General features: G+C 38.8%; 6 protein-coding genes across 7 annotated transcripts; 5 read left to right on the top strand and 1 right to left on the bottom strand.

Annotated features, from left to right (window-relative positions):
• Positions 1 to 7,573: 7,573 nt before the first annotated feature.
• On the top strand, positions 7,574 to 18,756 carry LOC306889096 (palmdelphin-like). Its single transcript, XM_079447802.1, has 8 exons — positions 7,574 to 7,778; positions 13,411 to 13,462; positions 14,092 to 14,172; positions 14,951 to 15,081; positions 16,024 to 16,138; positions 16,429 to 16,453; positions 16,566 to 16,685; positions 17,317 to 18,756. Exons 2-8 carry the CDS (start codon positions 13,418 to 13,420, stop codon positions 18,324 to 18,326), a joined length of 1,527 nt encoding a protein of 508 aa, XP_079303928.1. The 5' UTR covers positions 7,574 to 7,778; positions 13,411 to 13,417; the 3' UTR covers positions 18,327 to 18,756.
• A 7,161-nt stretch (positions 18,757 to 25,917) lies between these two features.
• Positions 25,918 to 30,020, top strand: palmdb (palmdelphin b; the record flags this gene model as incomplete). The annotated part of the gene is made up of 3 exons (XM_079447801.1): positions 25,918 to 28,441; positions 28,760 to 28,848; positions 29,165 to 30,020. 3 exons carry the CDS (start codon positions 25,918 to 25,920, stop codon positions 29,246 to 29,248), a joined length of 2,697 nt encoding a protein of 898 aa, XP_079303927.1. The 3' UTR covers positions 29,249 to 30,020.
• A 112-nt stretch (positions 30,021 to 30,132) lies between these two features.
• Positions 30,133 to 37,958, bottom strand: frrs1b (ferric-chelate reductase 1b). Its single transcript, XM_079447511.1, has 16 exons — positions 37,807 to 37,958; positions 35,871 to 36,066; positions 35,633 to 35,784; positions 35,427 to 35,521; positions 35,199 to 35,352; positions 34,895 to 35,077; positions 34,643 to 34,741; positions 34,405 to 34,552; positions 34,156 to 34,269; positions 33,345 to 33,460; positions 33,188 to 33,274; positions 32,178 to 32,275; positions 31,893 to 31,951; positions 31,470 to 31,613; positions 30,873 to 30,973; positions 30,133 to 30,793 (listed from the first exon to the last, which is right to left on the bottom strand). The coding sequence occupies exons 1-16, from the start codon at positions 37,810 to 37,812 to the stop codon at positions 30,701 to 30,703; spliced, it is 1,845 nt and encodes a 614-aa protein (XP_079303637.1). The 5' UTR covers positions 37,813 to 37,958; the 3' UTR covers positions 30,133 to 30,700.
• A 2,694-nt stretch (positions 37,959 to 40,652) lies between these two features.
• Positions 40,653 to 59,491, top strand: aglb (amylo-alpha-1, 6-glucosidase, 4-alpha-glucanotransferase b; the record flags this gene model as incomplete). Its single annotated transcript, XM_079487937.1, has 33 exons — positions 40,653 to 40,734; positions 41,526 to 41,736; positions 41,813 to 41,982; positions 42,649 to 42,852; positions 43,310 to 43,491; positions 43,571 to 43,682; positions 44,098 to 44,218; positions 44,311 to 44,413; positions 44,610 to 44,707; positions 44,789 to 44,928; positions 45,088 to 45,275; positions 47,180 to 47,303; positions 47,639 to 47,802; positions 48,039 to 48,140; positions 48,976 to 49,131; positions 49,389 to 49,539; positions 49,611 to 49,735; positions 49,852 to 49,964; positions 50,193 to 50,327; positions 51,496 to 51,626; positions 51,701 to 51,837; positions 51,940 to 52,073; positions 52,155 to 52,330; positions 54,430 to 54,532; positions 54,613 to 54,838; positions 56,188 to 56,305; positions 56,391 to 56,526; positions 56,693 to 56,805; positions 58,179 to 58,390; positions 58,492 to 58,589; positions 58,703 to 58,790; positions 58,874 to 59,007; positions 59,113 to 59,491. 33 exons carry the CDS (start codon positions 40,653 to 40,655, stop codon positions 59,228 to 59,230), a joined length of 4,605 nt encoding a protein of 1,534 aa, XP_079344063.1. The 3' UTR covers positions 59,231 to 59,491.
• Positions 59,492 to 62,482: 2,991 nt separating this feature from the next.
• Positions 62,483 to 69,626, top strand: LOC306911904 (putative ferric-chelate reductase 1). Of its 2 annotated transcripts, XM_079487617.1 has the most exons (15): positions 62,483 to 62,848; positions 63,808 to 63,941; positions 64,032 to 64,129; positions 64,241 to 64,325; positions 64,432 to 64,611; positions 64,869 to 64,970; positions 65,048 to 65,192; positions 65,269 to 65,379; positions 65,455 to 65,570; positions 67,379 to 67,465; positions 67,649 to 67,740; positions 67,813 to 67,871; positions 67,953 to 68,093; positions 68,235 to 68,260; positions 68,405 to 69,626. In XM_079487617.1, exons 1-15 carry the CDS (start codon positions 62,647 to 62,649, stop codon positions 68,492 to 68,494), a joined length of 1,668 nt encoding a protein of 555 aa, XP_079343743.1. In that variant the 5' UTR covers positions 62,483 to 62,646; the 3' UTR covers positions 68,495 to 69,626. The 2 variants fall into 2 exon arrangements, with proteins under 2 accessions (XP_079343743.1, XP_079343744.1); XM_079487618.1 differs by lacking the exon at positions 65,269 to 65,379 and having other exon boundaries at positions 62,489 to 62,848; positions 68,405 to 69,620.
• A 10,767-nt stretch (positions 69,627 to 80,393) lies between these two features.
• vav3 (vav guanine nucleotide exchange factor 3) lies at positions 80,394 to 136,438 on the top strand. Its single transcript, XM_079487889.1, has 27 exons — positions 80,394 to 80,925; positions 89,288 to 89,404; positions 105,132 to 105,190; positions 105,300 to 105,365; positions 106,563 to 106,671; positions 106,775 to 106,867; positions 107,124 to 107,192; positions 107,272 to 107,375; positions 107,476 to 107,575; positions 107,839 to 107,934; positions 111,983 to 112,051; positions 113,639 to 113,725; positions 113,983 to 114,068; positions 114,171 to 114,303; positions 115,029 to 115,138; positions 116,779 to 116,880; positions 117,290 to 117,387; positions 118,778 to 118,800; positions 119,443 to 119,476; positions 122,655 to 122,785; positions 125,279 to 125,344; positions 125,797 to 125,831; positions 126,476 to 126,592; positions 127,566 to 127,653; positions 128,111 to 128,213; positions 132,552 to 132,703; positions 133,875 to 136,438. Exons 1-27 carry the CDS (start codon positions 80,722 to 80,724, stop codon positions 133,917 to 133,919), a joined length of 2,496 nt encoding a protein of 831 aa, XP_079344015.1. The 5' UTR covers positions 80,394 to 80,721; the 3' UTR covers positions 133,920 to 136,438.
• Positions 136,439 to 144,179: the final 7,741 nt, after the last annotated feature.

Below are 144,179 nucleotides of genomic sequence, written 5' to 3'. Positions count from 1 at the left end.
GGGTTGCAAAATCCGTTTTTTCTATGTCCGATGGTTAAACTAGAAAATGTCGACTAGTAAAATATCACTTTTATCGTGTTTTGAGTTGTTTTTAAATTGTTGTGTGTAATAATAAGCCTATTTTGATGTTGTCTTATAAGCAACCTTGAGTTGACTCTGAACTTCATCAATTATGCCATTCGTTATAATTATGCAAATGACTGTTTGGCTTATTTTCTGTAAACTCTGACAATGGATCTTGATTCAGTGTGTCTAATCCTGTCAAAACCAGGAATCTATTTCCGATACTAATCTTTGGATAAAACTTTCAGTTTTTTCACCTATTTTTGTAATCTCGTATCTTTCTCTGTATATTTACATTTTTGACGTAAGGTATCATTAATGTTTCTAAATGTGCTGTGCTTAGACCAAAGTGTGCAATAAAATGAGCATTAAGATGGACTCAAACATTTAAAATGAAATTTGTTCAAGACAAAAAATATAAACAATGCAAACCATTAAGTGTATAGACAATGCAGTACTTTCAATGTACTTTCACTGTTAGCTCAACCATGATCAAAATGTCTATTTCTTATAATTGGTTTAAGGAAAACCATCTTATACTCAAATGAAACGGTAAATGAATATATGTTATGAATAATACAAATAAAATGTAAATGAATTACTGTGTTCAGTGCCCTGAGCAACCTCACGACAATACACTTCTGGGTTAGGTCTCCTGGGACTCCTGTTTATGGCATGTCAAATAGAAAGGTTTTTCTAACACTGTCAGGTATAGTTACTCATTTTGTCACTTTTGATGTTTGGCCTAGGAAACTGATAAACTCACGACTAACACCTTTACATGTACTGCACATAACCACAAATACACAGACATCTCAAAGGCTTCAAAAGACTGCACTTTTGACAGATGACACATGGCACTTTTTACACGATTAGAAGTGCGGTGAGTCGTGAAGCTATTGCCACAATGATGTTCTCTCAACCACCACGCTGACATTTAGAAAGGGACATGAGACATATATTTTCCTCTAGTTAATATGATTTTTATTATATGACTTATGACTACAAGCATTCTATAACACGAGTTATTTAGTATTAACCCTCAGAAATTTCTTTAAATAAATTCAAGTTATTGACCATTACTGTGTAATATAGTATAGTATTAATATATGCCAAGGTTCAGACATACATCAGCACAATGTCAAAACTAAATATTCAAATACATACGAAAAGGAATAAATAAAAAATGTGTATGCAACGTAAACAGGACAGGTGCGATATGGACGTCGCACATGTACACAGTTTGTAATAAAAAGCCTCACAATGCTTGACAAGTGTGTAATTACTTTTGCACGTCATTTAAATTAAAAGTAACTGGAGTGAAAGGTATTTATACTTCACGTGGTTCGTAAGGAAACATTGAAAAATAGAAACGTTACTATGCTTTAATCCATTACAACCGCAGCTCTCGTTTACATGTTTGTGATGGAGATGCCCGGTCCAATATGGCGGCGCAGTCGACGTGGTCTGTGTGAGAATTTTTCCAGCCTAACACACGACCTTCCAGTACTTTTTGGTTATTTTGTGTAACGTCCCGGTCACGTAATGTCACCACAATTCATTTAGTAATGTGCATTCTGTCTTGCGGAAAAGAACAGGTAAATAAATAATACAACAGAACTTTCCATACATGTCAAAACGCCCGTTTTCCCTCACAGGTTTTGCGATTGACAGGTATGCAGCTCTCAGTGTTAGTTGATCTAGACCCGTTTATTTTGTGAACCTTATTCAGTTTATGTCTTTGTGGTGTAATGGTGTTGTGAATATATGCTGTGAACATGTTTTTCTTGCCAATCATGTCCATTGAGAATGTCAGTACCGAGTCGTGTTTCCAGCATCTTGCTTGACACAATATTACACTTATGTCTTCTGTTCTTTTAGTGTTACTTTGAATTCAGGAGGATCACTTAGATGTTCCTGCCATCTGCTGGTGGCTGAATCTCACTACAACTACCACACAGTAAGATACAAGCCTGGCCATCAATTTGTGAAATTTATTAAGACAATACCAACACCGAAATGTACTGTAGATATGCCGTTTACTGCAGCTGCCATCCTTTAAGTTATTTACCACATATGACGTTTTACTGATATTGGCAATATTCACTTCAACATTTTTTCCCCTGCCTGCAATAGCACATCTTTAATATGACATTGATTTAAAAATATTTTCTTTCTAGAGCCCGTTGTGTTCAGCACACAGTCGGCCTGATGATTTCACACAGGAAGAATGCTCCCCTCATATCAGGCTGGAGGAATGTACTCGAACCCCTGCCAGGGACTCAATTCTCTCCACAAACCTTTGATCCGTCCATTACATGTGCAGAATTCAGGACATCGGCTCGCAAATCCTGCCACGGGCATCATTAAAGCTAAGACTCCAATCCGGCACAGGTGGGAGATCATACATTCATTTCCTGTTGGCAAACATATATTTAACTTTAAAACATTATTTAGGTAAACGATTATCGGTGCTTAGTTGTTAAAGCCAAGCAAACTGTTACTATTGCTCATGGTTGGGTTAGGGATTTCGACAAACCTTTAGTCTTTTGAGGTCTGATTCACATCGCAGTTTTTCTGGCTAAGGACAAACTGCGAATAGACTGTGGGTGGACTGTGGCAGTGTTATCTAAGGCTGACAAACCTGTAATCCTGCATATTAAACCTCACTATATATCTCGTCCCACACGAGTATCTGCGCTACAGACACCAATGATGCCTCATCCAGTAAAGACCAGAATATCATCTTTTGACTGGATCAACTCAAAACCCATCAGCACCAGCATAGCAACATGCTTAAAAACACCTTAGCAACTGCAGAGCATCCCCTTGGCAACCTCGACATGAGCACCCCAAACCACACATCTTCAGGAATGAGTAAAATGTACTTGTTTTGTTAAAAACAGCTCACATCTGGAACATTCCTAAAGTGTTGGAAAGAAAAGGACAGTCTTGTTCTGACCGCCTCGCTGAAGGGTTTTCAGGCTGCCATGGCAACAGAGACACCTGTAGCAGGAACCGGGTTGCAGTGGACGGATGAATCTCTGTAGGGTTTCATAATTGTAAAATTGTCTGAACTCTACAGAATAGATGTCAAACTTAATCAATACGTGTGGCGGTGAGTCAGAGGATTCTGCGCGAATTATATGCTCCTGAAGCTCAGAGAAGTTTGTCAGCAAAATACTTTTATCACCTTTACACAACAGCACTGACAAAATAAACACACAACAAAAGTGGAAACCCTGAACTAGCAATTGAATATTTCAGTGGCAGTGATTCTAGCGCATTGCCATGCAGTTGCTAATGGTCTTCTAAAGTGTCTGCAGTTGCTAGTGGTTGTGGGTGGTTCCAATAGCATTGCAAAGTGAATTATGGATAATTTTTATATTTATTTTATATTTTATATAAAAGATGGATATAATTTACTTTCCCAGGTCAGAAGAAACCTTTATATATATATATATGTCTTTATTATGTTTATACACGTTTTTTCACTTTTTCATACAGCGGTATTAAACCATATGTACATTTATGATGATCTCACTATCAGTGGCATAACTTTGTTTTGAAAAGTGGTGGGGACAAAACAATGAATACTTTAATAAATTGTTTCTGTAATAACTCGTTGGGAATGTTTATCATAAATAGTGGGTGGTCCGTCCATTGCCTACTGCTCTTCTTGACCCCAGCTCTCATGGTATGTGGTTTCCAACCTATCATTGGGGGAAGATCACTTGGCTGTTGCGCGAATGATGCACGCATTTCATACTGGCCCCGTTTCTTGAGTCTTCCGCAAAAATAACTTATGAGTGTGAGCAACGGGAGAAACGCACATCCTGCGTTTTCCACGACTTTAAGATGTTAATGGCCCCTAAACAATACACACCGTCCACAAGCTTTTCTTAATTTCTTCCTCAAAGTGGCGGGGTCATTTGGCAGCCCATGCGGTGTCCATCTGCCTCAACCACAGCCAGTGGCTTCTTCTTTCTGCACCACTGGCCAGTTCTTGATGATCCTCCACTGGACCTGTCCTCTGAACCCCACTTCTAGATTAGTGGCTGCAGCTCGGTGGCATTACACCTCAACGCATCCATATGCACCAACCCGTTGGCTAAGGGCGTTAATATATGCTCAGTCCCCCCTGTCCCGTATGGCATAACAACACATGACCAAAACCTCAACACAACCATACGCTAACCCATTGGCTAAACATATATTATATTTAATTATTTTTGCATTCGATTAGTCGTGACTAATCGTTCAGCCCTAAGAAGTATATTTCTAAACAACAAAGAAAAGCAATTGGCAAATAAAGAGAAAGAAAATATGTGGCACATGCTTTTTTAAAAAGCCAATTAAAATGTGCATGTTCTTTGTATTTTTATCTTGGCTTTAAAAACTAGAATTTATTAAGGTTTTAAATTAGTTTATTCAATTATGAATTAAAAAGTGATCTTTTAAAATCTACTATTTTGAAACACGAATAAAGCAAACCATTTTGATTTTCCCATTTAATACGTGACTTTATTATATTTATGTTTGAATTCAATTCAATTGATTAATTTATTCCTCATTAAATTGTTATGTGGCACTCCGTATTTAGACACCATAAACACTACAAACAAGTAACATGGCCAAATCCATTATGATAACATCGCAATATCTCTCGAAGTCTTTCTGAAGAAAAAAGGAATAATCGGTCAGTTCATCAGTCATAAAGTTTATTATGTGTCTTCTTGGAGAGACTTGGATAAAGAGAGAGTTTGTAAACATTCTGGCTCTCAAGAGTAAAGCTTCAAACAGATGCTGGATTATCTTTCAAAACTAACACACTATCGACAATCATGATTATTGTCAAGTCAACAGTTTACAGTATAGTGACACCAATACCTGCAGTCAAAAGTACTACTGTGTGTGATTGACAGCCCAGTGATGCTCAGAAGAGCATTATTGGATGTTTGTGTGGGTGGGAGATCAGGATCACTCCAGCATTTCGACAACCTCTTGATGAGAGAAAGACATTCTAAAAGATCAGAGGAGTCCATATCCGTCTGTCTATCTGATTCACTTTTCGACTTGACTGATCTCGCTCCTCTCTATTGCTCTCCTGCGGGCTTGTGAAAGATGCGTGTGTCTAAAAGCCATCAAACAAACATTGACTGGTGCTTCAAAGACATCACCTGACATTCAGAAACTCAACACCTGAATGTGAAGCAAAACAGTTTGTCTCACACATGTTTTCAAGGTACATTGTCTTTCATTTAGCTTCCCTCTCTTCCTCTCCTCTGCGTCCATCTTCTTTTTTTCCTGTATGACAGACCGTGTGTAGGCAGCTTGGCTGAGTGTTCATCATTGCCAGGCTGCTCAGAAGCGGGACAGTGTTCTGGTGACAGATCCGCCCTGGGTTTCCGATCATTAAAGACCAGCGGGAACGTGGCAGGCTGGGATGCTATTGTACAAGGCGTAGCCTGTAGTAATGTCCCACATTTGTGCGTTCACCCTGCATGATGTCCCCTGTGTGTGTGTGTGTGTGCCTGTATTCTGCAATTATTATGAATAGTATACCATGGTATCATGCGGTACAGAGTTTCCCGCATTCTGTGTGGATCTATCTTTAGCCCGCTAGAACCAAATAACTTGGCATGGGTTCAGCCCGTTGCCATGGCTACTTTTGTACATGCTCGAGGCTGCTGATTCGTCAATGCGAAGTGGATCCAGATCTCAAAATCTAGCACACTTGTTTCTTCGAATTTGCATGGTAGGACAAGTGACGCATTAGATATAGTTCCATTTATTTAGTGGCATTGAAGATATGAGTGAGATGAGTGATTTGATGAATCCGGGTTTATAATGAGGAAAGGGACTCGTGCCGGAGGACGGAATAATATGGGAATAATGAGTTCTGAGCTCATCATGTTTGTTCATTAAACTGAGAATGGGCACAGGCGTTAGATTGGGCTATATGGACCAAACTGGGAAAATTCCCAGAACAACGTTATAAGACTAGATTTTTACATATAAAGTTTTTTTTATTTTGCAGACACTTTTATCCAAAGCGACTTGAGTTGTTTGTGATGCTGTGATGTGTTAAAGCCACAATATGGAATAGTTTGTTATGAAATATCCAAAAATCACTTGCACAGCGTTATATATTTCATGCAGCTGTGTACTTACATTCTCCCAAATGTTCCCAAGAATGTGCAAATCCCTATTTAAAATAATGGCCCGTCCCTTGTGTCCCTTGTATTTGTCGCATATCAGTGACTTAATATCCGCTGCTCCGCACGGCCCTCAGTTTCCGGGTGTAAAGGAAACCCCAAAACGCGTAAATGTTTTTTACTTTTTAAACGACGGCTGTATGACTGTTTTAAACGCGTAAAATTGTGTAGCATTACGCTACCAAATCAATTGACGAAGTCTAATATCATTCACAGGCTAACGTAGCATTACATTCCACGTTTTTGCAAGCTAATTCATTACCATGACATAAAATAAAATCAATTCATTACCTCGTCCGTAAACATGATGGGAGATCTCCATACGCCTCTGGATGGAAGAATGCTTGTAACCAGTTCTTGGCCACCATTGACTACCACAGTAGGAAAAATGACAATGGCAGTCGTGTCCCAGAACTGTTTTCTTTTTTTTTACATTCTTCAAAATATCTTCTTTTGTGTTCAACAGAGCAAAGATATTTATAAAGTCATATTTCCTACTATGAGGGTCAATGGTGGACAGAACTAGGTTATTATGGGTGGCTGCTTGGTGGTTCTATCAACGGGATTTTAGGAAAATAATATAAACACACGGTCCAATATATCTGAAAGAGAATGTGTTTTGACAAAAATGTCTAATGCTGGAATTGGCCAGCACACCTCTGCTCAGCAAGATGGAGATGACAATCATATTCTGTACGTATAGAAGGGACAGTTCACCCAAAAATGAAAATTCTTTCATCACTCACTCACCCTCATGTTATTCCATCGATGACTTTCATCGATGAAACACAACAGAAGATATTTTAAGAACGTTGTTAACCAAACAACATTGGACCCCATTGACTTCCGTTGTATGGACACAAAACCATTTCTCAAAATATCTACTTTTGTGTTTCAGTATACAAATTGAACAGCAGCCTTGGGGTAATTCTGTGTTTGCATATCCCTATTGTAACATAAATGTGAGAGACATACAGAGAGATTAAAAATGAGGAGGTGGTACACTAAAACACACACACACATTCTTTATTAAACCGTTGATAAACCATCTGTGTTTTTAAGAACACTTTCATCTCCAGTTATCTTCTCTTAAACTAATTTAGGGAATTGCGTGTCAGCAAAGATGACCGCACATGTTGGTCTGAGGGGAACAACAGCTGATATATATGCGTGTAGGCACATCGTGTGGCAGTTGGACGTGGGCTAACACATGGTGGAGCAGCCCAGCTCTGACAGACTGAGAACGGAGAGAAAGGGAAAGATACAGCGAGAGCGTAAGAGAGGAAAGGGGAGTGAGTTAAAGAGAGCGAGAGAGGCAGCCTGCCAGTGAATGTTAAAACAGGATCAACCCTCAACCTACGGTACCTGGACTTAGGCAAACACACACACAAACACACTTACTGGAGCACATACACATGCAGACATGATGGAATGAACATACAGAACTCCGGTTGGCGCATTCTTCACCTAAAACCATAAACTGGCATCAAATAACTGGTGAGTGTCTCTCCATTCTTCCATTTTAAACTTGTTTCTATATTAACATGCGTGATTGTTTTGTCAGTTGTTTTGAAATACATACAATGGGTTATTATTTGTTTCTAGACTATTTTTGTTCTCTTCACTTTATAAATGTATTGTACTCTGTGGACTGCATTTGTTTTAAGTGTAACCGAGGGAAAGTAATTGTATGTTTTCGTGTGGCTCGGTCTAAAAAAGATCAAGGGGTCTTTGGGTCAGTAAGCTTTTAATTCCTTTAAGCCCCCTGCTTTATGCTGGCCGTCCAGTCTTGGCGGCAGGAGGTCCGCAAAGCCTTCGCCAACAGATTTAATAGGGTCTGACTCTTGGATGGCCACAGTTTGCTGTTGTCTGTCAGGGGACTAATGACATCACAGATAGCATCACCCTGGCCGGGGACACCCCTTTTTATTCACTGCTGATGTCATAGAGATATGGCGATAGGTAGTGTGCTAAAGGCGCACACCTGGTAATGGTGTAAATGGAAACCGCAAGAGGAAAAGATCTTTCCACCCACATATCTGAATCAGAATGCACATTCATTTTGTATAGGAGCACACTGTGCACATGAACCGAATATTGTTTTATAAAACAGTGTCTGTTAAATATAATACGGTACAGTTCAATGCATCTCAAACTTGATATTGTTAAATTTTCTAGATTCTGATTGGCCAACAGACATATTGACGGTGACTAAAGGTGCTGTGTGTTATTTTTTGGAGGATCTATTGACATAAATGGAATACATACATAACTATGTGTTCAGAGGTGTATAAAGACCTTACATTATCAGGTTCTTATTACCTTACAATGAGCTATTTCTATAGTGATGAAATCTTAGTTCGGTGTCAGCCACCGTAGTTCTTCGAAAGGGAGGGGGGAGTGAGCCGTTGGTTGCAATTCACAACCTCACCTCTAGATGCCGCTAAATGCCATACACTGGACCTTAAAGGGAAGGATTCTGTTCAGTCAGCTATACAGGCATTTGGTGGATTGTCAGTGAGGGAGTCTGGGAGGATTCTTTTTTTGGTTTAGTTGCATAATGGAAGCTATACGTATTGTGCAGGTGTTATGGTTTATTGGTGGTTTACCATGGCGTTTTGGTTACTGATTGTTTACCATATTTGTATATGTAAATAGTATTTTAAGGGATTGATAATGATACTCATACAATCTTTCATTTACTCACCCTCATGTTATTACAAACCTGTATGGCTAACATTTCTTCTGCAGAACACAAAATAAAATATTTTGAGGGACGTTGGTAACCAAACAACATTGGACCCCACCAAACCACTGAGACATTTCTCGAAATATCTTCTTTTGTGTTCCGCAGTCACTGTTTTAAAGACACGAGAGTAAAATGATTAGGACCGATTTTTAATTTTTAACTATCCCTTTAACACACCAGATTAATGACATTTACAAATAAATGAAAAGGTCATTGAAATGAATTGGTTAAGCAGTGTAGAAACCCTGTACAGTATGTATCAAAGTACCATCATTTTACCATGGAACTGCCACTACTTTTATTAGGTACATGCTATTCTTGCTTGTTGTTGGCAGAAAGAGAGAGAAGGAAAGCAGATGACATGGGTCTCAGACATCAGAAGAAGTTGTGGACTAATGTATACTGTTCCCTCGATCACAGTTAAACCTGTGCTGACGGTCCAGCTGTGAGACTGTGACTTCTGCCTGGCATTGACAAGGAGTGTGGGCAGGACTAAATAACATGACCTTCTGTGTGTTTTCACACCGGGCGTCTTAATTCCGGTATTGAACCCTGCCAGGCCGCTGTCATCTGAGCTGACTAGCAGAGGAATGATAATGCTGGATTCAGGATTCAGAATTCCAGTTTTCTGGATCCCGTTGGATCACTGGGCTCAGGCTTTCATTTAGAAGCTCTTTTGTGATTGCGTGGGTGTGTAATTTCCTTTTCACTCTCAAACTCATTTTCAGCTGGGGCGTAATGTATTCAGATTTTCTGCATAAATTGTTTTAATGTGTGAGGATGTACTTCACTTTGGTGCTGTTGTGGTTTAGTGATGACATCAGATGGTTATACCATGGTACTGAATGCTTACCACATTCATATAGCATGTAGTTTTTTTGTTTAAAGCATACAGCCTTTGTATCCAGCCCAGTGCTTTGTGCTCGTAATGGCAGGTGTGAGTATTTTTAGAGAAGGTCTGTACAGCAGAACAGATAAAGAGGTCAGATAAAATGCAGGAAACACTTCTGGTCTTCATAGGAGCCTCCCTAAATAACCGAGAATATCAGCAGTTTGTTTGACTCTAATGGGCGTATTCTCGTTTTGGTGCATCATTTCGCTTGATCTCAGTGTAAACTGGGTTCTACTGTTAAGCATAATGGAAATATTAGCTGGCTTTAAAAAGCACAGCTCATATCTTGAGGGTCTCGAGACGCGCTTTTGATAACAGAAATTGCCATGCCAACTTATAAACAAAAGCTTGCAATGCTTGCCCCGCCCTGAGGGTCTTCTGATTGGTCCACTACTGTGGAGCTTACATCGATAAGCTGCGCTGCTCATAAAAGTTATTTTAAGGGTGCTGCGTGTACTTTTTGGGAAAATCTATTAACAGAAATGCAATATAATATACATGTGTGCAGAGGTGTATAAAGACCTCACTTAATGAAGCGTTATGTTTTCATTACCTTAGAATGAGCTATTTCTATCTACATACACCGCGGGTCCCCTTCCATGGAGTTCGCCATGTTGTTTCTACAGTGGCCCTAAATGGACAAACTCCTCCAAAGAGCGCATTTCGTAAATTTGTTATCTCCTTTGGCAAAGAAGCGAAAAGGTGACAACATCTTAGTTCTGTGATAGCCGCCATACTGCTTCGAAGGGTTTGGTTGCAATTCGTAACCTTAGTGCTAGATGCCGCTAAATTTCATACACTGGACCTTTAACTTGACATGTCTGTTTATGCTTATTTTCTGAATACGAGTTTTAGTGTAAGCTAAAAGCTTTCGCTTGAATACCTGACGTGGCTGTTTACAATATGTTTGTTTATGAATTAATTGTAATTTAAGGAGCGTTCCTTAAACGTTCATTCTTTTTAGTCAAATGAAATTAATCCAAAAACATGGTATGAAAAAAACTATTTGTTTGTGAAGGGAGCTAGCAATTTATGATGTGACAAATATGTTTGCCCAACCAAGTGAATATAATTTCAAAATGTATTTTGTCCTGATTACACTAATTGATCGTAATGTTTCTCAGGAAACAAAGCAGAAAGGGTGATATGAGCACTTCACACCCACACTTTTTTTGTTTACAACTGCAAATGTGTCCAACATTACCTAAGCTGTGCCTGTGTTAGTGTTAGTGAGGAATCTTGCCAATTGGTGAGACATTTGAAGCGGGTTTCTGTCAGCGCAAATGCTAGTCATTAGCAAAAATGTCATCAGCACTTGTGATTTTCTTCTTCCTCTGAGAATCTGCAGGTAAAAGAAGGCAGACATGGTACATGTTAAGGTCATTGACACATCTCTTGTTGTAGATCTGTAATGTGTTAGATGGCATCCAGGGTATTACGTACGGCCAATAGTCAGCGACTGGAAGAGAAAGAGGGGTGTAATGTGAGCGGAGGTAAACAGGTGCGGTGCTGTACACAGCTGTCATATGGACCCTGCATGACTTGTCTCCTCAAGAAGCATTTGTCTTGAAGAAAGGAACAACCTGATATTATAGACCAGAAGAGAATGTGAGAACGCTTAGGACAGACCCAGTTACTGTAGCAGTGTCTGTTTGGAGTCTTTACTTTTCACACAGTGTTGTAAATTTCATTCAACCGTGCTGAAAAGGAGTACAAACTAAATATTTAATTTGTATGTATTAATACAAAATACTATTAATAATAATAGAAAATGTAAATGTTGTATATTAAACTAAACTTTATTTTAATTTAATTTATTTGATTATTTTTACTTTTATTAAATTTATTTGATACAATATTGGGTGCTAAAGGGATTTTTCATCATTTACTCACACTCAGGTTGTTTCGGACCTGTATGCATTTCTTTGTTCCAATCATCCACTACCATACTAGAAAAAACACTATAAATGTTGAACACAAAATGAGATATTTTGAAGAATTTAGGCAAACAAAGAGTTCTCGGGCACCTTTGACTACCATTTCATTCTTCCTATGGTACTCAAAGATGTCCCGGAACTGCAAATGACTAACATTACTCTAAATATCTTTCTCTGTGTTCATCGGAAAAAAGTCAAAGAAATTACATAAGGGTTAGACAGAATTTTCTTTTTTGGTTGAACTATCCCTTAAAGACTGAGATGCAAACCAAAGGCTTAACCTCAAGCCCTAATTTTCTATATTTTTTCCACCGCTTCCGGTTTTGAAAGGACAAATTTTTTCGCATCACACCTGCATTCTTAGAGCAGATCATTGGTCATATTTTGTTCTTGAGCTCTCCACACATCTCCAGGGAGCTCATTCATACACGTGTGTTTCATAACCTCATGTCATTATCTAAATGCTTTGCGACCCTGCAGTCCACCTGTGACCACTTACTGCTCATGTGTTTATTTCTGTACAGACACGAGATGAGGTCAGTCTTCAGTGGGCTATTCTTAACCCAACAACATTGCCTCTGCGAGCCCAAACATACAAAAAATGACCTTGAACGGGTTTTGGGATACGAAGTCAATACCCTAGGGGAGAGATTTACAGAACACTCAATGGAAAGTTTGTCTGTTAATAAATCAATTCAGTTTATTTCTATGCGGCACAGATTCTTTCAACGGTTTAAAAAAAGGTTTTTATACTAATACACGTTTACAAGACAACAACATAATAAGAGCATAATAAGACAATTAAAGGTCCATTGTGAACTTTTTTTGGGGATCTGCAATTGAAATGCAATATATTGTACATAACTATGTCCTCAGAGGTGTATTATTTTTATTACCTTAGAATGAGCTATTTTACTACATACACCGCGGGCCCCATTACACGTAATTCGCCATGTTGTTTCTACGGTAACGGACAAACTGCTCTACAGAATGCGTTTCGCAAAGAAGCGCAAACATGACGACATGCTAGTTTTATGTCAGCCACCATCGTGCTTCAAAAGGGAGGTGTGGAGTAGCCCGTTGGTTGCAATTGGCAACCTCGCTGCTAGATGGCGATACATTTTTATACATTTAATATAAATGTTTACCTTAACATCTTTCTCTGACAGTTTTATCAATTTGCAGTGCCTTCGAGTTGTCTTTTTTATCTATTGTGTATTGACGAAAGACGCTTTGTCACATGATGTGTCTAACAGTGACACACCAGCTATGGTAGTTATGGTTTGCACATGGACACCGGTTCTTGTCCTTTGTAGACTAGTCTTTTGTAGACCCCGCACATAATCCCTTCCAACACGTTTCTTCGCCTTTTAACACTGACGCCCCCTTACAAATCCCCCGTACTGAAGATTTCCCATGTGCCAACTTGCACGTGCCAATCAGATGGTTTGAAACCTGTCTTCAGTCTTATAGACAGACATTGATGGTGGTCTGTTTGTGAGAATAGGCTGTTTATCTCGCTCGCTCTGTCTGTCTTTCCTTTTCTGACAGGGTCATAATGGAAGAAGAAGCTCTGTTGAGAGAGAGACTACAAGCCATTACGGTGAGTATCAGACTGGATCTTTGCTGTTGTTTGGATTTATGTAACAGAGAATTGAGGTTTTGTAACGGCAGGTTTGATATTAGCATTTTTGGTATAGTGCTAGTATCTGTCTGAAGGTTTGAAACTGAGATACTGTAAAACTGATGTATTTGCTCTTGCATGGCTGGGACAGGGTAGAGATTTTATGTTATTTCTTTAAATCAAAGCTTTTAGAAAATAGCTAGACGTTTATTTTATCACCAGTCTCAAATGAACGAGTAGTTTTAACACTTTTGACATAAGTCATTACAAGCTGCATTAATCGGAGAGATGAATCCCATTCATGTCTGCTGAACGATGTGCTTAGTTTTGTCAATGTCTGGACTCCATTAAAGAGCATGTGGAAAAAAAAACGTCAAGGTTTTATTTCTGTCCAGAGACTTTGAGCTGTTCATTTCTTACATGAAGTCATCGTTTATTAGAGAGTTAAAAATAATGTCGCAAAGCCTCTCGCTTTAAAGAGCTCCCTGTAGCTCGCATGCTTGCGTTATTGCAAGACATTAAATGCCACGAATAGAAAACAAGCATTTGGGGTCGGGGTGAAACTCAAAAGGAATTTGTGTTTTATTTTACTTTCTTTCTACCATCAGGACAAAAGACGAATCCGAGAGGAGATAGAAAAGAAAAGAAGACACGCCGAAGAAGAGAAATTCAAACTTCAGTATCTGAAGGTTCGATTTTCTCCATGAAGCGTTTTGAGGAGCATGGTTTACCTTCCAGTGTTTGTGTTTCCTGTTAAACAGGAAGTTAGGTTGGAGCAAATCAGGGTTGCCTATTTGTCTAAGATTTGATTTAGTGTGGAATACAAAGGATTTATCGAAAGGAACATATTTGTTTTCTTGCTAGAATATATTTAAAATCTGTTTAAAGTCCATTTTGTTCACATTTAAGGGTACACTAATACAGGGGTTTTCAGACTTTATGATGCCAAGGACCCCCAAATAAGATACATAACCATCTATACATTGTTATGTATAAGGAAACATTTAATAATAATAATTTTCAATTCCAATGTATTTGTGCTGTAGCGGGTTTCACTTTGAGTGAGAAAAACTTACTAGACAGATACAAATATATACCTATGGATGTAGCAAAAAAGACAGAAAATAACTAACAATTTTCTCTTTATTTATTTTTCCCTGCAATTTTCTGGGGACCCCTTAAACCTTCTGTGGGGTCCCGGACCCCAGTTTGAAAACCCCGGCACTAATAGATTTAAAAGCAGATCTTATAATAGTAGTGATAATGATGCTATTTTACAGTATTTGCTTATGTTACTGTTTGTTTGAAAATTAAATGAAATCATTGAGGTAAAAAAGAAAATAAAGGTGTAATGTTAGCATGACATCATAACATGAAATGAGTGTTTAAGCAATCAGATAATGTGAAAAATGTAAAGTGTTAGAAACCACAATGTTCTTGTTCCTTTTTTATTCTTTGCACAAGTAGAAGAAAACCCTGAGAGAACAATGGCTGATGGATGGATTAAACACACTGAGCGAAGAGGAACAAGAATCTGCCAAAACCCAAACTGAAGCCAACCAACAGCAGACTAAACTTCTACAGAGCAACATCGAACAGTACGTGTCACTTCCTGTTTGCGTGATGAGAGTCTGTTGATTGGATTATTCTTGTTTAGTGTCTACGGTGAGCTTTGCAGACGGACACAACTCACTCACAGCGTTACATAATCATCCATTTACAACAAACTCTGTCTGGAATTGCCAGCAGTTTACGCAAGAGGTCATACAGAATGCCAGAGGAAAATGTTGAGGAAGAATGAAAGTTTAAGCTGTCTGGTCTCACAATTTGAAGCTTTATTAGCTGGAATTGGAGCTTTCTTTTCCAGCATTATTAAGTGTGATGGAAAGGCTTCAGAGGAGCCAAAGAGCTCTTACTTGGTAAATAGACGCCGTTTAAACTGGCTGGATTAAGACGTGAAAAGCAATCACAGAAAATCCCCCCACATTACAGAACTGATGTGATTCGCCATCTCCTGTAAATCATCTTGACATGACAGTTTAGAATCGTGACCTCCAGCCAGACGTTTCTCTCTACTGTGCGATGTTTTCCATAACATCAGCTTTCTGTACATGCCAAAGGGATGCAAATGTCAAATATAAATATTGTTAAAACATTTATATACATAAATATAGTTTAAAGGACCTTTAAAAACGTCAACATGTGCCCAACTTTGGCCGTTTTCAACACTGAATGTAATGCGATGTAATATGTGAGATGTGCACATTTATTGTAGTTTCGTGGTGCTTTTAGGTTTAAAAAAATGAAGCCAAGCGTCAAACTTTATTGAAAACAATCAAAAAAACACAGTCTACTATTAGCACGTGCTTCAGACGAAGAAAGAAATATGTTTTAGTGATACAGATATTCATATGTGCGCCAATGGAGTAATAGAGTTTGGATGTTGAAAAGCAGTTTTAATCCCAATTGTTAAGTATTTCAAGTAATATTTGGTGTGTTCTAGCTTGTGAACATATTCATATTTGTCTGTGTCCTCTTAGAATAAAAGTGGAGATTGCGGCGTTGGAGACGCAGGAACTGGAGATTTCTGCCAAGGAGGAGATTCTTCTAAAGCAATTAAAGGAGGTGGAAAAAACCGCAGAGGACATCATAAAGGTATTGCTTGGGTTTTCTTTTCAACAAGCTTGGAGACTCCTTATCGCTTATTACAACGCAGGGAGGTTTTGCGCCGTGAACAACGTTAATCACAACAATTTATTGTGCTGTAAAGATCTCCCTCGGTATTAAATTCACATCAGGATGAAATTGATTGTTGTTGGTGCCGTGTGGAGTGCGTCTGTTTTGTGATTTGTTTCCTGGAGTTTTTGTATGAAACATGGCTTTGTTTTGCATCTTCACATTTCTTCAACAAATCCTGTGTTGGTACTGCACGGAATACTGTTTAGGAAGTACACGCAAATATCCATCCAGGTAAAGAAACATTTCTTGATTGTTTATCTTGGTTGTATTTTTCATGTATTGAAATCTGTGCAGCATTGTTTATGTGACCCTCATCAGTACATTAAGATCTCTGTTTTAACAGAGCCGATCCAATACATCTATACCGCCATACCTGACATCCCAAAACCATACACCCCCACAACTAAAAGGAGAATCTTTATGTCAGGAAAACACAAAGCTGATGAAGAACTGGAAAAACAGGGTATGACTCACAAAAAAGGCTTATGTTTATGCCACCAAAGATTTGCTGAGATATAATTAGCGCTTGAAATACTGAATAGCATAAATATGTTGAAATGCTGTCAGGAATGTTTTGCAAACAGATACAGTATCATCAGACTGTCCATTCCTGTAATTATAGCAATTCAAGCTCAATTTAATTCATTTTTTGTTAAATAAAGAATGAAAGTGAAAAATAAGGCCGCAATTTTGAGCACGACATGAGATTATACAGAAGAACCCAATAATCAAAACATCGCAAGCTTTTCAGTGAAGAGAAAACTATGTAGCTTTACGTTTTAAAGTAATGTTTTTGTAGTTGTTTTTAGTTTTATCAAGCTATAAGTATTAATATTAAAAATCATACACAAACAATTTTTGGGTCAAAAATGGAGAAAGCGAACAGTTGGGGTTAAATTAACCTGAACATGTTTATAATTGACCCAACCATGTCTTAAAACAACCCAGCATTTTTGAACCAACGCTGGGTTGAAATAACCCAACATCTGTTTAATCTGCTTCAATTCCTGATTTATTTCTATTGTAACATAAATACAACATTTTATAAATTGACGTGAAGAAGCTTGTGTTTAAAGCTCCTGTTTCCCTTTAAGCCACTCACACCATGAGGATCAGCGTTGAGAAAGATCTCCGCACCGGTGAAAGTCACATACTTTCCACAGCCACCATCGCACCTCAGGATCTCCAGCAAGGTATCAAAGTCTACGATGATGGGCGTAAATCTGTCTATGCCCTGCCGTCTGACGGACACGAGTCACAGAACGACATGGACGAGATGAGTCCTCTTGAGGTGGAGGAACTTCTGATGAAAGCCTCGGAGAAGAAAGCCCCAGCAGATTTGGAATACCACGAACCAGTGTTTTCCAGCCCATTTAGTCGCCCCACAACGCCACAGATGACAGAGCGAGGTTACGTAAGCCTTTGCGGCTTTCATACGGCCAGCAAGACCAAGAGCCCTTTTCATGATTTGACTTCCAACAATCAAGAAGCTCAGAGTCTGGACGGCAACCGATCACCAACTCCTATTTCAACATTCACAGTTAACAGAACAGCTTATGATGTCACCAATGAACCCTTCATTGACGATTTTGGTGGTGAGTATAGAAGCACCAGCGTAACATCATCCTCTATCCAGGAGTGTGAGGACCAGGAGCCTCCGATAACACCCACGGCAGACTCCGGCCTGGGATTTGGACAGTGCTCTCCTTTAAACCCAAAGGATGAATCCAGTCTCAGCTATGTGAGTTTTCTCCCTCCTGAGGTGGAGTGTAGGGAGCCTGTTACTATGATCTTCATGGGTTATCAGAATGCCGAATCTGACGAGGAAGATGAGGGAATCCAGGCTGAACTGGTCATGATTGGTGATGATGATGAGGTTTATGATGGCGGTGCCGATGGAGACTCAGAAGACGCCCCTTTGTCTTATCACCCACTGGGATATCACAGCAAGATCTTTAAGCCCAACAGTACTGTGTACCGCTCGGAGATCAGACCGGCTGTCATCAGAACCTTTCATTCTGGAGGACGGACATTTGGGAATGAATTGGGGAGCCCAGTTGCAGCAGGTATCATACGGCGAGAAAGAAGTCATTGTGGTTTCTAAATTCAAACTAACTATAATGTAAATTCTCCTTAAGATACAGTATGTTCTGCTGCTTTACTCCCACCTAGTGGTCCAAACCTTCATATTTTACAACCTACTACATGTTAAAGGGATATTTCACCCCAAAATTACAATTGGCATCATTTATTCACCCTCATGTTGCTTAAAACCTGCTTAGACTGTTTTTACCACAAAACACAAAAGAAGACACCACCTTACTTTAAAATATTTTATTTTGTGTTCTGCAGAAGAATGAAAGTCAAACAGGTTTGAGATAACATGAGGAAGAGTCAATCTTTGGTAGTAAGCATGTAAACAAATCTTACTAAATAATAACCCAGCTGCCTGCCATGCGTGACATTTACATTGCTTGTATTTTAACTACTTGTGTTTTTAGTATTAAAAAATATATAATAAAAGTCTACTTTGTACCTTAGTTTTGTTTTCTTTCAGTCCTTGGCATAATTGTTATAGTCATACAAAACATAATGCCCAGCAGGATTCTTAAAGAAACTCTGATGTTTTTTAAAACTCAAAACAAGTCTTGCATCTCTTCATTTATACACTTTTCATAGAAGGGAACCGTATTCAGAATGTTGTGCACTAACCGCTTTATTGTGTTTCTTTATTAATACATCTGCGCCTGACAGCAAACGTGTTATTCAGAGTCGTCTCGTAGTTGTTGTTCAGCAGAGAAATGCGTCGCTCCCATCCATCAGCCGTAATTGAGCACTTTGTCCTTGCTTTTAAGATGCTGCGGCTGCTCAAGAGCGCTTTCGTAACATCTGCTAAAGAGAATGTTGTGTAATAACCCCTGGCTTGCGTTACGTAAGGGGCAATATGAATACTAAAATCCACAAATACTCGTTCATCTACTAAATTTGTTCGCATGCTATCCCCAACAAACTGCAGGTAAATCTGATAAATGATGGATTGGTTTGGACTGGATTGGATTGGAGGTGTGTTGGAACTGAAACTGTGTTATTGTCCTTTTCACAGCATTGCCAATGAAACGGATAGAAAAGTACGTGTAACATCCACAGATCAAGATTCCACGCTCTGGTTATGATGAAGAGGATATTAAGAGGGCTGAGAGACTGAAAAAAACTGCTTATGACATAAATCATATTCGAGTGCCAATGCAGGATTTGTTTGTGTTGTACATAATATTTTTTTTATTTTAAACAGTTTTGTAATTTAGTTTATTTTTCTTTTTTAATATAGAAAAAAACAACACAATTTTCGTAGTCTTATTCTGTGTTTTTGCTTTCTAGTACAAAAATCTACAAAACATCTTTAAAATGATCAAATTTATAAGCTAATATCTTATTCTGAGCCCTTTGGCAGATGGTTTATCTTTTCTTGCTTTAAGCAACCATTTATCAAAACTTTCATAGTTTATTCTTGAAACAAGAAAGAAATGGTGGCAAATGGTGTAAGAAACAAGAAAATGTGTGTCCTAGAAGATGTTTAGTTTCTTACCCCTTTTTTAGATATGTTTATTATTCTCGATTTAAGCAGCAATCTTATAGTTTATGATAGAAATATCTGCAAATTGAATATGAAACATTTTATAAAATTAGTTTATGAAAACAAACTTAAATGCTGATTATGGAAATCATTTAACATTTTTCTGAAAGTACTCTTCATAGGTATGTGTCTTGGTAAAATTATCATTATCATATTCGTTTCATTCGGTGAACTAGTTAGTTATAGATATATTGTTTCCATTTGCAGAAAATGAAAACTAGAGATGTTCTGTATTTACTTACGTAGTACAACAGTATTATTTGTACGTGAATTTAGGAAAGGTTCAAAACATTTTATGTGATAACCTTGATTTTTATCACACTTTTCATGCGTCTTGTCATGCTGTCAGTCTTTCGCATTGCTGTTGGATGACTTCATGTCACTCCTGAGGTTTGATTTTGTTGAAATTCAACAGACACTGGACCGTAATGACCACACTACATCTAGAAATGCTAAATAAATGAAAATGGTCTATCCGTGGCTGCATTCGCCATAAACACAACTCAATATTTGTCTGACAAACTGCAGTGTTTACATTTACATTTAGTCATTTAGCAGACGCTTTTATCCAAAGCGACTTACAAAGTAGAGGAAAACGATAGAAGCAATTTGTGCGACAAAAGAACAACAATGCATAGGTGCAGTAAAGCTGGTCTCACTTAGGCTTTTTTTTTTGAGGGGGGAAGGATGTTTGAGTGATATTTCTGATGCCTGAAACATTGCCCCGGCAAGTTTTAAACAGACGGCACTGAACAGAATTCTGATTATATGAAAGATGAAAAGTTACCTGAAACCTTGAAAATCTGCAGAACTGACAGAAGGCTTTAAAGACATTTCTTGTGCGTGTGTCGGAACGGCAGAGGCTGCTCAGCTATTGGTTGTTTCTGGCACATTGAGTGTAAGTCACAGTCTCTGTGGTTACAGAGAAGCAGAGCATCAGCTCAGACAGAATCACTGAACACGCACCTTCTCTCCTCGCTCATCTCCTGTCACAATATAAGGTAGGACCATCACAACAACGTCAAAGTTTTAAGTACGTCTCTTCGTGCAACTTAGTTTGATAAATACACGTGTTTAGTATTTAGTTTATGTTCTTAAAAAGAATTTAATATCTTGGACGTACTATGAGAAACAGACTTGCTGATGAGTTTGATTTTGTGCGTGAAACATGTCAAAAGGTTTCAATCTGTAGACTGTTTAATTCTCTATAGCTATTAAATGAGAACTTTATATCTGCTTTGAGTGTCGATATGACGTGGATGTCCTGCTAAGAGACATTTAGGAATTCATAATTTTGCTTACTTTATTTCTATGTAAAATGTTATTTTGTTGCATCATATCTGTACACAAGTTTTTAACACTACACTAAGGTACCCTTTATAAAGCATTTATAAATGTGTTAATTAATGATAAATAAGTAATTTACAAATACATTATGAAGCTAAGTTACAACTGCATGAATTAAAAGGGGAATTCTAACGAAATACTTGCCAAATATGTTATAAATGCTCAATAAACGTATTTATTCATCATTTATTTGATTTGAAAGCAGATTCGTTATTATCTTGATGCTGTTTGCAATATGGGCTGTCAGACTGGACACTGGAGGGTGTTATGTTGTTTTTCTTATACCTGCTCACTATTCGGCAGGTTTTTCATTGGAATCTCCCTTTTTATTCATGCAGTTATAACTGCTTTATAATGCATTTGTAAATAACTTATTAATCATTAATAAACACATTTATAAATGCGTCATAAAGGGTACATTGATGTAAAGTGTTACGTAAAAAGGATATGTTTGTGTCCTGGCACTTTAGCAAACCTCTTAATACTGAATTCAATAAAAACTCTTTTTGGGTTTTGTATTCTTTAACATCCTCTTTTTAGCGCTGCATGAGGCAAAGGTGTGAAGATGTTGCCGTCGGTTCAGAGATGCAGTCAGCCCAGGATCTGTGAAAGTTTAATTAATCCCAATGTTGCTTGTAGAATCACACCAGAAATCGCGAGATACGAGATACTCGATATGTTGACAATGAATATCCCAGCGGTGCCGAGGTGAACGTGTGGGTGTGTGGTTTAGAGTAAATTAGAAGTGCTTGCGTGGGTGAGCAGAGGCGTTTGTGTGTGTGCCTGGGGTAAATGTAAAAGAATAATTTCAGGTGAGAATGTCCTGCCGGTATTCGAGAGGAGAGGAGAGGAGAGGATGTAATGTGGTGGCGTTTGTGTTGTCATGTATAGAAAGTCTAATGAAATATCTGCATTTTTTACATTATGTACAAAATGCTTTTATCTAAAGTAACTTGCAATGTGTGTTCGCTGTTATTTGAACCTGTGACTGTTGCATTGTCAGTGTTACGCCCCAGCAGTTGGGAAACAGTAATTATGAACAATTCTGTACTGTTTAATTGTAATTACATTATAAAATTGAGTTTTCAGTTTATTTAATAGGGTCTGTTATACGTATATTTTACTATAATGACTATAATAATGTCAACATTAAAGGTATAGGTCACCCTAAAAATTATTTCATCCTTTCCTCAACCTCATGTCATTCCAAACCTGTATGACTTTCTTTCATCTGCAGAACACAAAAAATACATTTAGAAGATTGTTGGCAACAAAACAACCATTGACTTCCATTGTATGGACACAAAACCACTCATTTCTCAAATGATCTTCTTTTGTGGTCCGCAGAAGAAAGTATCACATACAGGTTTAAAATGTCAATTTTTTATTTTTTATTAACTATTTCTTTCGGATGTATAAGTAACTTACTGAGATTATAAAGAATGACCAGTCATTTTTATTCATTCATTCATTTTATTTATCCATTCAGAGATCCATGCTGTCACACCACGCAGTGATGTTTTTCTTACCTGGGAACATCATTTTCGTTCTGATAAGTCTCAATAGTCACAAGCGTCGGTGGCTTTCGATATGAATGGCCACCCACGCTCTGTCCACCCCACCTCCCACTGCAGTGAGACCTACTCATGATTCACGGGTTATTCTTTTCTGTCTGAACAGAGCGTCCTTGAAGCTACAATGCGGTTATCTTCAATGTTTTTTTTAAATCAGTACTTACTGATGTAAAGATTGTGTCTGTGTTGTTATTAAAATAGGGGGTACAGATGGCTCTGCCCAACAAATGACCCATGATTATCACTTCCTGTGATAAAAGATTCATTTGAGGAAAACCATCAGATGCTCTGACATGTGATGCTTATTGACCAGTCGGCCAAAATCGAACACGGGGGCTGATGTTGAACCCACTGGCCAATCAGAGTTGAGCATTTGAGGTCATCACTCATGCCAACTTCAGACCGTCTCACAGTGGCATTTCTGCCAATAGTTTTCTTGTTAGACAAAAGTTATTTTTTGATCCAGAGCGCATATACCCAAGCCCAGTGATGATCTCCTTCTGGCTGATTTTCCTGAAGCTCAGGGTAGGTACTGGGACACACTGGTACCTCCGTCTGCCTCCGATGCAAACGCTATTGTCGCTGAATAATTCATGGAGTACAGATCGTCTTGACACAAATGCTGAGCTGGAAAGCGTGCGGGCACGTTTAAGTTTTCTCACCAGCTGAGCTGTTCTGACAGCTAAAGTGGGGTGGGAGGGTGGGCTATGTTGCCATGGCAGTCTACACTTGCGGCATGTCATTTTCACAAGGCATTGTGCGTTTTTCTAATGCTTGATTGGGGTGAAATGGGCAGGCGCTGAAGTGGAGGGTAATTTCATGTCACTCGGACTGTTTTTAGTGGTTGCATTAGCATTCCTGCCGGGGTTCCAATGATTGTTGAGGCTTTTGTGCTGCGGTTGTAATTATACTAAACAGACATCAATAAATATTCAAACTGGTTGACGGAAATAAGCAATGTAAACAACTTTTGTGGATGCCACCACCTCTGTCTGTACAATCTCCACATTTTACTGGTATGGACATGTTATGCTGAGTGTTGCATTGAGGTTTTGATGTATTGAAGGAGTAGTTCACCTTCAAAATGAAATCCTGTCATCATTTAATCAGCCTTGTCATTTCAAACCTGTATGACTTTCCTTAAGATATTTTGAAGAATGTTGTTAACAGCCCCCCATTCACTTCCAGTTGGTAACAATAGAAGTGAATGGGGGGCTATGCTGTTCTGTTACCAACAACGTTTGTGTTCTGCAAAAGTAATACAGTTTTGAAATGACAAGAGGGTGTGTAAATGATAACGGAATTTTCATTGTGAAGGTGAACTACTCCTTCAAAAGGATAGTTTTTCCAAAAATCCAAATTATTTGATCAATTACTCATGACAATCTTTCTTCTGCAGAACACAAAAGACAATTTGAAGAACTTTGGTAACCGAACAACATTGACTTCCAATGTATGAACACAAAACCACTCAGACATTTCTCAAAATATCTTTTGTTGTGTTTCAGTTTTGAACAACATGAGAGTGAATACATGATGAGAGAACTTGTATTTGGGTACGTAGTGTCCCTTTAAGGACTATCTGTGTTTGTGATCCCTATTCTTGTCAGAAAGATTTGGATTGGATCACACATCTCTTTGCCACTTGGCAGTCGGTGTGAATGAGATCAGAGAAATTCAGCGCTAAACAAACAGCACTGCCATGATCAAACATGTTCTGTACTGTCACATCAACAAGAAAAAATGAATGCAATGTGTGATGATATTGTTCAGATAAAATCATTTTGTGAATTTGCCGAAGTATGAAAACAAATGTGGTCAGTCACGGCAACTCTAATGTTTGACTTAATTGACCATTCTCCATTCTAGCTGTAGTCAGTAAAGAAGGTAAAGTTGATATCAAACTGATATTTTATCCAAAGCGATTTACATTGCATTATCCTATACATTGGTTTCAAGTATGTGCAATAGCCTGGGGATCAAACCCATGACCTTGGTGTTTTTAACACCATGCCCTTACCACTGATCTACAGGAAAGCATGCTTTTCAAGAAATCAAGTTTGAAGAGCAATGTTTTCTTTTCATGTAATGAAAGTAAATGGCACGTGATTGGCCATCCGTCAGTAACGTTCCTTCCACTTTTTAATACATTTTTGTGTTTCACAAAGAAAAAAAGAAAGAAAAAAAACCTCTCAAAAAGAAAGGTGCTACACAAAGTTCTTCACAGCAGTGCTGTTCCGCAAAGAACCACAAAGTAAAAGCTTCTTAAAAGAGGCATTTCTGTCTCACGCTTCCATAATCTAAAGAACCTTTTTCTGCCACAAAGAGCCTTGCGTGAAACATAACGTTGTGTGTCAGATGTTAACGGTTCTTTATGAAACCATACCGCCGAAAATGGTTCTTCTATGGCATGGTGTAGCACATTTAATTTTAAAGGGATACTTCACCCCAAAATAACAATTTTGTCATCATTTACTCACCCTCTTATCGTTTTTAACATGTACGAATTTCTTCTGCAGAACACAAAAGATGTTTTGTAAATCATCACATATTCAATCCTTCCTCCCTCCGCTTTTTGCTTCAGAAACAAAAGTTAGCCGTGCATAACAAAGAGAGCCAGCTCTGCGGTCTTACATAATGAATCTATTTAATTCTGCCCACTGTCTGCTTCTATAACCTACTTTTGTGAAAGGATTCACTGCAATTGTAAACAATCCCCTGTTTCTTAAACACAATCTGTTCCTACAGTATATATCAAATGAAGGTGCGTATTTATTTCTGTTGAGAAACAAAGGTGAATTTCATCTCCCCGCTTACAAATGAAACTTACTTTTCACACTGGAAAATGTGTGTTGAACAGACGTGAGAAGTTGCGAGTCGAAAGGTAAGAACTTTAATGCCATCAAAAAGCTAACGCTTGTGACTAACATGTTTTTTTGAGGTGCTTTGCAATTATAACATCACTGATGCCTGTCAACACTTCAGAACACAAACTTTCTCACAAATCTTACATAAGCTCCGGGCTAAAGCTGAGTGGGTGCTAATAAGCTTTGATATGCTGCTGTTTTGGTGATTAGGGAAAAGAGATTTCTCTAACTGCTGTCTGAAATCTTTCTTCATTTTTTCCTTTGCAGGGAGCCATGACTGAGTTTGTAGAGGTGGATCGACTGGAAGAGAGTCGTACCGCTTGTCCTCATCTTCCGAATTCAGAACATACAGAACCGAAGTCCTCTGAGGCGGTTACCATGGAGACAAGTGAACACTCCACCACGGCCAACATAATTGACTGTGAAACGGAGGTCCTGGAGCCTAAGTTACATGAGAGCAAGGACGTCGAAAGCAAAGACGAACAAGACTGCAATGTTTTAGAGACAAGTGAACACTCCAGCACGGCCAACATAATTGACTGTGAAACGGAGGTCCTGGAGCCTAAGTTACCCGAGAGCAAGGACGTCGAAAGCAAAGACGAACAAGACTGCGATGTTTTAGAGACAAGTGAACACTCCAGCACGGCCAACATAATTGACTGTGAAACGGAGGTCCTGGAGCCTAAGTTACCTGAGACGAAGGACGTCGAAAGCAAAGACGAACAAGATTGCGATGTTTTAGAGACAAGTGAACACTCCAGCACGGCCAACATAATTGACTGTGAAACGGAGGTCCTGGAGCCTAAGTTACCTGAGAGCAAGGACGTCGAAAGCAAAGACGAACAAGACTGCGATGTTTTAGAATCAAGTGAACACTCCAGCACGGCCAACATAATTGACTGTGAAACGGAGGTCCTGGAGCCTAAGTTACCTGAGAGCAAGGACGTCAAAAGCAAAGATGAAAAAGATTGCGATGTTTTAGAGTCAATTAGTACGAAAGTAGTGGCGGACATCTTAGCGAGTCTGCCTCCAATGGAGACAGAGACTGAGGAGCCTGGAGATGTCCACAGCCCTAAAGAGGCGCTTGTTTTGGATGACACCCGGGAGGAACTTTACCGCAACGAGTCGATCACCTCTTCGATGTCTGACACTCCTTCGAGTGCTGGGAGTGTGTATGAGAATGAGGTTTTGAATAGGAGACAAGATTCAGTCGGGCAAGAACCGTTAGACAACATTGTGCCCCAACTGGAAGACGTTGACAATATGTTGGACCCGTTGGGTACCGATGTACATGAACCCAATTTGGAAGATTACGGATGTGACGATCAAGACGAAACCCTCCTGGAGCACTACATCCGAGAGGAAGTTCTCTCCGACGTCTCCACTGAATCCTGTCACGACCCGGACGAACTGGACGAGTGTCTCCGGGTTGAAATAGCTGCGGTGTCATCTGACAGCGAAACAGATGAGAAATGGAGGCACGTCTTCTCATCGTCCATCAATAGGGAAGATGACGATTCCTACATTGACAGTCTCGAGTTAAGTGCGCAGGAACTCTTTATTCAAAAACCTACAAATTGGAATGATGATGAACATTCAAAGGAAAGTGAAGAGCCGGAGATCCCTGTGGGAGATGAAGTGCTGGAACAACCAGAGACGGAGCCAAATCTGGAACCGCAAGAGATATCTTACAACGCTTCAACGCTGTTCCACGAACTCTCCAAGATTTCCGAAGACGACGAGGAGCTCGGACGAGGCCCAGCGACTCACAAAAGCAATTCGTTTGATTCTGTTAAATCTGATTCCAGCAAGAAGATGCCGAAGGACTTTTGTGTGATTCAGGAAATGAAAAGCGAGAACGTCAGCACCGAACATGTGGATTTTAAAGTCGCCCGTCAGCAGTGGTTGGAGATAGAAGAGCAAACAAAAAACCTGACACACCCTCCGAGCACGCCAACGCCGAGATCCGGAGCCTGCCATGGAAGTCACCATTTCATGTACACGCCGGTTCGCAACATCGACCGGCCAAGAAGAGACCTAGAAAGTCTAACGCTTGTGGAAGACTACGCTAACACGCAGTTCAGTCCCTGCTCGGAGGATTCAGGGCTCGACGACTCCAGTTACAGATCACCGTTTGAAGACCCCGAGACTCCCATCGAGAAGGAGATCCGCATGACCGTCGAACGAGAAGAGACCTTGAGGCGTGAGAGGGGAATGTCCAAATCCTACTCCAGTGACTGTGTACAAATGAGGGCCAGATCCGTCCGTTTAAACCCTGGAAACCTATGTCAGGAAGTTGATGACAAAAGAAAGATGTTTGAACATCAGGAGGATGGAAGAACACCCAAATCTCCCACCAACAACACACCTTCTTTCATCATAACCTCCTCACCGACCAAAGGCTCACAGAAGCAAGAGGCCAACAACATCATCATCCTCGAACCGGAGGTTTTCCCTCAGAGTCCGCGGCATGGAAAGATGGTGTCCTCCAAATCAGCTGACTGGAGATCTGAGGATAGCCCAAATGTCATCATTCTGGAAACGCCGAATCTAATCATTCGCAGTGCGTCTGAGTTTAACTTGAATTCTGTTTCGGAGGAAACCCAGGAGAAGATGTTCCTCAACAACCCGTTTTTTACACTGCGCTCCAGGAGCTCGATATCTCTGGTGGATGAGGATATTAAAATGGTAAAACAGCGAGAAGAGGAACTCAAGCGCCAACGAGCTAGTGTTTACACGAAAGATCATTTCCTCATGTCTCCAAATCGTTTGGATGGTTTGCTGTTTAATAATTCAGGTATTCAAAGAGACAGCGAAATGTTGAAGTTACTGACTAAATTATTATGTTGAAAAATGTCACGTTTAATTTATGTAATTTCTTACATTTTAAAACTGTCAGCAGTTTTCAGAGTTTTAATTTAATGTCCTTCAGGAAATGTAGAAAAAATCCAAAGATTGCAAGTTGCTACTTTGCAACCGCAGGCAAGAAATCATCTTCAGCTAGTGTTGAGTTTTATTGGGTTAAGATCATTTGCATTAAGGCTGCAAAAAGGGAAATATGAAGGAATGTTGTCAGAGAAGAGAAAATGTGATCTATGATCTTGTGTCATTTCAGATGACGTGCCAATGAAATGCAAATCATCCCCTTCATCTCCAATGAAAACATGCAGAATGGATCATTCAGCTTTGTCATGTGACCATCGAGTAAGTCCACGTCAAACTATATAATGTGTGTGTGTGTGTGTATAAGGTCGCTCAAATAATTACTTCATCCAGAATCAAAGTTATCTGTGTAGTGCATATTCATTTTGTATTTATAAAACCATACACACACATGCATTTATTTGAGAAATAAACATTTATATATTATTTAAGTTATCGATATATATATATATAATATTTTTTCTAAATAGTACACATGTGTTGAAAACGAATATACAACAAACAAAAACTTTTTTTTATTAGAACCTATATCTTGAATATGATTTGAACTAAAGCATCATGTCACTGTCTCCTCTAGTTTCCTGAGCTCTATACGGGGGGCAGACGTAAAAGTGCCATGGCTTTGCGCTGGGAGGCGGGGGAGTTCACAAGCAACGAGTAAACTAAGCAAGATGGAAATTGTTGGTCAAGTGTTTTACGTAAGAGATTTTCAAAGCTCAAACTCATGTTTGTTCCTCGTGACTGCATATACACACTTGCTACAGCTGTTGTGTAACTCTGTTATTGATCCAGAATAATCGTGTATAAGCCGAGATGCCTAAATGTTCTTTGAATGTTGCGTTTCATCTATTGGTGATTCCTCTTTGACGAGGTGTCTTGAGATTTGTAAACCACATTTTTAGTGTTTTGTCTACAAAAGTGAGGAGAATGTATTGTATGTTCTTGTAAAGCAATGTGTGTACATCCCTAAATTATATGAGATTTTAAAGCAGTATTTAAAGCAGAAAAATTTGACAAATTTATTTTGTCGATCAATTTGGAATATTTTGTAATGAAACCGCGCTGGTTATTTTCTTTTTTTTATGAAACGGTTGGCTATGATTGTCATGGGAATGAAGATATGAAATAACATTTTAGCATTTCATTTAGACGCAGTATGAAAAGCTTAAGAATGATGATGGTGCACTGTCTACTATTTAATAACATATTCTATAACATATATTATAATAATATAGATTCATAACCAAGAATCTATTACTCGGTCATTTGTTTCTCCCCTTTATATAAAGTGTATTTATCGTCATACCGCCATGCTTATAAAACATGACTATTGCTTGCTAATGTTGAGAGTCCATCTCAAGAAAAGTATTTGCTTTGCCTACCATTTGGAGTGTTCAAAATACAATGCAGAAATAAAATGTCAATCAAAGTTTAACGTCTGTTTAACCTAAACATTTACAGTACAGACACTTCACCATATTGTCTCCATGTTGCGAAAATGCTTCACCGGAAATGGCAAGATATTATAAGATATGAATTTAAAGTAAAAGTCCACAGCACTACTGTTTTCATTTTATTACGATTTATTACTTAAAATTATTATTACAGTGCAAAAAGCTGGTCCACTTCATCCGAACTAAATACCGACGTGGTTGTGTATTTCAATCTGAGGTCACTGTGCTTAAATACAAAAATCACAAGATCACATTCATCCAGACATCAAGGATATGCTGTAAAACTTTGGAAAAAGGCATTTAGTGTCACCAGCTAGATCACAACTCAACAGAATCACTGTTGTCAAATAACAAAGACTAAACATCTGATTTGATAAATGTTAAAAAGCCGCTCAGCTATTATCAAAAACATTTCTTTACAACATATACAATATAAAGCCATCTGCTAAACATACAAAAATGAATCATAATCAATGGCAAATTACGAAATAACGTTTTCTTTTTGTATTTGTATTTCTACATGAATCGTGAAACGTAATTTCAAATAGATGATTTTGATTGGCTACCTCGAATCGTATGACATCATTCAAATAATAAAGGCTTCATTTCATTTAATCTGCACCATAGGTAAACATTTCAGAGTTGAAACTAAAGCTGTGTCATACTGAACTGATGGTCCAAAGCAAAACCATCAGCAATCCCAGATTTCCACAGAGATACACAGTCAGAATAATGTTTTTAAAACAGGACTCCTGTAAACACACAAAAGCACAATGTTTATGGGAGTGTACTACGTTTTTGACATAGATAATAAACACAAAGGCGACTTACCGCACGTAAACTCTCGCTCTCATCGTGAACAAACATTATTTCCTCTTTATCCTCAGAATTGATGTGTTCTGTGTAGATTTTAATGTTTTTGAAATATTTCCCTGGAAAACGTACAATATACAAGCTTTTATATTAAGATATTGCAGAAATGTTCACCAAATGTTGTAAAAGATAACGTTCTTAAGTAATTTTACAATTGTGAAAGCTAAAACAGGTCTAAGTTGGCTGTTTGGCTTTCCAGTAGTTGGTTTTCCAGCACCGGGTAAAACCAGCAGAACACCAGCTTGGCCATGCTTGGAGGACCAGCTAAAATCTACCAGTTTAGACTTGTTTTTTTGTTTATTTAGAGGTTAGACATACAAAAGTATGAACAGATAACATGCCTTTCCTCTCTATTGCTTTCCATTTAAAAACTTGGTTTTGCCCTCAAAGGTTGTGGCATTTAAAACTCATTACCATTCAACGTGACACATCAGCTACTAATGTGAAATATCATTTTACAATTTAATGGATTTATTTCCTGCAAACGGGAACATCACTGCCATAGAACAACAATTATTCTGACAGCATGTGTACCGAGAACATAACGTCACTGACCTATCGGTAAAAAGCCTCTTCTGTGGACCTCCAGAACCAAATCTGCCAGCACAAACCAGACTACAATGAGCCCCAGGAGTCCTGTGGACCAGGGAGCGGGTAGAAGCAGAGCTTGCTGATGGATGCCAAGAAAGACGGTGATAACTAAACCAGGAAACACACATACTGATCAGTTACGTCAATTAGATGAGTTATTGCAGATTTTTAAGATTATTAAAAAGCTTTTCCTAACTTTTGACTAGTATTCAATATAATTTGAATAATACTGAAAGGCAATGAGCTATAAGCACATACAATGTATTATATAAGCACTGTGATAATAATAAAAACAAAACAAACATTTAAAAATATACCGACATTCTCTTTAATAAGCCACTGTGTATTTTGTCTATGTTAATTGTTTACTATTCACAACTTTCTTACCCGACACGATTTGTGCCGAAGTGCCCGTTCCAAAATGCATCCAGTTGAAGATGTATCTCCTGAGGGCAGGTTACATTATAAACCATCAGAAAAGAAAGTTTGGAATATAAAGATTTTTTTTATAAAAATTTATATTTCTAATACATTATATATAATTATTTGTATCCAATCGAAATGATTGAACTAAAACAACTTTGATATAAATGGTTTCACATGCCATTTTAAATCAGTGTTCACTACAGTATGTAGTCAGTGTTTAATTATTCCACTGTTTCCAGCTTTTACCTGGAGGCGTCTGGCGCTGGTCTGAAAAGTGCCAGAACAGGTTGGATAACAGCGAGCGCCATGACAACGCAGCCAAGATAGGGATGTAAACCTGCCCGCTGCGGACATTACAAAAATATAATCAAGTGAATATATAATCCTGCTGAATAAACATGTTGATGGTTTTCATTACAAATACCATTTTGAGCAATTTACCATTAAAACCATTACTAAATTCCTTTATCTAGTGTGCTTTGCGTTTCATTCCAGTAGGATTCAATGGTGTTATGTTGGTTCTCATCTACCAGTGAACACATCCCACCAACAGAAACCGACACAATACCAGTAGAGACCCACCGAGACCACAGTTTCCATTATATCCAATCTAATTCCCATTATAATCATTATATACTTTAGAAATTTGTATAGTTTTTTTTAACAGGAATATAAAGATTTTCAAACGAGGGTAAAAGCTAAGAAAACAGCAAAAGGTCTTCAAGCTTTCCCGAGGCTCTTTAGGTTCTAGGTTGTGTAGGTGGGTTTGACGACACACTGTTGCCATGGAAGGGGCGACATCTGCCGGTTATACAAAGATAATGACAGACGCTGTGACAAAAACTTGGCGAGAGAAAACCACAGATGCCCCCGTTGAGTCATAAAAGCGTCCCTTGTGTTCACGGATGGATACATGTATCCATAATTCTAGCACAGATAAGTCGGATCTCGCAAATTTAATAAGACACATTAATTAATCCCCGGAGAAAAGGGGGCATGTTTTTAAAAGATGGGCCAAAAAGACACCACATGGTGGATGGCTTCTGCAGAATACTGCTTATAGCCAGACCGAATAAATACAGCGATATTCCCTCTTCCTTCCTGTGTTATTTTATTCTTTCTGAATAAGCGGCATGCGGTTCTGACACATTTGGCAGCGCTGTTAAACAGTCAGAGGTGCGTGAAATTAAGACACAGTGTTAAAAGATGAGAATTACTCACGCATAGGCCTACATGTGTGCACGTGCGTGTCTTACCTTGCTCCATCCTCCTCTGTAAATGAACGGCAAAACAAAACCAACAAGGGTGAGCAGAACTGTAAGGGTCATCAGTCCTCTGTGTAACTGCGGAAACAAAGAAAATCGTTCACATTTGAAACCGTACAAGTCGTCATTTAAGCGAACAAGCTCATACCTGAAACCAGACTTTCTGCCCCAAAACATTACTTCCGGGCCAATCGGGTTTGAAATGACGTGCAATGATGACGCCAGCGCTGACCGTCGACATCCAAGCGATCGACATGAAGGCACCTGTAGACAAATACAGACGTTCAGTTAAAAAACAGAAACCCACTTGATGTTGATGAGGTGTCGTTGTATATTTCACTGAGGATAGAAGATGGATTGAAATGTTTGCGACACTAGATGTTTTCCTTTTTGTTCGTGCACTTTTGTATTTTGTGAAAGTAGAACTTCTCCTCATAATGAAAATCCCACCATTTAGTCTATAATATTGTGAGTAGGAATGCACAATATATGATTGGCCGTATCGGCATCAGACGATAAATGCTCATGTTTAAAAGTTATGAATAAATTATTCAATAGTTTGTATTAAATTAAATGTATACCAGAAAATATTTGAATAGTGTAAAGTAGGCTGGGTACATAACTTTCAGGGGAAAAAAAGAGAACTAAATGTTACCTTGTTTTCTACAGACAATGTTTTCAAATAAAAGCAGTCATCCATTTTACCTTTTGTTTCAGTCTCAGAAAATGTTATATTTCAAATTTAGATACGTCCTACTGTATATCCAACACAGTGCTTGCTGCATATTTAAAGTACAGAAACACAACACGATTTTAACCTTTACTAATTATTTGGACAAATGAAGAGTTCATTTGCAAAAACAGATAACACAAAAACATTTTCAGAAATCAAAATTCTCAAAATAACTCTTTAAATATTATTAGTATTAGTGAACTGATACTGTATTAGTAAGTTTTACCGTGGTATTTGATGAGTAGAGGCGAACGAGAACCCGTCAGATCCTCTGGGTCTCCTGTGAGCTCTTTCTGATTGGATGAAATTAAGGGTTGACGGTCATGACGATGGGTTTGGCCTAGACAAAGAGAGAGAGGATTAATATAATCATTAACACTACTGAACGCTAAAATAAACATTTATTTATGATCAATTTATAATAAAATAATCAATTATAAGTATTTGAACTAAACAAATAAAAAAAAACTCTAACCATCTTCAGCTCGACCGTGTGCCATGAAGAGGTAGTAGAGCTGGTCCAGAGGGAACCGTTTTTGATTGTCAGATGGGATTATGGCTCTCCTGAAGCGACACTGAATCACTCCATCTGCCAGTCTCCACGCCGTATCTTCGAGAACGTTCTAGAAGGGAATCCGAGCATTAAGATAGAATAGCTAGTGAGCATTTATTTTATGAAAACAAAAGATCTGGGATTCAAAATGTTGGTGTACCTCCGTAGAGATTTCTGGATGTGTTCGTCCAGAAACAAACGCAGCCTTGATGTCAACCCGGTTTGTGTCTCTCATACACAGATAAACATCATCGTTTCCCTAAAATACACATTTGCTGCTATTAGTCATTCCACAGGAAAATATCATGTCACGGTGAATCAGACTTTAAAATGTCAGTTTGGCTGTAAGCAGTCACATGAATGAATGAATCGACGATCAAATGAAATATATAAAATGCATAATGTGGATTACCATCCATTTGTCCAGAGATAAGGCGAAAGACACATAACCCTCTGCCGGTCCACTGAGCTCAAACATGATGCTAGTTTCCTCTTTCCTGAAGGACAGGAAGTGACACCATGTGTCATTTTGTGGGTTACAGCCATCTGGATCTCTCAAACAGGACTTGCTGCTTCCACATCCCTCAGATGTGAACTAAAGAGAGGAGAAAGTATATTTTATACAATATTGTTTTAAATTCTTACTTTATACATTCTATAACGTTATTAAAAACGGTATAGCCACTAAAAGTCATTTTAGGTAAACACAAGCTTACCGAACGGGACATCATGGAGGACGCTGTGGTAGTTTTGGCATCACTGGAACCGCCGATGGTAGTTTCCGCTGGGGATGGATCTACCCCATACTGAGTCACCACCGGACCTGGAATCTTAACCCAAAACTCACCGTACCGTCGAAGGACAGTTACCCTAAAATCAAACAAACCCCAATTCATATACTTTTGGCATCAAGCATGTGCATAATAAAGTATTGGGAAACGTACAGAAAGCGCACACTGGAGGGAGGGTCTTCTGGGGCAATCCAGACCACCTGCACTTCGGTCTTATGATGTTTACTGGTGTGACTCACAGCAGAACCCTTTGAATACAGAAAATAGAATCAATAAACTGTGCGAAGAACATTTTACGAAGAAAATTTTCATTTAACATCCATTTGGTTCCTAATAACAGGACGAACACGATTACTAACATCCTTATTGTTGCACTGAAGAAGCTGAGATATGGTGGGATCAACCAATCGAAACGATCCCACTGCTTCGTCGTGATTCCCGGCATTCCTCGCTTCTATGAGAAATCCTTTGAAGTATGCTTCGGTCCCTGAAGAGTCTGCTCGTACTGTTACTGTAAAAATACTCATACCCATCATATACTGTACATGTATTTTTAACACTGTAACGAGTCACAAAAAGCATCTGATCACTTCATACCTTGGATTTCATCTCCAGTGCTGAATTGGGATTTGTCTGCTGTGACGGTGTATGGCGGATCTAAGGTGCTGGGATCATGACCGTGGTGTGGTGCCATGTCCTCGCAAGACTCTGTCACTTGGCCATGAGGGTAACCAGCGACTGTCTTTATACACAAAGCAGTCAGCACCAGCACAATCCTGGTCTTCATGAGAACCTTAAATGAAAAATTTCAGCAAAACTACACTTTACTATATAAAGTTGTTTTTATATATTCAAATATTGTCTATTACTGCATCGATGGTTTCAAGGGGGTTCATACCTTGGACATACAATAACAATTCTAACCATTAAAACCATTACACAATTATTTTTTGTAGTCCCTGCTGATAAAAACTATAGAAACCATAAAAAATGTTATAGTAGTTTTAATGGTTTAAAGGGATTAGTATTGGCTTTAATGGAAATGTAATGGTTCTACTGGTATGTGATGGATTTTATTGGCGGGATGTTAAATCCTATTGGAATATTGCCCAAAACACACTACAAGAAGGAATTTGGTGGTTATAATGGAAAAAGCTATTTGGTTGTAAGGGTATTCTAATGGAAACCATCCGAATTTCAGTAATGGTTTCTATGTTTTTTTCCAGCAGGGCTGTGTTTTGGGCATCCCTGCTGAAAATAACAATAGAAACCATTACAGAAATTCTTATGGTTTCCATTAAAACCAATGCAAGTCCTTTTGGGCATTATCCCAATAGTATCTAACATCCCACCGATAGATTCCATCACATACCAGTAAAACCATTATTGTCTCTGTTAAAGCCAATAGAAATACCCTTGAAACCTTTAATGATTTCTATTGTTTTTAAGCAGGGATTATTCCAATGGGATTTAACGTCCCACCAAGAGAACCCATCACATACCAGTAGAACCATTAAAGCCAATACAAATCCCTTTAAAACCACTATAATTCTAATTGAATAATATCCAAAACACACTAGAAAAATGAGTTTTGTAATGGTTTTAATGGAAAAAGCTAATGGTTCATAATGGTAATTGAATGGAAACCAATATCACTTCTGTAATGGTTTCTATAGTTTTTTTACATCAGGGAAAACTGCTAAACGGAACAATTGAAACCATCCCACTGATAGATTCCATCACATACAAGTAAAACCATTATAGTTTCCATTAAAAACAATGCAAATCCGTTTAAAACCTTTAAAGGTTTCTTTTGTTTTGTCAGCAGGGTTGTGCCTCAATCCATAGGATTTTTTTAACGTTATATGTGTTTTCGACCAGACAACATCCCACCAAAAGAACCATCACCAGTAGAGACCCACAAAGTTTCCATTTAAACCAGTACAATTGTTTATATTGTTTTTTCTGTCAGTGCTATTTAATGGGCTAAACCTAAACGTGGTATAAAACCACATTTGTTCAACTGAAAGAACTGATGTTTTTTTCTCAGCAGTCTAATCATCTCTGCACACAAGCCTGCATTTAAAGATAAGAAGGGAGACTGTACTGACTCCAGAAGATGATCGCCATAGATTTAAAACCCAATGAAGCCGGGCTGTACTTTACTATAGCTGTACATAATTGTCAATGCATAAGAAATAAATGCAGAAATTCAAGTTCGTTGCTTTGGTTAATGAAATCTGAACTATATTGGTCAAGGTCATTCTCTGCCTTCCTTGCTCAATGCACAAACGCTCGATCCTATACTATTGATGGGTACAGATTTATATTAAAGGTTCAAGACACAGAAGGTAAAATATAAACGTTAATCAGATATATCATAGGTGTTCGTCTTTAAAGAGATAGCAGCATTGACTACTTCCGGGTTGAGCATGTCTGCTCACGTGTAGTAAAGAGTATATAAAACAGGACAAACGGACAGGTAAGCTAAATAAACAGCTGACGGCATCATACAATAAGTGCAAACGCTTACCTCCATTCATCTCAAATAAATTACAAACACATTAAAAGGCACAATGTGCATGAATTGCGAGGCACGCGTTGAGTTGTGGGTAGTCCTTATTCAGGGAGGCGTGCGATTGGATTAAAGGTGTGCGTTACGCTGTGCTGCGAGACACGCCCACCGCGTGGTTGTAAAGCCAAGCGTCAGTTAAAGGCGCCGTGTCCGATTTCCGAATTAAGCTTGTTTAGATTTTGTATGGACATCAGGGGCGATTTTAGGGTCAGAGCTTTAGGGGTGCTGAGCACCCAATGAGCCCCACTGCCACCACCCACCCCCTTTTCACACAAAAACAAAGAATGGGTCTATTGAAAAAGAACTTAATCATTTTAACATTGATTCAACTAACTCCAAAATCCAGATTCTTGTAAAAGACGAATTTTTTTTAGAATAACAACATTTCTTACTACAAGTTTTAGGGGTGCTGAGCTTCTTTTTAGGGGTGCTGAAGCTAGCTACGCACATGATGGACATTATATTTACATTTACATTCAGTCATTTAGCAGGCGCTTTTATTCAAAGCGACTTACTAAGAGTTCAGGGAGCAATAAGCGATATGTCATAAAAGAGCAATAGTACAATAGGTGCTAATACAAAGTTACTTGTTTCAACAAAAGCTAGACCACTACCTGTTGAGAGAAGAGAGAGGGTTCGTGTACATTAATTATTCACAGAAGATGTGGGTTTTAAGTCGTTTTTTGAAGGTTGTGAGAGATGTGGTTGTGAAGGAGAACGAATTATGGTGGTGGATGTTTTTTTTGGGTGATTTGAACATATACAACGGCTATGAGAAATCAGACATCCCGCCTTTAAAATGACAAAATACAACAGATAACCTTGCTAGTTATTTAGCTTTTACCGCCAAATAAAATTGATGCATTAAACATTTAAAAACACCTCAAATAAATACATGTTTCACAACAATATTTATTTTTCTTTCACTTCCACACATCAAAATGGAAAAAGATGATATCATTTCAAATGAGATCTATTTGCTTGATGTAAAAATGTATTAGTGTCAGTTGATGCCAAACAGGGGGTGGTCAGACCGGTCTTACAAATGCAAGCTGTTAGTGTGAGACTGTGCCAGGAGGCCTGCCAACCTTAACATTCATGATCAAGGTCTACCATGTAAAAACTAAAGTGTCATTGTAAACAATATATGTAAAGTCCTGCTGCGTGGATGAAACTTGTTCCCCAAGTTTTTCCAGGCTTAAAATGAAACTGGTACTGGCTATATTTAGGGTCACTGAAAGGTCATGTCACCCCATATGCATGACCTTATTAGACACGTAAGGTCCGCTATGCGGTCATTATAGGGTGACACTTCAGGGTGAGGACACCATCAAATGCGGCTGGTAATTAAACTTTTTTCCATTTTGACACCTTATTAATTTTACAATAACATCAATTAAAGTAATTATACTATTAAATACAACAATAAGAGCCTTCATTTGTCAGTCAGCCTTAGTATATCTCATCTGTATTTTCTGTAATATACTGTATTTTATAATGCAATACATCACTTTTTATAATACATTCAATTCAAATATTTAATTAAATGAAGAGTAAATGTTACTCCATGTATAATCATACTTTTTGACGTTTGGAAAGGTGTAGGCTACAATAATGTGTCATTGAATTAGTAAAGGATCAACAAATAATTGGATAATTGGGTCATTTTCACTAAGTGTCTTTGAGGCTTCACAACTTAAAATATATGTTCGCCAAGCTCCCACACTTTTTATTATTAAACTGCAAGCAGACACCATATGCGCAAACCACAAAAGATGCCCACCCTGTCATGGACAAATTTAAGTAAAATAAATCAAAACGTATCATCATCAATACACCTGCTGATACCAGTATTGCCCAAAAAGTTCATATCATCCTCTCATTTATTGCATTTTCAGTTATATTATGTGTTATAAAGGTTGTATCGCATGATATTTAATATTATATGATGTTTGTTGGTGACCGGGCGGACAATGACAAGGTGGACATTTTTGTAGCATTTAATGAACACATGGTGTACCTGCAGTTAAAAATATTAAATAAGCAAAGGCAAAATGGGGAAGGTATGTCACCGAGTACATCGGTTGGTATCTGAAAGGGGCATTCATCCCATAATGTATGACATATCCCTGAATGACATATCGCTTATTGCTCCCTGTAAGTCGCTTTGGATAAAAGCGTCTGCTAAATAACTAAATGTAAATGTTAATGTAAATAATGACAGGGTGGACAGCAATTTCTGGGACACGTGCAAAATGCTTAATTTTATCATGAAAATAGAATATAAATTATTTAAAAATAAGTTTTATCAAATAACTTGTCGAGGACAAGAAAAACATTAAAAAATATTTTATCTTATGTATTTTATTTCTTTATAACACTCAATGGAGTTAGTATATAGTACTAGAAAATAGTATACAATTATTGTAGTTTTATGTTTGTAAATATTAGGACATTAACAATAAACCTCAAAATGTCATTATTTTGCATTATGTTCATGATGGCTCAATGATTCTGATGAGGACACCAAAGGCACTTCATTGTGATATTGACCCAATTTTTACTGCAAATACATATTTCTTCTTAAATGCTTATTTTTTTATTTTTCTTATTGATGTCTCGGTTATTTCCGTAGGCATTGCTCTAGGTCAGGTCACTAGGTCAGATCTATATGCAAACGTGTGAATAGCCATGTAGTCTATGTAAACGTGTCTTGCCAACGGATTGTTCACATGTTGTTCGGTGTTATGGCTCCAGAGGCAACCTCCGTGTTTAAAGGGCATCCCAAAAAAAGGAACGCTAATATGATAGGTGTCAAACAGACCAGAGTGCTACTCCTCAAGGACATGGAGCGAATGGAGCGCACTTTGTTCCGCCTGGAGCAAGGTAAGTCTTATCATAAAAAGTCATCATAGTGATCAGCTGTGTATTTCAATGCTGTTTTTACTCCACGTAGAGTATTCATTGGTGAAATCCGCATCATAGCTACAATTGCATTGTTTTTTTCTACCTTTAATCTCTACTTGTCTTTTTGTTTGTGAGAGAATAACGTTACGGCAGACTTTGTATCTGTAATGACATCCATGTAGACTGTATTTAGCGCACAAGTGTTTTTACAGGATTTACAATATAGCCTAGATATAAATATACACGTCATTGTATCTGAAGGTCAGAATGTGGCTATATTTAAAACTGTGCCATAGACTGCATGGCTCTCTGCCTAGTTTTTAATATTCAGTTCTTAAAAAATTACAATAACATTTGATGTCACATAACAAGCGCTTTGTCACATGACCTTAATGTAATATAGAAACCAAATGCGATATTAGTTGCGGTTTTTAAATATGTTAAACATTATTTAACGAGACATTATTTTCAATGAATTGACTGTAGAGATCGTAAACCATGAATGTTTATTTGCATGTCGTGCCCGGTCCAATATGGCGGCGATGTTGGTGTTACGCATGGACTTTGGCCTGGTGGATGTTTGTCTTTGGTTCCAAATGCACAGGGGTTTGTTCTGTTGGAATTTGTATAGTATTCATCTCAGATGACATTTATTACTTTAAATATAATTGTTTTTCATGCACCAAGGACATTACCCAAAACGTAAGCATTAATTTAATATTCATGCCCTTTGCTGATTTTTTATGTGTCTTATGTTTCAAAACACCTAGGCTATGAGCTTCAGTTTCGTTTGGGCCCAACTTTGCAGGGGAAGAATGTGCATGTCCATACTAACTACCCAGCACCAGGCAAGAAGTTCAAAAGCTCCAGCTTCCGTCATCTGGAGTGGATTAATCCAAGTGGAAGAGAAGATGACTCGGACAAGTATTGCAAGCTGGACATGGAGATAGCGGGATCTTATCAGTATTATTTTGGGTTTGGGTGAGCAGCCTGTACTGCAATGAAACGTTATTCTGTATCTCATTGCTGTAGAATGAGACATAATTATGTTGTGCAGGAATGAGGAAAGGACCGGGGGTGGCTACATTGTGGTGGATCCAGTGTTGAGGGTTGGCCATGAGAGGAACATCCTGCCTTTGGATTGCATCACGGTTCAGACCTACCTGGCCAAGTGTCTGGGAACGCTGGACAAATGGCTGGATCGACTCAGAGTTGCCAAGGAAACTGGTCTGAATCTCTAAGTCTCAATGTTCAGATAGAAATCATGCACAAGGGAGGATATCTTTATTCAACAAGCACAACATTTGGCCATTTAAAGATATCCTTCTGATAATATCATTGAGCCCAATCGTACACCCAGCGCAAGGCACAGCGCAAGTGTTTTTTCTAGTTTCAGCGCCAACGCAGATCTCATTTTCCGGTCCTGCGCCGCGTAGTTTAGATAGCAAATGCATTTGCGCTCATTTGTGCGCCCATGGGCGTGTTGGTCTAAAAAAGAGTCATGCTCATTGCTATTTTGAGGAACTCGTACATTCTGCCTATTACACACAGAGGGACTCGCAGAAGCACACAATTATGCCAAATAGTTATAAAATGAATTACAATGTAAAAGATTATTATGGTGGATATACATTTAAAAATCCGACTTTTCCTGTAGATGGTTTGCTCTCGCACTAGCAGATGCGTTTCCTTTCTGGAGAAGTGTGTGCCCTTCCGAATTCCGGCGCGTAAATAGCAAATCCACCAACTGTTAAAGGGAATAGATGACACTCTGATTGGTTTATAGCACGTGATTAGTTAAAATATGGCCAACACTTTTCTTATGAATAATTAGCTGGTTATGATTATTTATTTACCATCTGTCTATTCTTCATTGACCTTTTTTACATGCAGGTTACAATATGATCCACTTCACGCCACTGCAAAAACTGGGTGTATCACGATCATGCTACTCCATAGCCGATCAACTTGAACTGAACCCAGATTTCTCTCCACCTGGCAAGAACTACACCTGGACGGACGTGGGCAACCTGATGGAGAAACTCAAGAAGGAGTGGAACTTGATTTGCATCACAGATGTGGTATACAACCACACAGGTACATACCCAATGAGGACAAGGTAAAACTAAATACATTCATGATTTCGGTGGCAACAAATGTGTCGTAAAGTTGTAAGTTAAAGCTCTGATAGTATCACCTCTGGTACGCTGCGCTCAAGCATACCAATAAACAAGCGGCTATATATACACATCGATAGCTGTGATCGGAGTTGCTGAAGAGCTGGTCACATCTTTGGGACAATGGTTGAGATGTTTGACCTTTTAGTGCCACTGCACAGAGATTAGTGTGACTTACTAATGTTTCACATTGCCCTCTGCTGTGTGTTCTGGATGTCATTGGAACGATCTACCAACCAAAATAACCGTTTTTACCTTATCGGCACCGTCTGCAATAGCCTCCATTCACAGTATCATCAGGGTGTCAAAGTGAAAAAAGTTGGGGGATAAAAGTTACACAATTCTCACCTGATATAAAACGTTGCTTTCTTGGTTAGCTGTTAACAGTAAGTGGATCAGGCTCCATCCGGAGTGCGGTTATAATCTGGTAAACTCTCCTCATCTGAAGCCAGCATGGTTTCTGGACAGAGCCCTGTATCACTTCAGCTGTGCCGTAGCCGATGGAAAATACAGCGAGGGCGGTCTTCCAGCTCTTATCGTGAATGAGATGCACATTACAGTGAGTGAACATGGTTTGAAATACTAAAGACGGGTAGTCACAAACCTTTAAACTATTGACTGTGTACTTTGGCTTTCAGATGCTTCAAGGACTTTTATGGAAGGAGGTTTTCACCGAGTTAAAACTGTGGGAGTTTTTACAGGTGAATGTTGAGAAAACCGTGGAGCAGTTTAGAAAGATTCTTCAGTCTGGTAAGTGATCTGCTGGCGTCTAAATCATTCGAGATCTTCTCTCAGCCGCGGAGAACATTAAGAGACCACTCCAAATGTTCATTTAATCAGCATTTCTAGATCAGCCAAATTTTCTAGCCAGTCTTGTTGGTGTCTGTTGAATTTCGACAAAATCAAACCTCAGGAGTAATCCAACAATCATCCAACAGCAACGTGAAAGACTGACAGCATGACAATGGACATGAAAACTTGAGGTTATCGCTGGAAAATTATTTCAGAAGTTTTCCTAAATACATGTGCAAATATTTCAGTTGTATCACTTAAAAGTGATTGAAAATTGTTAAATCAGATCTCATATCTTTTCAGTGGCTGTACAGTGGATGTAATGTTTTAGTGTCAGATCTAAGTTTTGCTTTGGTGTGTTTGGCATTTGTAGGTGACAAACCAGTGGGGCGCCAATTGGAAAAAAAGCTCAAAACTGTACAAGATTCCCAGTACAGACGCTTAAGCAGCACCATAGACATGCAACTCGCCCTGGAGATTTATGGCAGACACACGTGAGTGGGTGAACTGTCCCTTTAATGATGGATCTTAAACATTTGTTTAATATCTGAACCTTGGAACTGTTCTTTGATGACAAACCCAACAGTAATGGCCCCTCGTCCGTCCAAGAGAGTTGTGATTGCTTAACAAAGAGCCTAGAAGAACTGAACGTGGAGTGCTATAAAGAAATGCACAGCCATCACGAAAAGGTTGGTACATGTAATCTTCCTCGTCGTGTAAATTCTCACTTCACAGAGATGAGCCCATTCATTTTCTATGATATGTGACATGTTTGTGCAAGGAATATTAGGATTACATTTGCCAGATGCTTTTATCCATATCGACCTACCCTACAGTATATTTAGAGTATGCATTTTATATCTCTTTATACTTGTTTCCCTGCAGGCTATAAATTGTATAGTAGGAACAGTTCCCTATGACCGACTTGACGCCCACGGTCCGCAACTTGGACCTGTCACCAGAGCAAACCCTTTGGTGACAAGGTCAGAATTATGGCATCATTGGCAACTGGTCCATTGTTTAATGCACTGATTTAATCTTGTTTCGTTATTTCAATCATTCAGATATTTTACCTTCCCATTTGAAGACATGTCCACGGAACAGGAAAAACAGCTACTGCGAAATCCGAATGAAGCTTGTCATTTGATCGCTCATAATGGATGGGTCATGGGAGACGACCCCCTGAAGAACTTCGCAGAGCCAGGTGAGGTCACCACCTGGACCAGAGTGAATTTTCGTATTTGTCCAGATGGATTTATGCTGATCTGAAATAGCTCAAAACAAACGGTGGCCTGCTTATCTGGTCTTTTTTGCACATCAATGCAGAGGCTTTTTGTAAATGCTGGATTTATCCGTCTGTAAGGGTCTAACGTGTATCTCAGAAGAGAACTTGTTTGCTGGGGTGACAGCGTTAAACTTCGCTATGGTGACAAACCCGAGGACTGTCCGTACTTGTGGGCTCACATGAAGAAATACACGGAGATCACGGCCAAACATTTCTCCGGGGTGCGTCTGGATAATTGCCACTCCACACCCATTCATGTGGCTGAGGTATGCTGTTACATTACCACTGATACATAGTATTTCAATTGCATTATATGGCTTTTTAAATGATGTAATTTTAAATGTTCCAATTTAGTGGGATAGTTATTTCTATTTCTATTTACAGTATTGACGTATTGGCTGGAAAATGTATGGAACGTTAAGTTTTTTTCCCATTTAGAAATAGTTTTTAAAACATGCTACTATCTTCCCTCTTTATATAGTTGAGCCGTGTATTCATGAATTCTAGTTTGAAAATAGCACTTCTAGGGAATACACACATATGGATGTGTACAACACAATAACACAAACGTCATGTGGCCCAAACTTAACTTCCGGTAGACCTCGGAAAAGAATCAATAACTGTTGAGTAGTTTTAATTCGTTTGAATAAAATGAATATATACTATTATTATGACTAAATATAAAAAATGTTCTCGATTGCTTGAACACATTTCTTGAAATTACGGCTCCTTTTCTCGACACTCGAAAGATAAATCCATAACGTCTCACCCTATTCCCTCAACATCCTTTTATCGGGTCAAAATGAAGCTCTCCACTCAAAACCATTCCAACTTGCTAAGTTTCCCCCAGACATGACACACAAGCCCTCAGAAACACGCGCACTACAACACAGTCTTAGACACAGATGAGATCACTTCAAGACACTGTTACTAAAACCTCTCATTGGGATTCAAGAGAAGAGTCATTCGACAGCTCAGTGTCTATTACAATATACAACCTAAAAGAGAGCAGAAAGGGAAAAAAATGACGCCACTGTCACCGTAAGTAATTTCGTTACAGGATACTTTAGCAATTTCTCTCTCTTCTGACAAGAGATTTTTGTAAGTAGTCTCTGAGTTGTGAAGGTGTACACGTGCTGCAGTTGACTGCATGTCTCTGATATAAAGTGTGTTCTGTAATTATACTGTATGTTTACTGTAAGTAGTATAAAGCCCTGTTGACATGATCCTGAGATCCTCATCGGTGTGTCGTCAGTTTTGCTTCTGAATGTTTACTGATGGATACCTGTAAATGTGGACTATATGAGTTCACATCTCGACACTTTAGTAGATTATATCATTTGTTTGTGTTTTCTGAATGAGGACATGGTTCAACCTTTGCAAAACGAGCAGGTTTTGTGTGGGGAAGTCGATTTTTATGTTTTCGGAGAATGAGTTTATAGTTGTGAGAAAACGGTGAATCGTTTCATGAATTGTGTGTTAGCAATCGAAATCAAAAAATATTTTTTTTATAACCAAACACGGACAGGCGGTTAACCGTGGGCCAGATGAAACCATCTTTACGTCATAACCTTGAGACACCTTCCCTCGCTCTTGTGTTCTGTTGGTTCTTGTATGTTGTGTCTATAGGCCATGTTAGCTGCAGCCAGAGCGGTCAGACCCAATCTGTATGTGATAGCAGAACTCTTTACAGGAAGGGAAGAGCTTGATAATGTGTTTGTTAATCGACTGGGGATAAGCAGTCTCATAAGAGGTACTACAGGAGACACGTGTCTGTTCTTCACACTAAATGTCTTTCTCTCTCTCCCTCTCTCTCTCTTTCATTGCTTTTCATAAAACACTTTACTTGGCTCACCTGCCTGTCATATGCACACATAACACTATGACATCATTACTGAAAACCTGCTCTAATCAAACAACGGCTCACTGTATGTCAACCTTCGGCTTATCTGTCTGTCCATCTAACTTTTATGACTGTCTGTCTGATTCATTGTCTGTCAATACTATCTTTGTGTGTTTGTCTCTTTCTTTTTTAACTCTCTGCCTGTCTGTCTCAATAACTCTCCATCCATCCATCCATCCGTCTCTTTTTATTTCTGTCTGTCTCTGTGTCTGCTTCTCTTTATTTTTCTGTCTGTGTGTTTGCTATGTGCTGGGTTCTGGCTGGCAGTATATGTTGTCTGTTGCTCGTGAACACAGGCCTGATCTGTATGTTGTGGCTGAGCTCTTCACGGGCAGCGAGGAGCTGGACAATGTCTTTGTCACTAAGCTTGGCATCACCTCCCTTATCCGAGGTAAGATGCATAACAGAGGTAACTAAACTGCAAAAATTGGTCAGATTTTTGGGAAGTCTAACAAATTGTAAAATTAAAGAATTGATTTTCTTATAAAAAATCTCTGGTACTCTCACACTGATCAAATGTTTTTTTTTCTTTTGTTGTGGAACACAAAACATTTAGTAGTGAGAAAGAAGATGTGATGCTTGTTATAGTTATTTAAGAGTACTTACAGAGATGATTTACGTTTACATTTCGTCATTTAGCAGACGCTTTTATCCAAAGAATATAGGGAGCAATAAGCGATTTGTCATACAAAGGATGAGGCTGATTATTTCTTCTCTCATTGTCAGAGGCCATGAGTGCCGGTGACAGCCAAGAGGAGGGCCGGCTGGTGTATCGCTTTGGCGGTGAACCTGTGGGGTCTTTCGTACAGCCAAACCTCAGACCTTTACTCCCGTCTATCGCTCACGCCATGTTCCTGGATGTTACCCATGACAACGAATGTCCCATACAGGTCTGCAAAAAAGTACAGAATCTTCCAAACACTTTTTGTTTCAATCTTACTTTCAAGGGATAGTTCAACCTCATTTTTTAAAACAAGCATGACTTTTCGTATAATCGAAGTGAATACTGGGAACTAGGGATAGACATTTATTTGCACTGTAGGAGCACATTAGACGTAAAGAAAAATATACTAGCTTTCATCGATTGTAAAATTCTTTAGTTTTGGTAAACTCTCGTGTCTTTTAGGTACGTTCGGTATATGATGCTTTACCCAGTTCCGCTATCGTCTCTATGGCCTGCTGTGCCACAGGCAGCACTAGAGGATACGATGAGCTCGTACCACATCAGGTCAGGAAAAATGTGTTCGTGACATCAGCTATGTCTGAAAATGCCCAAAATGTCAAGAATTAAGCAAGAACGGGCTTTGTATTAAAGTTCCTGTTAAGAAAACTGTTATATTTTTATAAGACACAGATTATATAAGCACAAAGGACCTTTGTTTATTAAACACATCAATTATTACACACCCTTTACAAAACCTCAGTCTTACACATGCAGATCCCCGCCCTTGGATTATTCGACACTCTTTGTGTATAAACAAAAGCTGTTCTGTTCATTTTTGTATCTATATCTCTAAGTTTCTCCCAAGGAGTTCTAAACATATATGGAGAACGCTGTCTGTAACTGTAAGCATCCCCCCAGCTCCAACATAAGAAAATCTAATAGGCAAAAATCGGCTTTAAAGAGATAGTCCACACAACAATTTACAATTTACTCACCCTCTTGCCATTTCAAACATGTATGTTTTCCTATATAGAAGATATTTTGGAGATTGTTGGTAACCAAACAACAGCGGTACCCATTGATCCATTGGTTTTGTGTCCATTCAATAGAAGTAAACGGGTCCCAACATTCTTCCAAGAAAAATGGTGTACTGCGGAAGAAATACATTCATACAGGTTTGAGATGATAAGAGGGGCAATAAATGATGACAGAATTTTCATTTTGGTGTGAACTATCTACTATTAATATAAAGATACAGTATGTGTGCGATAGAAAGGTATGCAAATGCATTGCAATGGAATTTTTAAAGCTTTTTGCATCCACCAAAAGGATGTAGTTTCAATATCCACCAGCAGGGGCTGCTAACTAGTCGAACCTTAAACTGTTTCTTTTTTTTCAGATTTCAGTAGTAAAAGAGGAGCGTTTTTACCCCAAGTGGAGCCCCAATGTGTCCGACTCCTCTGTTGATGAGGTGAACGCGCAAACCGGTATAATGGCTGGAAAACTGGCACTCAACAAACTTCACCAAGATCTGGCACAGAAGGGCTTCACTCAGGTCAGAATAATGTCTATTCATACATGAGATGAACATCACGATCTTAAACAGCAGGAGTTTTTTGAGGATATTTCATTCCAGATCAACTAAAATTAGGTTATTTAGCAGATATTTTATCCATTGTCTTGTCACATCCTCCCGGGGTTCAAAACAAGCTGTGGCACATAACATGGCATTCTATTGATGACAAATAACAATATAACAAGAACAAATAAAATATTATCAATGTCGATTTGTGTTGATTTTGTGTGTAACAGGTTTATGTAGATCAACTAGATGAAGACACGGTGGCTGTAACCCGGCACTGCCCGAGCACACATCAGTCTGTCGTGTGCGTGTCTCGTACGGCCTTTAAAGACCCCGAAACACACCAGTACAGAGAACATCTGCCCCCCCTGTACATTCCAGGTACAGACACAATGGTTCAGTCTCGTTCGCTCTTCACATCAAACTCTCATGTCATCTAACCCGTCGTCCAGGTCAAATCGAGGAGGTGGTGTTCGAGGCGAGAACGGTGGAGAGAAACGCTGAGTCATTTGTGAAAAATGAGAAGTACATCAATGGCATGCAGAAGTACACGGTTGAGATCCGCCAACACTTGCAGGTAACACGAAACTACAACCAGCAGCTGCTCCCCACCCATCATTAAGCAGAAGGACTGGGCGGGATATTTGCTGAGAGTTTAATAGCTTTAGATATTGTGTATGTTTTCCCTCCTAGTTAAAGGATAGCAGAATCGTCAGATACGGAACGGCGACTACAAAGGGCCGCAACGAATTTGTCGAAGAGATTTTGTTTGAAAAGCTCACCCCCGGTAGCGTTATTGCATTCAGGTGAACAGCACTTAAACTCACACGCCCCGTGAAATCTATATGTGACATTTAATACAGCTGTATATCATTCTTCTCTTTAGATGCTCATGATAAACCACACATTTTCGAGATTTGTCAGCACGGTGGATATTTTTGAGGCCCTGTCAATATATCAAAGTACTTCAGAAACAAAGGCTGTATTGGATATATAATAATGTAATAATAAAGTACATATGCTTGATCCCACAGGGTTAGTCTCGATCCAAACTCTCAGAACATGGTCGGCTTCCTACGGACTCAACTGTCACAGTTTAACCGGATCTATAAAGCCGGCAGTTTGACTGACAGTAATGTTCCAGGCATCCTAAAAATTGCACTGGAGTTGTGAGTGATCTTTACTTTGAACTATTTTAACAATACACACTTTTTAAAATGTTTCTTTAAGGAGTGCTGCTTACACTTGGGGCAACATGTAGCCAGGTGAGAGTTACATCTGGTCGCTTTTGGATGTTGACGGAAAAGATATCATTTAAAATCTTTTGCATTTACATTAGATGTTTGTGGTAGATGATTTATCCAAAGTCAAGTACTATTGAAGTATAGGGTCCAAGATAACATTTTTGATCTCGGTAATTATTTTCACACAGAAACAATTACATGTGGTGAAAGATGTCAGGCACGAATAAAGACTTATTCACAGTAAACACAGTAATATTTGTTGAATGCAAACTGACCCACATTTGGAAGATACCAAAACACAAGTTTGTTAAGAACCAGAATCTCAAACAATATTAACCCATTATATGGATTACACTGCATGGTTTTCATGGCCAAAATGATTTGCACAAGATATTATCTATTAAAAGAAACAGATAAAATGCTTTAAAAAAACGAAAAAAATTATTCTATCAGTTAAATTCTTTTTTTTTTAATTTTTATTTGGTAAATGAATCACACTGAAAAACAAATATGTTTTAACCATTGAAACTCTTAAGGTGCTGAATTATTTACAATGTTATGGTATGTGTATATTTAACACGATAATCAATAATCGTGGTTTTTAATATGACGTTTTTTATTATTATTTTTAATATTAAAGTATCTTTTTGAGTAGATTTTGGAAAAATGACCAGAAAAAGTGTCACTATTTACATTTAATGCAACAAGGATTTTTTGTCGACGTACTGTATTATTCTAATAAACTAAAAATAAAAGAATGATTCATTTTATCGAATTATTAATTTTTTAAAGGTAGTTTTCAGACCCTGTAATTTGGCTTTAAATCCACACTGTAATTTTGACCCCCTACAAAATGATGGATTACTCAGTATTCGTCCATGACTTAATGTTTAAACGTTTAACAATTTCTCTCTCTAGAAAAAGTATGATAAAAGCAAACATTTTAAGCCAGAGCAAAAGCAAAAGAAATGCCATAGCATGATTTTTCTTGAAAGTTCTTGTAGATCAGTGATCAATCATCCCAAATTTAGCTCGAGTGTAAACAGGGTCATAATGTGTCTGCTTTCAAGCCCTGATTTATTTTTCATGACAGTTTAATGTCCAAGCTGACTTTGGCCGAACTGAACGTGTTGTTGTTCCGCTGTGAGGCCGAGGAACAGGAAGATGGAAGTGGCTGCTACAATATCCCATCCTGGATGCCTCTGAAGTACGGTGGCCTACAAGGTATAAAATAACTCCATCACTCAAATCACATTGGTTAGTCACTGGTCATGCGATCGTGTGTTCGTTTCTCACAGGTCTAGTGTCTGTGTTGTCTGAGATTCGTCCCAAAAATGACCTCGGACATCCTCTCTGTGAAAATCTCAGACAAGATGATTGGCTGATCGATTATGTGAGCACTCGATTGATGAAAAAAAGCGGAGCTTTGCGGGAGGTAAGACTTAAATATTGTTTATTTTTATCATATTTTGTTCACGTTATTATTATATATTTCACGGCTAGCAGTCATAAAATAATTTGTCTATGGTTTTTATAGGTGGGAAAATGGTTCAGCTCCATATTTACATACCTCAAGCATATTCCACGATACCTAGTGCCACGTTATTTCGATGCCATCATCGTTGGGGCCTATGCCACAGCTATAGACGCTGTATTCAAACAGATGTCCAGGTTTGATCTTTTTTTATCAGTGTGATCAAATCTGGTGTTTGAGAGAAGTATTGATCAAAGTGTGTCCTTTTTAAACGGCAGCTTTGTTCAGAACGGCTCGACTCTGGTCAAGCTGTTGGCTCTGGGTTCGGTTCAGATGTGCGGGGTGGGTCGTGTGCCAGCCTTGCCCTCCCTGTCCACTGAACTTGAAGACGTCCCGGTTCGTCTCAATGCTGTAACCAATAAAGAGGAGCAGTGTTGTGTTTCTATTGCTGCAGGTCAGACACACACATACACACACAGACATCCATCTTTTCAAACCGTGTATCTCCATATTTGTGATTGAAATTTTTTGTCATAAATCATCATTAATGGTCACCTTTTATGTTTGTCACTGGGTTTTGCAAATATCCAACCAAGTATTAAAAAGTGATTATAGTAGTAGTGTGAATCTTATGTACAAATCTTTTATTTAGATTAAATATATGTTTGTTAAAATAAATTGCTTAAAATGCTGGGTTGTTTCAAATCATTGTTGATTTAAATGATTTAAATGAACCTGTAAACTGTCTATGCAGTACTTTACACAATCATGGATTAAAGCGACCCAGCATTTGTTAATTGTGTAGTTTCTTATACTCACATTAAACCTTTAAAATTTAAAACTTTGAAATTTAAGAAATTGAAACACTGCCTTAAATCTGTTTAAATGTCCTAAAACTACATCACTTTGCTTTAGATGTAAACATTTTAAGACGTGTTCTCCAGGACTAAATCTTCAGTTCCGGTCGGTTCTTCTTCTTGCCCAATTGTCATTCTTTTGTCTTTTGTCTTTTTTGTTGTTGCTTGAAAGAAGGTAAAAAGCTGTTTGTCAATGGGACATGAAAACCATATTTAATATTCAAAAAATATTTTCTAAATTGTGTCCAATGGAAGCACCACGCTTTTTTAATTTTCAAGCTCTTTCTTTTTGGGTGGTGAAAACCTAAAACCCATGGACAAACATGAGATAGCGACAATATGCAAGTGCAAGTTTATTAAGATGATCCCTTATTTGCACATTAGATGTAAACATTTTAAGACGTGTTCTCCAGGACTATAGATTCAGTTCCGTTCAGTTATTTTTCTTGCCCAATTGGCATTATTTTGTCTTGTATTTTGTTTTGTTTTTTGCTTGAAAGAAGGTAAAACGCTGTTTGTCAATGGGACATGAAAACCATATTTACCGTATGTATTTGCTTTAAAAATAGGTTTTACAAAAACTTGTCTTGTTTGAAGATATATTTGTGGAAAACAAAAACAACGATTGAAACTAAAGTGTGCCCTAAACTTAAAATTTCAGCTATACTGTATATACTGTACAGTACATGTTCTGTCAACTTTTACAATGTCAAATATTACAATGTGGAGATTGTTATGGAGGTTATGAACATATTTACTTTTCTATTCATTTGTTGTGGTTCTGCCTTACTTTTGTCTAGTGGCAGAATCATGACAGGGCCACATGTTTTGTGTGGAGAGAAACATATTATTGTCGGTCATGACATAATATTCGTTCTCACCGGTCTCGTCATCGATTCTAGTCTAGCTTCCCATCTGTGTCTCATGACCCACACCTGCCCATTGTTATCTTCCCTTGTTAGTTCCCCATATAATGCCCTCCTGTCTATAGTCCTGTGCTCGTTCGTTTTGACTGTTTGTGTAATTACCTTATTTCTTTCCTTGCCGTAGACTTGACTTGACTTGCCTGTTGCCAACCCAATCTTGTTTGTCTGACGTTGTGTTGTGTTCTTCGTTTATCTTTGCCACCCTTGTGGGAAGTGTTTTGTTTTATTTCATTGTGTTTTAGTTGTTATCCTCATTGTGGGTTTTTGTTTTGTTATTTACTATGAAATATCTTTTAACCCCTTCATTGCTGCCTGCACTTGGATTCTTCCTCTCTCTGTCACCCCCCCTGGTCGTGACAGACCCTGACATAATTAATTTTATTCACAGGTGATGTTTATAGAGGCTATGTCTTCATTTATTTGATGATTTCACAGTCATGTTAATGACATGGAGTGGCATGAATTGAATGTCAGACAGAAATATATGCTGTGTCATTGTTTACGACATGTTTTAGCCTGAAGGAGGACACTGCAGGTTCATGTGAGTTGAAATCGAATTGTCGTCATATCTAAAAGCCTGATAGATGAGCACTCATGCAGATATTTGAGATGATTGATATGCAGTTGTTTCAAACCTGTATAGATGTCTTTGTTCCGATGAACACTCCTTGGGTTCCGATGAACATTTCTTGGGCACCATTGACTACAACAGTATAAAAATTTACTGTATGTTTGGATTTATTTTACAAGTGTTTTCTTTTCACATGTAGGTCTGCCTCATTTCTCCACCGGGATCTTCCGCTGCTGGGGGCGAGACTCTTTTATAGCTTTGCGTGGTCTCATGCTTTTAACAGGGAGACATGTTGAGGCCAGGTGAGCGTCTGGTTTTATGATGCATTTGGTTCTGTTCACACCGATATCTACATCAGTCTTAATCTGCTCTGTTTTGACAGAAACATCATCTTGGCCTTTGCAGGCGCGATGCGCCACGGTCTGATCCCCAACCTGCTGGGTCAGGGCGTGGCATCACGGTATAATTGTCGCGATGCGGTATGGTGGTGGCTTCAGTGTATCCAGGACTACTGCAGCATGGTCCCAGATGGTAAAGACATCCTAACATGCCCCGTGTCACGTATATATCCCACAGATGATTGTGAGCCACAGCCACCTGGGACAGTGGTGAGGAAAAAACATGACCACGTGCTTACAGCATGATACTTATACCGTACAATACAGTTCACTGTTACTGTATCATCATACATGGTTCAGTCTAAAGAGCCTGGAGGCGTAGGTGATGATTTCTTAATGTAAAGATCTGCTTACAACTATATTTTCCAAAGCTTATAACTTAGACATGAAAGTCTTAAGGTGTACTTAAACGACAAAATATTAGTTACATGTATCTCATAAGGGTTTTAAGGTTATTAAAGCATGTTGCCGCTTATACAACGTGCCCCCAGCTGTTCAATATTGAATGTCCCACCCAAATGTAGAAAAAAAGGTAGAAAATGTAAACATATACTGTAGGAAAGAACAATTCGACAGGGTCATTAAACAACCAAATTAAATTAAATGTAAAGTAAGCTTGTTATATTTGAAATCATATGTTTTTCTTAGTATTTTAAGTGCATTGTAATCTTAACTAATAGCAAATAATGTGTATTTAAATTATTTTACATTAATATTTTGTATTTTTAAAGAAGCATTTGACACAAGGGTCTGACAATTACCAACCACCAGTTACAATAATACAAAATACACATTACAATAAAACAAAAAACAAAAATAAACATTAAAGCTAAAGTGTCCCCTCAACCTAGTTTTTAAATTTCAGCTACAGTGGACAGTACATGTTCTGTCCACTTTTACAATTTGAGATATCAAGGTGGAGATTGTAAGAGGTTATAAAGACTGCGCCCAATTTAGATTAGGATTCATTTAGATTTTGAAATTACAATAATTCAGAGGCGATGTTTATAGACGCTATGTCTTCATTTAGTGGATGATTTCACAGTCATGTGAATGACATGGAATGGCATGCATTGAATGTCAGACGGATGAATATGCTGTGTCATTGTTTACAACACGTTTTAGCCTGAAGCAGGTTCATCTAGTTTAAATATAATTGTTGTCGCCATACTTACAAAATAGCCTGAGAGATGATTGTTTATACGGCGCTATTCAATTGATGTCTTTCCCACGCCCAAAGTCCGCAACACGCATCTGCATGAAAAGCCAGCGCCGTTTTCAGACACGTAAAAATGTCTTGATGTTTTTGCAGCTTAACAATACAAACACTGCATCGTTTCAATAATTAAACACCCAAAATGTACAAGTTTGCTTGGATAAATACCAGCAAAACCAACAAAAATGAAAGGTGACTTATAGCAATGATAGAAAAATGGAGATATGCAAGAACACATTTGTGCACGTTTTTTAAGATGATCCTTGTTTTGCATTTTGTAATTGTTTATTCAATTAAAAGTGGTTAAGTGCTTTAATTACATTTTTAAATCAAATGTTGTCAGGACCACGACCAGCCATTGTATGTGGTCATTCAAGAAGCTATGCAGCGACATGCTCAGGGAATAGAGTTCAGAGAGAGAAACGCCGGACCACAGATCGACCAAAACATGAGAGATGAAGGTGAGAGTCTGGATCCTCGCAGCTCAGTCACTTTTTGTATTGCACAATAGTCCCTCTAAAACCATACCGTCATCCAATCCCGTAGGATTTAACGTGGAGGCCAGAGTAAATCCAGAGACTGGTTTTGTTTACGGGGGAAATCGATTCAACTGTGGGACGTGGATGGACAAAATGGGAGAGAGCGACAAAGCCCATAATAAAGGTGTCCCGGCCACACCCAGGTAATATTGTCACTAACAAATCTGTATCTGTCACGTAAAAGCATGTTACACTAATAGTGCTGATCTATATTTAGCAGAAACTTTATGAAGAATGGTGGTGAGCCTGGATAAACCAGTCCTCGAGACATCAGTTCGGTGACTGTGGTATTGTTTTGTTTATGTGCAGGGATGGATCTGCGGTTGAGATCGTGGGTCTTAGTAAGTCAGCAGTGCGCTGGCTTATGATGATGAATGAGAACGATCATTTCCCATACTCCTCTGTTACCATACACAGAGATGGTATGTCCTGGGCTTTTTAAACATGTGTTTACTTTCATCATTTTTTTATTGACTTATTATCATTTATTGTTACATTTGATATATTTATATTTTAAACTCACTGTTTGTATGTTGTACAAAAATGTTCTAGACGAATCTAATTATGAGATGAGCGTTGAAGATTAACTTCAAGCATTCATTTAACTATGATTTCATTTACATTACATTAACATTTGTGCATTTGGCAGACACTTTTATCCAAAGCGACTGAGAGTTCATTCAGGCTATAGATTTTGGATCAGTATGTGTGTTCCCTGGGAATTAAACCCACAACTTTTGCGCTACTAGTTACCACTGAGAATTAATCTTTGACACGGTCTTCAACACTCCATATGAAAGATATCAAATTAATATTTTCACAGAATGTTCCTTACATTATATAGGATGATTTTATGTCGAAATCAACAAACCATAAAAAATGGCTTCTGCAGTACCACATTTCTGCAGCGTAAAAAAATCACAAAACATGTCCCACCCCTCATTTGTATTAAATAAAATACCGCTATCCTGCTTTGTGTCACCCATAAAAGTGTAGTATTCAGTGCCATTTCCCACGTTTTAACCCTTTTTGTGTGACGTATTGTGTCAGTCATGCGGTCTTGCATAACAATGACTCATTGACACAGACGTTCATTTTAAGTGTCTGACCTAATTCTTTTACCCTGTTTCCGCATTCATTGTCATTCAAACATGCATGAACCAAACATGTGATAAAATGCCTTCCCCATTCTGGGGAATGTTTCTTTTTTTTGCACTGTCATCTTATTCAGGTGACATTAAAACGTGACACTGAATAGTTCATTATTGGTTCTGCTGAACACAAAAGAAGATATTTGAAAGAATGTGGAAACGAAACAGTTCTGCGGCACCATTGACTACGGACGTAGTTTTTCCCTACTCTGGAAGTCAATACTGCCCCAGAACTGTTTAGTTCTTCAAAACATTATATTTGTGTTCAGCAGACCAACGAAAGTTATACAGGTTTGACAGGCTCAACAATCTGGGGTTGGGTAAATGATCTCAGAATTTTCATTTTTGGATGAACTATTACTTTGAGCCAGATTTACTGTTTTCTACACAAAGTCATCCTACATAACGTAAAGAACATTTAATGAAAATATAACCTTGATATCTTTAATAAAGACTAAGGCCAAGGCGAAGATTGAATCCTAGTGAAATAAATGCAAACTTTAATCCCGTCGTTCGATGACGAGACTTGCATTTTATAGACAGGTGCACAAATGTTCATATCTGAATCAGCTTCACTCTCATGATTTATTAAAACGGCTAAGCTTCAAGGATCAAGAATAACCTTTACAATGAGTTTATTTTAGGTATAGAACAGTCGTTGTCTTATAAAGAGTGGAATCAAAAGATCCAGGAGAATTTTGAAAAGATGTTCTACGTGTCCGATGACCCTGCGGACCCGAATGAGCATCACCCCGACCTGGTCCACAAAAGGTGCATTTACAAAGACAGCTACGGTGCCTCCAACCCCTGGTGTGATTACCAGCTCAGACCCAACTTCACCATTGCTATGGTTGTGGTGAGTGCAGACAGACACTTGACAATATCACAGGTTGTACATCAGTTCTGTCCTGTGGGGGGTTTCGGGTCATTCTCTCATGAAAGATTGGGTTTCACCAGGCACCGGAGTTGTTTACGGTGGAGAACGCTTGGGCGGCTTTGAAGATCGTAGAAGTGAAGCTGTTGGGTCCTTTGGGGATGAAAACACTTGACCCGGAGTAAGTGATACTGAGCGGATCTTTACTCTGTGTAAAGAATGCTGCTGCCCAGACAAAAGTGCAAGTCCCCGGGTAAAGTTTGTAATGTTGGGATTTTGGCATTTGTTTGACAGTGATATGGTGTACTGCGGTTTCTATGACAACGCCTTGGATAATGACAACTACTACTGTGCAAAAGGATACAATTATCACCTAGGACCTGTATGTTTTCATTTCATCTCTTTATAAATCATCTAGGATGTGAGAGTTGGCTTGAGGATGATTTGAATCGTTTCCATTTTTAGGAATGGATTTGGCCGGTCGGATACTTCTTACGGGCTAAACTTTATTTCGCTAAAAGAATTTGCCCAGAAACATACAACCAAACCGTGCGCCTGGCGAAGAACGTTCTGTCGAGGCTTTACGGCCATCTCGAAAGGTGTTGTAAAGCGTATTAGGACACACAAAGATTGTATTTACACTTCTTGCAGATTGCATTGAGTCATCTACAAGCGTTTCAGTAATATATTTTTCTTTGATGTAGATCACCTTGGAAAGGTTTACCGGAGCTGACCAATGAAAATGGAGAGTCCTGCCCTTTTAGCTGTAAAACGCAGGCATGGTCTATTGCCACTGTTCTGGATGCCCTTCATGATCTATGATGTCATACATTAACTCTGTAAATCCTGCCGACTTCTTGTCACCAGCAAGTTTGATTGAAACAAAACGTGTTTTATATGCATGACCACACTTTAAGAAACTGTTGTATGGTTTGTTGCATTTGCGAGAAAATTATGTATTAATTTTTTTAGTATTTGAATACAAAATTCTGATATTTATTCTGTATTCTTTAAAGTCATCAAATTAAAACTTCTACTTAAAATCAATTAAAAGCCTGTCTTTAAAAAGGCCTTTGAAACTACAAGATATCAGTGTTTATTTTTTGCAAAGTCATGATTGTTTACATTCCCAACGGCAACAAAAGCGCATTCTTTAGCCTTCAGGAATGTATTCATGACAGATTGACCTTTAAATGGTACAAATCACAAAAATCACTTCCTGCTTTTTAGATCCTGAACACTCGGATGTTTTATATCCAATGACCACTTAACATTTTTAATCTTTTGATTGGATTATGATCATTTGTATCTTTAATTTATATCAGACATTTATAGATATTTTTATGATTTATAAAACATGTGTGCAATATGACTATCCTTCTTTTAGTGTCCTATCTATGTATATTAGCATATGGGTAGTTGACAAATACCTATAGTGTAATAGCAACACAGGGAAATTCATCTTCATGGTTAGTATTTGTTAGTATTTGTTAACTAAACATATACTGTAAGTAATATGTTTGCCAGGTTTATTTACAAAATAGTTCCCATAATTACATTTGTTCTATTTTATAGTTTACTATTATTATAAAATGTGGAAAAATACAATTGACCCAAAACGTTTGAACGGAACTGTGTGTAAAACATAAAGAAGTTTAATATAATTGAAGCTTCGGTATGTCAAAACATCCTCATGGGAAAGTATTCCATTACACCAATGAAGATTAAATAACCTACTACTGTATGACTGAAAAAAAACATTCACTACTCATGCTGTGAAAGGATTTGTTAAACCAAGTTGGGTTTCATTGTTATGACAAGATACAATGAGTCACAGAACTGGATCGCCTGATCCCGCTGTTACTTTACACAGCAACACTGACAAAACTCTTCTCACCGGGCCTCGGGGCAAATATTTCAGTCAAAATTATATTATTTATGATTGGTTCTGATTTCTTTCAGACATCTATGTTTAAGTCCCGTCTACCTGCATAGAGAAAGACAGAAATCCACGTTTAAGTCCCGTCTACCTGAATAGAGAAAGACAGACGTCCACGTTTAAGTCCCGTCTACCTGAATAGGGAAAGACAGACGTCCACGTTTAAGTCCCGCCTACCTGAATAGGGAAAGACAGACGTCCACGTTTAAGTCCCGTCTACCTGCATAGAGAAAGACAGAAATCCACGTTTAAGTCCCGTCTACCTGAATAGGGAAAGACAGACGTCCACGTTTAAGTCCCGTCTACCTGAATAGGGAAAGACAGACGTCCACGTTTAAGTCCCGTCTACCTGCATAGAGAAAGACAGAAATCCACGTTTAAGTCCCGTCTACCTGAATAGGGAAAGACAGACGTCCACGTTTAAGTCCCGTCTACCTGAATAGGGAAAGACAGACGTCCACGTTTAAGTCCCGTCTACCTGAATAGGGAAAGACAGACGTCCACGTTTAAGTCCCGTCTACCTGAATAGGGAAAGACAGACGTCCACGTTTAAGTCCCGTCTACCTGAATAGGGAAAGACAGACGTTCACGTTTAAGTCCCGTCTACCTGAATAGGGAAAGACAGACGTCCACTTTTAAGTCCCGTCTACCTCAATAGGGAAAGACAGACGTCCACGTTTAAGTCCCGTCTACCTGAATAGGGAAAGACAGACGTCCACGTTTAAGTCCCGTCTACCTGAATAGGGAAAGACAGACGTCCACGTTTAAGTCCCGTCTACCTGAATAGGGAAAGACAGACGTCCACGTTTAAGTCCCGTCTACCTGAATAGGGAAAGACAGACGTCCACGTTTAAGTCCCGTCTACCTGAATAGGGAAAGACAGACGTCCACGTTTAAGTCCCGTCTACCTGAATAGGGAAAGACAGACGTCCACTTTTAAGTCCCGTCTACCTGAATAGGGAAAGACAGACGTCCACGTTTAAGTCCCGTCTACCTGAATAGGGAAAGACAGACGTCCACGTTTAAGTCCCGTCTACCTGAATAGGGAAAGACAGACGTCCACGTTTAAGTCCCGTCTACCTGAATAGGGAAAGACAGACGTCCACGTTTAAGTCCCGTCTACCTGAATAGGGAAAGACAGACGTCCACGTTTAAGTCCCGTCTACCTGAATAGGGAAAGACAGACGTCCACGTTTAAGTCCCGTCTACCTGAATAGGGAAAGACAGACTTCCACGTTTAAGTCCCGTCTACCTGAATAGGGAAAGACAGACGTCCACGTTTAAGTCCCGTCTACCTGAATAGGAAAAGACAGACGTCCACGTTTAAGTCCCGTCTACCTGAATAGGGAAAGACAGACGTCCACGTTTAAGTCCCGTCTACCTGAATAGGGAAAGACACGCGTCCACGTTTAAGTCCTGTCTACCTGAATAGGGAAAGACAGACGTCCACGTTTAAGTCCCGTCTACTTGAATAGGGAAAGACACGCGTCCACGTTTAAGTCCCGTCTACTTGAATAGGGAAAGACAGACGTCCACGTTTAAGTCCCGTCTACCTGAAAAGGGAAAGACAGACGTCCACGTTTAAGTCCCGTCTACCTGAATAGGGAAAGACACGCGTCCACGTTTAAGTCCCGTCTACCTGAATAGGGAAAGACAGACGTCCACGTTTAAGTCCCGTCTACCTGAATAGGGAAAGACAGACGTCCAAGTTTCCCCAGCCACTGCGCATGTGCAAATGTTCGCAAGCGCATCATATCAAAACACTTTCCCTGCATTCCAATACGCATACTTATACTGCCCTTACATAAGTTACTGTTGTTTTTATGTTGTAATAGTATGTACTTTTGAGTGCATGGCAACAGAGATTGCACACACCGGGACATACTAAGATCCAGGGGATTGCACATAGTCAGAAACAAACCTATTGTTGCCTGTAATTGTCCTGTATTGTCCTATTCTCCTTAGCCATTTTCCTGGGTGTTTTACGCCCTGGGGGAAACGTGTCCAGGTGTTTCTCACGTGGGAAAGTGAGGGCGTGTGGACCCGGAGACATGACCTTCCATAATATAGTGGCGCATGACGTCTCTTACGATCGCGCACCTGTGTAGGTAAAGCCACGCCCCCCATGACATTACACTCTCGAGCCACTTTCAAGCGTCCATCATAACGGACTGCGCCTGTCTAAACACACTTACAACAAATAACTCGCATTCATTAGGTTTTACTCCGAAGAGTTTGTTTCATCGCTCTTTCTTCATTTTCTATGCATCGTGGATTATTGGTAGTTTGATTTTACTAAATGTGTATTTCACCTGCTGTGATGTTGCTGTGGATCGTGATGTTCGCATGTGTTGGGATCGCGCAGTCGTATAAAAATGGAAATGTCGAAAGTGCGTGTGGATCTTTGACACCGGGTCACAACATCGCATCTCAAACCGGCGCACATCCGTACACGATCACCGCGGACCGGAGCAGCTTCAAAGAGGGCGATGAAATCACAGGTGCGCGGTTTCTGTTGGTTGGGAGAATGACCAGAGAGCGCAAAGCTGAATCCAAAATCTATTATGATGTGTTTTTTGTTCACAACAAAGAATTTGTTTTATAGCTATTATTTTTTATAGTTTTGTTGATTTAAGTGTTGTTGTAAAATATGGAAAATAGATTCATAACTTTTGACATGGGCTGAAAGGTCTAATACGCTTTATACAAATGTATTTCTTGATGTATTGTGGACTGTAGGGTTTCAACAAAATCAAACCTGTGACAAATACTGCAAAGAAAACAAGCTGAGATGAACTTTTAAGCAATAAAGTAATATTTGTCGTATTTATTTAGAGAAAGTCCCCAAATTATTTTTCACAATCCGCTTGTTTCCAAGATTGTAAGAAAATCAAGGTTATCACATCAAAAATCGTCTGAACTTTCTTTCTTACAATTACTTGACCTGTTTCTTCATTTTCTGCTAATAAATGCAAATATAAACACATTTGGGATGCATTTTGTTTGTAGTTCACAAAAATAATAATTTTACACAAACACAAACACAAGCAATTTCACAAAAAAAACGAAATCATTTTGAAATGGTCTCTTCATTTTTTCCATGGCTTTATGTATGTATATACAGTAGAGAGAGAGAGAGAGAGAGAGAGAGAGAGAGAGAGAGACAAACTACACAGTCTACCAAACAGAATATTATACATTTGTCTCTTTTACAAACATTTTCTATATACTATAGCACACCAATGAATAGCATAGTTTGCTATAGGCCTAAAATACTGTACTATCCTATAGCCCCACTGTAAGATGTAATGACACACTATTCATTTTCAAATGCTCAATATTGTCTCATTGTCTGTAATCTGAAAGGTATACAAATGGTCGTCACTCGCAGCCATTTGTTTTTTCACTTCATGTATGTTGCTTTTGGATTTTCACAGACCTGTGTTTTCTTTATTCTCAGTTACACTGCGAGCGACTTCTGGAGATTTCGAAGGGTTTATGTTACAAGCACGTATAACAGGAATGACCAGCACCATCGGCTCTTTTACTGTCACGGGCAGCGAGGCCCAAGGCCTCACCTGCAACGGAGTGAACGTGAGTTTCATTACATTATTACAGTGTTTGGTGTGCATTCAACAGAGTAAAAATAGTCTTGAATAAATGAATTTTTTATTTTATATTCAGAATAGTGCTGTTTCTCACACATCAGACTCTGAGAAAACTTTATTTGTAACTAAATGGAAGGCACCCGCATCTGGACAATTTGGCAATATAGAGTTCAGGTATACGTTTGACACTCATATTATTTTCATTTTTACAGTTTACACTATACTGTTTTTAACATTTTTATACAGTGCATTTTGTGATAAAATATTTTGGGTTTGTTGTTGCAGCGTAACCTTTGTTAAAAATTTCTCAACGTTTTGGGTGGGTGTGAAGAGCTCTTTGATAACATTTACCAGCACGTCGACCCCCACAGTAAGCTCTGCTTAAACCTACACAAATAGGAAATACATCAAAAGTCTGGCTCTCGGTTTTTGTTGTTGTTGTTTACTCGGTCTTGATTACATTTTGTACATTTTAGGTACCTACAGAGTGTGGGAAAAGCAAAGTCTGTTTCATTCAACCGAGCAACTGTGACCCGACCACTAGCTGTTACTCTATGACGGTTCAGACGTCGTCCGATCAATCAGAAATGAAGATTGAAATACTCGGCCCGGGTGAGGGATACGTCGCCATTGGATTCTCTGATGACAACCAAATGGTATATTTACTGTGGACTGCATGATATATGCACATTTCCAAGCATGTGTTGCATGTTTCTCATGAAATGGGAGATTCATATCTGCTGAAGTCTCGTCCTGAAAACGTTCTTTGTCAGCATCAAGTCGCTTTATGAAATATTCCACAGCAAAACTTCGACGGCAGTTTGCTTTGCGGCTTTCTTGATCTTTTGAATTCTTTGATTGATGAGACGTATCATATTCAGTTGTATTCAAAGCCTTTTGTTTTTAACTCAAGGGCAATGATGACATCTACATATGTGGTAAAGACAACAGCGGCCTTCTCCAAGTGCAACATGCCTATTCAACCGGAAAAAGCTCTCCAAATATTCTCACACTGGTAATACTAACTTCCACTCTTTTGCTTGACAACTTATCTCATATCCTCGTCCACATATTTGCTACTTGATTTTACAGGGGAACGTGTCTGATATCAAGACGACGATGATGAATGGAGTTCTCAATTGCTCATTTACGTCTCAAAATCCCATCAGTACAGCAAGTAGAGCAGTGTCTGTTAGCGAATACTTCCTCATGATCGCCGCTGGACCCTCCAGTCAAGGTTTGTGCATGGACAAGTGTCAAGTGTTTTATTTTGGGTCAAGTATTGCTTCAACCGAGTGCGTTGTCACTTGCAGGTAACCTCCGGCAGCACACAAATACATTTGTGACCCAAAGCAAAGTTAATTTACTGAATCCAGCGGTTGTGAGCGCGGCTGAAACATTTCCAGCGATTGTTAAAGCTCATGGTGAATATATCATGACACTCTGACTTTGTGTGACATCATCATGATTGTGGTCCTGATAGTGCTGCTCTAATCCAGGTGCCCTGATGCTGATCGCCTGGATGACCACTGGTAGTTTGGGTATGCTCATTGCACGCTATTTAAAGGATGTCGGCAAGGGGAATGGCTTTTGTGGTAAAGATATCTGGTTTTTGGTGAGTTTTTGGCTTCTTTCATTTTATTCAGACCCAGGGCCAATTCTTGAGTATAGAGACAGGACAGAGACTCCCTTTCAAATACGGTCATATACTGTATGTTACATTATATGTCCAGCCTAAAGTAACTTGAGTTTAATATTATATTAAGGTTGTATTTGTTAACATTTGTAAATGCATCATCTAACATAGACTAACAATAATGGACTAATTTGTTTTACTTGTTACCTTCTTTGTGGTTTGTGTTAGTTTATTGTGCATTCATTTCTGCCCTTTTAAATGTGTTAATAAATACTCAAATTAGACAAGATTCATTTAAAGATTAAAATGTTTCCCTTATGTTGTGACTAAACAAATCCGTAAAGAATAAGTTTTGGTTTCAAACTATATTTGTTGAAGTTGAAGATTAAACAATAATTTGTAGACCCCTGCACTTCCGAAAAAGCCCCGTAGGGGTCGCAGCTGCCTTGCATTACACCAGTGCTTCTCCACCTTTTTGGAGTACCGGACCCCATCATATCTCAATATATGTAAGCCAAAAATTCAAAATTCCACGTCACAATATAATGGTTTTCAGCTGTATTAAAATTACACAATAATCACAATGACTTGGTCAAAAGATTTCAGTATCTCCAACAGTATAAACACGCTTTACTGCGTCAACAAGGACTTAAACCAACCATTAGGGATCAGTTATCGTTATAAGTAGTGGTTAACCATTATATAATGTTTAATATATATGTTGAAAATGATTCAAAACAAGAAAACAACATCAGATTTACCAAAACGTGATATAGAAGGCTATACATTGGTCAATACAAATAAAAGGTTTAAACTTCTATCAGGAGTGGACTTTGAACTCTGGTATGTGAGTGTGTTAAATCCGTCACCTGACGCATTCCTTAAAACCAATCTGACGCGAAATCGGGCCAGAGGCCAATGTCAATCGGTCCGGTGTCAGAAACAGATGAGTGATCTAACAAACAAATGATTGTTGTTTAACACGCACACTTTCACACACTGGAAGTTCTGATCGCGTGTTGAACCGATAAGGTGAAACTGATGCCATTAGGCGTACTGTTTATTGCTAAGAGCTTAAGCTTAGGCAATGCGTGGTGCTTCAATGAAAACAGGCTCGCATCAAAGTACTGCGAGGACAATTCAAAAGCAAACAGAGCCGTCTACTCTCTCTGATGATGCCGCATGGTGGGTGTGTTTCAGTCAGAAATGCACAGAAGCTGCATAAAAAATGATTTGGTTGACATGAACCGTCCCTGCAAGTGAATGAATGAACATAATTTAGGAACACAAGTAACCAGTCAGTTTGACAAATCATTTGACTGCAAAAGCCGACTGCCTCTGGTGGGTTTTAATTACAAACCCTGAATGCAAAATAATAATTCGATGCATTTTTATAGGGTTCTACGGACCCCCTGCAATAACGCCACAGATGACTAGGGGTCCGCGTGTTTTCGCCGAGTTGAGAAACACTGCATTACAGCACATTACATGACTGTTATCAGTGAAGATAAGCAGGTTGAGATAAGAGGCCGTTTATGGTCATTTAACTCTCGTAACTTTCAGTTAACACGCATTTACTTAACATTATGTAGTGATTAGTAGATGTTTAGTGAATGTATAACCAGATTAGATATGTTACAAAACCTGGCAATTTAGTACATAAACACAAACCACAAAGCAAGTTTTATTTAAAGTTTAATCATTTGTTGCGCAACGTTATAAAGGGTTTAGCTTTGTAAATAGTGTGATGTAACAAATTTGACGTTTTTTGTTTCCTTGCTCCACAGGCTCACGTCACTATGATGTCGCTGTCGATTATTGCCACAGCGATTGCATTTATTCTGGTGTTTTCTTATGCCAGGGATTGGGCTGGGGTAAACAGAATTATTAAGTATTTTTATATATATATATATATATATTTTATAATATCATTCGTTTAAATTATTATAATAAATAATAGTTATTCAAATAAACCAGTAAAACAACATAGATATTTGGATGTGTCTTTGTCTGAGATGGTATGACATGCAGTTATTCAGTGTCGTGTGTGTGTTTAGGGAGCTCATCCAGTCCTGGGCTGTTTGGTGATGATTCTCACTTTAATTCAGCCTGTGGTCGCTGCGCTACGCTGTGACCCACAACATGAAAAGTATGAACATTCTCTTCTTTTCAAATGAGGGAAGGAAAGTTGACATGTTTTACATAATAATCCTCTTTGCAGGAGATTTGTCTTCAACTGGGCTCATTCATTCATCGCTCTGGCTATCAAAGGTCTTGCAGGTATGTTATCATCTGCGACATCATTTTCATCAGTTTAGAAAGCGAAACACAAATCTGATGTCTCTTTTTTATACTCTGCAGTGGCAGCAATCTTCACTGGCCTGGAACTGATCGGAGAAGCTCAGGAAGATAATTGGATGCCGAAGGTTATGGGAGGTTTTGTTGCCTGGGAGGCTCTCATTTTTGTTCTTCAAGATTTGCACAAACGCTCCAAGAAAAAAGGTAAAAACACTGCTGATGTTTACTGAGCAAAACTTCACGTTGAGAATCAGCATCATTTCGGAAATGAAAATATAGAGAATTATGCAAGATGGAGAATTACGAAGTTATACGTTTCTAAAGAAAGTGTGAATTCTGTTTCAGATGCAGAGATGTGCTCTCTTGGTTCGGTAAGCTCTTTGTCTCTCTTGCATTTTTTAATATTCAGTTTTAATATTTTATACTGTACATAATTTGGTAGAATACATATATACAGATCAGTGTAATATCTCATGGTCTTAAGTAATATATTTCTTTATTTTTGTTGTGTACAGATAAGCACTGAAGTGTTTTTGCTTCTCCTGTTTTTATTGGGAAACCTGACCTTCTTGATAGCACTTCTTGTTGGAATAGGCCAAGCTTAAGACAGATCCACATGCCACAAATAACCTCACTGGATTTGAGACTTTTAGTTGTTTCTGTTTCATTGTATTACTATGAATATATATCTGAATTATGTAGGCAGGGATTACATTTTCTTTCATCACTGTGCTTTTAAGGCAGTAAATCAAGTTCATTTTGCTTTTAAGTGACAATCCCTGTAATTTCTGCACCGCAATGAAAGAACCATATTGAAGTGAACAACAATAGTCAGCCAAAATAAATTCCCCTTTTTAAAATAGTATAACTAAATTGTCAAGCAGTGAAGTAATAACTATTACTTTTAATTATGTAAGAATTATAAGAATAAGATTTTTTTAAATCATTATTTACTTGGGTGCTTTATGATGACTTTCCATTTTTATACTGCACAAACTGTGTATTCTATTCCCTGACACCAATTCGAAACCGTACCATCACAGAAAACTTTCAGTATTTTTACATTTGTAAATAAACATCAAATAGTATGATCTATACGGTGTTTTTCTCAAGGACACAAAATATGTCTTTTCAAGGTCAAGCAATTGCTGGGATAACATCTTTATGTGCACACACGCTGTAAGGTTTACCAGGATCACTCAAACACACATTTTAATGTGTAGATAGTTGTGTTAAAGTTATATTAATCATATATTCGTTGTCAAATGGAAAACATTTTGTCAAAAGAAAGTTGTAAACCGATCATGACAAAATCTGTCACTAGAGGGCAGTGTTACTGTTTTTTAAGGTTTTCACAGCAAAAAATGATCAAAACTATGTGTACAAGGAACTGAAGTCTATAATAACATGATATGAACTAATAAACAAAATTTTTTTGTTAAACTAATTAATTAATTAATTAAAGATCCATCTGTCAGAAATATGATCACAAAATGAGAAACGTGATAAATTCTGCACATTACTTTATTGTTTTTATATACATACTAAACACTGTCAAATTGCTAGAAAGTGTTACAGTAACAAAACAGCATTCACATCCACTTCTGTCATTCTCTGATTGTAAGAAATGGCTGTATGGGGCTTAGGTCTTGTCACCATGAAATCAAACAGGAAAATTCGAAGTGTTTTACACAGTTTTGCAGTTTTTATAATAAATGATTAATCCGCACACACCACAATTTGTTTAAAATTCATTTGCATTTGTAATCTTTAATCAAAAACATTAATCTCCAACCCATTTCATCAACAACCCTTCACCACATGACGTCAGAACAAAAAGAGGTCGGACTATACTGACTGTCCAATGGACAAGCATTTTTAGCACTCCCCTCTCCATCCCCAACCTACAATAAACCAATCAAAAAGGGAAAGGCAATAAAGCCCCGCCCTACATTTTGTCGAATTTCAGAAGCCGATTCGCTCGGATATATGTCACGATTTGAAAGAAAGAAAGAAAGAAAGAAAGAAAGAAAGAAAGAAAGAAAGAAAGAAAGAAGTAAAGCGCAACTTCCGTTTCATGGTGACCGAAAATGACATTTTCTGATGTTATTGCAAACCTGTATGATTTTCTTTCATCTTCAGACCATAAAAAAAAGAAGATATTTTGAAGAATGTTGGTAGCCAAACACCATTCGACCCCATTGACTGCTATTATATACAGTAGACGCAAAACCATTTCTCCAAATATCTTCTTTTGTTTTCCACAGACGAAAGAGTCGCATACAGGTATCGCACGATATAATGATGACATCTTTTTATTTCTGGTTGAACTATCCTTTAACACAACACACAGTAGTGAAGAGTTAATGTCAGCGTCTAGCGTCTCTGACAACAGCGTCAGTTAAAACAAACAGACTGCTGTGCTGCTCTGGTGTTGATTTAGCAGCATGTGTGAAGTCAGCATGGCTTTCATCTTTACAGTCTTGTGCCGTGTTGTTCTGCTGGTTCAGCACAGGTCTCCTGATGTTCTGCTGGAAAACCTGGAGCTGAAACAGACAAACAGACCCTTCAAGTGCAAAACACTGTATGAAATATATAGCTTACCGCAATGTGATATCCATTACTCCCTTGCATACCAGATTGCCATGATATATGAGAGGGAAAGTTACAACTTTACATCAAAACATGAGAATTGGTCTAAATGAGCTCTTGAAGGTGCTGTGCGATTTATATTTCGCAAGATCTATTGACGGAAATGCAAGAAAATATACATAATTTATGTATATGTACATTATGTATTCAGAGGTGTATAAAGACCTCACATAATGAAGCGTTATGTTTTCATTACCTTCGAATGAGCTCTTTCTATCTACACACACCGCGGGTCCCCTTACATGGAGTTCACCATGTTGTTTCTACAGAAGCCCTAAAGGGACAAACTTCTCTACAGACCGTGTCTCGTAAATTTGTCATCTCATATGGGAAAGAAGCATAAACGTGATTACATCGTACTCCTGTGTCAGCCACCGTAGTGCTTCAGAATGGAGGGGGAAGCGTGGTGTGCTTCGCAACCTCACCACTAGATGCCATTAAAATTCATACACTGTACCTTTAAAATCTAAACTGACTATTGGAATTGTATTGCGTGCCCTCTAGATACTGTGGGATTAAATCCAATCGGGCTCGGTCAGACAATCCAAATTGAGAATTTCATGATATTTTCCAGATCAGGTTAGACATGTTCACGTCGCGTGTATTCAACAAACAGTAGCAGGCACGCTGGAACAGCAGTGGATTTAGGAGAACAGGCCTGGCCTAAGACAAACTGGGCGTTTCTAACATTTGAAAGATTGTTCCCCATACTACAGTAAAACGATCAGCCCTTGCAATGCCAGAACAAGCTATGAGTTCAAGTTTGGCACAGGATCTCTTTTGAATATCACATCTTACAGGTGATCCCTTTTGCTGGTTTGTTTTAGACTTGATGATGTAGACAGTTTGCCACATGAATGAGGGGAAATGGTCTGACTAATGCTTATTAGCATGAAGGGCCAGCGATCCAGAAACAGCCCTAACAAAACTGCCGCAGGGTCCCCCGGACCTCAATAGACACAGGATTGCATAGGCTATGCCTGCAGCATATTTCCTATATTTTACTTGACTGAAACCAAGTTGAAAAATAGAAAGACTTATTTGGTTGCTAATTGTAGATCTCTAAGTAGGTGATGTGTTTAAGTGGTAGATTACTTCCTGGTGTTTTTTTCACTGAACACCGTGTATACATTTTATCTACATTCCTGATAAATATAAATCAGTAAGTATTTAGGAGACTGATACTTCATCCACTTTTGACACTCAGAAGTTTGAAAGAAAAATCATCTTAAACCTTATAAAGAGACCACTGAAGAGTCTCTCTTCTCTAGATGTCTGTATATAAACAACACTATATCTGCAAACAAAACCTTATGTTTAATTCATCCTCAAACAAACATCTTGACTTGAAACGGCAGTACAGTACAGGACTTTCTGCCTCTCTACTGCTTTTTAAAACATCTAAATGATTCAAACATTCAGACTGCAAACGGATGTAGAACCAAACAGATATTTTTTACAGTGCTTTTGTATTCCTTCATAGATAGATATTCTACCAAACTCATATCTTACATTTATACTTTGCATTCAATTTAGTGTCTTCTAACGCAATTGAAAACCTGAACCTTGTTCTTTGTGCATTATTGAAAACCTCTTTTTTATTATTCATCTTTTGGCTTTTTATCTCAGTTATTTTAGTTGGCGTTATGGTACAAAGCTCGAGTCTTTCTAAGTGTGGTGAGAAAATTACATCTGATGTAATGTCTGTAATATTGGGTGTGCTTAACCATAACTGCTGATAAATCAAGACATAAGCGACACTGTGAGACAAACCCTCCTTTCTCTTCTTTCATGAATAGTAAAACAAACTTTGAGGGAAACAAATAATACTTGACAGTCAACTTCAGCTCAACTCAAGATTCAAGAGATTTTAGACTTCGTGTGTGCCATAAAAACACGTTTGTTTTAATGGATAGTTTTTATTACCCCCACACTGTAAATAATAAAACCCAAATGAGATGAATGTTGAAACTTCCTCTTGCTCAAAACAAGTTTCTGTTCCTTTAGCATAGATATTATCTGTGCATGTTCGCCCGCTGAGCAGAAGTTATTTAAATCACATCGAGAATCCATAAAACTCACAGTACAGTCGAAACATCTAAAGCCTCGCATTCAAAAACACAGAAGAGAGGAATGGTGGTGAATAATAAAATGAGACTTCATTTGTTTATGACGTCCGTAAGCCACTAACTTTTTGAATTGATCTCTCACCAGCATCTTCTTCCAAGTTTACTTGTGATCATTTTTATGATTCATTTATTTCACGGATAATCTAATGCAGTGGTTTTCAAACTGTATGCTGTCAAGGACCCCCAAATGTGATAACCTTTTGTAAAGGACTTCCTTCCTAAAATATATATCCATCTATATACTTGTATGCAAAAAGAAAAATGTTTGATAAATAAGTGTGATATTCTAAGAACAACGTGCAGTGAGAGAAATGTCGAAGGAGTAAACCGGAAAGGAAAATTTGACATTTATTTTACTGTATTGACCTATATAGTTAATACTTTTTGATGACGGTATTAAATATAATATTCTGATAAAAAATATGCACAAAGCAAAGAAAAAAAGACAATGGACACTTAGAAATAAACATGAACACTTGGAAAAGACAAAGTAATAATGTTCAGTAGACCTTTACAATTCTGCCGTGGTCATTTGTCTCTGAACCTTTCTGGGGACCCCTTAGACGCTGCCGAATGCCCCCTGGGGGTCCCTGGACCCCAGTCTTTAATCTGTTTGAGAGTTTGATTTAAAAGGAAATGAAGCTTTTAGATGGTTCAGATGCTTTTTTGCCAACTCAAGCAATAAGGAATACCTGAAGTATCTGCTCTTCCAGAACTCTGGGATTCCCTGTAGTCCCATCAGAGAGAGAGAGAGAGAGAGAGAGAGAGAGAGAGAGAGAGAGAGAGAGAGAGAGAGAAGGAGCCATTGAAATTCAGCAGAACTCGCATTCTTTTATTAAGGGCTGCTGAACAACTGGGCCAAATACAAAGACAGTCAAAGTAAACTATTGTTATATATAAAATGTATTACAAACATATGCATATTTATAAATATCCATTCATACAAATCATGACACCTATTTTCATTTGTGCAATTCTGAAACTGTTTGAAAGTAGTTGACTGTACTCTTAATTTCATAAATGCACATGTTGTGCATAAACAAGCCTTATTTTGTTATTTTTCTCAGTAAATAACTAATGCGTATTAGTGATGATTACACAGGTGATGTATTCTCCCTACACTGAGCTGGCTTGAATACAATGAAGGCTTCTGGAGCGGACCAGAACACACCTCGGTGCTCAATTTAGGGATGGTGAGCTAGCACTTGAAAAACATCTCTCATCATCTTGTTGTAATGTCCATTAAAACTAAAATAAACACTTTGGTTTTGTTTACTTTAAAAGTGAGGTCTGTTTTGCTGCTACCAAATGCCACACAGGCTTTTACACGCTTAAAGAAATCGGTTTGTTTCACTTTATATTTGCAAACATTATTAACACATAGTTATATATTTAGCATATAGGCATGGAGGGAACGTTTAAGTGAATCCACCAATAACAGTCCTGTCCAAAACCTGTGGGTTCTTTCGGGTTGGGATAAAAATTCTTTGACCGTTTTTGATACTGGTTTGATCTCAAACCTGTATGACTTCGCCGAGACATTTCTCAAAATATCTTCTTTTGTGTTTCACAGATGAAAGTCATACAGGTTTTAAACGAGGACACTATTTTTGGTTTTAAACGCACAGTCCACGGTATTATTAACATCAGAGTTGTTCAAAATTAAGTTCTCACATTCTTCAGAAAATAAGAGACGATTTAGTTTGCATTTCAAGTATAAAAGTACACATTTCCCGAAGGGCCAGATTATTGAATGTTGGATTGATGGTCCCACCACTGTTCCTGAGTACATCTCTAAAATGATCTGCCATTCTACATTTCTACCATACTTGTTCAACACTCGTTGTTGTTCTAGGGCAAGGCAGGGACAATACTATTGGACCTGAAGCCGTGAGGCCAAAATCGATCTGCAATCCAACCACCAAACAGCCACACAAGCGTTACTCTAAAACCACGACTCTCCGCTGGTGGAAACATCACTCGTGAAGCCAGAAGCCTGACTGAAAGATAAAAATCTCTGGGTTCGTACACCACTTTTTCCCTTTCATAAATTCTATGTTTTAGAGAAGTGGTGCATGCTTGGGAAGCTCTACTCTATCTAACATGGCCGTAGCGATGATGCATTACGCTTATTAAATTCCTGCATTTGACATGAACCCCGCCTCATGGCCTTTTTTGGCCCGGGGGTAATTGACGGGTTCAAAGCAAGAGTGGTATTGATGGTAAAGCCACACCGTACATGCTGAAAATAAGACAGCAAATTTTTGGCACCATTTGCCCTGTGCTCTAAGGTGCCGACCATCTGTGACACCGTGAACAAGCCCACACTTTCATAACCCCGTTCATGAGATACATTCAGACGCATGATTCATAAGCATGAATAAAACAATGTTAGTCACACATTGCATTAGTGTATTTGAAAGCATTGAAATTGTGCCTCACTGCGGTCTCTTACACACACTCGTTTCACTCTCGACCTTTGGCTGTTTCACTAGTTACTGTAAAATACTGTCGGTAAATATGATGTTATGTCATGTTAACCCAACTCCCAACAAACAAGTATCTTTTGTGCATACAGGTTTTGCATGACATGAGTGTGATTAAAAAATAAAAAATGCATTTTTGAGTTTAGTATCCCTTCAGCTTATACAGCAGGTGCAGTTCTGTTCTGATATTTGCCTTGTGGCTCATGAATACAGATCTGTGACCCCTGTGACTTTTTCTGTCCCTGCTATGTGTTCCTCTCTGTTGATCTTCTGGCGCTCTCTTCCTGTCCTTGCACAGATGACAGATCCTAAACCTTGTGAAATGTCTGGCTCCAGTTCTCCCGGGGTCTCCTTGTTATTGATTTCTGCAATGGCTCTGTGTGTGCAGATCAATACCAGTACATAAAGATGTAACTTATTTTGTCTAGATATTAGCGAAGGACCATTCGTTTTTCATTCAAACTATGAGTCTCGCTTTGGTGCTGCTAAATTGCCCTGTCCTGACTTGTTTATTGTATTTTCCGTGTTGACTTTTGAGAGAAAATATGCAGAACAGAATTGGGGGTGACAAAAAAAAACATTCCAAAAGATGCTGTGATCACATTGTCATTGTTTTTTCTATTGGCCATGATAATCGTGTGGTGAAAGTCTGAGACTGTGACCGCATTTAAGTGAAAATTCGGTCATCATTTATTTACTCACCTTCGAGTTGTTCAAAATCTGTATGAAGGTGTTGTTTATGAAGATGTTTGGAAGAATGCTTATGACCAGACGGATTGATGTAGGTTTATTTTTTAAACAGCAAAGTGCACTTTTAAGCTTTAGTAGCTTTTTCGTGGCTCAGTGGTTAGAGCATCACACTATCAATGCTGAGGTCGTGAGTTCAATCCCAGGGTATTGCACATACTTAGAAACAAATATATAGAATTATGATATTAGATAAAAGCATCTGCCAAATGTATAAACGTAAATGTTTTGACTACCATATGTTTTCCTTCTTTGGGGGGCAAGATCTGTCCGGTCATAGGCATTCTTCCAAAAATCTTTCTGTGTCCATCAGAACAAATACATTACTAGAACTTATAGCATCTCTAGCAGCACGTTCGGTTTCATTTTCTTATTTTTTATTAAATCTTAAAGATATTTGTTTAACATTTTGATTTGGTTATGAATATTCAGTTTGTTGTAATTTGTTCAAACGTTTGTGCGGTGTTGAAAAATGGAAACGGGATGCTCTTCTGGACCTGTGTTGGACCAACGTTGTTCCATCCAAAGTGGTCTATAGCGGACAGAACAATGATGTTGTACAAAATAAAAAAACAACACAAATGGGGGAAGGATAAGTAAAAATGTATGAACGATAATTTCTTTATTAACAAATTCTAACTAAACAGAATATCTTGACAGTCTTCATACATTTACTATTAAAGTATATCGGAAAAATGTACACACAATTGTAATTGTTTACAACATGGTCATTTATGACTTCATTTACGCCTGCTATCAAGAGTTCAACATGTAATATTCCTTTATATTTAAGATCACAACCATGATCTTTTACTTGTGAAATATATTCATGATGCATGTGGCCATAATACATAATAGAGCCCTTTTTGTCACCACGGGCCTCATTTATTAAAAGTGCGTACGCACAAATATGTGCGTATTGAGTCCGTAAGAACAGTATCACGCGTGTAATTATTTGTAGAATTGTATGTAAATGTAAGCACACATCTGAGCATGCTCACGCAGAAAATGTATCGGTAGAGCAGTGATACTACAAAAAGAAAGTGCCACGGTGTCCTTTATTTGCAAATACTAAATTAGTACATTCATAGTTCAAGCTAGACATTTGTAAAATTGGTGTGAGAAGCTACAAAAGAAATGTAGTAATAGTGTCACGGCTGATCTCACTTTGCAGGATGACTCGGCAAACCTTCTTTAATTGAAAGCACAATATATGACTAAATAAATCAAATAAAAAGCGTTCAAACAAACTGAAAAATGACAAAAAGAGGTTCATTTTTACAAAAAATATATAAATACATTTTTTTTAACATCTTTTACTATTACTACAACGCTTTACCAAATCATAACATTGCAATTTCACCAAAAAAGAAATGAAAACTCTGAATATTTTAATTTATGCAAAATAAATCTCATATAAATAATTATGAACTAATTTGAACAAAAAAGGCATTGCGCAAAGAATGCGTTTTTCAAAGATCTGTTTAGTGAAAGCACACAGTACATTCATGTGATTTGTAACGGGAGGTTTCGTCACCATATATGGTTCATTGGGTGCGTTTCCGAATGCAAATGACCATGAACGTGAATGTGCATGGTGGTTAATTACATGTGGGATTTATCAAAAACGATTACTCACTGGTGTGCGTAAAACTCGTGTACGCACGTTTGATAAATACAGATTTTTTTCTACTTTCTATATTTCAAAATTGTAGATTCTTTTCTACACACTGTTGATAAAAGAGCCCCCAGATGAGTAGCACGCCGGGTCGGAATATAAATTACCAACACAATGCAGGTCATGACAAGGATGCCAATTATTGGAATGGCAGCAATGTAGCAATGCCCGAGTCTCTCGAAGCATTTGGCTTGTGTGTGGCGCTTTGATCATCTGTCAGCTCAGAGGGGCCGAGTGACTTGTGCCAAGTCACTAACATTGCGAAGGAAGGAAAAGAGAGATAGGGATTGGCTCCAAACATCCCGCACTCTCCACTTCCTTCCGGCGCTTGCCCACATTTTCAGACTTCCTCTTTCTCTTCTCTAGCCAATCACGAAAGGGGGAGCTCAGAATGGGGCGCTGCTTTGCAGTTAAACCCCTCCCACTGTGTGAAATGGATGGGTTAGGCTAATGCCATCTGATGGTCTCTCTAGGGATTCATTCGTGATTGATGATGTCGTCCAGTGCTTCCATACCAGTGTTGCAAGGGATGGAAGAAACACAACCCAGGTGATGACTGAGGCGGTGTGGAAATAGTTCTTGTCATGTGAATCTGCTGCATCCTGGAAACTCCTGCATCCCGGCGGCCAAGATATCCTCAAACAACCCTTTAAACAAAAGGAAAATAAATAAAGAATTGAGCACACGGATAATTAGGCTCCTAACATTCTCTGGATATGACTGACAGATGGTTTCATTTATCCTCACGACCCCCTGGTCCGTAATCTCACTCACGTCGGCCTTCTAAATTAAAACATCACACCTCGTGCTTGCTGGACATGGAGGGAACACCTATATTGGGAAATCTCAAAAGTTTTTTTAACAAATGCATGTCAATAATACAATTATAATGTCTGGCGAATGAAATGTTATGTGATCACAAAGGAATACAAATCTGTAGACCCATTAGTTTTGTACTATAGTTTGGCCATGCATTTACATAAAGTATAACACATATAATACTGGACATAAGAGCTTGTCAATGAGTTAACATGCAGACAGTCCCAGCTGACAGCGATGATATAGACCTCCTGAAGTTTATTGTGACATGGGCAGATAGACAGAAACAGGATATCTATGACAATGCATTTTATACTTGCTGCTTATCTGGAAAATGCTATCTTCAGCCAACTGTCTCTCTCTCTCTCTTTCACTCTCTCTCTCTATACTATTTACTACAACATTTTCAAAACAGCCATTTCAGATGAGGGAAATAAATAGGCCATTGGTTTAAGTTCTTATAATCAATCAAAAGGTGTTGGAAATATTAAACAAGTATATAAAAGTAATGTAAGAATTGTCAAAGCTTTGTATAAAAAAGCGAATAAGGCTATTTTACAAAGAAATGTGGAATTTCAACAAATAACAACTCAAAAACAAAGTTGTCAAAGTTAAGAAAGAGCAAGAAGACTGTAAGGATGTCAACGCAGATACATACACTCACCTAAAGGATTATTAGGTACACCATACTAATACTGTGTTTGACCCCCTTTCGCCTTCAGAACTGCCTTAATTCTACGTGGCATTGATTCAACAAGGTGCTGAAAGCATTCTTTAGAAATGTTGGCTCATATTGATAGGATAGCATCTTGCAGTTGAGGGAGATTTGTGTGGCTCCCGTTCCACCACATCCCAAAGATGCTCTATTGGGTTGAGATCTGGTGACCATTTTAGTACAGTGAACTCATTGTCATGTTCAAGAAACCATTTTGAAATGATTCGAGCCCAATTGGCACTAAGGGGCCTAAAGTGTGCCAAGAAAACATCCCCCACACCATTACACCACCACCACCAGCCTGCACAGTGGTAACAAGGCATGATGGATCCATGTTCTCATTTTGTTTACGCCAAATTCTGACTCTACCATCTGAATGTCTCAACAGAAATCGAGACTCATCAGACCAGGCAACATTTTTCCATTCTTCAACTGTCAAATTTTGGTGAGCTTGTGCAAATTGTAGCCTCTTTTTCCTATTTGTAGTGGAGATGAGTGGTACCCGGTGGGGTCTTCTGCTGCTGTAGCCCATCCGCCTCAAGGTTGTGCGTGTTGTGGCTTAACAAATGCTGCATACCTTGGTTGTAACGAGTGCATATTTCAGCTAAAGTTGCTCTTCTATCAGCTAAAATCAGTCGGCCCATTCTCCTCTGACGTCAAGCATCAACGAGGCATTTTCGCCCCCAGGACTGCCGCATACTGGATGTTTTTCCCTTTTCACACCATTCTTTGTAAACCCTAGAAATGGCTGTGCGTGAAAACCCCATTAATCGAGCAGATTGTGAAATACTCAGACCGGCCCGTCCGGCACCAACAACCATGCCACGCTCAAAATTGCTTAAATCACCTTTCTTTCCCATTCGGACATCAGTATGGAGTTCAGGAGATTGTGTTGACCAGGACCACACCCCTAAATGCATTGAAGCAAGCCATGTGATTGGTTGATGATAAATTGAACAGGTGTTCCTAATAATCCTTTAGGTGAGTGTATATTGCTTTTATTATGATGTTTGACCGAAAAGCCACTTTTGCTTGAACTTGGATTTGAACTTGAGAGGATATAATTTCCTATGATCACTGAAAAAGAATGTTCTGCTTGTTGCAAAGTGACCATTTAGTATACAATCCCTCGGTTTTCATTTGAATGTAATATAAAGTGTGCATTTATCTACATTTTGGTCCAAAATCATCAGTCTTCCGGGTGTGAAGCCCGCCGTCTGCCCTCTTGACGCGCAAACTCACACAAGCTTGAAGAGCGAGCGCCGCGCAATACGCGGAACATCTGAAGCAGGAAGACTGAAGCGCACACGAGAGAGAGAGAGAAAGAGAGAGAGAGAGAGAGAGCGGGGAGGGGAGAGCGAAAACTAGAGGTGAAAGAGGGAACGAGGAGAGCAGCAGCACTGGGATCAGACACTCTCGGCTGGTCCTCCGACCCGGCAAACAACATCCAGTGATCAGATCGCCCGTTATTCTGCTATGCGCATCGGACGCGGAGACGCCGCTTGCTCTTTGGTTTAACAGATCACTCGGATCTCTCTAAAGCGGAGTTCGACATTCATGACCAGCGGATTTGCGTTAAACCTTCGATTGTGTACCACCGGACGCGATGGAGCATTGGAAACAGTGCGCGTTATGGCTGATCAATTGTAAGGTGCTCCCGGCGAACCATCGGGTGACATGGGAGTCCGCTCAGGTGTTCGACCTGGCGCAGACCCTGCGCGACGGGGTCCTTCTGTGCCAGCTTCTCAACAACCTGAGACCCCAGTCCATCAACCTGAGGGAAATCAACCTGAGGCCTCAAATGTCACAGGTATGAATGTTGATTTGGATGACTGTTGACATGAAGTCAAACAATTCTCACGCAATTTTTATTATATAGAAAAAGTGAAAACAACTAAGGTACATCGTGTTATTCATCACAAACTTGCAGTGCCAAGTTGATATTGCAACACATGCGGTACCGTTATTTTTGTACTAAATTCTGCCCCCTATCTGCCCCAACATAGAAATGTTAAAGAGGCGCATCTTTAAAAGATTTCACCTCCAGTTTTTTTTAGCATCTGTTAAGAAAAAGCCAGATTGACAATAAGCACAGCAAAGATGGTTTATATTAACACAAACAACTAACTTTAAAACAACTAACAAAGAACTCTTTGGTACTTTAAAAGGTTGCACTCAAGTACAGAGAAATGATGTGTATGTATGTTGTCTAGAGAAATGAGAGTCGGATATAAAGCGGTTTTGGTTCGGTCACGTTCCCTGTACCCTGTCAGGTTAGAGCAGGATTAGTTTATCTGTCTGCGGAAAGAGTTTAATTGCGGACAGCCTTTGATATATGTCTCCGCTCTATGTTGTTAAACGCCATCTGTTCAAAGCCTGGACCTGATTATGTCCCTCACACATGAGGTGGAATCAGCCGTCAGTACTGACACAGAGACGTCTCATATCATATCCACAGTAACCTCTCATGAATTCTGACTGCTCCGAACACGGATACACACTAGACACACAGTCTAGACACACACACTTGATAAAAGCAAACCGTTGTGTATTAAATTTGTCCATGTGCTGTGTCACAGTGGCTCAAAAGATTCCAAGAAGCATTTAACAAAAGTCAATAGACTAGTTTTCGAATAAATGCATATATATGCATGTATGTATGTGTAAACATATGAAAATTGATATATATATATTGTAGATTATTTCATATCATTTAGTTTTATAATTTACAATTTATAACAGGCCTATTGAAAACTATAATTATAAAAAAATATAAAAAAGAATAATCATCATATGGTTCAGTGTATACGTTCATTAATATTTATGTTTTGGATCCGATAACATTACCTTACAATGCTTTGCTGTTCTCCATTCAGCAAAACGCTTTATCAAAGGGAAGGTAGGAAAAAGATTCCCCAAAATGAGCAAAGTGTCTGTGTAAAACAGCTTTTTTGAGCATGAAGGTGAAATTTCCATCTGAGGGCAACATCTGAATCACAGCATGAATTATTCATGACGTTTTTGTCAGCTTTTTTTTATCATAGACTCATTATAGCACACGGGACACAGGCACAGCCGTCCCACGGGACCAACATGGACAAAAGCGGTAAAGGAACCAAACAAAGCTCAGTCTTTACCTCATCAGAGCAACTCCAGGGGCCCGACGGGCCCTTTGGGTTTCCCTTCACCCCACCAATAGGCGTATCATTTAAATATAATGCACAACTCCCCCCCTGAAATTTCGACATTAATGCTGGACGCGAGAAGAACCAGGCCTGGGTTTGGTGTGTGAGTGTGTGGAAGGGCTGTTTTACAGGCCTTAGTTCAAGCCTGTGTGAACTGAAGAACAGAGAGGTTTCTGGGCAGGTTTGAATCGTGCAAAAGGTGGAAGTGTAAGATTGAGGAAGCCACAAATGCAGGTGCCTTTCTCACACATTGCATTGATCAGATGGCACTCGCTTGAAGCTTTCTTCCGTTTAACGTACGGCTCTTGAGGGTAGGAAGGAAATGGCAACAGGTGTTTGGCAGTTTTTCAAAACTTTATTTAGATATGAACATATGCCAGCGTAAGTAAAGATTGCGAGATTTGGTGAAAAGATTTTTGTGTGCACGACATGGGTTTCAGCAAACAAACCATTGGTAACTGGTGAAATCACCGCTAAGCGGTTTATTGCACATTGTCAGTGTCATGCCGTATAATCACTTGCTCGTCTTTAGGTCGGAGGGGGAAACACAAATGCTGACGCCCACTCAGATACAGTAGTTTCCGAGCAGTGACGCCCGAGGGGAAATGAGGAAATGGGATGAAGGAAGGAAATGAAACGAAACGAAACGAAACTAAACATCCTCTAAAAACCCTCTTTTGCGATGAGCTACAATTTACAAAACTAGCAGTTGGGGACATGTATCTTCCCAGAACCGAGGACTTGGGGTGGACCTGGGGTTGTTGCATTTGCATCATTTCCGCTGTGTTTTTCAGCTCACGTAAAAATCCACATTTAGTTAAAATAATGGTTTTAACAATATGCAACATCTTGCATAATAACAAAGTTTTTAAGATGCCCAAATCCTTGCAATGTCTAGCATGTTCAACCCAACTGCTCTCTCTCTCTCTCTCTCTCTCGCTCTAATAGAGACTGACCTTTCTTCTGTCACCAAGGTAACAGCCTCTACTGTAAATGGCTGAGGATCATAGAGAAAAGATGCTCCCCAAAGAGACTGTGAAACACACATTTACAGTTCAGATTTTGAATTGCCACTTTGAATAGCATTGATGGTTTTCTGCACCAATAAAGTGTGAATTAGGCTAGACACCGGGGAGACGTAGTTACATTAGGAATTTTAGACGAAGGCAGACATTTCCGTGTCCAAGCAAAGCTCTTTTGTTTCAAAAAATCCATGATTATTATGTTTGGGGAACGTACCCAGCTCATCTTATGACATTTGAATTGTATTCTGAACGTTGAAAATGCATTTACCGCACAAGCTGATGCCATTAAAGCGAACAGAGATAGTCATTAATGATGAGATTTAATTGCCCTTCAGATTTGGTATCTGATTATGGATCCTTTTAAATGGCCGATTAAGTAATAAGTGAAATCCTATTCCATGCTTACGATGCAAAATTAGCTTATGCTTTCTGATGACGGTTACACTTTAACCGCTTAGACGATGACCCGTCACTACTTGCACACAAGAACAACTGTGTGGTAGCAACCTTTACTTAAGACATTCAATGACATCACAATGCACAATGCGATGGGTTTTATCCAGTCTCAGGTTAAAAATAGACCGCGAACAGAAGCACTAAAACGCTGGAAGAATTTCACTAGGATGACAGAGAAACGCTAATATCAAATGTCGTTCCAAAAAGCTAACACTGTACATCTGTAAAGATATCTCTGTGTGCGCTTCAACGTAAAATAAAGGGTCCTTTAAAATAAACCAATCAACACAACATGTATTCGATCGCTGAGCAGAACAATATTCTTTGTTTCTTGCGAAAACCGCGTTACCGCAGCAGCGAACGAGCGTCCGTGCCTCGCCACACTCTGCGTTGTTTGCTCAGGTCAAGACACGCTAGCAATGACGTTTTTTTTAAGTTTCTACAAGCGGTATATGTTCAAAGTGGAAGTCAAAGTGGTTTCTGCTGGATTAGTTTGTCTGCTGGTATCTTAACCAGCACGCTTTTTGATGCACCTAAAATATTTATTGCATTGATGTCAACTTGCTTCCTCATGTAACACTTTTGTCAGTCCATACACAGTTCATAAGTTTAAAGACCACACTAACAACAGAATAGATTTAATGAACTTTATGAAATATTAATAATAATTCTTCTCATCATCATTTCTTGACTCTCTGTCAATGCCTCTTTGCTATGTTTTATTATTATAATTACGCTATGTTTATATGGCTATTATATTGTAGACCAGGGGTCCCCAAACTTTTTTCTGCAAGGGCCACATAATTCTCCCTGTCTTTAATGGGGGGACGGGTTGGTTTGTAACAGAAAATTACATGGGCCGGAGGTACTACTTGAATTATTGTGGAGATTTAATTATGATTTGAAATGTATTTATTATGCCTCCTAATGGTATAATAGTTTATTAATAGTTAATAGTTTAGTGCTACTCAAATTCAAAACACTTTCTTATGCATATTAATTAACCTTTCTCTTTCCCAAACGCTTGGCCATTTTGTCGTCTCTTTGAAATTTTCCGATGGTTCGCGCGTCAATTTCTATCGCAATGGTACGTTATGAATTTAACTAATTATTCAGAGGCGATGCTTCTTCACGTTGCTTTGAAAAGTGTATTGCGAGAACTCTCTCTGTCTGCGCACGCACACACACGCGTCCTGCAATAATAATCATATTAATTAAACAGCAACCCAGAAATTTGTCACAAGCATTGATTAAAACAATGATGACAATAATCACATGAAAAAAAACCGACTTAAATTCTGGACCTTTGGCAGTGAGGGGGGGTCCGTTCGAACCACCCGAACCCCCCCTGCCTACGGGCTTGATAAAGACATTACTGCCTTTTGTGACTACGTACGTCTATGAAGGTGGATTTTTTGCATTTAGAAAAAAATGCTTGAAGAATAAATACAGACATATTACAGTGTGTAGAAAACGACTCAAGACTCTCCAATTCAAACATCGCAAAGGTACTCGAGTCTCTTCACGCACGTGTTTCTCAATATTTTGTGAAATAACCTGTGTGATGTAATTCAGGGAGTTATTTTGGACAAGGTTAAATGAGTTAAATAGTCCACGTGTGTGAGAGGGAGTGAATTTATATCAATTGCTGTGAGACGTGCTCTAAATAGTGTCACGTGACCTATTATGATTTCAGAAAGAACACCTTTAAACAATGCAAATCCATGTGTCATAGCAAGCGTCTGTACTTAAAAAGAGTGGCATTGGAATTATGCTCAGACGATCAATAGGATGCATGTATCCAAACCAAGGTCAACATTGATTTTTCGTGGGATTCAAAAACGATTGCTTTGCTCACCGCCAAACTATGAGACGATTCAATGTTTAATGTCCCGTATGGGCTGACTTTCAGTAGTGCAACTTAAAAATTGGACATTACAAATTAAATGTCGCCCTATTTTATGTACATTGGTGCTGATTGGTATTAAAAAAATGCAATATGCGGTAATTTGCCAAATAAAACAACATGCAATACTAAAATACATAAAGTTGGAAAAAACTTAGCTTACAATTAAACTGACTACAACTCTTAGAAGTCTTCAAATCTTTTAGTTATTGAAAGCCATTGAGATGCATCATTCGGATAATTTCAATATATCTCGCAGCCCTAAATACTGTAATTATCAGCATGCTCTTTTACTATTTTTTTAAAAGTGTGCTTTTCCTTCGGCGTGCAACTGGTAAAAGCACCTCACTCAAAAGATCGTTGGCGATCGTTCACAGTCTTCAAACCTACACGCTTTTTGGCTACTGCCTCAGATCTTTAACCACACCATTGTTAGCAATGAGAGTGCTAAATGGAGAGATTTCATCAGTCTGACCTTTCAGCGGCGTTGGAGAGCATTTGTGGACTCATTCATAAAACCATTTCAATCCATATAACAGATGTCAGATAAATGGAGCTCATAATATGTATTGAACAAAGTATATTTATGAAGAATGGTTCAATGCTTACACGTCCCATTAAAATGACCAACAGTATTCTGCCCAGTTAGCAGACTAATGCTGTATCTCATGTTTGACAAGACTACTTTACAGTATATAGCAGTATACTCCATTGAACGCTTTGCAAATGAGTTATACCTTTGGCTGAGACCTACACTTCCAAGGTTTTCACAAAAAAAGTTTGCATGATTTATTTTAAGGGTTAAGTCTGAATGTGCACCTTAAAGGATCATAGAGCTGCATTTAGTTTTTTTACCTCTAAAATCAACTTATGTTACTCAAAGTGGAGTTTTAAAGGAAACTTTCAACGCTGTTTAGGATGCTTAGAATTAAACCGATGTTTATGCTATATCTTAAAGAACCAGTATCCAAATAATCTCTGCTGTGATTGGCTAACCTCTTCACGTAAAACGCAGTATAATTTACAGCACTGTGCCAAGTAGCTTAATACTAAAGAGGTATTGATATGTAAAAGTGACTCATGGGTTTTACAATGAATCCTTCACATCACTTTTGTGCTTCTGAAACCTTGTACCTCCGGAGTAAAGGGGAAGTCCACCCAAAAATCAACTTTGTGTGATTTTTTTACTCACCCACATGATATTAAACATGTCTAGAGAACTTCCGGCATCTGGTGACATCCCAGACACTTCCAGGTCTCCTCATAGACATCATGGTGTCAGTTTTTGCCAAGGTCCCTTTAAATTGATTTTTGCTTTTGTCAACCATTTTTATAAATCACCCTATTGTTTGTCACTGGGTATTGCAAATATCTAACCCTAATCATTTAAAAAGTGCTGTGTTTACAGTCATTTCTTGAAAAACGGCGAACTTGTACATCCGAGGTTTCAGAAGGACAGCGATGATATTAGGCTTTTGCAAATACATCTCTGCAACATTCCGAAGCAAACTATAGTACCGTCTGATTATGAATGCTCAATAAAGCATGACTTTTTTTTTTAGTACGAGCACAGTAGGGGTGTAACGTCATAGATTAGACACAGAGTTCGGCCGAGCAGCGTTTCTCTCCAATAAACCCTAATGCATCTCGAACGACAGCAATGCAGAAAGCAACACGGCTACAGCCCCATTGCACAGCCACATCAAACGAACATGGCCTCTGTCTAAATCTCTCTCTCGCTCTTTCCCTCTTTGTTTCTATCTAGCTTTTTTCCGACCCGACGGGACCTCTCGAGATTCCAAGACATCTGAAAGATGTGCCTTTCCGATAATATGCAGAAACCAAGCAAGTGTAAACAGTCGAGCAGATTTGCTGGCAGAACATTTTCCATTGTAATCTGTGCATAAGTGTGGCCCAAGGCCTCTTATGAAGTCATCTACGGGTGGGGGGGATTTGGTAACCGAGAAGCGGCATGTGTGACATTTTTCATCTGAAAGTTTTTATTAGATGTAACAGTTATTAGAAATGCTTTTCGCATATTCTTCCTAACGCGGTCCGGTCAACCACATCTCCCACAACCTTTAAAAAACGACTGTGAATACTTGACAGACAAATGAAAAAGAAAAGTACACTAACTCTTCTCTCAACAGGTAGTGGTCTGTGTTTTGTTGAAACTAGTTACTGTGTATTAGCACCTATTGTATTATTGCTCTTGTGTGACAAATCGCTTATTGCTCCCTGAACTCTTAGTAAGTCGCTTTGGATAAAAGCGTCTGCTAAATGACTAAACGTAAGTGTTTTTGCTCGTCATACGCCGGAAGATGAATCTAGGGTGCCCTTGCTCTCACGAAGGGTGCTGTCTTGAACTATTATACACGGTTTTCAAGAAATCGCATGTGCAGCTGCAGTGCAAAGCACACGGACTGTCATACATTCACTTCCTTTCGTTGCTTAAGATAGAAACATGGCTTTGCAGCAGCCGTGAAATTCTGTGTTTGGCAAGAGTTTATCACGCAGTGTGCCGACAAATGCTGGGTGCTAACATGACTATTAGAAAAGTACACATTCTTGTGAACATGCCCGTCGAAAGGGGAAGGGTGCAGATGTTTGGGTCATAACAGGACACCCATTAAGATTATAATCATATTTTTCGAGAGAACAAATTGCTACACTGTTGATGAAAACGTCCTCTTTCTTTAGTCACTTAGCAACCCTTCACATACAGTGAAAGGTATGGCAGATAATAACTATAAATAACTTTTAATTAATAATAATTAATAATAACTAAAAACTATAAAAAAAAATTCAAAAGGAAATGTGAAATATACCCACGCTTTTTTGAGAATTGACATTTTGGTACCAGCACAGAACACATCTATGTTAACATTAACTCCTTATTGGATAAAACCGAAATGAAATGAAAACATTATTTTGATTTATATTAAATTTTTTTCATTTTTGTCTTTGAACAGTTTGTTGCTTTTTAGGATGGACCTATCCTGACATTTCTTTTCTCTAAACAATATCTTTATTGCCAACATAAGAAACAAAATAATTATCCATTATACTTGTTTAACTGACTATAAAAAGGATAATGTTGAAATATTTTCCATTTTCCACATGGTCTCGAAAAATTTGATTCAGTCATGTGTTTTTATTTTATCGATTCTTTCTCATAGCTAGCTAATGTTTGAATTTGAGTTGTGGCTATGAATCAACGCAGGTGTCTGCTCAGTACGAAAGCTTGGAAACTCAGCTAAATGTGTTACATGTCTTTAGTGGTTTATTTTACAGCTGTTTGTTTCTTTAGCCCCGATTCAGAGCAAATGTTTCATGAAATAAGTATAAAAGTCAAATAAAACTTGTCTGTGGTTAGTCGTGCTCTTTCAGTTTTCTTTTCTAGTTTGAGTTCTTAAAGAATGTATTTCTAATAAAAGTGTAAAATGTAAAAATGTTTTTGATTGACTCTTAAATATTATGAACCCCCATGATAAAACTCCTAATATAATAATAATATATTACAATAAAAGAATTTATATGAACGATGTACAGTAATAATATTGTGATTCAAAGACACGTATACCTCTTCTTTCCGTCTAGTTTCTCTGCTTGAAGAACATCAGGACTTTTTTACAGTCCTGCTCGGAGATCTTCGGCATGAAGAAAAACGAACTCTTTGAGGCCTTTGACTTGTTTGACGTTCGAGATTTCGGAAAGGTAAGATGCTGTTACGTTTTAGTCTCTTGCTGCTAGAAAGAGTTTGTGGTAAAGTGTGTTTCGTAAGAGATGGTCGTTCTTTTCTCCTAGCGTTTGATTTAAATAGCAGCGATGGTGTGATAGAAATGTACGCGATTCAGAAAAATGAAGGATTCTCCTTTGATGTACAGTTTACACTATTTAACGATGCTAAAAGTCATATTAAATGAACTTTGGTGAGAGAGTGAAGGGTTTTCAAAACTGTTCATGTTCTAAACACGTAGAAGGTTAAAGTTATTCACTCTTATAGAAACAGTTACAGTAGATATTCCATAATCCACGTGTAATTCTAACATGGTTTTGTTATTACATGTGTCAAAAATATCCCTCACGGCTTATAGTGAAACAGCCTAAGGCACTTTAAGATATGTGGTGTTTATGTTTCCTCGCATTAAAAGAGCCAAACCCTGTGAGCTGGCCACATATTTCTTGTGGCATTGTGTCTCGGTCAGTCACGTCCTGAGATGATGAGTTCTCTGTTGGCTGTCTGCCGCAATAAAGTCTCAGCGTCTGCATTTTATCCTGCTGGTAATTTAATCCACTTTTCATCGTGTTTAATTAAAGATCAGTGACGGGCGGCAGGGTGTACAGCCGCCTTCTGAGGGTGTGGCACAACTGTACTGATGTATCACGCCTCCAGTTTTCCGTGCAACCTTGTTTACAGCTTTGGATTGATCGCATGTTTTTCCCGAAAGTGAAACCATATGTTTTGAATTTAGAAGTGTGTCATTTTTAAGCATATTGACTCTTAACCCGAGCAGATGCTTTGCCCCAGGACTGAGTTGTACCACACTGATCAATATTGTCAGAAGACCCAACGGACCCCCGATGCAAACTCAGCTACCTGACCGATGTTTCTCACCTGCTGTGTAATGTGAGAGGCAGACGGTAAATAAGTTATGGCTGTATCCTATAATAATTCTTCAAGGGAGGTAAACATGTTTTGATATGGCTCTTTCAAATTGGAAGTGTCTGAATTACAGTAGACGTAGGAAAGTATTCCTATTAAAAATCTTTGTATAGGTAATAAGACGCGACATGTAGTAAAGACTGGCAGACATTTCAGAGTTCAAACATTTCAGATTTTCACACTGCGTTTGGTGATCAGATGTGTAGCAACGTTTAGCATCGGGACAAGTGATTTTAAGCCGTGTTCTTCTTCACAGTTATTGGCCTTTGATACACAGCTTGTGTTTTTTGTTATGTAAGCCAGGTAGCAAGCCCCCCAAACATCCTTTCACATATATTTTATCTTATTCTTCTGTTCTATTCTGTCGAAATTCCCCTATTTTTCCTCAAACCTGACTTCATATTTTTTGTAGTAAATATATGGACTATAAGTAAAACTCTTTTAAAGGGATAGTTCACCCAAGAATGATAACTCGTTCATCATTTACTCAACCTCATGTTAATTTAAACCTGTATGACTTTCTGTCTTCTGCAGAACACAAAAGAAGATATTTTGTCCATAACCAAACAACAATGGATCCCATTGACTTCCACTGGACACAAAGACACAGAGACATTTCTCAAAATATATCTTTGTGTGTTCCACAGTATTCAGGGTTTGAATGACGTGAAGGTGAATAAATGATGATAAAATTCTCATTTTTGGGTGAACCGTCCCTTTAAGTGCCATTTCCAGTTTGTATCGGTGTTGAATGCATACAGTATAGAGCTCATGTCTTTTACACGGCCACCTCCCGTACTTGCACGTCTGCTGTTTCTTTTATGTCGTAGAGTGTATGTATTCAAAACCAAAGGGGGAAGCATGCACTCGGGGAAGACACGGCTGAAAAAACATCTGTCTCATTCATCCGACACTTGCTTTGGGCAACTCTGCCAACACCTGTTTATCACAAGGGAAGCACAAATGTTCTCGAAGCGGTTTTAATGGGAAGTTTGGGAAAGCGTGGATATCGCATGCCAGTCATTTCTGTCAAATTTAAAAAACAAGAAAGCAAGAAAACAAAAACATTTATTTTACATGACATCCTAAATTAGGTGTAAATTCAGTTTGTTAGTAGAGATTTTTTGTTATATATTCATCGATTTCTTTGTGCGTTGATGTGGGGGTCGCTTTGCATGACAACACAAGCTCTCATTGGCTGTCTGATCGTAATGAATTTCTTTTCAGTAATAGGCTGTGAGCTCCACACCCGTGGGCTTTGACCGATGTGTCCCTCACAGCCACAGTGACAGGTCAACTAAATCAGTCCATTCATACACCTCCAACTCTCTCCTTCTATTCATCCATCTATTGTCTCACTTCCTGTCTCGTTCATTCATTGGATGCTGATTCTCCAGTCATAGCAGAATGACTCAATTACTGACTCTACGGAAATGTGAATCTGTAATGAGTTAAGCACCATTTAGCAGGTGCGTTTCATCTGAAGCAACTTAGATTACATTGATTGCAGATGCATCGCCCTAAAGCAAAGCATCATGGGTATTTAATGGCAGTTTTACACGGTTGTGGAGATAGCAGTACTTCTCTACCTCCTAGGATTAAATCCACAACGTCGTGTCAGGAAATCAGTGTATGTTTAAAAGGAAAAACAAATCCCTCGTTCAGAAGACCAGCTTAGACAAGCATGAATTGGTTCAGGGTGGTTTGTGATCAGCAAGTAAGGTCTTTCTGCTGAAGCTTGTTGGCAAAACTAAAATGTTAAAGTTTGCTTGCTAGCTAACAACTGCAGCCTTCACATCCCATGATTCTGTTCTCCTCAGATAGCAGTCATATGATCGACTCACATCATACATCAGTGCTTTTGTTCTATTCTGAGCCACATGCCGATGACAAATCAATGGAAACAAGTTCAGATGGGAAACGTTTGATATTTTCTTCTGCATTTGTGTTGCATAAGCTGACGTGGTAAATTGGAACCAATGGGAAGAGTTTGTCAACTTCTGTTAAAGTGCATTCAGAGCGTTGCTTGTCGATTGTGTCATATCATAGTTTCTAGAGAACTATGATGAAAATGGAAAGTTTGTGATCTATTAGTACGGTTGTCAGTGTGGGAAAGGTGGATATGTATGTAGGCTATCAAGAGGCTGTCATTTTGTACTTGTCAGATGCTGGTGGGCTCTGGAGGAGAGATTGGGAGATCCAAGGACAGGCTGCTCGCACTCACGCAGCTGTTGCGCTATTGAATTTCCATATAGTTAAATACATTGATGCAACCGAGGCAGAATACAATAATCAATACCAGCCCTTTCTCTTTTGTTTGGCCCTTTTTTACTTTCTCTGTCACCCTGTATTTTCAACTTTGTCTTCATGTGGACATTGAATGCATGTTTGGGCCTATAAATATATAGATGCATTCATCTCTCAGACACGCACGCACACATCATCCTTCTAAGGGTAACGTGCCCTTCAAGGCTCTTGTTCCTTGGCGGATGTGGGGTTTATCGAGTATCAAGTGACAAGGTTTTTCGGTAATGGATGCTGAGTGGTTGTTGGAGGGGATGTGGTTAGGGGGGTCTGGGGTGCTACTGCAAGTCCTGATAACGCATAGGAGCTCTCTTCCTGAACCCAGAGAGCTTCTCCCTACAACGGACACTATTTTCATATATCCTCCTGACAGATAATGTACATAGTACAGATGGACAATGTGTAATATCTTGTTTTGGTCAAATTGTACGGAAGAATTCGATTTTTTTTGTGGATAGGACAATCTCACAAAGCATTGTGATGAGATGAGTGAAAACCAAAGATAGTTGGGTTTGTATACTTTCTGTGTACTGTATATCCTTTAATACATAGTTTAAAGTAAACATAGTTCATAGGTCAAGGGGGGTAATAAACTCATATACTAAAGTTATTATGAAAACGTATTGACATTTCAGAAAACATTGTGCAGTATTCAAAGTATGAGTTGTGTTATTACAAAAACTTGTATGTTTCGGAACCTTAAACCTTTTATATCGACAAAAAAAACAAACATTTAAAGGATCAAAATTATAAACTAAAGGGAAAAATTAAAAACGTTAAACATTTTAGATTTAGTCCTATTAGTTTTTCAATGTGGTTTTATGTGTATTAGATTATTGTGTAAGTCCAGCGACACATGCTAACCCCTCACTATATTTGAAACTGTATGTGTGACTTAACATGTCTATCTGTGGTGTAGCATCATATCAACATTTTATTTAAAGCATCGTCATAAATGCGTACAACAACCACACATTCGTGCAGTTTCACAAGAGAATTCTAGATATGCTGAGTGAAATTTTCCAGGATTCATTGGCTAGTTGAATACTAGAAAAATAACCGGCCCGAGGGACTACAATGCCGTGTGTCAGAGATTTTAGGAGGAACTAGGACATCTGCTATTAGTCAAGTGTGTGTGTGAAGTGTAAGGGCTCTTAAAATGAGCTCACATAGCACACACGCCAGCCGTACAGATAAGGAAGTGTGTGTCAAGTGCTCTGACTGGGCCTATAGAAACGAAGGTCTTTGCCTGTAGAGAGGCGAACGCTAGCGCTAGAATGGCTGCAACCCTTTTCAAATGCTCCGGTTGTGTAATTGTAACCTTACTGGATACAAAAGGTACAGATGCAGAAACGATACCAAGAAATGATACTTAAAGCAAGGAACAGAGGAAATTAAAGGGGTAGTTCCCCCCAAAACAAAAAGTTGTCATTATGTGTTTACCTTCACGTTGTACCTGACTGTTTATGCTGTGTAACACAAAAGAGGATATTTGGAGAAATGTCTCAGTGGTTTTGTGTCAATGTAATGGAAGTCAACGGGCCTATGTTGTTTGGTTTCCAACGTTCTTCAGGATAGAGAGAGAGAGAGTCAATTTAATTTTCCCGTGCTTTGGCAATGTTAAATGTATTTATCATGCCAATAAAGCTTCTTTGAATCTTGAGAGACAGACGGAGAGACAGATGCGCGTGCACTTTATTTATGCAATAAACTTTTTGGCTGTGTGTGTGGAGCATTTTAAAGTTTCAGAGAAAGACACAGCACGGGACTTGTTGTCCAGGTGTCAATTTCGGAATGAAAGCATCTTTACCGGTCAGTAACTTTACTTCAGACGGAAGTGTTTGACAGTGGTCTCGCCGCTTGTGTCATCCTTTGAAATCATACAGTGGTCGCGTGCACTGAGTTCCCTGCACTAAACAACTTATCAAAGTATCTTTAGTGGGCGGAGTTTGGAGGAGAAATGGTTGTCAGTCAGCATCAGTCAGAATTGCTTGCATGGGATGTTTTTGTCTTTAATTCATTTTGCAATGTAACCTATAATAATCCAACAGTTTTCATTTTTTCGTATTTTTTGTTTGTAGGCCTAATGTTGAATCACACTTTTTAATGAACTTTTTTGATGTACAGAGTAACTTTTACATTTAACATTATATTCTTCTTTTAGCCGCCAGTAAAAGGCCTTATATAGGCTATTCTTGAAAAGGCTAACGTTATATTGTATTTTATATAAAAGCAAGACACATTTTAAAAAGGATATTTTGACCATTAAGTTCATGCAATAGTGAAAAAATTGCTAAATAAATTTAAGAAATGCAAAAACAATTCGGTATTCGAGTGTTTCATTTTTACTCGGCTTCGGCCAAGAATTGAATAAAAGAAACATTTGCCATTTTTAAATCATTGTAAGTCAGTGATAAATAACATATCTGCAAGGGAAAAGCGGAGGTCTGTAGCATAATCTCAAGCACAACTGTGATGGATGGGTTTACTGTTAATCTCTGTCATTGACGGATATGTTTTACCAGTGACGGAAAAATCTGAAGGCCGTCGTTCCTTTTGACGGATTACAATAAGGCGATTTTTAACTCCATGTTTTCCCTGCTGGCAAAGAGACGTGTGTTATTGGGCATTCAGAGAGTAAATGCAAGTACATCGTGAGGTCGTCACGAACATGCGAATCATCACGTAACGCCACCTCGCACCATAGTGACGGGTAATAATAGATTATGAAGGCCTGTCTAGCGCAAACTCTACTTACAGTTATAGGAATATTTTTGACACGTCATAACTGCTTATTTTCTGCTTGTCAGTCAGTCCATCTGTGTTCAGGTTTGCTAAGCACCTCACTAACCCCGGTCACTGAGTCACATGCCCTCGAGCAGAAGGCTGTAAACTGCTGGAAAGCATTCACACTTCCTCTTTCCTGACTCTGCGACCTCTTTACTACGTGGCGTTCCCTGTAGGTTGAGTTGCGAGCTTACTCATGCTTCCTGTGGCAGGCCCCTCCCGAGGCCCCGCTGTGTAGGGGGTGTCTGTGTGCACACACGAAACGCGTGTGTAGACTCACGCTAACACTGAACAGCTGATCTCCTCTCGAGACACGGCTAATTTCGGCAGCCACGTTTACATGCATCCAAACAATCCACTTTTAATCGGATCGATGGCTCAATCGGACTGAAAAGCCTTCATGTTAAGGTGCTTACACGAAGGCTTTTCAGTCCGATTGAGCCATCGATCTGATTCCAAGCGGGTTGTCAATCGATCCGATCAAGGTCGATGCGATTGAAATTGCGCTCGTATTGAAAGGGGTGGTGTAGCATTCCGATCAGGAGGAAAAAATGATGCATGTAAATGCTTGAAACTTTTGAAAATTTTCTCAATCGGATTTAAGACATCTTATATATCTTATGCTTACCTCAGATATTAAAAACCCGAAACTCACCACAAGAGCCTGTTTTATCCATTCAGAGGCACGCGCATAATAAAGGGAATGGGGACACGCGCTGTATGTTCTGCCGGGCTTGTGTGTTCTTTTATCACATTACATAAAGCTAAGAGAGAACATAGTATTATTTGACAACTTCTTTTTCATTCAAAATGTGAAAATAAGGACTGCATTGACATCCTACATCCATCCCAAGATAAGGTTTGAAGTGAGATGTTAGATGCTTGCGCGGTGTTGACAGGTCTCGCTACGTTTGAAGTACATGGACGATCGAGAAGATTTTTAAACGGTTCTCGCGGTTGTTTCTTTCACGTGGGTTAAGGAATAATGTTGATATTTGGGCTATGCGAGGTCATTTGAGCTGGTGTTCGGATCGTTTTTGAAAAGCCATCGGACTTGATTTGTTACGCAAATCTGGCAACCCTAGCGTTTTTGAATTGTATTGCAACGTTTATGCGACCCGCTAACTGGACTGCACTGATCTGCAAACGGATTGAATTCATCGGATAGACAAAACCGGGTGCATGTGAGGTAGAGACTAAAGATCACTGTAAACTGCTGTCTTGCAAATTAAAAGACATTTACGTCTAAACGTGACCGGCACTACCGGAAACATAGTCTATAACAGCGATACCTTACAAGGGTACATGTAGGCTATAGATTATTTAAGCACGTTTCAGGGTTTTAGATTTTGCCTTCAGATTTGTTTTCAGATATAGATTTTGCTTTGCATTCTCTTATGCTTGCTCGCGTGTCATCCCAAATCTGGACTTTTTCTGCAGAAAAAAAAAGAAGATATTTTTAAGAAAGGTGGTAACCAAACCGCATGGAGTCATTTCTCAAAATATCCTCTTTTGTGTTCCACAGTAGAAAGAACTGTTTGAAAAAGCAGATGTGCTTCAGAGTTTGTCACAGAGAAGGTGTTGCAGGTGTGTGTTTGTGTGTTGAGTTTCTTGCTGTGGTCAGCGCCGTCACAGATGGCTTTTTTAACACCCTCATAACTGCTGAGGCTCCCGTGTAGACTTCTGCAAACATCAATGGCTCATGCAAACCACCGCCTCAGTGTCCTATTTACACTCTTCAAAGGGCTGACAAAAAAACAGATAATTTTTCGGCTGGTAGTAGGCGCTTAGAAAAAATCTCAAATCACAAAGCTGTAAGATCCATAGAAACGAAGTATTGCGTGGATTTATACTGGAGGTGTCGCCCATTAGCTTTTCTTTCTGAGATTTTAATTTCAATGGCAGTGTCACCCGAGTCATCCATTTGGATCCGATCAGCTTCACTGAAGCTCAAAGCTGTGTGGTATATAAAAAGATGTTCTCTCTGTGCGTTTTTAAAAGTCATCCAGTAAAACTTTCATAAGGCACTCGCCTGAAACGCAGCCAGGAACAGATTTTAAGGGACTGTTTGAATATAAAAATACGTTGAGGTCTGTGCAGGACCTTTATTATATTGTTTTTTAAAACTGTATTAGTCGACAGACTTCAATCTGATCATGATTCATATTTTAAAGACTCCATCTCCTAGTAATATTTTTATTTCAGTTTTACAGTCTCTGACCTCTTAAAAATACTTTTTTGTTAAACAGTCATATTCTAAATATGTGCACCATAAGCGTCATCATTCTGGCTTGTTTGTGATTGAAGACATTTAGTGCATTACAGTACAGTTACAAAAGCATCGATCCCGTCCTGCTAGTTTTAGAAATGACATAGTTGTCTTGGGGAGACAATAGACCAGCGAATATTCTCATATATAGACTGACAATCGATCTGAAAGTAGGTCTCATGATCAGAATAAACGTGTGACTGACCGCATCCAATGATGTCAAGTAATGGAATCGATAACAATCTTTCGCTTGTTCCTGTTTTCATTATTCCACATTCAATTCAATTTCCACTTTGCTGTGCATTTGTTGAGTAACGTTCCTGTTTTTGTGGAGAAAGGATGCTGCGTAGCGAAACATGAGAGTTAATCCTTGTGGTTGCGTGGGCAGCGTGAGCACGTGGGAGAAGCTCTTTGCTTCCTACACGGAGGAGGAAACAGAAAGAAGTTTCATACGTAGAGGAGAAGTCGCTTCATGTGATCATGTTCATTCTGTAATGCTGTGATAAGGTTATTGGCAAATGCTTTAAAGGGATATTTCACCCAACAATGAAACTTCTGTCAACATTTACTCACCTTCGAGTTGTTCCAAAGGTGTATACATTTCTATTGTCTTATGAACACAGAGAAATATATTGGATAGAATGCTTGTAACCAAACAGATTTGGCCCCCATTGACTACCATACTGTGAAAAATTGCCATTTTGAAGAATGTAGGACAGCAAACAGTTGTAGGGAACTTTTGACTATGCAATAATAATGGCCAGATTAACACTCACAGTGTATATATAATCCACAAAAATACAATGGTACACAGCAAAATTGCCAGTGTTAAAAAGTGTCAAATTAACACTCGCAGTGTGGATTATATATACACTGTAAGTGTTAATCTGGTCATTTTTAAAACTGGCGGTTTTGTACCATTGTATTTTTTCCTACTATGGGAGTCAACGGGGGGCAAAATCTCTCTGGTTATAAGCATTCTTCCAAATATCTTTCTCTGTGTTCATCAAAAGAAATCTATACAGACTTGGAACAAGGTGAGTAAATGATGCTTTATTTTTGAAGAATGTATTGTATCCCCTTTAAGAGACTTGAATTCCTGTAGATATAGACATGCATTGTTAACATTCATAGCATACTGTTTTATATCAGGGTGATATACAGTACTAGCAAATGATACCTTAGTATTATTTCAAAGTTAAGAGCAAAACACAGCAGGATCAAGAGTTGAGATCTTCCGAGACCACAGCAGCGTGGTCATTATATAGGTCATTCAAAGCAGCTGTTTTCTCCCGAGTCTTGTCCACCTGGCTGCGATCTGTGTTGGAGTGGGCTCGGGGTTTCTGTGAAATCCTGCTCTGGCCTTGCTGTGGATGCGATAGTATCTGCACACACTCTTCTTTGCGTGTGTGTGTGTGATTTGTTGTTTTCAGCGTCAAGAATATTGGCGTTGAGTTTAAGACGAACATGCCGAACATGGTGATATTGCAAACACAGTTGTAAATGCTGGAAAGTAAATTCTTTCTTATTGTGTTTGACATGTTTATGTCTTCTGTCCTGTTTAGGAATAAATGTGCAGATGTTCTGGTGAACTCATTGTATGAGTATCAGTATGAAATCAAGCGCTGACAGACAACATGAAATCCTAATGGACCCTATTTACTTTCCTGATATACAGCATACAACAGAGAAAACCCTTTTATTGTGCAAGATTTATCAGTTCTAAAGACAAAATAAGCTTGTGTAAGTGAAGTCAATTTAATAACCAGCTGCAAAAAGCAAGACTTTTACACTACTTATTATTCATGTTCATTTCTACATAAATTATATAGATTTTGTACATGGGCAATTCCAACGTTATGTACGTGACAGTTTGCGCTATTGACGTGACATAACAATTCTCAAAGAATGAATTTGTTACGAATATATTGAACAATCTGTTTATGTTTTACTAAACCCTTGTTCATAGAGTCTAAACATAAACAAACGTCGGTCTATGAACAAATTGTCTAATAATAAAAAGGGGAAAAAACATGCGTTATGGATGTGACAAAAAGAGGACGCGTTTTTTGGGAGACAAAATACTTTGTAGGATTTCTGTAAAATAAAATGCACAATCCTGAAACAATACTACCCAAATTAATGGAGTAGGGATGCCTCTTTATGGAACGTAAAATGGTTCCTTTATTTTCATGTGTCTATAGCTTTATGGATGTGAAAATCCTGAAAATGGCACTTACCTGACCATGAAAAACCAGCACTTAAAATAAGAGAGATCTCGCATGGGTATTTGAACCACCAAATGTTAATATCTGTGCTGTTACTATAGTAAAAAAACTTTGGTAAAACTTAATTTTTCGTTTTCACAGAAATTGCCCACATTTAACGTCTTTAAATAAATATGCATTTATGTAGCGATTATAAGGCTTCAATCGATAATTTAAAATTGGTGACGATCCATTAACTAATGTTAACTTTGAGTCTCTCAAGCAGCATTACTTTGAAATATTTCACATTGGGTTATGAATGCCATTTCATACAGTCTTTACATTAGTGAAGAAAAAAACTGTATGTGTAAGTTAATCAGAGATCAAGAGGAAAAAAGGATTTGAAATCTCATTGTTTGTACTTCATAGTTTCATACGATCAGCGCGTCTAGGCTCAGATGTAGACAGATCTCACGCTGCTGCTGGTAATGTAATTATTATTATGATTTGAAATGATGTGGTTACAATTATTAAATTTTGAGTTTTACACTGTAAATGAAATGGGACACATGTAAGAGATAACAGATGTTTTTATTCCTTGGATATTATTTATGAAGCCAGTGTTGTATCGTATCTCCGCTCCGATTTAATTATGATACATGCATGAAAGCACAGATGAGTCAAATGAATAATTAATAAGCATTAAAATGGAAAACTGTAACCAGATAAAAAATTCATTTCATCGCCATGTTATGCGTCACCTTGATAGTCACGAGGCCCATTAAACAGCTTCCGTTTCAATGTCAGTAAACATTTATATTTATCTACAGTCGTAATTACTGATCTGGGGTCAGGAACGAAAGGTCAAGAAAACCAGAGGAATATGCCTGCATGAAGTTAAAAAGACGGTGATACAAGATATTTATTTGGACCATATTGGCTGCTGGGAGATTTGAACATTTGGGACTCATAATTAAACATTTGATCAACTCTGAATGTAAAATTACAGTAGTGTTGTAGATCAACTGTGGATGATTTGTAAAGGGCCTTAGCATCACTGTCATCATAATTGGGTCGATCTATTGTGAAACTGGTTTTAAGTGTTTAAAAATACATATATTTCGATGTGGCCTGTGGTTTATATGACATGTAAAAGTTAAAATGGAGCATAAAGTCATGAGGTTTACAAAAAAAATTCAATTGCAGTTGTTTCTACTGTTAGCTCTGTAAAATAGGTTTGTGTCCGTCAGAATTGCACATGCTAGAGTTGATGCACACATGTTTAAGAAACACAAGTTTCAAATGTGTTTATATTAACATGTTTAGTGTTTGTTACTCAATATTGTTAATTTTCAGTTAAGCGTATAAAGTGAATTTTTTATAAGTTTCTTACTTTGAATATTACTTTCATTCCGCTCCTCCTGGAGTCTTTGTAAAGCGACCGAATTTCCTTCCCACTGCCTGTGCTAGACATTCATATGCCCACACGCAGATGCTTCCCACCATTTATATATGAAAAGGTATAGTCTTACTCCTGTTTGGATATTTATTGACCATCAAGAGTGTGTGTGTACATCCATGTCGGTTGTATGAACTGAGGCTGCATGACCTTGCTGATGCCAAGCAAGGACTATCTAATTAGTTTATTGATGTTCAATGTGTGGTGCATATGTGCACTTTGCTGGAGACAGTAATGGCAGGACATAAGGCACGACGGAGAAAATAAAATCAGATAATAAATAAACAAACATATCCACGTGTGGCACTTGGCATGAATATAGATTTTTTAACAACTTTAGGCAAATGACATGTTTTTGTTGAGGGAACTGTTAGGGATGTTAGATAAAGTATGATAAAGCTTAGGTTTGCAAACGCCTATTTTACCCATTTTTAGTTTTTATTGCTATGGCTAATTTTATAATGTCGGGAACTTGATTGCAAAAACCTCAAACCTTGTATTATACAATAAATAGAAAATAGAAACATATATTTTTTGGTTGATGATTTCATATTTTCTGTATGGTAGTCACTTACTTTCACTGTTACACAATTGTCATACCCTTACGTCTTTCTATGTCATTCTATAAATGCCACGGCTATTATTATAATTCTGTAAATAATGTAATAATATTACTTTTCCTAATTCCTTTCTAAAAGACGTTTTTCAACTGCTGAGCTTATGATCTGAATTGAATAAAGATTACAGAATTTGCCCAAAAATGTAATCTGAAACTAGTTTTTCAAACATTGAGGTGAACTTTGCGATTTCCTTTGAGAATACGAAAATGGAGTCAAGCTGACTGAACGCGTTTACAGTCATACCGAGATCCCAGTGCCGTCATTTCAGTCGATCTGCATTTACAAACCGATCTAAAACTTTCATCTTTGCACCTGTTTATAAGAAATAAAGAAACCGATGTTTGTAGAGAGAAATAGAGAAACTTTCTGGAATCCACAAAAAACAGGTCTGATCACGAATACATTCTTTAGGTATAGCGAATGTGAAACAGACTCTCTACGCCGTGTTGTATTTGAAGTGTGGCACCTGCATAAGCGAGTTCTCGTCTTCTTCACCCTGTTATGCAAGCACTGGAGAATTCATTTAGATTCTGGAGATAAAGGAGATTTGAGATCTTTGTCCAGTTGTTCCGTAGTGATGATGGTCTCTCTGTGTTCAGGATATCTTCCACTTTCTAAATATGAAGCAACCAGTTCCCCATCGCACGTAGAAAGGTTTTCATGCGCATGCTATTTTTGCAATGCCTAGAAACTCCCCAACGTTCTGTTACATCTTAAAGGGAAAGTAATAAGTGCCTTCAAAACCATATTTGGTCTTCCTGTTCAATGTTTTGCAGGTTTTAATGCTGAAAACATTGAATAGATCTTACGTTCGTTCATACAGAATGAAAACGAATACCTTTGAAATGAGTAGTTTGTACAGGAAGCCAGACGACCCATTCATGTATTTTAATTGTAACATATCCGGTGTGCATGTGTGTGTTTGTCCTGTCAGACCATCCAGTACCTCTCCCACTCCTAAACATATCTGGTCTGGAACATTACTAACAAGACTGAATTGAAACCTTTCCGCTTTAAGTGTAAACGTTACAGTAGTGTGATGCGTACAGTTGTGTAGGTGGTAAGGTGGAAATCCCAGCAGTGGTTGCCCAAATGCAACACATGATTCGAACAGATACACAAACAACTTTATATTTGGCTAGTGTATATTTTAGAGTTAAGTTAAGAAACTTCTGTTTTATTAAAAACATTACACATTATTGAAAAAAGAAGTTTCTTTTTATTTGATCATTGGACATGACTTTATTGTTAATTGCATAATGCAGATAATGATACTTGAATAAAATGAAAAACATATTCAAGTGTTGAAGATAAAGCTAGATTCAGAGTAACTGATATGATGGATTCAGAATCGAGTCTTGTGAGTTCTGTGTTTGACTTATCGGTTGTTTTAACCGTCGGTTCAAAGGAGTCATTAGAAGTGAATCAGACATCACCAGTATTAAAGGAGCACTTCACTCTCCTCAAATGATTAATAAAATTGGCTCCGGCTCCGGCTTCTGATCTTTGCATTGGTCTGTAGTTTGGTCTTTAACTTAATTTATTACTATCAAAATGACGGTGGGGTCGGTGCCGCGGTGGACAAGTGATGTAATCTGTAGGTGGGTGGACACCGTGTATCACCGTGTATCGAAGAAGCCTGTCAGGGGGGGGAGCTGTCCTGGTCATAGTGAAGAATATAAAGGATAATTCTGTCATTATTTGGACTCGGAGGTGGTTTGTCAATGCAAAGCTCAAAAAAAGTAGGGATGCACGATAAATGATCATCCATATTGGTATCGGCTGATAAATGGTCATTTTTAAAGGGGTCATGTGGTGCAAAAAAAGTTGTTTTTCTGTGTGTTATAAATGCATGTATTAGAGATGTAAAATTGCAAAAGTTAAAGTGTCGGAAAAAAAGATGCATTCTATCTAAAAGCGAATGCTCACCCAGACCTGCCTGAAACACCTCGTGTAACCACACCCCCACAAATCTACGTCAGTTCGTGGTATGACTTAATTGAGACCGCCCTAATGTTAACCAAAGTAAGGCGTGCGTACCTTTAGTAAAATTGCTTTGATGTTACAAATATGGTAAGATTTCCGCCACACACTTGCATCACTACGCACTGGTTAACTGGCCAATCGTAGCACACCTCGCTTTTCAGAGCGATGAGTTTTTTTTTTAAATCTGCGCAGGGCAAAGAGGAGATACAAACTTGCGCGGTATGTGGAAGCACAGCGTTTTTGATCGTGTATACATACAGCATTACGTCTAAAACAAACAATAATATTTATTTTAGCCGCATCTTATGACCCCTTTAATGTCATCGGCCGATAATTAAATTTAGGGTGATAAATCATTTCCTCAGGTTAGCTTCTTCAGCTGCACGCTAATCACAGTTAAATTACTGTCGCGATCATTCACTTACTGCTATTAGCAAAACAGTGTTGATTTAGGGACAGATAACATATTTATAAGTGTGTAAATTATAGGGACGAAAGCATTTTGTTTGAATCAGACTGCTGTCTGAATGCTTTCTGTCTTGAGACCTGTTGGATATCAAGAACATTTTTCTGAGTTGCTCTGGAAGAACATCCATCACTTGTTTACAAAAATAAATATACCAGAATAGTTTGAAGGTCAAAGAATTGTTAAGCAGTGTAAGGTAGGCTTGGTACGTGATTTTCAGGGGAATAAGAGAACTTATGGTTACCTTGTTTTCTGCAGTCGTCCATTTTTGCCTTTTGTTGCAGTCTAAGGGAACTTTATATTAATAGTACATTAATACTGTATATCGACCAAAATATTGTTTTTCAGCTTCCAGTGTTAAATATTTAGCGGCGATCGGCCAACATGTACAACCCTAAGTGAAATATGCTGCTTTTGTTGAAGCACACTGACCCCTGCTGGTAAAATCTAGTGCTGCATCGCTGTTGCCTTAAACAGGAATTTGATTTGAAAGTATGTTGTGTATCTTTCTTCTTACATAATATTATAACGTTAACTCAAAGCAATACCTCAAAATCTTCACATTGGTACTTAGCCTTGCTTCAGAGTTGTGAGGGCTTATATTGTTATATTGAATGTCTGACTTTACTGAACTCTGAAATCAATAATAATGTTTATAATAATGCTATTTTCCCTTTCAGGTTATGGACACATTGTCCAAGCTCTCACATACACATATTGCACAGCAAACTGGAATAAGGCAAGTTTATTAATAATAAGATTTAATTCGATGTAAGTCTATATACATAAATCCAGAGGTGATAAACATATTCTTAATCTCTCTCTCTCTTCCCGTCTATCTCGCTCAGGCCGTTTCCAACCGAAGAGAGTGTTGAAGACGAGGACATTTATAACCATCTTGAGGATCTGATAGAGTGAGTCATTTTTTATACCTTCAGTATATTCTCTCCCAGAAACAATAAATATTTCAACTTCCTGCCCCGCTCAGGACGTCTGTTTAAAAAGATATAGGAGCTGTCACGCATTATCCTATTCTGTCATGGCATCATCTGCACCATACATATTGTGTCCACACACACACGCACAGACTGGGGTCATTCTGTCAGCACAACCAACAACTTGTCAGATTTTGCGTTCCCAGTACTTCCACGTGTAAGATCTCACGCTCCAGTGGACAACAAAGAACAAACACACCTATGAAAAAAGCTTGTATTACTGAACCACGGGCAGCCGGGCCGTGCTGTCCGAAAGTGTTATGTTTTTTTTTGCACTAGGTACACACGCTACCGCTGTGTATGCTTGCTTGGATATAAGTATCTATGAGTGTAGCTGAATAATACTGTCATGTGAAATCACTATTGCTACATAAAGGGAAACCGGCTTGAATGTAGGAACACACCCATAGGAAACGGGATCTGGATAATCTCATGTTTTATTTCTCGTAGAGAACAACGAGATTTAATGAGCAAGTTTCACTTTTCTCGGGTTATTATCTTAGTCATCTCATATCTTCACAATCTCAATATATTAGACAAAATCTTCTGTTTCACACACGGGACTCTGGATCATTTTCCAGGTGATGGTTTGCTCATGAAACGTGTCTCTAGTGAACGCTCCGCTGTCAGAGAGTGAATTTGAGACGGTATTGTTATACAGTAGATTCAAACTACAGACGAAGTTAGGCAAAGAGATCAACACAATCTCTCTTTCTGTCATCTTTTGCTCTACACCCATATGGAGAATATATCTCTGCGACTTTTAGTCCTGACTCAGCAGTAATGATAGTTCTTTGGCTCTTTGTTTTACTGCGAGCGAATCATTTCACCATGTGTCTAATATAGTCAAGGGAAACATTATATGTTTAAACTCCCATGGAGCCATTTCAAGAAGATCTCCAGTATATCAGATCTGCTCAGCACGTCACGCTGTCTTCTCGTGGGTCTTGCTCGTCGCGCTTGCTGTCTGCTGTCGTTTAGCTTGAGACACACACATCTGGTTTTAGTCAGATGTGCATGACAGTAAACAAGTATATGTACCCAAAATAAAAGCTCTCTATCATTTTTCTTGCATGTTCACAATGTTGGGTTTTGAGTGTTAGCATGTGTTTTCAGTGAAAATGGCGTTGAAGATGAGGAGGATCTATACGACTGCGTGTACGACGATGATGAAGGTGGAGAAGTGTATGAAGACTTGATGAAGGTTGAGGTGGTTCAGCCTCAGGTGTGTAAACGTTTACAGATCATATATGGTCTTTACACCGTTGAGAGACATTTGGTAACGGGGTATACACACGGGATCTGAGACTGATGTGTTGTAACTGCAGAAACAGGCAGAAACCGACGTCAGGAGCTGCTGTCTAATGGAAATCAAACAGACGGAGGAGAAATATACAGAGACGTTGGACTCAATAGAGAAAGTGAGATTGTTTTTATACTTCACAGCCCGTACAGTCAGACCCTCTGTAACATTATAGCTAAATCTAAAATACGTATGTATTTACATTGTATTTATTGAACACATTTTAGATTTGCATTTATATAACACCACGTTCATACTTGTGCCAATGTAAGTAAACCAAGCAACTGTTTATCATGAAACCTTGCGAGCCATGTTAGGTTCACATGCACATCTCGGTTTGGCTTTCTGAAAGTGTCTGTTTAAAATACCCACAGTTTTTCATGAAGCCTTTGGGACAGTCGCTTTCCAGCTTGGAGATCGAAAAAGTGTTCATCAATATTCCAGTGAGTCACAAAGCATGCATCTGTTTCTGCACGCATCTGTTTTTACTGTACTGACGCTTTGTTTTTTCACATTAAACAGGACCTTGTAAAAGTGCACGTGAGCCTCCTGAAGGAGGTCCAGGATTCTGTTCTTCATCATAACGCTAATAACCTGCACCAGATCTTTATCAAATACAAAGAGAGGTGATGGACAAATGTATAGACCTCGGGGGAGACGTCTTCCACCTATTATCTGTTTCCTTTCTTCACTTCGCTCACATGCATCTGTTTTCTTCAATGATAGATTAGTCCTGTATGGGAAATACTGCAGTCAAGTAGAGTCGGCCATTGCGTGTTTGGACGACATCTGTAAGAACAGAGAGGATGTCAGGCAGATGTTAGAAGTAAGACGCTCTAAATATGTGTTCATGAAACATGAGAAACATTCATTCATTGGAAATTGAGTTATGGAAGCAGATCTTGTCTGTTGCTTCTAGCAGTTTATTTGCTGTAAGACGCCGCCACACGGTGGTTGGCAACAGTACAGCACACCTTCATCGAAGCTACTGTTATGAATCGAATAATGCATTTTATTTGACAATAAGCTTTTTGTAATACCAGCTGTGTGGAAAGTGACATGTATGTTTTGGTTTATATCTTATTTTAGTTATGCTCCAAGCGTGCCAATAATGGAAAGTTTACTCTGCGAGATCTACTGGTTGTTCCAATGCAGAGAGTTCTTAAATATCATCTGCTTCTACAGGTTTGGCTCTATACTTGCTCTATACTTGCTCACGCTTTTTACTTTTAACTTAATGAATTGTTTAAAATCATAATTTTGCTTGTATAATATACGTAATGTTTCTGAGTGAAACAAACGAATTTAGTGGGACATCATTTTATCTATTGACATTTGATTGGCTCATTAAACGGCTAAATAAAATTATTGAATTGATGCAGTATTACTGATGATCCTTTACAGATCATACGGCATTTCTTTTCTTTTCAAAAGCAGAGATTTCATTATAATTTTATTAAATATAATGAAATGAAAACTATTAGAAAACATGCAATCATGGAGAGCCAAATTTCTCAAAAATGAATGTAAAATGGGTAGTTGACGAATGGTGTGACATAGCTAAATAAAGAAAACAAACGGTCAATATTACATGTTTTTTGTATTATTAATAATTATAATTATCATATCAACTAGAATAAAAGAGATTTATCTTCTTTGTTAGTTTTTTTCGTCTGATCATAGTACATATTTGCATATTGGTACCCAAATACTTTTCAATTTTCAGAGATCATACAAATGCATCATTCTTTTTATCAAATACATCAAAATGTAATGATTTGGTTCGTTTTCAAGCAAAATACAACCTACTCCCTGGCAACTTTCAAACATCTTAGTACTACTACGTACTACTTGAAAAAGTTTTTGTATTTCTGTATGTGGAGTGAAGATGTGTGACATATTAAGTCCAATGATCAAGCAGTGTCCAAATACGAGCCAGTTTAAAAAGCAATACAAAAATATGTTTTTTTGACATTATTCATCTCTACGGTAGATAGAGTTTTTGGATTGTTTTGTTGTTGCATGGGGAGAAAACAAATAATATTTATATTTATTTCTGTCTGTTTTACATACAATTTTGGAAATGTTTAAATATGGAAATAACATATACAGGGAAAATAATTACAAAAATAAATAAATTAAAAACAAAATGAAAGGATAAAGTCTATAATACAGAAAATAATCAATGAAGGAATATTGTATTAGAGAAATAAATGAGGGACTACATTTCATATAAAATATATTCGTATTTGTATTCGTAACTTGTATATTTCTTTTATTATTTTTCATACAACAGTTATTAATATAATTTTTCATATTCCATTTATTTATATGCATTTAATTATAACATTTTGTATACAATTATTTACTTAAATCTTTAACGTGTTATAATTGATTTAATTTGACTTATGAGTCATTCACAATAATCCCTAAAGCACCTATTTAAAAAGAAAATGAAACCATATCGTCTTGAAATGACTGATTTGTCCACTAGGAGCAGTAGAAGCCATAATATCTTATTTCTATAAGTCATTCTATAAATGCACCAGTAAGGGCAGTATAATCAGCTCTACAGAGAAGCTGCAGGTCCAGTCGTGTATGTTGAAGCAGCCCTTATCCACAAACATCTCACGCAGCCTGCCATGAATATTTCATAGTGTGTCTCTGTCCATCACACGTTAGGTCTGCTGCATGACCCAGCTATGAGGGGATTTAGAAATAAATATGAAGGGAGATAGGCAGAGAGAGAGAGATGTGAACAGCATGTATATGCTTAAGCCACTCCAGTCTGCCTTGCTGTTCCATGGACCTTTTGGCTCTCGGCGGTCAGAGAAGTAAAGGTGTATGTGTGTGCACGTCTGTCTGCTTAGCTCACCTCCCTGCCCATCTGGCCAGCTGTGGGTTTAGGGAGAGCGAGCGTGTGTGTGATGCGGAGAACGCATCCGTCTGTCTTTCGCACCTCTGGAGAGCAGCCTGGCGTGTGACAGACTGTCTCTCTTTGCTGTGCTGGATGAAACCTTGGCCAGAGAGAAAAGGGACAAGCGTGTAACCAGACGGCTTTAAATACAATAAAGTTTGGATGAGAGACAGCAATGAGGAAAAATAATTGTAGAAGAGGTTGGATAGTGCAAAACTGGTGATTTGGGAAGGAAGTAGGAAGTTATGAAGTGTACCAGGAAGAAGTAATAATGTTTTATGGGATGTTCATATTGATAGATAAAGTATTTGCAGTGATAAAGTTGGTGATTAATAGCTATTTTATCTTTACTTTTATGTGAATGGGCATCAAAGTGATGTGAATTATATTTTGCTTTTATTATGTGATTTAGGACCACTTCTGAATATGATGTTGAATCCTCTCGATTTCCCTTTGGAATTTGGTTCTCTTTACGATCTCCACCGAGGAGCTGTTGATGTACAGCAGAGAGTGATCACTCTTGGTCTTTCTGAAGTCAACGGTTATCTCTTAAGTTTTAAGCGTTCATAGACAGGTTGTTGACACTACACCAGTCTGTTAGCCTCTGCACATCCTCTCTGTATGCCGACTCGTCGCTTCTAATGATGAGGTTGTGTCATCGGCGAACTTGATGATGTGGTTCGAGTCGTGCGTTGCTAGACAGTCCCTGGTCAGCAGTGTGAACAGCAGAGGACTGAGCACACTGCCCTGTGGGGATCCAGTGCTCAGTGTGTTGGGGCTGAAGGTGTTGTTTCCGATCCGGACCGCTGAGGTCTCTCGGTCAGAAAGTCCAGTGATAACCTTAGTCCGATGCATATTGCAGGCAAAACTAGAAAGTTTTGGAGTCAGGGCACACAGGTTTCAGTTCGTCTGGAAATAAAATTGTTTTAAAGAGACCAGGTTGATACTATAAATACTTCTGAAGAAGAACTACAGTAGCTGCTGTGTTTGTCGAAGTTTTCAAGGTCATGAAATCATCTTTTTGAAGACAGATCCTTAATGTTTGTTTGAGACACATTGCAGCAAGTAAACTAGATCTTTGTTTTTGTCTCTATTGGATGCATAGCCAATATGATCAGGAAGTCAACACTTATCAAATATTTGTTTTTTGCCCCAAATAGCTTAAATCTGTCTACACTGGAAGTGTCGATGCGTCAGTATAAAGTTTGGGTAATGTAATGAATGCCGGAAGGGTGTCCTACGAAATCACCTTGGAATGACGTTCTCCAGAAATGTAGAAAGCGTTTAGATAAGTAATATAATTCAATAATCTCGATGTTAGTGTCATACCTCCATTGTCTCTCTCTCTCTATATATCTCTGTCTGTGCGTGTGCGAGGGCAGAAGGATGTGAAAATGAAAAATAAGGTGATGTCCGTTTTGCTCCTGATAATAATGCGCAGGTTCAGCTTGACTGGCGCGGGGGATTTAGCTTGTGCTGGATGGCAATATATCTCTTAGGCCAAAAGGAAGCCATTTATCAGACCCGAGTAAAGGACATTCACAGCACCCTTCCTTATCCAACTGACTGCTCCAGATGTCTTGTTTACTTCATTCCGGAGCAGGAATGCAATTTCAACCCCACAAAAACCTTTTGCTTCTCATTTCAATTCTTGAACCTGCGGTGCAGCTTGGGATATTATTTCAGCTTATGTGTGCAGGGAAAAAGAGAAAGTAAAAAAGAGAGAAATTCCACGGTGTGTGTGTGTTTATTGTCCTTCTGTACTGTATCTGTTGGAGTCAAACATTATTTTGTTGTGTAACGAGTAACAAGTTTAAATGATTATATTCACACATTTTATTAAATTTATTTGCAGTTACATCTATTTGCAATCCTTTTTCCACATTTTTCTTAAGGAGCACAAGCATTGTGAGAGTCATCTGGAAATTTGTGAACATGATACATTTTGTGTCTGTGTGAGATTCACCTTTCAACCCTTCCAAACACTGCTTGTAAATGAGAATGAATCAGAGTTTTAGTGGAGTTTGGTTGTTTTAGTGCAGCTGTGGGATTTTATCAGACTGCCACAAACTTCTTTCTTTCTTTAAAGTATGGAATTAAGTTTCATATAACACAAATGCTCTCTGTGTCGTTGTTAAAAAAAAGATGAAGATCGAGACTTGTGACATCGTGCGAGCATGACAGATGTCCTCGGGCACAGCGTCTCTCTCCTGTACGCCTGACTGTCGGCTGTGTTTATAATCATCATCTGGTGATAATCAGACGCTGAGAGTCAACAAAGATCAGCTATCTAATATCTCACCATCTTATTCACAGGAACTGGTAAAACACACCCATGATGCCACAGACAAGACTAATTTACGTGAAGCTCTGGATGCCATGAAGGTTAGTCGAGATTATGAAGAGTTTTCTGGTGTCTGTGACTAGCTTTGCATGCAGGATGTCTTTGGTCAACCAACTTCACCAGAAGCAATCAAGCATTTTAAACCAGTTATAAAACAGCATGTTCCAGCATGGTTCCATGCTGGTCTATGTTTGTTTTTTAGGGCTGTCAAAAGATGAATCGTGATTAATCGCATCCAGAATAAAAGTTCGTGTTGACATAATATACGTCTGTGTTTTGTGCATATCAGTTTTGTATTTATAAACACTAAAACATACACATACATGCATATATATTTTAGAAATATTTAGATGTATTTATTTGTATTTACCCATATTTAAATTCTATATAAATTTGATTTATTTTGATATTTGGTTTTTCTTAAATATATCTATGTATTTTTATGTGTTTATAAGTACAAAACGTATATGCACAGTATACAGACATATATTATGTTAAAACCAACTTATATTCTGATTGTGAATAATCACGAATAACCACCTGAAAGTGAATAAACGAGAATAATCACCTGAATCCGAATAATCACCTGGCTGTGAAATAATCACGATTAATCACCAGATTGTGATTAATCGTGAATAATCGCACGTATGTGAATAATCGCGAATAACCACATGAATGTGAATAAACAAGAATAATCACCTGAATACGAATAACCACCTGGCTGTGAAATAATCACGATTAATAGCCAGATTGTGATTAATCGCGAATAATCGCGCGTATGTGAATAATCGTGAATAACCACATGAATGTGAATAATCGACTGCATGCGAATAATCACAAATAATCCCCTGACAGCCCTAGTTTTTTTTGTTTGCGGTATAATGAATGGCCTGCGCCAAATGTTATGCCCTCTGTCCCTGTGGTACACCCTGTTATCTGCTCTCATACGCATTATTCAACATTACATAATTGGCACAAATGATTCTTTGCATAACCACATTCCAGTGATCCTACTGGCCCTGAAAACGTCACGATCATTTTGCTGTTTTTTGCTGCTTTAAGGGCAACGCTTTCTAATCTTCTTTCTAAAGAGAAGCAAATCAGCGCAGCCCTCTTGACTCGCAGATGATCAAGATGGCGGTGTATGCATCTTGACAGGTAACCGTCCGCTAATTGAAGCGAATCAAGCTGAGAAGATTACGCAGATTGCACAGTGGGCTGTGATGATTTCATTTGGATAAATTAGCCACTTAGCATTGATTGGGGTATCGGGCTAACGCGGTTAAGCTCCTCAAGCGCTCCCCAAATGATCGGCACGGTGCGCGAGCAATCCCCCCACTTTCTGATTATTCTAGATACGTAATGACGAATGAGTCGCTAAACTCCACTCGCGGGAATGTGTTCAGAATGAGGTTTGTCAAATAACTATTCCCTTTTAGATGAGAAATCTTATTTTGCATTTTTGAAATGAAACAAGTCGCTCAAAAACATCACATGAGATGACCGTCAATAAGGAAGCTGGGGAATATTTTTAGCACACTTGAAGAAAGATTTCCTTGTTTACACTTGGCTCAAGTGTAAGAATGTGTGCAGAATGTGAAGGTGTTTTATTCTTTTGATTTTTGCAGGACCTGGCCCAGTATGTCAATGAGGTCAAGAGAGACATCGAAACTCTGCGTGATATCGACCAGTATCAGAAGTCTATAGAAAACCTTGTGAGTACAATTAGAGCAGATTTATTTTATTATGTCTAGTTACACTTCAGGACACTTACAAAAAGTCAATTATTAAGACCTGATATCTTGTAAATTATATTATTATTTTAATATTTAATGACCGTATACATAAAGATTGTGATCTCAATAAGGTTTAAAGTAGAGAACTGGATAAACTTTCTAAATAAAACACTAATTTACCGAAATCGATGCATCCATTGTGTTTTTTAAGTTTGCACCTTCTTTGTTTTCTGCAGAATCAATCTCTCCGTAACTACGGGCGACCAAAAGGTGACAGCGAAGTGCGAGTAACTACAGTCGACAAGCGAGCCAAACAGGACAGGTGAGATGATTGTCATCGGATTGCTTTCTTTACTAAAGCCTGAGGGTTTTAAAGGTGTCACCCATCTCGCATTGCTTGACCTTAACATTCCATCTTCCGCAGGCACATCTTCCTGTTCGACGCCACAGTCATCGTATGCAAACGACGGGGGGACAACTACGATATGAAGGAGATCATCGACCTCCACTCCTTCAAGATCACCAACAATCCGACCTCAGACAGAGAGAATCGAAAGGTCTGCTGATGTTCTCCTAATTGCCGCAAAAGAGGGAAGCCGAGGGCAGCGAACGTGCTGTTATGCCTCGGCGTCGAAACCGGTTATCGCAGCAGAGCGGCTTGCTTTTGCACAGATGGTGTTTTCTATTAAAAACTGTCTTGCGGCTGCTAACGTACACAGCAGACACCAGGGCACAGCTGAATGAGAAAACACCACGACGGTTGTGATAATACATTACATGGTGCCGTGCCAATTATTTGTGAGATAATGCTGTTTATATTGTGCGTGAAGGAAAGAGAGTGCGAGTTTATAGAGAAATGATGCTGTAGATTTGAACATGCGGGTTTTAGTGGTTTTTGGGCTTTGACAATAAGGGCAACCACCTAGCACCGCTTAGGAACCACCCAAAACATGACCCAAGTATTGGTTGGTTTTACGCAAGCAAAGTTTATATTTTCCGTCCCCCAAAACCAAATTCCCCCCAAAATGAAGCAAGCTTTTGGAGATAATGCAAGATTATTAGCATATAATGAATTACGTTTCAGTCTGTTCGTCTCACAAACCTTTGTACAACAGATGTGACCTGTGCAATAATAGGATGTCCATCATGGTTTAGGAATGATGGTGTTGCAAAAACACTCACATCAGGTGCTCTACAAAGCGCCATTGACGTCTTTTTATCCGACAATGTGTGTATGTGTTGTGCATGTGTAACATGAAAAATCCCTCCCTTCTTGTTTCAGTGGTCTCATGGATTCTACCTCACACACAACCAGGGACAAAGCGGGTTTGAGTTCTTCTTCAAAACCAAAGAGCTCAAGAAGAAATGGTTGGAACAGTTCGGCATGGCACTGTGAGTGTTTCAGTACGGCCGACAAAAGATCGGCACCGTGTTGTTTTTCAGTTCGGTTCAGGGATCACGTGAAGCAGTCTGACGGCAGACACAAAGAAATCATTTAGTTCTGATGTTAGCTCATGGCACGGATTCAAGAGTTAAGCAGCATTAGTGTTTATTTTGGCTACAGAATAAACAGTGATGAGGACAGACTTGCTTAGTCAAGCATTCTTGGACTTGCGCAACACAGCGATGTGACGGGAGCTTTCATTCCATTTGAAAAGTGGTTGGTTTAGTTCTGCAGAATGAAAGGACGTTCCGACTTTTTGTTTTATTTTCTTTTTAAAAGGGACACATTTGGCACCTTCGTAGCATTTATTTGAAATTTCACATATAACGTGAGCTTTTTTAGTTGTATTTTAGTTTTACGTTACTTTTTGACCCTTAGAAATGTACAGATTAGGGGCCTGATGTATAGAGTTACATACTGTATGCACAAAATGGACATTTAAATGTGCATATGCATTTCTCCATGCACATCGGGATAAAAGAAACTGCATATTTATGTGCACGCCATGCAGACACTTTAAGAATAAAATCCACGCAAAGTTTTCAACACGAGGTCCCGGGTTCCTTAACAGTTTGAGATGCAAGAAATCCACCAACAATAAAACGTAAAATTGCATCGATGTTTCTGCTGCCAGTGAACATGTTGAAATGATGTGCTGTAATATAATAATATGCAATCGTGCGGCTAAAACAAAAAATTTAGCGAGAAGAGTTTGTCACCTTTAATTTGTACTTCATTTTGACTCTTTACTTAGAGGACCAATTCAAGTAAATCTCTGTGTTGTGCGATACTGAGTCAGACAAGAATATTTTCATATTTCCTGGATGACAGCGGCAATTGCTAAACTGCTGTGAGTTTGATGTTAATTTGACAAGTGACCTAATAACATTCAGATGTCACGCATTACTTTTTTCAAAAATGAAACAAGCATAACAATAAATTGAATGAGGAGGATGACAAATGTGCAATGCACAAAAGACAAAAACAGGACGCTGAATCATTAGTTAACATGTTTTTATCAGAATTATTTGATGGGCTCATTTATTCTGGAGAACATGTCGGAGTCGGATGTGCTCGATGTCATGTGTCATCACATCAATCTGGTTGGATATCGGTGCGCATGCGAGTGCTGATGACATCAAGCTCTCTCATCCGTCTATCATTTGTTAATGTTTTTATTGTCAAGCAGCTCGCTGCTTATCATATAAATGATCATTTGAGAGTGAGATTATTAAGAAGTGATATGCCTACAGACGACATCATAATTCGTGTCCAGGGGCGGTTTTCCGGGCTTAAGCCTAGTCTCAGACTAACTTAAATGTGGTTGATCGAAAGCAACTTGCACCGTCGTATCTTAAAATATATCACTGCGATTGTTTTGTCTCAAGATGCACACAGTAATATTTTTTTGTAAAGTACGTTTTTTAAAAGAACTTAATTATCCTAATTTATCTCCTGGTTTAAGCTAAGCCTTCTCCGGGAAACTGCCCCTAAGAGTTATAAAAAAGTACAGAATATAATAAATAATAAGCAGTTTGTATTACAATCTTATTTTTTTTTCTCTCTCTCTCTCTCTCTCTCTTTGCAGATCGAACATCTGTCCAGAGAGTGGGAAAAGTAATTTCCATGAGTTCCGCATGCACACCTTCGAGACGACCACATCCTGCAGCTCGTGTAAAATGCTGTTGAGGTGAGCTCGCGCTACACGCTGGGTCAAATGACACGGTATACCCACAATGCACCTTCATGAGATCGATATTGCATCTAGGGAAGTTAAGAGAGAGTGAACAAGAATGCAGCAAAGATGGAGGGAATTATGGGTAGTATGAAATGATTTGGTTGGCATAGCTATAGGCCATTTATAGAAGCGATAACACATGCGGACGGGGCTTAATAAACACAACAGGTCGTCCCTCTGAAATGTTCTAGAATTGAGTTGCATAACAGAAATTATTCCCAGCAGCAGTTTATTTTACATTTCGCAAGGCAAAGAAAGAGAGTGTAATGATTTAAGGCCTTGAGGCTTTTAATTTTCATTTATAAAAAAAAACAGGTTTGGCTAAAATGTAGAATGATCGCCTTCCGGTCTCTCTTTTCAGAGGGGTCTTCTATCAAGGCTACCGATGCTCCAAATGTGGTGTCGGCGCCCACAAGGAGTGTCTCGGCAGAGTGGACGTCTGCGTCAAAAGCAGCGCTGGTGAGCTTCCCATCCGATCCCTCTTTCCAGCTATTTCTGTTTACATACCGAATATTTATAAAGTGCTGGGAGGTGCCCGGATCACGTGTCAGCATTATGCGATGTCTTACCTCGCTGTGTGCTAATGATTGACCTACAAAGCACCGTATCTGACCTGTGGACATGCAGAGGTTCCTATTAACAACCTCAGCCACATAGATAAGCGTGACGACCGTCGCCTGGAGCCTATGATGTATACATGTATGTGTACGTGTGCATGACTGCCAGTTCTTATTGTTCTGGACATTATTCAGGGTAGCGGTAGAATTGTTCGTGCTGTTACGCACAGCTGTGCTTTCTTTGAACGTAAAATGTTATGAGACCCACACAGTGTTGTGTAGACACGTGTGCAGATTTCCGTACAATTTACAAGGCAGTTATTCACCAGCATCCTTGCTGCTTTGTTTATTCATTTTTAAACGCGTTCTTGCTTGTATGTGTTAATAAGAGCGTTGTACTCAAAGCTTTGTTTAACATGTTATTTTATCATACTAGAAAGGACGATGTGAGATTCCGTAACACCTTTAATAATACAAACACACAAAATATTTTTGAGTAAAATGGGTAACGTTAGGTTTGGAGTAGGTTGACGGGTCTAAAAATGGTATCATCGATAAAGTTATTGAGACGCACTGTGATGCAAATCAGTATAAAAGGTTAATATTTTTTTACGTTTTATACGTCGTAATTCTGTCAAAATTGTATGTTTCAGCATCAATAAGATTCATGATATAAATAATTTCCACAGTATTTTTGCTGTGCCGCATAAAACAGGTAAACATTTCTATACTTGATATACTAGCGCTCAAGTCGATTTTATGTTTTGTTTTCACTGAGCAATACAATTTCAGAAGAACTTCAGATAACAACACGATACACATGACGACGTTGATTTATTTTCACTGGTACTGGACAGAAACTGAAATAGTAGCTGGTGTGAAAAGCGCAGTGGGCGTTTCTCAAGTCTAGCCATTTAGTTGTTTTGTAAAGAAGGCTCCTGTCTGCGTGTCTGTGCGCACACCTGCATATACGCCTGGGTTGTTTGTGCAATAGCCTTTGAGCTGCACGCTTGTGCGACGGGACAAAGTTCACGGTGTGCGCTCCGAGTACAGGCTCAGCCTCTCCCTCGGGAGCCAATGAGGCCGGCTCCGGGTGCATAGTTCTGTTTAGTCCAGCCCCTCGAGTCAATTTAGCTCAGGCAGCTGTCAGGTACCTGCAGCGTAGCAAAACAAATCGCAATGTGTACAGCACAACATGTTCCACACACACTCTAATGACAGCGTCAGCACAGTGTGTTTGTCCTAAAGTGTCCGATTCTCTCTAACCATGCCTGTCTTCAACATCTTTGCAGATTCCAGCTCCTTTGGACCACAGGTGAGTTTTTTGTTTTCAACTATATATATATATATATATATACAGTATATATTTTTCGGTAAATCTGTGATGTTGTTTGCCTGACAGTCCCTGGCAGACACTTACTGTATTTACTTATTAACATTTCAAAACATTTCACGTGTTTATTTGAGGCTTTCTGTTACAAAGCGCATTTTATTTGTAAGTTGCCGCAGAATTATTCATGGGAGTTTGCATTTTCTTTGTAGTTGTTGGTCAAAGTTTTGGAGTTTTTTATAGGCTGGAATGTTTGATATATGCATTATGCATTGCATGTTTATTTAGTTGCACAACATTTTTTAGTTGCACAACTTTTACTTGCAACACAACTGCACGGCGAAAGCAAGCCAAAGTAATTCATTCAGCTTTTTATAAAGATATAGTTATGCAGTTTTATAAACTCTTGCTGTTGGGGAAAAGTAATCTTTATGCATGAACGTTTCAGGATGAGCGCATGTTTTTGTGCTATGGTGTGACAAGCACCATTTAAAACAAGTTGCAATTAATAAAACAATAAATTGCTTTTCCACAAAGTCTTACCACTCAGTTATACAAAATGTTAACACATTGCAGTTTCTGTTTGGTGCCATTATGACTTACGTCATTCGTTTACTTTCATTACAGGCTGGTAAAATACCCAAATGTGGAGGAGATGCAGGTAAATAGCAAATCCACACACACACACACATATTAGAAGCTGTATAAGTCTGGGTATAGACAGGTATGACCCCCAACCATTATAAGATTCGAATAAATTTCCTGCACGTACGTAGGATCAGATAAGAGCTGAAAGATACAGCGTAGACATTCAACCAGTGAAGTTCCACTGTTTATATTTGTTTATATTTTATACACTTTTGGTAGTAACAACGTGTCCAGTAGACCTCACATAACCCCAAGGTGCGAAAGACTTCTCCCAGCTCGTTTTCACTTGGTTGTCATAAAGATGAGTTTTGTCCATGTACGGGAAGCACTTCATCACATTTTGTGGCTGTTTTAAAGTTTCTATCAAAAGTGAGCTTTTCTGACCCTGAGACAAAACTATTAGCATGGACAGTTTAACAAGGTTCACGTCTTGACAGAGGAGTTTTCATGTTTTGTATCTCAAGGAACGTTTTATCTTTTATTCATGTGCTCTTGGACAACCTGTTCACCTCTTCATGAGCTGAAGATTGTTCCCATGTACATTATGATCTGGTGAACAAAATGGAGACCTTTAATCTAACTAAATCTGACTTTATCAATTCATGTTTGTATTGAAACGGCCTTTTCTGTTTTTATTTTGTTTCTGAATTCGATTCTTGACCTGAAAATCTGACACTTCCACCAAAGCCACGCAAACAATGTCAGGCAAATACAATCTTAAATCACTTGAGTTTAACAGCAGTGCTCATCGTTCTGTGGTAAAGAGCGACAAGTAATCTGTAATGATGTTTTCACAGCGCTGTTGATAGGTCGATCAATACACAAGAGGTGATAAAGGTCCAACTTGGGAACAGGTTCAGAGATCACAGTGATGGAACGTCTGCATGCTGACGGAGCAATGCGCCACCCTCGTCGCTGCTTTTAATAGTTTCATGAATATTTAAAATAAATGTGCCATTTTTCCACCCCATCACAATATATTCAGTCAGGCTCACCTGAGTTCATTATGTCTCTATTAAGTTGACCTGTCTGCGTGGAGCCGCGAGAGAGTCCCCCTGATCCCGCGCAATATTGGGGTCAGTAGATTCATTAAAGTTATGGTGAGAGAAGGTCTCTGTGTAGTGTTTGCTGCCAAGGGACGGTCACTGCTCGAATTAAAGTTGTTCCCTCCTGCCTGTTCTGTGCCAAAAGAAAACGTTCACATCAGCCGTTGTTCTATGGACGTTGCTTCAAATAGTGCCGTAGTTGAGATGTCTTGTTGCTTGTAAGTTTTTTGTCAGACAAAAATGTAGCCGGTTCACATTGAATCTTTGGCACAGAACACCTTAGCAAAACCGAGCAACCACCAAGAACGCTAACAATACTCTAGCAACCACCTAGGAAGCCCTATAATTACTGTAGCAACGAACCAAAAACACCAAACAACCCTGAAAATTTAATAGCAATCACAAGGATGCCCCATTAATACCTTGCAACCAGACAGGACACCCTATCAATGCCTAGCAACCACCCAGGACACCCTATCAATGCCTAGCAACCACCCAGGACACCCTATCAATGCCTAGCAACCACCCAGGACACCCTATTAATGCGTAGCGACCACCCAGGACACCCTAGCAATAACTTAAAACCATATAGACCACCCCAGCAATACTTAGCAACCACCCAAACCACTCTAGCACAACCTAGCAACCACCCAGGACACCTTTTCATTACCTTAGAAATGAACCCAGCAATTTTCCAGCACACCCTGACAATATAAAGCAACCACCCAGGACACCCTTTTAATAACTAGCAACCACCTTGAACACCCTATCAACCACCCATGCCACCCTGTCAATACCCTTAGCCAACTCCCGTGACCTAGCAACTAACCAGAAACCCTAGCAATCATCCACAACACCCCAGCAATAACTTGCAACCATCAAGATATTTGAACACCCGAGCAATCCTTTGCAACCAATCAGAACATCTTAGCAATAGCTAGCAAACATCCGAACACCCTAGCAACATTTATAAAAGAACGCATCACAAACCCCCAAAAAGCCACAGTCTACCTTCTTGTGCAATTGTGCTGAGCTTTTTAACATTGTAGAAACAAGCACTTGCTGTTCTGAGCTATCTGTTGTCTATTAGCACTCCCAAGCTTCCCTTTTACAGCTTGTTTTGGTAAAGAAAAACCTTGTAGGGCTCATTGGTGCTGACTCCTTGCCCTTGCTCACAAAGGTTTTCGAGATAGCCTGTGAGAGAGAAGCATCCCCACAGAAAGACGCATGCTCAGACTACCCTTTAAAGCGTCTTCAAAGGCGGCCAGCTGTGTTAGTCTGCCCAGGGTACGGGCGATCCGCAGGGCTGGAAGGCTTTAGCCACAGCTGGTAGCGTTAAGAGAGCCTGCACCCGCCTCTCATCATCCGAACAGCAGAATATATAGAGCTGCAGAAACCAGCTGAGACCATCGCTATTGACCCTTCAGCAAATCAACTCTAAAGTACCCCCGTACACAGAGACATGTCCGTTCATAGCTCACTGGAGCATGTCAACGGCGATCCGCTCAACATAGTTCACCCTGTAGCGTCAGACCTTGATGTCCAATTACTTGAATGAAAAAGTGTCTCGCGTTTCTAACTGGGGAAGTAGCTGAAGACAATAAACACAATGAGGGATTTTAATAATAGAGAAAAGAGAGCTAAAACAAATTTGGTAGACAATACAATAACAACGATTTCTACGTGCTGTGAGGTGAATTAAATCACGTAATATTTGTAAATTTTATTTGAAAATGCAGGTAGGTGTTTGTTGCTTATTTACAACCTGTTGCATTACCCAGGTAGATACTGATACAGGCTTTTCTGAACGGTTGCCTGAGTGTTGCTGTATGGTTGCCAAAGCGTTCTGTGTTTATTAGGGGGGTTTCTATGGTGACAAACAAGACAAACCTTTTTCGGAAAGTGTAACCATGATAAACACGCAATTCACACAAAACACGGATCTTACACACAAAACCCGAGCATGCTGTTAATTGTGTGATGGATTGATGTAAATCTCCTCGCATTCCTGATGATTTACGACATGATCCTATTCTTTATGTGACGGGGTGTCAAAACACAAAGGCATGATACTCGATGGAGCGATAGACACACATGCACACACACACTTAGCATTATTTTGATAGTCCTTTTTTTATCCCTCAGGTTTGCCCAAAATGTTGGTCATTCGGAATTATTATGGAGTTCCCAGCCCCCCGTGCGGCCCACCGCTCAACATCCAAGTCGGGGATGTCGTCGAACTGGTCGAAGCGAACGTCCGCAGCTGCTGGTGGAAGGTGAGACCGTTTTCCCTCCCGCAACCGTTCAGGTCATCCCACTGCTAGCGCTACAGCACGTTTAGCTGCTAATTACGTGCCTCCAGTGTTTGTGTCAAAGGCCGTCTGTTTTGTTATGCTACGCGGAGCGTGACTGGCTGTGAAATGCTAACTACTCCAACCCTTTGTCAACACAAGAAAGCTGTTGATGCAAGTTGGGCGAATAAGGTTTCGTGACCATAAAAGAACAATCGAGAACGACACGCGCTTGACAACAGGTTTTATTTATTTTTAGGTCTTTGAAAGGAGGTGTTAGGTAATACACTGTATAGTTTGTTGGCTTAAAGCACACAGAAGAAAAAGACAAAGAGATTTAGATTAATGATTGTCTCCTGCATGCGGTAACGTGTTGAACAATTTCAGGGAGACTGTGAGTTTTTGGCACAGCTAGCATTACCAAACTAAATCGTGAAAATAATATTAGATCTGTCAGGGAAACTAGTACAATTGTCCTTGCATATCAAGCTAGCAGAAAACAAGCGAAAAGATTGCAACCCGTCACCTAATGAAACAACTGAGATCTCGGTTATATTTCTGGAGCTATGAAGGAGCAACCGGCGTGCAATAAAACGTTCCTCTGAGAAAGCACAAGCAGTCCGTCTTGACAACCGCTCCTCCGGCTAGGGCTATTTATGCGCCGAGGCAATAAGGAAACCAGCCAATGGCTGTCCAGAGGGGCAGAGATCTGGCAGAGCATGGCGATCAGCGACTTGCCCCACGTATCCCTCCATCAGAGAGGTCCAGCTGTCCAGAACGCTTCCACACAGCTCCGTTTAAAAGCGTTAATCTTGTTCGCAAGATCGCCGTACGATCGCCCGGCTGTTCCGAGCACCCTGAAGTTGTTTGATTTATCTCATTCGAACTCATGCAAAATTACACCGCCCGCGTCACCTGAGACCTCCTAATATCCAGCGTCCCGGACGGAACGGGGATCGTGTAGCCGCGGTAACCCGGAGACAATTATCGCCGCTCCGGTGCCTAGACAAACGCAATCACTCACTTTAATTTCATTTGGGCCTTTGGCTGCCATCTGTTTGATCTAACAGGGTTATAAGTTTAATCATTATTAGGCCCTTATCTGAGCAACAACCAATAGCGGAGCGGCGTGCGAGAGGCTGATAAAATGTCAATACACTAAATGCATTGTGGGAGGGAGGGCCGCTTAAGGATCCACTTACAAATCAGATTTGTTCGAGGAAGAGGTGGATGAAATGCACTTTCTTCATCTCCAGAAGGATGCGAGGAAGAGGCAGAGAAAGATGGAAGGGCATGTTGTTACATCAGATGTATCTGTTTATTTCATTTGACTATTTTGATAACGCCTCTGTGAGAATATAGCGCCTGTCGTTTATTTAGGGACATTGTACATTAATAAACATTCATGTGAATGCAACAGAATTAGCAGAAGACATTTTTCATTCGTAGTCCAAGAGAATGTTACGTCACCCGTAAAGTAATGTATAGTTAAAAACAACAACATACTAGTAGAATAAATTCAAAACAAAATGCATAAAAACTAACAATTAAAATATGGGAGGAAATAAAACAATACCAGATAACACAAATGGTAAATTAATGTGGTGTGTTGCATTTAAAGGAATAGTTTACACAAATATGAAAATAAGTCAGGGTGCAACAATATAGTTACGCATATCGCAATCAGAAACATGAAAATATGTATCGTAAAGATATGCCGATACATTTTTAAATGAAATTAAGTTTTATGTTTCATTTTTCAGTGATAGACATTTTATTACCTTGAATGTGTTCAGTTCTTTAACAAAATGACAAATGCTACTAAAAATATTGGGGAAAGTTTGTCAATTGTCGAGGTTCACAATTATTGATATGCAATCGTAAACCCACTATCACATATCGTATTGAATCGTAAGCTGAGCGTATCGATACACCCCTAAAAATAAGATGTCGTTTCTTTACACAAACAAATAATTTTAATTATAACAACATAGCACAATACGTCCATCTTTAAAGGAATCCAAATGACAGTTTACAAATGTCGTTATGAGAGAAGAATCTTAATATTGTGAACTTATCTTGCAGTTACAGTAGTATGTCATGTATCCATGTAAACAGACTCACATCTTCAAAGACAAGAAACGTATAACGTGCCGATATATTCGTGTTTAGGACCGATTTTATTGCCAAAGCGGAACGCATTATCATTTGTCCTTTTATTTTGCATTTGTTTATCAACAAACAAAAACAAAAAAGAGGAGTAAACATTGCATAAATAGTCTGCTGGCGGTATTGTTATCTTTCCAACAACAGGTTTGCCTCATTCTGCAGACATTGCTGTATTCTCACAAGACTTTTTCAGCTCTGATTAACTCCTGCTGTAAATTTGTGCCGCGTGGTGTTAAGTGCTAATTGTTTCTGAATTATTGAGGAGGAGTTGCCCAGCTGAAGTAATGTAATTATCTGCCATGGTTTCAGGGTAAAGTCCTGGCAACTAAGGAGATTGGCTTCTTTCCAAGCAACGCAGTGAAGCCTTGCCCATGTGTGAGTACACTTTCCAGATTAAATTATAATGCAAAAATGTTTTTTTACGCTACGACAAACAAAACAAATATGATCAAGGCAAGGTTCGAATCGTCCAGCGGCACGCTTTCAGGTCCAAGCGGGTTGTTTTTTTATGTACGATTGTGTTGTGCGAGTAGCTTGTAATCACATTGTCATTGCCTGCAAAATGATTGACGAATGTAATTATGTACATGTGATACTGGTCAGGAAATATGTTGTGTTGTTTTTATGAGCGCTATAAAACAATTTGTAGCTGTAAAAAATAAGGTAACCAGGGCAGATTTTGCAGCTGATGAGCTGTATTGTCCCAGACTTGCATGTTTAATATATGAAAATCAGGTTAAAGAAAAGCCTTTGTGTGTGCACACTTACATTTTCCTCTTTCATTGACTTTTATCTCAACTGATTTTATCCCGTACATCTTTTTATAGGTTCCCAAACCTGTTGATTACTCTTCACAGCCTTGGTACGATCTTTATTATAACTACCAGAATAATGTTAATGAAATACTATTTTCAGCATATGTGATCTGTTTCTTCCGTAAATTGTTGGAAATAATACATTTGTTTTATTAATTAAAAAAATGAATGTAAGAAATAATGTATACGTGATAACTATAAATCTGTAAATGTTGTCTGGGAAATATTTCACCTTAAAATCCAAAGCAAAGAAAAACTAAATATATTGTTCCATTTAATTGTTTTATTTTCTATACACGTACGCACATTTCCTCAACCAATTCTCAGTTATATAATGCATGAAACGTTTCAATGTCATTCCTGTAATGCTGTGAATACAGGTTTTGTAATGCAAAATGTTTTATTATGCATTTTTTAATCAAATCACTCTTCAAAATGCTATATAAAAACAAAGTGATGGTATTAATAACAGCATTTCGGTCATCGTATCTTTGCTCCCCGTCTCTCTTGACAAATACTCAGTACTCATCCACCGTCACTTTGATATTAACATTGATTTCTTGTGACATTTCTGGGGTGTTAAGCATTGACCTGTACAACCCCAGGCACCTTTCAAACCCCTGCATTATTAGCTCATCAAACTTCTTTGTTGCCTGTCACCTTCACCTCTGACCTCTGACCTTTCATTCAGGTTTGCCGGACCTATGGAGAGGCTGCAGGCGGAGGCCGAGCTGCTCAACAGGAGAAGCAGCACATATCTGGTCCGTCACAGGAGCAGAGAGTTGAATGAATACGCCATCAGCATCAAGTGAGTCTGAATGAGGATGCTAAAAAATGCAAACGCATATTTTTCACATATTCTCAAAACAAACGAGCGTGAAGGAATATGAAGATTCATCGACATTAATGCATTTGGCAGATACGTTTATTTCAAGTGACTTGCAGTGCATTTTAAACTATGCACATTATAAGGATATTATTTACATCCACTCGGAATCAGACTTACTTTTACGCAAAATAACTGTTTAATGATGGACTGGTTGCTTACGTTAAATAAAAAAATTTAACTTAATTATATAAAATATTATATAAATATCAAGAGAGTGGATCGAACAGATAAATATAGTAGTCTACAGCTATAGTAGTCTGCGATGCAATGCATAATAACTTGAATGAGGTCCTTTTCCTAACACAAAGCTTTTGCATAACATACTGTATAAGTCGTTTCTTGTAAATGCATGCAAAGACTATATAATATTTGTTTTGTTCTCTGAAAAAATAAAGTCATACTTTTGGAACGACACGAGGGTAAATGTGTCCGTTCATTGCACTTGGAAAAGGTTCGCAATACCAACGTCGAGGGTTCCATCTCCATAAAACATATTCTAATATGATGCTTAACTGCAGTGTACGTCCTTTTTATTAAAAGAAATCTGTTTATTTGAAAGTCAAGTCCACTATCATTCGATCTCTTTTTTAAGCTCCCGTCTAAATGGCGTGCGCACAAGCAATTCCCTGCGACGGGAAATAATTTGCCCATTCTTCTGAAAAGTCCCCTTGATTTTAGACAGTCCCGCACGGTTTGTGTCTAAAAAAATGTGAGCCTTGAACTTTTAATCCAAGGACTAATGGAGACGCCCACCCCTCGCTATCGACCCCTTTTCCAGCTTGAAAAGCTCTTTGCCCAATGCATTACTGTGGCAGTTTCCCACAGGGGATAGGCTGCATCGATCGCAGTGATCACCAGAAAATTACTCTCATCATTTATTCATGGCCCACAGGTACAACAACGACGTGAAACACATCAAGATCTTAACAAAGGAGGGATGCTTCCACATTACCGAAAACAGGAAGTTCAGAAGCATTTTAGTGAGTGCTGGTTTTAATGACTCTTATACACATGTGAACGTTATAAAGCATTCAATATCCGTGAATCGAATTAAGATCTGTTTGTCATTTAAAGTGGAACATTAAACGTAGTCAAATTATTACAGTAAAGATAAATGTTTGCATGATGCCGGCGTAATGCATTTGAAATCTTTTAGTGTCATCTAAAAGATGGCTTTTATTTTGTCATCTGTTTACCTTCTATAGGGCATTATAAGATCATTCCACTTAATGTCTCCGTTGTGTAGAAAAATCAAATGTCTTCGAAAACGCTTTTAGATTTGATTTCGCAAATGCCACTTTGATAACATTATAGGATTTTGAACGTTGAAGTCCTATTGAATCTCTTATTTTTATTTTGCCCGTTTTAATGCCGGTGGATTTCCAAATGACATCATGTCGAGTATCTTTGAGCGTAACTGGCGTGTGTTTAATGCAGGAGCTGATCGAGTATTACAAACATCATTCTCTGCGGGAGGGATTCAGGACACTCGATACCACGCTGCAGTTCGCCTACCGAGAGCCGGAGAACGGAGCCAACAGTATGTACAGCTTCTAACAAGCACAGAATCTAATACAAATAACAAAAATACGCTCCATAACACAAAAGCTACCAACGGTTTACTTGATCTCACTTTGAGTATAAACAGTGATGCATAATGTCTCTAATGATGTTTTTATACATAGCTGTAGACATGACATTGTTGTGATGTGGTTACGGTCGCCGGGTTGGTTGCTATGGCAGCAGTGTTTCTTCTTAAATGGAGCATGAGACGGCTCTCGACACTTTCTGAGACCTCAAGGCGTCTGTATCGAGAGTTCACACGTGTTCGCACGTGTCGCATTTCTTGTTGTGTTCGACAAAGAGTGTTTTTCATGCTCCTATTAAGAAGCATAAGGGCCCAAACAAAGTCGCATGCTTGATTTCACACGCTGCTGCATTCAGAAATGCACGGAATGCATTTCATAATGCAATGCGAGTGTGTGTTGTATTCTCAACTTTTCGATGATCAGTTTTGCATTGCAGGTTAACTTCTGACTTGGTTGCACAACAATTTGATTGAAAACTCGCTTAGTTATTTAAAGTTTTTTTAAGATTTATTTTGCCTTTATTAATTTAACATTGCAGTGTGAGAGAAGACCGGAAGCGAGGTGGGAGAGAGAAGGGGAATCGGGTCGCCCGATGCGCAACTGCGCCACATGCCGGAACACTAACCATTAGCCATCGGCTTCGACAAAGTTGAAAGCATAAATGTGTTGTTTATTGCTAGCTAACTGGTTTAATAGCATAGACATTTTAAGATAACTGGCTTAAGTACAAAGGTTTTTTACAGTCACCACAACGAAAAAAAACACGTTAAGTTTGCACGACAGGATATCGTAGGGCAGAGCTATTTATCACATATTTGATTGCACTAAAGATTTCTGCCTACCGCGATTATGAGTAAGCTACGCGTTATTAATGTGTAAACCGCATGCACAAAACATCCCATTATATATTTTTCATGTTTGAAGTCAAGTGCATGGATGTAAGGGTACATTTTAAAACTGTGTCGCATAAGTTCAGCAGCGGCAGATTTTAACATGCATCAGTTTGCTGTAACGTGTAATAAATATGCTTAAATAAAAAGTTATACAGTATACAACCGTGATGACATTTTTGAGCAAAATTGTGGATACCAAATGTCAGAATTATCGTGAATAATTATTTTCGCAAAATTGTGATTACCAAAAGCCAGAATAATCATGATTATTAACCGTGATGAAAATTATGAGCAAAATTGCGGTTATCAAAGTGACAAAATAATTTCCATTATTAATTGCGATTACAATATTTTTATTATTTTCCCTATTATCCGTCGCCAAACATGCGCGTCAGCATTACAGCATCTGTCTGTTTCTGACTTTGTGGATCATGAAAACCTTCTAGTTGACTGAGTGGTAACTTTCTCTCCTACATTTGGGAAATTACCATTTGACTAGTGTCTGTTTGTTAACTTCTGAGCTGTACTCACAGCCTGATCTGAGAGTTTATGACGCGTCATAGTCGACTCTCAGATGTGATTTTATTGTAGCTCCATATGTCACCATGAGGAATCCGGTAACAAGGGCGGTCTTATGCTCGGCTAGGGTCTCGTCAGTATTGGGAAGCGTTGACAGATTGCATGGCTGTTATCTCCTCTTCGGGAGACTCATAAAGATCACTGTTTAGACAAACAAAGACGAAGAAAGCTATTTCAAAAGCTATTACAACAATACTGACCGAGGAATGGATCTCCCAGCATGCATTGCTGCCTTATTTTTCCTTTATACCCTCATCCCCGAAGTCCATTTCAATGCAGCTCAGCTTCTTTCTCTCTTTAGATATTTTTGATCTCTGTTTGTGTGCAAATCAAATGTTGTTGCTTTTGGCATGTCTGTCGGATGTGCGCCAGTATTTCATAAACCTCTGTACAAGACCTTTTAGTTGTGTTTGCACTTAACTCTATATATACAAATAAACAAGGACGCGTGCCTTATTCATATATGTGAAATGTTTAGTTTGTGTTTTCTAATCAACTTTCTATGCAATTGTGCTTAAATCTAGTGTAGGATGTATTTGTGTAGGAAGCATAAAGCTAGAACAATCTGCATTGCAGAAACGAAGCATCTTCGGTTTAGTATCTCCTGTGATTTGACCTCCATTGTTTAAATAGGCAGTCAAGTCTAAACAAATTGTGATTGTTGGATACAGACGTGTTTACAGGCGGATGTTTGAGTGTCAGCTAAATTGCACGATGGCTTCCTCATCCACCTTCATATATATATTTATATCTCTGAAGCGTTAAAGATGCTGTCAGTTTAGGAGCAAATTCCCAAGAAGGTAAATTGAGCCATGCGGTTCGGATGACAAATCTATAACCCTGAATATTTACACCACGGGTAACATCACTGTGTTTAAGACAGGAGGAGTGAAGCAGGTGGGTGGACGGTCATTCGGCTTTCCCGAGCGTTACCGGAGTGATGTGGGTGGAATTTAAAGAGCGTGCCGTGTGCCAGCGGCTCGGACATCACAGGCTTGATGGTGGTCAGAGACGAGGTCTTTTGGAGACACGGCATGTGCTCATGAATAAATTCATGGGATCGGTTCGCCTCAGCCCAGGCCGTGCCTTTAAAACTTTGAACAGATGTTTAAGAAAGACACAGGGAGAGACGAGGCTTCTGAACCCGGTCAGAGTTGAACCGCTTGCCAGACAGCGAGAGATGGAGAGAAAAATTGAATATAAAAGAGGATTGCATGTCGGGTAACTGCATTTAACACATCAGTGTCCAATGAAGGGATCTCACAGTTTTAAAAGCAGATGTTGTTTTTCCGGAAGCATCCTACACTCGTAATTGTGAGATTGTTTAGCGTTCATCGAGGTGTTGTTGGTTACACCGACCGCCGTATTGCAACATATTGTGTTGCTGACACGCTAGGGGTCTGTGGCGCTTTGCGTCGAGCTGGTCAGATGGAGCATCAGATGGCGATAGCGAGAACAGACGCTGGATGAGTTTTACTAGTAAACACAAACCCCACCGCCTCTTCTCTGTGGAACAACACATGAATAGATATATTCCAGCACTGGCACGCTGCCACTGGTATTCCCATCCTTCCGCGTAAAGGTTTTCTGAGCGAAAAGCAAGTGCTGACGCAGAGAACAGGACCTTTTTAGCGTGTTTACAATCTGCTTGGCCTGCTAATGTTACGCTTCTATTAAACATGCTTTGTCTTTGCTTCTCTTGTCTCTCCTGTTGCCCCAATCCGATCCTCCCACGTCTCCGCCCATGCCTCCGCCCCTCCTCAGCTCCGTTGCTCTGCGGGCTTTCTTTTCTAACTACCGCCGGCTACAGCTTTGTCCCTCCCTCTGCAGCTCCATTTTGGTCAGGTACAGGTGCATGTTTTCTGCTCCATTCATCCAATTTCGTTGAGGTTGGATCAAAGGCGCCACCTTTCTCCTGCCAACCCCTTTGAATTGCACCCGGGCACCCATCTCATCGTGTGTTTTTATTTGTGTCTGCTTGGAAATCATTGCATTCTTTTCTTTTTGTAGCCGCATGCACCATATGTCCTTTGTCAGCCGCACAACATTGACTGACATCCAGTTGTGACTCATCATATCTCATTTCAGTCGGTTAGCTTATTAGAGCCGTTATTACGGGCTTTTCCGTCAAGGGAGCCGTGATGAAAAGGAAGTCGGCCTAACTTTCTGACGTCTTTTCTTCGACAAACTTCTCACTTTGAGCGGGAAGACTGCTAACTGGCAGCCAGGTCCTCTGTCTGTACAAGTCTGCTGTTTCTAAAACAGCTGAGGAAAGTCGTCCTGGCACCGGCGTAGATCTCATCAGCACATGTCTGGCAGAAGGCCGGGCTTCTCTGGCTGCCGTCCGCACGCTGCCCCGAGCCTCTGAAGTCCGATTAAACAAAGGCTTGTTTAATCCTGCACCACGCATGTCCCCCGGCTCGCCATATTTGGGAAAGGGGTCTAACGTCGCCCATAGTGCTCCGGTAGTCAGTTAACAGAAAGAATGCACATGCTTAGTTTTTTTATCAAGTAAAATCTTCTGAAATGTAATTAACCCAGCGGATTAACACGCTGTTGACACATCTCGAGACGTGAGCAAAACAGGCACTTCAGCAGTGATTGGACCCGTCCCAGATTCGCTAAGATCATTTATTTGGAGTGCATGTGCAAACACGTGAAGCACCGGCGTGATTACAAGAGGCCCCTGAGAGTCTGACTCGGAGGATACACTACATACATTCTCTCTCTTTCTCTGTTTGTCTGTTTTCGTTTAGTTTCATCTGGTTCTCATTTTACCTTGTTTTGTTGCTTAATGTCTGTTTTTTGTCTGTACAGTGTTCACTCCTAAGGTGATGGGTTTTGCAATAGCCCGTTACGACTTCAGCTCCAGGGACACACGAGAGCTGTCGCTGCAGGAGGGCGATGTGGTTAAGATCTACAGCAAAACGGGAGCCAACGGTTGGTGGAGAGGAGAAGTCAATGGGCGGGTAAGTGCGAAATACAAGCTTCTTGTATACATGTACAACCCAGTTTCAGGCAGACAGAGAGGCAGACAGATACATGGTAGACAGAGAGCTAGATCCAAAGACAGACAGAAAGACATATAGATAGGCAGGCCGACAGATAGGCAAGGCAAGTTTATTTATAAAGCACATTTCATACACAATGATAAATTCAACGTGCTTTACATAGAAGAAATTAAAATATCCATTTGATAGAACAGTGAAGAAATAAGAAAAATAGACGGGCAGACAGATACATGGTAGACAGACGGACAGACATACAGACAGACAGATATATAAGCAGACAGCCACTTGCTTGGCAAATAGACAGGCAAACAGCTAGACAGACAGACATAGATAGGCAGACATATCGATAGACAGGCAGAGCGATAGATGGGCAGGCAGACAGACAGCTAGATACGTAGACAGACGGACAGACATGCATATAGATAGGCAGACAGCCACATGCTTGACACAGACAGGCAAACAGCTAGACAGACAGACATAGATAGGCAGACATATACACAGTAGAACCAAAAAGGGAGACAGGCAGATGATAAACGGGTATATAGATATATTGATGATAGACAGACGGGCAGATACACACATAATCAGATAGCCCGAGACAGACGGACAAGAACCAACACTGAAAATGCATGATCATCGACTTGAGCCACAGTCTTTCATTCTGAGCTCAAAAGCTTATTTGTACTTAAATCACATTGAACAGGGAAATGTTTTCTAAACCTCTTGAGCTGTCCAAAAATCTCAAAGTATCTCATCTGTCCACAATCCTGCTCCGTATATCTGTATTGTGACCAAACACGCTCTGATTGGCTGTCATTTGTAACTATAAACTGGAAAAAGTCACCAAGCTAGTTCTCATTTTGACTTCTGGTCAGTCACATTGCGAATTGAGAGCCCGGCTTGTGCATAAACTGCATTCTCTCTTTCTATTGACCAAAGAAAAACCGCTCCGTCATACTATCATGTTGAATATTATTGCCCAGAATCGTGGGAAGCGCTCAGCATCCCAACCTCTTCCAGATAACACATCCTCAAGGTCATCCGGGCAGCGGAGTGACGCAAATCCTCTGTAATACCCCACACACCGCTCTCCTCTAATCACTCATTCCCTCTGTTCTCTCCTCCATAGGTGGGCTGGTTCCCTTCCACCTACGTGGAAGAAGGAGAGGAATGAAGGTGTGAATGGAAGAGAAAGGAAATGGATCACGAAGAAGGCAGAAATCCACGGCTTTTGATCGGCCGTCTCTCTCTCGGTTTCTCATCCTGAAGGGTGTCAGAGGGGGTGCTCGGGGTTTGATGGATGACGGACTGTCTCTCAGACAACAGATTATTAAACACAACCCCGGCGCACTTGCTCGGACCGGACTGCATTTTACAACCACCCTCCGGGGTGCTGGATGGATTCAGACCCGTGCGTGCCGTTTCCGGCGAAACGGAACGGATGGAATGGCACTGAGATTAGGCCATGAGCTATTTTTGTGTGTCTGTTTGTGCTGACCTTGCCGGAGTCCTCCTTACCCAAACTCCGCCCAGAGATGCTTTTTTACATGCTCATACCACCTCCCTCTCCCACCCATTCATTCATCTCAGATTACGATCACAGACGTGTCGTGTTGGCGCTTAAACGTAATTGATCGCTGCATTCCGTCTTACAAAACATCTCATTTTCAGAGTACTGCTTTTGTACGTCGCCCCGCTTATCTCGGCAGATGCATTGTGGTGTTGACGCGTCCCGTTTATCTGATTCGTGTGTGACGGAATCGCAGGAGAGACGTTCAGCGAGTTGGCACCAGCCAGGCGGTTGACTGCAAACAAAAGGCTTCGCAGTGACAGGCCTGTAAACAGCTTTCCCGGCAGGGGCCCACAGCCCTGGAAACATCGAGACGCTTCACGCAGAAGGGATCTTGTTAGATACCACAGGCATTGGCTTCTCACTCAAATAATGAGAGGGATTTACACGCGTTTGCAGGAATAATTGACACTTTGGAGAACAACGAACCAGATAATTCTGCTTTATATCCACCCAGTGGACCAAAGCATTGCGCATCTCTCAGAATGTGTATAGTAGCGAGACCAATACAGGCTTTTGAAATCTCAAAATTGTAATCTTGAACAATATGATGTGGAGAATGATCTGTAAATGTAAAGATGTCAGTTGTCTGTGCTGTTGAAGATGACGGTATGATGGATGTGTCGGCATTGTTTCCCATCCTCCATCACTGAAATCTTGTCGGATGTATCATTGGGATTTATTCTCACAAGGGTTTTCAGAGCTGTTATGAACTCTGTAGATGCATCACCTGCCTCCAGCTAAACATAGATGTGCAAGCTTTAAACCGTTAAAACGCGATGAAACAAAAGCGAGTTGAAGCGACGGCCTTTAGAAGGGAAAAGGTCATGTCAGGAAACACTGATGTAATGCTTTGAACGCAAGGACTTATTTTATCAATGCATCTAATACTTTATTTCCATTTTTGTTTGTTGCTTTCTTTTAAGATTTATTTAATTTGAATTTGTCACCTGATACGGAGCAAGAATCATTCATAGTGCAATGCGAAGACATACAATGTAAAAATGAGCAAATATTTATTTATAGACGGATTTATAAATATCTGTTATATGTTTGAATTTGACACATTTATAAACATCTGTGTTGTTGTTATTCATAATGTGAATAATGTATTGTTGATCCGTTTCGCGGCCCTTCTGACACATTGTAATGCCATGTAACACCACCAGGGGGCAGCAGCATAACCAGGTGCGTCGCTCCCCTCTTTCTCTGCATCTCTAAATCTTTCTTTTTTTCATAGTCATAATAATCACATGTACCATCCGTTTACAGCCCAGTAATCAGGACTATCCCTCCTTTATGTTCAAAGGTTAAAGGTCAGTTTCAGTATCGCTGTGTTTTCTTTTCGTGCATTAACTGAAAGGATTTTTGGTCGGGCACTGAAATCTGGAGTGAAATCCGTGCCCAAGGCAGATTATAGTCTCCTCCTGGGTGCACTGTTCCCTACACTCAAACTGCGAGCGGTAGAATTGGTTTTCTAAGCTTTCTCACCGGTAATCTGTTCCCACTCCGCTCTCCCCAGAGATGAACCCTGACAGGACGGATTTAACAGGCTCCCTTATATATTTATATACAGCAGAGTCTGTGGGCCACTAATCACCCAGCGATCTCTAACCTCGACGGAACAGGATTTCTGTCTCTCTCTCTCTCTCCCACACGCATTATCTTCCTCTATGTTCTTCATCTCACACCTTCATAACCGCATCTTATTCTGCTCTCCTGTAGATGTCTTTCAAAATATTGTGGTGCTGCAGCTGGGCTGTCCCATCATGCCTTTGCGCAAAGACTAGGGTCCAGTTGTCTCGTGTCGTTCTTTGATTATTTTTGGTAATATTATATAAATGTTGTTTGTGACTTCTTGGGGCTGTTGAACTTGCAAAAAAGCCATATTTATGTAACACAATGGTGGTATACTAACAGTACACTGAGTATCTCATGGATCTGTTGACCACTGAAGCCAAAGACGTAGCACGTTTGATGCCTAGCCTAGTCGCCATGGAAACCGCCTCTGTGGCCTAACCCGTACCTGTGCAATTTTGAGTGTCCTGCAGCGGCACATGCTGTATCACACCTGTACTGTACATATGTAAAGTCACAATAAAAATGTATATAGCTTCTTTTTCAAATCGTTTTGTGTCATTTTAAAGGATACATTATATTTTGTGTGTATGGCTTTCATACGTTTATTTAAGGACTGGATACATGATGAACATGAAATCAATAAACCTATTAACTCAAACTGCAGAATAGATACATACTGTAATGATCTGTTTATACCTACGGGTGTGTTTGCACTTGTAGCTTGTTTCTAGTTTTTATACTGTATATTAGACCTTGTTCAGTCAGTATTCACAGGCGTAGGCCACAACCAGATTGGTCAGTGTATATTGTCCGATGGATCTTACTGAACATCTCTATTCAATTTCTGTCCATTTATTTTGTGCATGTCAGAGTTCACTCTTGTATTAAAACAAACTAGAGATGCAAGATATATCGGCCAATAACTGGTTTTGGTCGGTAATTTTTCTTTTTACATCACCGGCTAGGGGTCGATAGTTTAAGAACAGATGATCATGTGACCCTGGACCACAAAACCAGTCATAAGTAGCATGGGTATAGTTGTAGCACTTTGTATTGTTCAAAATGATTGGGATGTTGGGTAAAGATCATGTTCCATGAAGATGTTTTGTAAAAATCCTACCAGAAATATATCGAAACTTTATTTTTTACAAAATACAAAAAACACATCTTCAAACTCCACTCGTTGCTCTGTGGGAGTTACCCACTTTAGTTTGGTATCTATGTAAAGCTTTTCGGGTTAATCTACTCTCCACAACATCATCACGGTGCTTAACGAATAGAGAGCATTAAAACAAACCTGTTTCTCAGCAATGGCCTGCTAGCGCCTCTGATTGACAACTTTAAAAGCGTTTTTCTCAATTTTCTTTTTGGCACCCTCAGGTTTTTAAATGGTTGTTTCTCTCCAAATATTGTCCTATCCTTACAAACTGTACATTGATGGAAAGCTTTTTTATTCAGCTTTTAGATTATGTATATATCAAAATGTTATGACTGGTATGGTCCAGGGTCACATGTATCCTGTCAATCAAATAGGTAAAATGCAATGAACTTGTGCTCTGTATATAGTGAATGTTCAATCACCAGTTTAATGTTGAATGTTAATAGTCATTATATGAGTTAATAACATTCAGAAAGTTAAGAAATATAAATTTAATCTTCAGAATTGGTAAATCTGTGCATCTCTAAAACAAAACAAACTCAACCAAATCTGTTGGGTGTAAACGCATCCTTAATCATTTTTATAAAGCATTTCCTCTACTAGGGCACAGAAATGCGTTCTTATGTTACTCACTGTAACCCAACCAAACTAAATCAATACTTTGACTTGTCTCTCACTAGTTTTGTACTGCCAGTGCAGAACTGCAGAAATAAAAGTTTAAGCACAACAGGACCTACGAGACCTTTCTTTTAGTTAGCTCGCAAACATGCGTCAGTCCTCCGGGTTGAAGTTCAAGAGAACTACTTTGCCACCAACTTCTTGAAAGCGTGAGAGAGACGTGTCAGTCTCCATCTGCTGTAGCTGATATGGAGAATACGTTCTGAGGAAGACAACGGGGTCATTGATGATGAGACGCTGAAAGTCAATCCTGTCCCACCAGCCAGAGAAGACCTGAGCGGATGAAGATTGATTTACAGAAGAGCTCACGGCTCCTGCGGTAAACATTCATCTTCTGATGCAAACTTAAAGAAATGAGACGCCTGGAACTAAAGATGCCTTGAAGCACATCAAAAGTGACATCCATCCACAAAACAAACTGCTTTTTGTATACCTGCCTCCATCCAGATGAAACCGTCTTTGTCATTTGACAAAAAGCACCCGGTTTTTGTGTTTGTCTCTTATAGATTGAACCTGTACCTCTGGCCTTCTTGGTATTTTGCTTATTACATGGCAGTCTGTGGAGGATATTGTTGTTTAATATTGGAGCTATGCTAAACACGTTTTGAGAGGCAGTAGAAAGCTGGTTGTATTTGCTGTCTGGTAGCAGCGGCTGCTTGACATCTCCGCAAGGCCTCGTGTTGGCAGCGATTGGCTGTTCGACGCAGTCCCGCTAGCCATCTGGGAGCCGTCATTGGAAAAGACATCAGCCGATGTAAATATCACATCCTGTTCCCCACTTCCATACGCCATTCCCTGATGCACTAATAGCAACGCCACATTTAGTTTCACAGAAATAAATACGCCATTGCCGAATTGATGACTTGTTGTTTAGCCACTATACTACACTGCAAAAAAATGACTTTCTTACTTAGACAGTTTTTCTTGTTTTCCAGTAAAAATGTCAAATAATTCTTGAATCAAGAAGTATTTTCTTGATGAGCAAACTGACCTGAGAAAATGAGTCTTTTTTTTAATCCAAAAATATATAATTTCAGTGAATTTGTGCTCACCCCGTTGGCAGATTTGTTTACTTGTTTTAAGCACAAAATCACTGAAATTTCATATTTTTTGACTAAATACAAGACTTATTTTCTGAGGTCAGATTGCTCATCAAGTCCCACACATTTGACTGGGCAACAAGAAAAAAAGAAAGTCATTTTTTGCAGTGTGGAGGAAGTTTCTCTTTTGTAATCGTACAACTTAATCTAAAAGAAATTTGGATGCCTACACAAGTACAAACACAGATATTTTGTGTTTGTTTTGCAATATTTAAAAAAATGTAGTTTCAGAGAAAAAAATATTTAAATATAAAAAAAGAGTTTCTCTTTTGCAACCGTACACAACTTTTTCTAGGAATAGCATTTAGTTGCCTACTGTGAATTCGTTAACTTTAACTGCAAATGTTTTTTTGCTTAGTGTTTTTTGTCTTGTTTGTCTTAATAAATCAAAGAAATTCAAACGCAATCCTTGTTTCTTAAAATGATGACTATAGAAATAATATTCTGTATATCGACCATTGGAGTCTATTGTGCTAGTATGTTAAAATAAGCAAAAATAAAAGCATTAGTGTGAAAATACTGCAAATTAATTGATTAGTTTCTGTTTGTTTAAAAATGTTGAAAAGAAAATATTTTCTTTATGACAAAATATAAAAGCTTAAAACTCTTTTCTTAAGTTTATGCTTAAAACTGGCTTAAGACGTTTATTTTTCTTACCCCAATTGGGAGATATTTGTGCTTGTTTTAAGGCATAAACACATTTTTTATATTTTCTTTTTTGTGTGTTCAATTGCGATGGCCAAAAGTTATGGCGACCTGCTGCGGTGTAGTAAATTGGTTACCATCCCTTGACCAATGAGAGTTCCTCTTGTTCTTTTGAAAGCGCAATTTGCTGTATTCCCACATGATGTCAAACTGACCCCGGCTCTTTCCACACCCCCGAAATCCATCTTGTGCGTTTCTATCCGTCAAATGCTCTCCTGGAGCTTCCTTTAGTGTGCAGACACCCTTAACGCTTCATGGTTTAGCGCTCAGTATTTCAAAGTGACCTGGGCACCAGTAACCGAAACCCAAAGGTTCACAGGAAACATTAAACAGCACTTCCTCCGAGCTGAGCCGCACACACAGACTAGCAAGCAGATGGAATCCATCAACAGATCTCTGCCATCAGTCGGAGTGTATCGTGCACCGAGCGAGTCTCGTGTCTATCCGCCACTTGAACCCGATAAGATAAGACCATCTCGGTGGGTTTTGTGAAAAGGAATCTGCTTTCTGCAAGCGAGAAGAATCTCGCCACCGATCCGCTGATGCGCTCACTTTGCTCTCAGGTTGGGCTAGTTTTCACATATCAACGAGCGAGACGAGGGATGCTTTTACTCTTATCTGCATCCTGATCTGTGTTTGGAAAAATGTCTTCATCTTTCATGGAAACGTAGAAACAAGCTCTCAAACAACAATTTACGGGGTTATGTTAGCCAATAGAGAAATAACTGTTTTATGTAGCCTACGTGTTGTTGCAAAAGCACCCTTTCCGTAATGTTCCTCCACAATCTCGTCTAAACTCACATTCAGGTTTGGTTTTGCTGCACTAAGGAATTTTCATGATAAGGTCAATTTGAAAAAAACAAAATGTATATTAGATCATAGACTGTTTATCTATATGATTGATCATTAAATGTTATTGAACTACAATTATTGAAGATCTGAATTGTACAACGGTTGCTCATTAGGAGATGTTTTGCATTGTAGGTTTATCTGTTTGGCTCCTGAAGAACGAGCGATTCGTAAACCGAACCGTTCCGGCTGTGTCAAAACCCTTTTGCTCTCCTGGAATGCCTGCAGGTGTATTCCACTTTCATTTGTCATCCACAGATGTGATGGCATCAGCTTTTCTCTCCCTCTCCAAAGACAGAGTTTATCCTTAATACTGCTGCAAGATATAGACAATAAAAGTCCACCAAACACTTCTGGACATCACGGATGAACTCGCCGTGGACTCTTTAAAAGGTAAGTGCTGTGTTAACACTTTAGTCATTACTAATAAATAATTAATAAGGAAGAAAGATGAATGAATCAGTAACAGCATACTGATATTACCTGTTATATTACATATTACCTGTTATATAGTCATTGAAAAAAACTAAATTATGTGTGTCTCCTGCAGAGGACTCATTTAAAGTTATAATCCACTAACAACTTATTAGCAGCGGCTACAAATAATGATGTCAATATTATATAGAATAAATCATCTTGCTAACTATGACAAATACACATTTTTTACAATTTTGTTTACGTTCAGTGAACTTCATTATTTTATATCAACCAATGTCCAATAGTGTCCATCAATATTTTAATTTTTAATATCAATCATATAAATTAAATCAACGTAATGAATCTTTATCTTTTTTCTATTTTGTTTATTTGAAAGGAAAGAAACTTAAGAAATACACCTCCTTATCAAAGTAATTATAAAAAAATATCATACCTCTGTTTTAGCTGAATTATTCTGAGACAATCGCAGTAACTACTCAGGTGATAAGATATTAGTATAAAGTAATTACTTATGATCTGGAATAAACAGACGCATTATAATCATTTAAAAAGTGAAAATCATGATAAACCGTTCATAGAAAAGTACTTCTGGGTTATAGGAAAATAAAAATGAAAATCCCTACTATTACCAATAAATAAAACAGTACTGTTACAACAAAAGCTTGTAGCAACTCATTTACAATACACACACAGGCACACATGAATAGAGCTGTGTTTTTATGGACACAATACATACATTTGAATAAATACCAACAAACACTTTACAGCTACACAATAGTCACAGTAGTTGATGCAATTTATGAAATTGGGTATGGTTTTGTCTCAAAACTGACACAAAACGTTAACTTTCCAACAACAACCTTCCGGTTGATTCTGTGAATCGATGCGCCTTGTTTGCTTCTCTTTTCTGTAGCTTTCATCCGTCTGGATGAAGACAGCGGCCATTTCATGTTGAATATTTCCCTAAGATGCACAACTGGTGTTTCTCAGCATTGCATTCAATCTGAACACGCTGCTGCTGTGACTTCTGCTTACGTCGATGCCATGTTCATGCCTACAGTAAGAATGACTTAAGAATTATTTGTGGTTAAATACAGTAATGGTTGATTGACAAGAAATACGTTGCTTTACTACGAAACATTAGTGACAATGCAGTTATTAAGAGGGGGATTGTTTTTTACTCTTTTTGGTTGAAAGCACAATAGATTGATTTTTTTTAATCAATTTAAATAAAAATATCACAGTGCGGAGATTTCGACGAAATTCCAGAATTCCAGAAACTATTCATATAATGAATTCGTATAGCAAACATGTATCTTTAATAGGCTGTTTACTGGCAAAATTATTTTTAGCAACTGTAAATCAGTTAGTTATTGTATTCTGCAGGAGACATACAGCATTTGGTTGTTATTAATAACAATAAATAAGTAATAAGTAACTAATTGTTACTTACTTGAAAAATCAGTATGCTGTTACCTAGTTAGTTCATTTTCTTCCTTGTTAGTTATCAGTGCTTATGCAGCACTAACTATTTGTTCTGCATTAGTTGCGTAACTATTTAGTATGAAACAGTGTTATAAAGTATTACCGATGTTAGTTCAGTTGGTTTATCGTTATTATTATGATTTATGTCTTGTTTGCATTCTCTTAGCCTCTGTCACCAAATCAAATTCCTTGTGTTAGTGTAATGTCTGTGTCAAAATAAAGTTCATTCTCATTGTGAACAAAAACTGCAATCTTCCCCATTTCTTGTCGCTTTTGAACATCTTTCTGTTTGTACAAGGCAGAATCCTTTGAGAAGAACTGCACAGTCGGGAGTGTTGGCTGTCAGATTCGTTTCTGTGTGTGAGACAACAGTTCAGTATTTGTATTCCCCATGGCTTGCTTTCAATGCAAGAGCAATTTTATTAGCTAACAACCTTATGCTACTAGCAAAGCAACTGATGCCAGATTCTACTTTCTCCCCTCTTTACTTCAAGTCCGAAAGTCTTGTGTAAATGAGTAAAGTGTACTATTTGTTCTAATGGGAGCACGCATTCGTTATTACTTATCATCCGGTCGTAACAAAAGGTAACGGTGAACAAATTTGGCTTGCTGTTCTAGAAGGAGCTCGATCCCGAGACACAGTGTCGGGCCAGATCCGGCCTGCATCTGGCCCACCTTGAATCCACACGTACCAGATGTGGGTAAAATCTGAGCCAAATTATCTTGCGGTCTGGGTGGTTGCATAGATTAATATGGACATACATCGAAATGTTCTCTTTCAGACCAGTGTTGAAGTCTTAAATCGGACTAATTAAGAAAATAAGATGTATTGCTAACTTATCATTGCAATCCAGATAGACAATCTCTAGATAGACAATAGACTAATGGACGTTGTACTCAGTTCAGAACAACAATAAAGTATTAAAAATGGGAAAAACTATCCAAGCTTAACAGTGGAATAAAGATGTTTTTTATAAACGCTTTGAAGAATGAACAGGATTCTTCTGAACTAACTAACTATGAATAATGCTAATAATAAGCCATTTAATCATTAAAGAACTACACAAACCAGAAGAAAATAATATCTCTCCATAAACCAGCACTGTAATGATAGATTGACATTTGGAAAAGAACAATGGGTAAGACCTTAATATTTTATCTTATAAAAATAAGATTAGAGAATTCAATTTTTTTATTTCCAGAGAAAGAGACCCATAAACGGTACGGTACGGTAGAATTTTCGCTTTAACCTGATTTTTATAAGATTTCAAACAGCACTCTTGTTTCAATAGGAACTCACATAAACCAAATGATCAGAGCCACACCATCCTTAACTGTATAGCTTTGTATGCTAACTGTGTGTTAACAATTGTCTCTTTCTATTTTCACTTCTAAGCAACTTTTTGAAACATCTGAAACAAAGTTGAATCTTCAATATTGTCTTAACTGATATTTCTGTCTCAAAGTAGGTGAGTGCCATTGTTTCACTTCATAGTTCGGTCAGATAAATGTGGTCTAGAGGTATTTTTACCGGTCTGTACTTTTAGTTCCATCTCTGACCGTCTCTGCTAGAATCATTTCCCCAGAGATACCAGAGAGAATAAAGAACCGCATTAGCCTAATAACAAACATCTGGTGGCCATTCATTAACTTGACCTTCTTTAAAGTCCTCGACCTGGAATGTCATTTTACACTCGTCGATATCCAACTTTGGTCAAATCAACAAAGCGTTTGTGTAGAAAAGCTTTAGATGCAGGGGAGAGGAATAGCTCAAAGAATCTCATTAGTTGATTGGACGCTCGCAGTGGGATGTTTTGGAGCGGATGATCAGAGGAAAGGATCGACAGAGGGGCGAGAGACTCGGATCTC

The sequence above is a fragment of the Barbatula barbatula genome (assembly GCF_947034865.1).
Source record: "Barbatula barbatula genome assembly, chromosome: 23".
Lineage (NCBI taxonomy): Eukaryota > Metazoa > Chordata > Actinopteri > Cypriniformes > Nemacheilidae > Barbatula > Barbatula barbatula.
The sequence above is the reverse complement of the archived record's forward strand: the minus strand, read 5'-3'. Positions and strand labels throughout refer to the sequence as shown.

Coding starts and splice junctions, on each gene's coding strand:
- LOC306889096 (XM_079447802.1), top strand. CDS start 13,418: ATGGAAGAAGAAGCTCTGTTGAGAGAGAGACTACAAGCCATTACG. Junction 14,173..14,950: donor TCAAACTTCAGTATCTGAAG/GTTCGATTTTCT, acceptor TTGCACAAGTAG/AAGAAAACCCTGAGAGAACA. Junction 15,082..16,023: donor CTACAGAGCAACATCGAACA/GTACGTGTCACT, acceptor GTGTCCTCTTAG/AATAAAAGTGGAGATTGCGG.
- frrs1b (XM_079447511.1), bottom strand. Junction 34,742..34,894: donor TATCTCTGGACAAATGGATG/GTAATCCACATT, acceptor TGTGTATTTTAG/GGAAACGATGATGTTTATCT. Junction 30,974..31,469: donor AAGAGGCTTTTTACCGATAG/GTCAGTGACGTT, acceptor TACGTTTTCCAG/GGAAATATTTCAAAAACATT.
- LOC306911904 (XM_079487617.1), top strand. CDS start 62,647: ATGTGTATTTCACCTGCTGTGATGTTGCTGTGGATCGTGATGTTCGCA. Junction 67,466..67,648: donor ATGCCAGGGATTGGGCTGGG/GTAAACAGAATT, acceptor GTGTGTGTTTAG/GGAGCTCATCCAGTCCTGGG. Junction 67,872..67,952: donor GGCTATCAAAGGTCTTGCAG/GTATGTTATCAT, acceptor TATACTCTGCAG/TGGCAGCAATCTTCACTGGC.
- vav3 (XM_079487889.1), top strand. CDS start 80,722: ATGGAGCATTGGAAACAGTGCGCGTTATGGCTGATCAATTGTAAGGTG. Junction 89,405..105,131: donor ACGTTCGAGATTTCGGAAAG/GTAAGATGCTGT, acceptor TTTCCCTTTCAG/GTTATGGACACATTGTCCAA. Junction 119,477..122,654: donor CAAATGTGGAGGAGATGCAG/GTAAATAGCAAA, acceptor TTTATCCCTCAG/GTTTGCCCAAAATGTTGGTC.